The sequence below is a fragment of the Cupressus sempervirens genome, chromosome 7 (assembly GCF_028749045.1).
Source record: "Cupressus sempervirens isolate cs-2001-9-10 chromosome 7, ASM2874904v1, whole genome shotgun sequence".
NCBI lineage: Eukaryota > Viridiplantae > Streptophyta > Pinopsida > Cupressales > Cupressaceae > Cupressus > Cupressus sempervirens.
The window spans coordinates 842,149,530-842,293,708 of NC_143124.1; the positions used below are offsets into that span (position 1 = coordinate 842,149,530).

Here is a 144,179-nt window from a genome sequence, read left to right on the forward strand (position 1 = left end):
ATTTCTAATTTCCTTATTTTTGCATTGAATGAAAAGTGACGCTTTTGAAGAGGTGTTGATACTTACATGTTGTTTGCTGATATCCATTATTCTTTTTAACAGATTTGATATATACTTACCTGTGTCACTCCAATATGCATAGACACCTAGCTCTGAGCATTCCTTCCATTTTTCTTCTACATACGTCACTTATAATTAGTGTTTTAGGGGAAAAAATTATGGTTAGATATCATCTCCATAGTAGGAGATGGTCCTTTTACCATGTTGTCTTTCTTTTCATCTATTCTTTTATGTAGAGGAATGTATACTTTTCGATTTTGAGTTTTAATTGTGGAAACCCTAACTTCCTTTCCTGATAATACTTGTTTTTGGTTTTGACCTAATGGGATGTGATTAGCTTCTGAGATTTTGAGAGGTTTAGGTATCTCATAAATGTTATCTAAATGTTAAGCTTAACTGCAGGTGGAATCAGATCTAAATTCCTAGCCTGTTGTTTTGCACATCTTGTTTTTCCAAAGAAGTGCTTTTGTCTATTTATGTGTTATTTCATGTCCATTTTGTTGTTTGTAGTTTTGTGATATGACTATCTTTTCCTATTCCTGCTAGCCATCATCTTCCTTGGAAGTCGAGCTTGGGTTTCTTTGCGATGTGATGATCTTCCTATCTCTTACTTCATGTAATTTGGCAATGGTGCTAAAGGCATCTTCTTTCTAATTTTTGTTTGATGGTACTGTGAATCTATTGCTAATTGAAATACAGAGGTGCATCTACCATCCTTTTAGGTTGCACATTTCACATTTTATGCTCTTGTCATCATTTTCATCATATATGCTTTATTAATATAAAGAGTAGTGTAATCATTATTTATAAAAAAAATACTTACATTTATATTCAATCCATAAAAGTACAAGACTTTATTAAAAAATAAGTAAAAATGAAGTCTAAAAATATTTGAATAATTATAATCTAAGAAACCTGTTTTATTGATTTTAATAAATTGATTTTATTTATTCTTCAAAATAATTTTATTCAAAACTATCAAGGTTCATCACGTTTTTCTAATCACATGTTCCTAAATTGTACACAGTTATGTGTATAGTAAAAACTAAAATGATAAAACTTATTTTGCAATAAAGTTGATTAGAAAATTAAATAAACCATTTTATTAAAATATCTTCTATAAATGAATTAAGTCTTCAATATTATGTTATATGAATTAATATATAAAAAATAAAATAATAATATTTATCATCTTCTAATTGTAAGTAAAGGTATGGTTTAGGATTGATAAAAGTTAAGTTGTCATTTTAAGAAGCAACATTGATTAGGTTTAGAATTACGATTAATAGTTACTCTCAAAAATCAACTTTAGTTAGGATTATAATTAATGTTAAGGTTAGATTAGGATTAAGAGTACCATTTTAGGATATTCAAATAGATGAGAAGTAAGCTGAAAAAACCATGAAAGACTCAAAATACATCACAATGACAAATTATAAAATAAAAATTCGATGACATGTCCTTATATATATTGTCTAATGTTTTTTGTTTAAATAATATAATTAAGTTGATAGGCTTGTATGTGGGAGCTTTGCTCCCGGATTTTACAATTTTTACCGAAAAATTGTTAGCCCTTCTTGCTGATAATTTTATTCTGGCAATGGAAAATAACAACTTATCATTTTGTTGAGTTACTTTTTTTGTCCATTTTATATTATTTAGATATATTTATTCATAATGAACTTCACCTTTTTCACTTTCTAATTATCATGCATGCTCTATATTTGTAATCTTGTCTCCAATTTCTATTTGGAAGCCAAAGACCTGTAAACATATATCTTTTTCCTACATTTTCAGTTTGATCCCTGGTTTGAGCATAGAATTTTTTTTTTAAAAAGGATTTTTAAGTATGTCATATGCTTACATTGATAGACTCATTTTATTTCCATTAAATTTTTGTATCTCTTCTTTGAATTTGCATAGGCTTCTTATTAACAACGTCATGATTGCTGCCTAGTTTCTTGACAATGTGTAAGTATTTTGGGGGTTCAAGAGTTTTAGTGGTTTGAATAATAAGGTTTGAAAGGGTTTTAAGATTATCTTTTTAAATTTTTGTGCTTAATCTTTATTCCATTATAAACATACGAGTAAAGTATTTTGTTGTGTCTAGTATAAATTACAACAATGCAAAATTGGAGGCATCAAAACAAGGGTGATTAATAAGATTGAAGTGGAGTTTCTCTCCAATGTGAAGAACATAGTGGGACCTGTAATAAAGATGAAAGAAATTACTGAAAGGCGTTACATTTAACATACATAATTTTTTTAGATATGACAATCAAATAATTGGAAGCTAAATACACACACACACACACACACACACACACACACACACGACAAGATCTAGTTTTTATTGCACGAACTAGAAAAAAAGGGGACTATCTCATCAAATTGTACAATCTATCACAAGAGGAGAATAGAGTGGGACCTATCTTGGAGAATCATGAATCAACCATGCTTGACTATTTTCCATGCATCATCATCATATCTTGGTCTTGGTTTTAGCTATTTGGTACAATAAGTATGACAGGATGATATGACAAGATGAATTTTCCTTCTATTTTTCCTCATCCATTTTATTCTTCATGTGAGCAATTAAAAAAGTCATTACAAAGTGTATTTCATTTCCTCTTTTTATCTACAACTCAAGAATTGTGATATTTTTATTTTTATTTTTATTTTTAATTATAATCAAAAGCCTGTGTAATTTAACTGTTAAAGATGATTGATATATTTTTTAATTAAATCATTCCTTATAACTAAACTTCAAGAGTGGTGATATATATAATATGATCTTGAGCATTCTTTAAACTTTTATTCAAGAACATATATTTTTTCATTTTAATTTAAAGAGAGTTAAAGACTTTTTTTCAAAAAATTATTTACAATCTTTTAAACACATTGTATAATTTTTTTAATTTTTTTTAAATAATCCATTTTTTTCATTGTAAGTGTATATAATAAATTATCATTTTAGCAAAATTTAACTTTCACATTGTTTTCATAATTATTATAGTTATGGTTCTCAAATTTAATTGAATTCAAAAGTCAATATGCATCACAATTGATTATGATGAAATATAAGTTAATTTAATAAAAGTAAATTTTCATCCTTCAAAATAAAATATTTTTTTATCAATTTTTGAAAATATATGTATGTTTACAAAATAAAATAATGTTCTTAAGTCTAATTATAAATTTGGAGAATAATTACCGAGCGTAGGAAGAGATGTACTCTATTACGGTTTGTATGGCTTCTGTTTGAGCCGTCGCTGGTTTGCCACATGTCATTCTGCATTTACTGCAAGAATAGTTTCATTTATAATGGCCTTGGCCTTCTCTAGCTCAACAATTGATGTTGGAGCTAGAGTTGTTGTTGTTGGAGAGAATGGCATTGCCGAACAAACGATTGTGCAAGTTCATCTCCAAGGTATTTCATGAGGTAATTCCTCTCTAGATATTGTTTTGAATGTCAAGGAGTTTGATAGTGTATTCACTTGGTTAGAACAAAAAACCCTCATTAGGTATTTATGGGTCACACTCCTGAAAGCATGTTGCAGGAATGGGTTTCCAAGATTTGGACACCTCAAGGTGTTCACCTTGAAGGCATTCAAAGCCTTACCAAAGGCTTTTTCCTTTTTCACTTTGGCAAATTAGGCCAAGCTAAACATGTGTTTGTTTGAGGTCCCTGGACTGTTAGGTCCTCCCTTTTGGTTTTTCAACATTGGTTGTGTGATTTTGTTTATCTCTGATGATAGCAAGTTGAAGGTCCCTATTTGGGTGGAGTTCCCTAGACTGCCTATCCCATGCTAGTCATTTTTGTCAACTATTACGCAAATCATTGGCAAGGTTGTTTGCCTTGAACCAGACAAGTTTTTCAACGCTTGGCCATAACATAGGTTTGTGTTGAGGTCGACCTATCTAGGAACCTCAAAGACTCTATGGATATCCATCTTGGTGGTACCACCTTCACTCAAAAGGTGCTTTACCTAAACCTTCTAAATACCTATTATCGGTGCTAGTCTGTTGAACACAAGATTAGGGATTGTCCTTTGTTGGATTGCAATTGTCCACACATTTTGAAAGCCAATTCAGCTACGGCCGCTAAGAAAGATGAATGGACTATGGTGGTGAAAAAAGGTAAGGGTTCAACTACAGCTAAGGTGAGCTCTTTTCATGTGGATAATGGTAGACCTAGCTCGAGTTTGGTTCAACTAGAGCCTTCTATCCCTTTACTTCCTTTACCTCCTATTTCAAACCTTGGAGTGCAAGGGGTAGTGGGTGTTCATACTCTTGATCCTCGTCCCTTATGGATTCAAGCACTGTAAGTAGCGTTGATGATTGCTCAGCAAACCCTGCATCAATCTCATAACCCAAATGGTCGCGAGAGTATCTTGATAATGGGGAGAAGATTAACAGGGTCATCTCTCTTGATGACTCCTTGTTTAATGCTCCCACAGTTTTGCATAATAGTTTCTCCTCTCTTGGAGATGAGGATGACATACAAGTTGGTTTACCATGAATTGCCTCTCATGGAATGTGTGGGGGTTGACAGACCTCCCTAGAAAATATTATGTTTGTGACACCAAGCATCGGCTTGGTAATCTTGATGTGCTTTGTCTTTAATAAGTTAAAGTTGCTAGATTTCTCCTTACCTCAGCTTATAAGGTTATTTGGTCAGACAGTGTTGTATTTGCTTCTTAGCATGAGGTTGGTCAAGGTGGAGTTGTTATTCTTCTTTCCCCTTGTTTAATTTCTTCTGTTACTTCGCATGAACTTGACCCTCTACACAGGGTGGTTTGGATTTTACCCACTTTTTAGAATCATTCTTTTGGTATTGTTAACATTTATGCCCCTAATGATGTTGTTGAGTGTTCACACCTGTAGTGCTAGTTGGCAGATCATTTGCCACCTACAACCTGGGTTTTTTGTGGGGACTTCAACATGGTTGAGCTGGCCACTAACAAGGAAAGGCTTTTGCCTTTTTGATAGGAAACTGGCAAAAGATAGGCCTAGTTTTACATGCATAACAAGTTAGGTCTTTTTTATCCCAATATTAATCACTACCACCCAGATGGGGTTTGGTATACATGGTCCAATTTTTGAGCTAGGTTCAACAGAGTCTTAAAGAGACTTGACAGGGCTATGATTTATGTGCAGTCCTTTTTTGCATTTTCTCACAAGTATGCCCTACTTGTCACGCCTCTGCTAGTTGTAATGCTTTTAGATCAATCCCCCATTATCTTTTCTATCACTTGGCAAACAACTCAACTTTGTCCTTGTAAAACCCAATTTTATCTCAATACTTCTTTGTTGTCCCATCTACCAACTTTTTCCCACATTCTTCGAGTCTGGAATCTTGAGCTTCAACCCCACACCTAAGTTGGGTGGATCAAATGGTGGAATGATGCCATCCTCTGTACTGTGAGGTTTCTTAGCATTTACAGTAGACAGTTCGTTAAGTACCATAGAAGATCTTATGAAGCCATAACTAAAGATCTGTGTATGGCCTTGGAAGCCCTTGCCATGAATCCATTTGATATGGATCTTCAATTTTGGCTTGCCAATCTTTGGCACTAGAAGCAAGTTGCAGACAGTTATACTGCTCAAGGAGCTCTAAATCAAGCCCATCTCCATTGGTTGGAGGTCAACAATAAGGCTTCTAAAGAATTTTTTAATGTTGTGCGGGCTCATCATTCTTTAGTTGGCATTAAACACATCCAAGAAGACCAACAGGTTCTTAATGACCTTCCAGACATTCTCTAGGCTTTTGTATGCCACTATAAGTAGGTTTTATAGCTCAAGGACCATCCAAGGTGCATCACCAAGCTTTACAATCTTGCCTTTTTGTCACTCCTAATAGGCTTGCTCCTAAGAAATATACCTATTGTGAGAAAAAGTTAATGCTTGTGGACCTAAAGGAAGCTGTTATTTCAATGGCTAATGACAAGGCCCTTTTCTATGATGGTTTTCCTTGTGAGTTTTACAAAATTCTATGGGATGATACTGGCCCTGATTTGCTTTAGGTGTATCACAAAGCTTACAATTCTAATTCCCTAGGTAACATTATAAATAAGGGTAATATTAAGTTCATACCTAAAGTTGGTGATCTTGAGGAAATCTATAATTGGAGGCCCATCACTTTGTCGAATGTCTCCTACAAGATCATTGTGAAAGCCCTCTCTCTTAAAATTTGGAACTTGCTCCCTTAGATTGTTTGCCTTGAACAAACTAGTTTCATTAAATCCTAATATATTTTGGATAACATTATTACTATTTGGGAAGGTATGGAATTGGCCCGACATCCAAGCTGTAGGCTTTATTTCTCAAGATTTATTTTTCCAAAGCTTATGGCCGAATTAAGTGGCCTTTAATCCTGGCCATGCTTCAAGCTCTGGGATTTGGTTCAGTCTTTTTGCAGTCTATGCAGATGCTTTTTGGTGATGCCTCTGTCTCGTCACCATTAATGGGAGGCAATCTAAAGCTTTTGGGCCCTTCAGATCTATTCTTCAAGGTTTCCTTCTTGCACCTTCACTCTATGTGTTAGCGGTTGAGGGTTTTGGATATCTTCTTGTCAATGCCATTTCTTAGGGTCCAATGCATGGCATCTCTCTTCCAGAGTCCTCCCCTCAACTTGTTAACGGCCATTTTGTAGATGATTCCTTCCTTACTTTGGTGGAAGATGAAGACAATATTGCCAATGCTTGGATACTTTTTTTCTTGCCTCTGGGTCTGTCATTCAATGGAATAAAACCCTCTATTACAGACAATCTTTCTTGCCAGGCCCTACATGGTTGCAACGGTACAGGTGGGAATGGGTTCAACATGGAGAAATTTTTAATTTTTTGGGCTTTCCTTTTGCTTTTCAAGCCTCCCCAGTGGAGTTGTGGAATGTTGTTCTTGCACTAATTGAGAAGAAGCTAGAATATTGGATCACAAAGCCACTCTCCCTTGTGGGCAAGTTTCAAATATGTTCTAAAGTGCTTGTTTCTATGCATGTATACTACTCTTTCTGTTGGGCCCCTTCCAAAACATCATACCTCAAGGTCGAGCATCTCCTCTGAGACTTTCTCTAGGCCTCTGATGTTGTGCATCATGACTTTCATAGAGTTGCCTAGGATTATTGTTATTTGCCCAAAGATTCTGGTGGGCTTGGGCTACTTTCCACTTGCAAGTAGGGGATTTCCCTTTGTGCTAAGTGGTTCATTTGGGTCCTCACTAGAGATGAGACCTGGAAAATTTTACTACAATACTACATTTCTTCGAGCTTTCTTGATAATCGGCTTGCTTGGAAGGGGATTGGCTTTCAGACCCTTCTTGTGACTCCTGAACCTATTCAGATTTAGGGCACTTTTTTTGTTTAGAGCATTTGGAAAGCCTGAGAACCTCTCAAACCTTGGCTTTATTGGGTAGCTAGTGGATTCATAGATTGGCCTCTCAATGAACTGACAAAACCTTTGGTGGTCTCCCTTGTTTGTTGCTCAAGGTGTTTCTTTAGCTAAGATACAAGGAGCTAGTGTTTTACACTTGTTTTGAAGGGGTATCAAAACTCCTAAGGACTTATTTTCCTAGGTTAATATGAGCCTTCACTCATGGGAGGACTTGCAGGTGCAATTCAAGCCTATCCATGCAAATTGATAGACATTTGATCTTTTAGTTTCTACGGTGCCTCCCAATTTGTTACACAAGCTTGGTATTTACTCATCTCGCCCATGGTGGAAAGAGTGGAAGTGGTATCCTGCCACTCTTATGACTAGTTGCAAACCAAAGTTGGGGTATCAGTGGCTGGTGCCCTATCTTCCAATGGTTAATACTCTCAATCAACACTGGCATTTACATTCTTCTTATAAGACTTGGAGTAATAGATTTACCATTGTCTAGTATTCCATTATGAAGCTAAAGATTTCTCATTTTTCCTGGTAACTCCTCTTCTAAGGTTTTCCTTTGGGCCCTCAGCTCCAACATCTGGGAGTCCCAGATCCTAGATTCCCTTTTTGTCACCAGCCCAAGAGCTTCCTACACATTTTTTGGTTTTGTAGAAGAGCCCAGAAGTATTGGCTCTAGATTCATGACTTTTTCAAGCCTTTTCATCCAAAGGATTTCACTTGGCATATGGTTGTTCTGGGAGATCCACCTAGGCTTCCTTTTAGATATGCTTAGCTTTGGCATGCTTTTAGAAGCTTTTGTTTACTATTTGGAAGGACTATAATGTTGTTTTATTCTCTCACAACTTTCTTGATATTCATGTTGCTATGTACTCTAATGAACATATCTGTAATAATGTCATGATGCAAATTCAAGTACAAATTGACAAAGTTGCACTAGAGGTGGCTCACCTGCAAGAGTTATTAGCTCATTGGGGAAATGTGCCTTGTGCAGTCGCCCACATACCCCCAGATGCTTTATCTAGTGACTACACTCCTCATGGTCGTCGATGAGGCCAGAGAATATCTACATGGAATTTGCATACTCCTCGATCTCAGCCTCATTGCCGCTCTCCCACTAGTTTTGGCAGTCATCACCGCTTGGCCTCGCCTCCATAGAGGTTGGGATCTAGCTAGTCCCCAATGGCTCCTACTGTTGCTCGTGATGTGGGTTGGTCATTTGGGCTTTCCCTTGGTTGGACTTAGCCATTTCTCTACCCAAACATGAGGATGATAAAGATGTTGATGTTGTTGTTGCTGTTGATGATGGTTGGGTTCCCTCTGAGCCAACCACCAACCCCAAGGACTTATGGGGTTTTGATGATAAAGACCCACCCTCGACTGGCACTACTCTTGCAGCTTGAGGGCTTTCTGCTTATAGCTTATTTATGTTTTTTTTGATGAATAGTTGTTAATCTGACCTTGTGTCATTTGAACTCATGGGGTGATCTTGTATCCCTGGCCCCTTTTTTTGTGAATATGTATTTTTAAAATTGTAATTAATGGAAAAGGTCTATTCATCAAATATATATATATATATATATATATATATATATATATATATATATATATATATATATATATATATATATATATATATATATATTTGCATTATAAACATAATTAGCTCTATATCTCTAATACCAAGAGATCTCATTTTAGAAAAGAATGTGAATTTTATTTAATTACTAAGAATGATCTTACAAATTTTCTTAGAATTTATTGAATATATAAACTAGCAGTAGCATCGTTTATGTATGTGCAACAATTAGTCGAAAGGAGTGCTTATTATAATTGAATGCAAAAAAAGAGGTATTATGCTTAATTTTGAAATTATAATTAGATTATATTTTGAATGTACATAATGTTCAATTACAAGGGTTAGAGCTAGATTTAAGGTTGGGTTTAAGTTTAATTAGAGTAGAGTTAGGTTTATGATTCAAATATAATTTAGGATTATGGCTATGATACACAAATATTTCTTAAAATTAATAATATGGTGTAGGATAAGGGTTAACTTGTTTAGATTTTATATAGTAGTATTAGGGTTCAATTTGTATTTCTGAAAGTTATTAGGGTTATATTTAAGGTTTAATTTATTTAATGATCTATTTATTCATCTTATATGGCATAAATTTTGGAAAATGTTGAAAGTTCAACTATTTTTAATTATGGCATAATAAAGCTTAAAGCTAGGTTAATGGTAAATTTACCAAGATAGATTGTTCATAATGATTAGAGTTGGAATTAGGATTATAGGTATAGTTAAGATTTACATAAAGGATTGGTCTTGGCATGAGTAAATTATTATAATATAGATAAACAGATACTTGTATTATGTATTATACTGGTATCACTATAAATTAAATTAATTTAAATAGGTGAACTATTCTTGTAATTATGAAAATAAAAAAGTAGAAATTAATCTACATATATAACAAACATTTCTAAATTTTGATTTCCTAAATAATTTCAATTTATAAAATTAAAATATAAATTTAAAACTGAAAATTAGATACAAATGAAATCAAGATATATAAATAATTTATTTTTTTTAGTATGGAAAACATATATTTTATTATTGTTCAAATTTTCAAATTATACTTTTTCAAAATGAATTAACATGTAAAACTAAAAAACTAAAATCTTGACTCAAATATATTTTTAAATATTTTTCTAAAAATGTAAGGAATATATTTTATATTTTTGCATGAATATAAGTGCAATCTTTTTCTAGAAAATGTGTATTATGCTGGATTTTGTATTTCAAATTCTATTTTAAAATAGTATGATTTTTTAATTTTAAGATGAAGCAATAAATAGTTTAATCATAATCTAAACTCAAAATTTATATATAAATTGATAATAACAATAATAATTTTATAATGATGTGTCCATTAAATTGTAACAAGCAAAAATTTATAGTTAATATAGTTTAGTTCTTTAAAGTTCTTTATTGACATTCATGTACTATCATTTAGATGGGGAAAATAACTCATAAACCAAATTTTCCCACTAAATCTGCAAAAACAATGTCACAAATCACAAATACCATTTTGGAAAGTTGTTATAGTTATCACCAAATTAGAGACCAAACTCAATATATTAAATTGTAATAAATAGACTTCTTACTCACAATTTTAGAATTTAACACAAGTTTTCCACCAACACAAAGATTAGATTTTTAAGCCGATAGGCTTATTGTGGGAGCTTTGCTCCCAAAAATTGCTCTTTTGTAGAAATGTTGTAAGACCAATTTTTGTTGATTTTTTAGTGATGTAAAAAACAACATTTTTAGAAATTTCTAAAAAAATTTTATTTTTTTTAGAAATATAGTTTCAATTTCTATATTTTTGAACTAATAACTTCTAAATTTTTACTACCTTAATTATCTATGATTTGAGCCTTTATGGGAAATATTGTAACAAAAGTTTTCTTATTTAACACCGCTTACCTTGTGGCTCAATGGAGGTATGTATCATGCTTTCCAATGCTAAATTTCTTTCAAAAATTTTAATTGTGTTTCAATTTAAGATCTTTTGATTTATTTGGACTTACTCTCATTCTATATTTTACTTCTAGTTGATTTTGTGTGGCTTAAATCAATTTGAAATAACTTAGCATGATAAATATTTTAATTGAAACTACAACTACTTGTAAGTTGATACTCAATATATAATTGAGTCACTTGCAATTTCCACTCGACGTACTCAAACTAACTTTTTTGAACCCCCTTGTTTCTTCAATTCCCTTGCCATGCATTTGCTCAAACAGTTTGTAACTAAGTTGTGTCATCTTTGAAATTAGATTCACCATGCTTCCCATTTCCATGTCCAAAGTGATAGCCTATACAGACAACTTGAATCTCTCTCTAATTTAATTTAACTTCAAGCCTATGCATAAGCAACTGAAACATTTACCACGAGGTGGCTTAATATTGTAAATTCAATAGCTACTTCCATAGCAATTAAAAATCCATGTTTATAGTCAAGAAAGATTTGGTTAGGCAAACCAATACCAAGGATCATTTTCAGATTTGGTCAAAACAAATTTTTGCTCCTACGCCAATGGATTTGGTTGATCGAGAAATTCTTAGTCTCAATTTAAACTCGTACACTCTTGACCATTAACCAAGTAACGATAAGTTTAGCTGATAAAAAATAAAGAATAAAAGTAACTACAACATTCCTGTGCTTTACAACCACAAAACTTTAAAGAACCACAAATTTTGCATTTTGAAGCACATGAGAATATGCTTTAAAAAAAAAAAAAAAAACTATTTTATTTCAAATCTCCATACTAAATATCCATTAAAAACCTTCTATATAACATTTTTTTCTTCATTGATAAATCATATATGATTATAAGATTGATTCAGAGATCTTTGTCCTTCCCACTACCAATATTGACTTCTCCATCTTATGAAAACTATGACCCCAAAACTCTAATTGCTAGAAGCCAATTCTATAGTTACAAAACTATAAAAATTGTCTTATACGTTTCTTACATTAGAGATGGATTTTTTTTATAAAATAAGTTTTTATTTTTCTATTTTTTATACTTTTTCCTATTACATCTTGTATCTTACATTGGAGATGAATTTTTTACTAAATAAATTTTTATTTTTCTATTTTTTATACTTTTCTTATTACATCTTGTATAATGAGATTCTAGAACATTTTATTTACAACTTAGTAATTTTATCAAATTAATCAAGATTTTTCATATTTTGATATTCAGATATTTCATTGTGCTTCATTGTGTTCTAATATTTTTAAAGGTGCTCCTGCACATATTTCTATTTGTTTCCTCAACTTCTCTATATTCTATGACATTATAATGGCTTCATATTCATGAACTACAAAAAAAAAATTGAAGATAAGAACATTTAAAGATCAAATATTTAAAATTTCTATGAAATTTGGAATAATTTCCAACTTGGACAAATCTCAGAAATTACAAAGTTGTAAACATTCAAGAAAGCATAGAGATTAATATTTAAAGCACAATTTATTGATTTGATAGAATTTTTGGGAAGGAAAGTTTTGGAACTTTCTAATTATTTATTGGAGCTTTCTAATTATTCATTGTTTTTTCAATATCATAAAAAAAAGTTTTTTGTGCTTCATCGGAAAATTGTAAAAACTAAGCAGTCTTACAACATTTTTGAAAAAAAATAAAAATTGGGGAGCAAAGCTCCAACAATAAATCTATCGACTTAATAACTAGCAGTTGCATGTTTATGTACATGCAATGATTAGCTGATAGGAGTGATTTTTCTAGTTGAAAGCAAGTAGAAAAGGAGGTTTTCTACTACTTTGGAGAGGAAGGTAATCTTAAAATAATGACTGTAGCAATATACATTTGGTATATGATGTCAAATTGACATATTAAGAAAGATTCGAAGTGAACTTGTATGTTGCACTAATTTGAATACTATTGGCATGTTTCAATAGGCCCCCAAAAAAATTCTTCTTCAATATTCTAACCTTAAATTAAACAAATTGATCTATAATATCAGCTGCAAACTTTTAAAAATGATAGATATAAAATATGATTTCTTTTTCTAATGACATCAAATTAAAAGATCTTTTTCATCTTTCATGACCACATTCTTAGGAAGAATTTTTCTAAAATTAAAATCAACTTCAATTTTTCAACCCTCCTTATTTAATTTTTTTTTTTTTTTTAAAATTTGTTAACAACATAAAATGGAAAACTCTCAATTATGGAAGAGTTCAGACATCATCCATTAAAATAAACAAACTATCATGCCAAAAGATGTAAATTTGTGTTATTATATTTAAGACTCCAATTGTTATCTATCACTGAAATTCTACAAATCTAAGAAAAAGACAAAATCAATGATTTATTTAAACACCTTGAAAATTAATAACCTACAATAAAAATGTGGATGCAGCTAGATCATCATTTGTCCAAAGTTACCCAAATCTACAATCAATAAAATCATTCTTCAAAGGTAAAAATTTGAGTAAATTTGTACTCTATAATTTTCTTACTCAAATAGACTACCAGTTTCCTAACTAACCACAATCTACACAATCTACATAAGGTGGTCTAATTTTGAATCACTTCCTTGAGGCTACAATTTTGCCACACTTTTCACTATCAAGCTTGTAGACAATCAATATGAGGTGACAATAATAGAGCAGGTCTGCATGATATAGAACACTACTTTTTGAGGTTTGAAAATTCTCAATTTTCTTAGAGAGATCCATATTATAATTGTGCAAAGTAGACTCAATGAATCATTGAAGACTTCGATCACCAAAAATGTTTTATATATAAGATAAGATAAATTTATTAATGTCCAACAAAAGACCACAACGTAGGTCTATGGGACTGGAAGCTTACAACAAGGAAGAAGCAGACAAACGGAGCACCAAACAGTGTCCAAAAAAGAACAAGCACAACAAAAGAAGAAGAAAGAAGGAAACATCACAGAAAAGATTAGGTATTCGTCTTCATAGGGAAAAAGTCCAACAGTGACTGATCTGTGCGGCTATCAGAAGCCCTATGATGAAGTTGAGTGCCACGAGAGGAGTGTCGCTAGCAAAAAGGTCCCCTGCAAGGTCTCATCGATCTGGAACAGCTCGTGTTAGGGAAATTGTACGGTCGCTTCACACCCCAAGCTGGAGTTAAGGGCGAGAAGAAGGTCATAATAAGTTGTGCCTAGGTCAAACTCCTGGGAAATGAAAGCTGTAAAGTATGGTCACGAAGTTGTAAGGACTCGCGAAGATAGAGTGCAATGCAACGTTGATCAGTGTACCTAAAAAAATCTCAGAGGGATCTGCAATCTCTAAAAAAACAGTAAAATCTCCCTCTAATCTCGTAGTATATGGGGCATGTAAAAAGAAAATGAATCTCAGATTCTGCCTCTGCTAAGGTACAAAGTGTACACACCCGATCCTCTCTAGCAATATGGTGATCGACCTGAATCCAGAGTTTGTGTGAACCCACCCTAAAGGAGCCAAGGGAGATACGCAGGGCGTGAGTCCAGTATTTATGTAAGTACTCAGGGCATACAATAATCCCATCTCGAATAACTAAGAAGTGCTCAGCGTAGAAAGTCATCCTTGGACGTAGTCCCCCTGGAGGATCCACCCAGGTCCATGTGATATACTTCCTGTAAATGTCAAGTCTGACATGCCCGTTCAACTCCTGCCGAGAAGGGAGTAGATGAGTAGGGGCATCCAATGAGAACTAGTAGGGAGGAAGATGATCAATGTTGATCCCCACTAAACTCAGTAGGATAGTAGCCTGAGCATACCAACCGCGGGCTCTAGTGGCAGGATCGACGTTAGCAATAGCAACTAAGGAGCAGTAGGCTAAATAAGGGTATCTGTGTTGGCCTTCCTCCGAGTCAGCAAAGCCACGAAGATGGTGGAGAAACTAGATCAAGTCAAAAATGGCTGCAAGTCTAAATGGGTGAGCACCGAACTCGGCCAAAATAATACTGTGGGGGGTAGAACCATGACATTTGATAATTCGATGAAGGAGCATAATCTGGGTACGCTCGATCATGGCCCAATCTGAGTCTGCAAGAGGACCCCAAACCACCGAACCATAGAGCACTGTGGGTCTTACTAAGGAATCCATGAGGGATAGCTTAGACAATGTATCCTGAAAGTGGTGTCTGAAGCACTGTCTCTCGAGCATGGCAAGGGAACCCAACCCTTTACTGATCCGAGGCTGAATAGCTAATCTCAAGCTTAAACGAGATCCAAAAAACTTAACCCCAAGGTATGTGTAAGATGATGTAATCTCAACTTCTCGACCCTGGAAGTCAAAATGGAGATGTGAAGTCTTCAGACCATTGAAGACCATAACCCGAGTCTTCTCAAGGTTCACAACCAACTGTCTCATATCACAAAAAGATGTAATTCTATCTAAAAGCCTCTGAAGACCCTCTGGAGAGGAAGCAAGAAGAACCACATCATCAGCAAAGAGAAGGATGGAGATCAATACCTGGTGTAGATGACAACCATCACCTGGAAGTGAGGAGTCACTAAGAAAAGCCTCAAGTTCATCAATGTAGATCCCGAACAAGGTGGGTGAGAGAGGGCAGCCCTGCTTCACCCCAATGGTGCTCTAGATAGGATCAGAGAGGCCCTCTGTGGTCCTAAGTCTACCAATCACAGTCTCATATAACCTCATAATAGCCGTCAATAAGATCTCAGAAATACCAATATCTCTCAGTCTCTGAAAAAGGGTTGCTCTGGGGATGGAATCAAAAGCCTTACGAAAATCCACAAAACAATAGTAGATTTTCTTCGGGTGATGTCGAGCCTCCTCGATAATAGCTCATAGTGTAAAGATATGATCTATGGTCTGGTAGTCTGTCCCGAATCCTGCTTGACCCTTAGCCCTGCAATTCCTCCTATCAAGCTCACTAGATAAAATAGTATTCAAAGCTGTAACATAAAGTTTGGCAAATGTATGCCCAATCATGATGGCCCTATAGTTTTCAGGATCAGAGGTCAGCCCAGACTTATGGATCGGGTGAATAATGTGTCTCGACCAAGAGTCTGAAAAACCACAACAAACCACTCTATTAAAGAGCATAGAGAGATAAGGGCCCAAGATCGTGGTACCGAGTTTGAAGAGCTCCACCTGAAAACCCTCCTCATCAGATGCCCTATTGCATCTCATAAGTCCGATGGCCTCATAAATGCTGGAAGTGGAGAATAAGTGACAATGGGGGAGCGGGTTGGGAAGGGGGGCGAGCTGACCCAGGATGTCATACAACATGGAGATATGGGAAGCAAGGAGATGAAGGTCGAGGGTGGACTGGGGTTGGCTACGCCTGGGGAACATGATGCGCCAAAACAACTTGGGATATAAGAATGTTGAAAATTTTTAATAGTCATGACAGTTGGGAAAAAATCAAGAGAAAGGGGACTATAGTTCCTCGAGGTGAAAATAAAATGTAATACACTTTTTGCATCAACAGTTGCATTGTGCAGTGGAATTAATGACATGGTTGAAAAGACAAAAGCTATTGAAAGAATACTTGATAGCTAAATTCAGCCAAAAAAGTTATAAAAAGTATTAATGTAGTCCCCCAACTCAATCTACACATGCAAAGCCCCTTTATTTTGAGTATTAGTTGCAATCAGAGGTAAAAGTGAGAGCTCATTATTTTAAGTACTAATGGAAAGTGGAAATTCTAGGTAAACATAAAAACACTTAAAATTATTTTAAGTACTAATTGGAATCAAATATTTCAAATGAACTCCAAAACCCTTCAAATTTTAGCATTGATTCAAAATCAAAAATGAGATAAGATCCAAAACCCTTGTTCCTTGAGCTCTATAAAATGAAGATGTATTTTAGATATTTTTAGTATAGATGAATGAAATTGTATGAGAGCATGTTCAAAATTTAAAATTGAAAATAAAGATTCATGAGATTATCATTATACACATGTCTATGTACAAGTGTGGATACCACAAATACATGGTCTGAAAGTGTTATCTCTTGAACTCTATCCATTGATAATACAAGCAAGATTCCTCTCACCATATATTTCTCCAGCATAAGGTTCCAAACTCTGCCTTCATGACACTGTTGAAGGAAGCAACAATTATTTGTTTCCCAACACTCGCCTTGAGTCCTCCTTTTCTCACATCTAATGCTCTTTTCTCATGACCATCAAATGGAATAAGTTCTGCCAGAGTCGGTGGAATGGTTTTTGCAAGCAACTTCTTCTGCCAATATAGTATTAACACCCTCTCATTATGCAAATTTTTGGCACCACGAGCTACTATTGCTACTAACTCTAAATTGCAAACAACCAAAACTCATTATAAAGTGGGTTTAGCATTTGACAACTTGAATGATGACGAGAGTCTCTTCTGTCATTGTGATACATTGCAGAAAATAAATGTGGGAGATCAGCGAATGGTAGGGGAAAATTAGAAACTTGTCTAAGAAAGATTAGAAACTTGCTAGCATATGATCGAGAAGAAAATCATAAAAAAAAAGAGTTTTTAAATCATATGGAAAAATCAATCAAAAAATTCGAAAAATGGGAAGGTCTTACAAAATTTCTGTTGAAATAATAATTTTTGGGAGCAGAGCCCACAATAAGCCTATTAGCTTAATAAAAAATAAAATTATTCTTATATTTTATTTAATATATATTATTTCCTTAGGAAATGATTCTATAAACAATTTATTCTATCTAATATTCACTAACAATTAGAAACATTCTAATATTTACAATAGATTACAAATAGATAACCATTAAATGATAATAGACAATAATAAAAACCATCTATATTATCGTAATATGAATAAATACTAAATTCAAATCTCATAAATTTAATTATGAGAAGTGGATTTTGCTAAAAAATTAAAAAATTAAGAAATACAAAATATATCTCAAGCATCACATTGAAAGACTTAAAAACATATATATTAAGAACTATTTTATAAAGAAACTATAAAAAACCATCAAAATCTACTAAATTTTGTGAGATACATAAAATTTAATATAAGAAGGACGCATAGCGTCTAGTTCCTGCTATTGTTTAATATAATTTAAGTTTTTAGTTAAGTTTTTGGTTGGAGCATTATATTATTATTTTTGTTTGATATGCTAATCTTTATTATCTCTTGTAATTTCTAATAAAATTGTCAATAATGTATAAAAATTTAGATTATTTTTAATACAATTATAATGCAAAATTTTATTCACTCTGGATATATAATTTTTTTTCCTACTATATGATAATTTTTGAAGCCAAGTGAGATTCATATTATCTTAAATTTATTCATACAAAATATTTATGGAAATGAACTGGTTATTGTTTTATTATTATTTATTCGTACAAGTATGCTACATGCAATTAAAGGAAGAAAATATCAAGGAAAGAAAGGGGAAACCCAATTTTTGAATCTAACTATTGTTAGCATGACATCTAAAATATGCATTAAAGGGAGATAATTTCAAGGAAAAGAAGCTGGTAACCCTTCTTTGAAATAATACTTGGCCTAAAGTTGATAGCTCTGACATGCAACATTTGGAGTGGCCAATCATGAAGGGATGTAAAGCCCAAACAAAAGACCAAATGCCTAGCTTTCAATTCCATAAATTACTTCTTGGTTCTTGCTAAAAAGAGGTGTCTAAATTAAATAGCACATAAAAATGGTACATAGACCTCTCTTTCCATAAAATCTCCAACTTGATTTGCTGAAATACAAGGTTTAAGCCATCTCCCAAAATCGATCATCAATTATATGTAGTTTAAATCCATGAATCTCACTAACAATAAAATCAATTATAATTTCTAGCTGGCCATTTACACAAAGACACACTGCTTAATCTTGGTGTGCGCAAGTGAATCTTTGCAATGACTAGCCATTAGTGCCATTACAAGTTTCTCCTAAAAGTGAGAAGCTAAATAGATATATAAGAAGTAGAGTGTATCACAGCCCATTGTGTTGTTTTATAAATATTTTTTAATATAAGAGTGATGTAAATACTACTGCTCAGTTTTATCCAAAAAGAATTTAACAAATTCAATACACCTGGTTGTTTCTTCGAATGTACAATTCACCATAGCTTTGTATAGACCTATATAAATTATGTTTAGTGATAAAAATAATATATCATTAAATTTTACAAAAGTTATCAGTAACTTGGGGATCATAGTGAGAAGGCTAGGTATTTCAGAATATTTAATATGCATAGGCACTTGAAAATTACCTCATAATTGAACTAAAGCAAGGAAGCAAACATAATCACATTATTAAGAAGCCAAACGCCTCAGCAGAAAGATTAGGCCAAGAAAGCAAGGACATATCCAAAAAGGAGAGCTACTATAGAGGGAATCACTACCATTGAAGTAGAGGCTGCAACCAGAGATGGACTAGGAGCTGCCGCCGCCTCCTCCGTAGCATTCACTGTGCATGCCATCACTATTATTGCCGAAACTACAATGCAACAGATCTTCTTTGCTCCTATCATTCCAAGATGAGGGGATTTGAAATGCAAAAACCCTAACAAAAGAGAGAAAATTCCAAAGGAAATGAATCAAAGCATGCATAGCTTTAAAGCTTGTGCAGAACTAGGGTTTTCAAGAGTATCTAAATCTGAGCGCTAAACCTGCACCAAAACAAATTCAAACACACATTTTCATCTGAAGCTTTAAAGACTCTACTAGAACTCCAAATTGAGGAACGATAAAACTTAGCTCAAAATCAAACCTCCCCCCGCACTGAGAAAGCTCATTTGTATTCTGCAAGAAAAGATTGTTTGCCCCTAAAAATAAATGAAAAATACATTCCATAACGCTAGATTTTTCTACATTGGTTAGATTTTTCTAGAAGAAGCTCTGATTTTTCCACAAATTTACATTGTGAAAAAGCCTAAAATTGAGGGGAGAAATATTTTAATTTAATTTCTAGATAAGATATGCCAAGAGATATTCTTACATATTGTCAAACAAATTTATTGAGTTGTCTTATCATATTTAATATGGTAGCTATAAAGTTTGGGGGAAAAAATTAAATAGAAAACTAAAAGCCAATCCATGACTGTAGCAAGACCACAACCAATAAGATTGGAAAAAATTATTTTTTCTTGTAATTAGTAAAATATCAAATATATGAGAACTATATAAAATTGAAAGTTTCTGAGAAGTAAAAGATTCTGATTGGAGAAAGTAATTGAGAAATATCATTTCACTGAATGCTATAGTATCCTGCCTACGGCAAGAACTAATAATACCTATTATTCTAACTAACCAAACAATGTTGACGTTATACAACTAGCATAGCAGTCTTGAAATGTATTGCTATTAGTCTATTAATTTGACCAATCATAATAAAGAATTAAATTTTATGTCCAAAAATACTATAATCCATGTTTATATTATATTATATTATACAAAATTATACAAATGTAATTTTTCTCTTTTTCATTGGTTTAAAGTTTTAGAGTCATTCTAAATGGAGACCAAATTTATTTTTTCAAAATTTAATTTTTATATTAATTTAATAGTATTTAATATCTCTAATTATATTAATATGGTTAATGTTTTTATTTTAATATTTTTATTAGTACTTGCCAATAGGCTAAGTACTATTGTGACATTTTTTGAATTGCTCAGATTAACAAGTGATTAAATAAGTTTTCATATACCAGATAGACTTTGCTATGTTCCATTTTTCTAAATAAATATTATGTTTTCGTAAATTTACATGACACATTTTTAACTTTAGAATTTTTCTAAACTAATTTTCTAGTTTTTGATTGGTTAAATGAATTGGAGTCTTATATGCCAATTCAATTTTATTTTCTTATCGATGTTATTTTCTTAATTGATTTTATATGTCAGTGTAAAAGATTTAAGTGTGTTTATTTGATTGTGCAAACATTATTATAAAATATCATATGATAAATAGTAATATAATATGATATAAATGAAAATAATATATATAATTAAATAATATATTAATAAAATAAAATTAAGATTAAAACATAATTAAAATATAATTAGCAATTAGCAATTAAAATACTTATAATTTAACCAAACAGATATTTTTATTGCCACAACTATATTAAAATAGGTAAATTATATAGCTTTTAAAAAAAAATTTATTATTTGTAAACGACTGAAGCCTTGTATTATATTAGATGAATAAATAAGAAATTACAGAGTACTTCGTTCAAACGAGCACTGGTAGGAAAGAACAAAGAAAGAAAACCTCCAGTCTTGCCTGAGACCAAAGTCGTGTGTGTGTGTGTGTGTGTGTGTGTGTGTGTGTGTGTGTGTGTGTGTGTGTGTGTGTGTGTGTGTGTGTGTGTGTGTGTGTGAGAGAGAGAGAGAGAGAGAGAGAGAGAGAGAGAGATTTAAAAGGGGCATACCCTAGTATATATGAAGCTCTCTTGTTCAATTTAATACACAATTAGAAGAAATAATTTATTACAAAGAGACTTCCTATGAAAAGGGAACAAAATGCAAAAGAAAGGCAATGTTCTGAAAATTATGCAACAAGGATCTAACCATGAAGTAGTGATCTACCAACCATCTGCATGACAAAAACAACTATCTTCCAATAGGGAATTAGCAACCAAAAACAAAGTGATGAGAAAAAAGGGGAGAGGGGTTAAAAGTCTAATCAACATATTGAGATGCTCTTCATAAAAGAGCTATTAAGAAGTGATTCCATTTCATTCCTAGTCTAATTTTACCACACCTCAAAACTCCATATTCAAAGTTTAATCAAATTATTATTATCGATTAGAATACATAAATTCAACCTATCTAATGTTAGGCATTTATCTGAAGTATACTAAACATGTAAACACTAAGATTCCTATACTATACTGATGAAATTTATTAGAAAAGTTTTATATTATGCTTTAAATATATCCTTATCTTAAATCTCATCCTGCAACCTTTTTAGTTAACAATTTATACTAAGAGTGGATTAGATATTTGGGGTCCCTACCTAGTTCGACTATAAAAAAATATTCATGATTATATTAACTAAATTCAAATATTTAAGATATTCATTGATCCATCTGATTATTATCATATGATTATGAATTTGAGAGGAGAAGTCCTCAACAACCAAATGAACCATTTGACAACTTAAAGTCATTCATATTGCTTAAGGTTATAAATATACAATAACAAGGGAAAAATAGACAACTTGCTCTGCTTAATGCAAAATGAAGTGCAAGCTAAAACCAGTAAGTTGAAGGAAAATGAGAAGAACACTAATCTCTAGGCTACAATCAAAATCAGGCATACCAACCCAAATGTTTTTAAAATTCCTCACAAATATAGAGCGTCTAAAAAATTTAACTAAGCCTCCTTCATTAATTATTGTTGGGCAAATAAAAGCAAATAAAATATTGCTTATCAATAGTAGCTAAAAACCAACAACATTTGTTCATTAATAAGTATTATCTGCTATAACAAAGAACTGGCTTAGTACCAAAAGGCCAGAGAGAAGAAACCAAAAAGGAATAAAAGAGGCTTTCATCCAAGTTGGGGTCAGGCAACAGCTAAATTAATCATAAAATTCATATAAGGTTCCTGCTTTACATTTAAGGAACCTAACTACACCAGAAGCTACATCCAAGTATGGAAACAACAAAAGGGCCACTCCTAGGGCTAGAGCTCATATTATGCAGTAATGCTTATAACATTAAACACTAGTACAAAACCAACAATATATGATTAAATAAACTACTAAAAACTGTAGATATATGACCAATTTTGATCACGTGACCATTGGTAGTTTATTTCTAGTAATTAATATAACAACCAAATTTATGACTCAACTATTTTAATCATTAATTTGGTCTTTGATTTGATCATTGATTTGGTTGTTGATTGTTATTAAATAATAGTTTATTTGGTAGTTTATTTGGTAATTTATTTGGTAGTTTATTTGACAGTTGATTGTTATTAAATAGTAGTTGATTTGGTAGTATATTTGGTATTTGATTTGGTGGTATATGTGGTAATTGATTTGGTAGTATATTTGGTAATTGATTTGGTACTATATTTGGTAATTGATTTGGTAGTTGATTTTGTAGTTGATCTGATACTTTATATTGTAGTTTATTTGGTAGTTTATTTAATGATTAATTTAATCATATTAGGGCACGATGGAATTGAATCACCATCCTCCTACTTATAAAGTCGGTGCTCTGCCATTGAGCTAGTACCCTTTAAAATATAAAAGAAAAAAAAATTCAAATAAACAAGAGCAACAATTCAATTAATAAAAAAATGCCTATAAAAAAACAAATTAAAATATCATAATTCTACCTAAACACTAGTGGAGAAATCAATCAAAATAGTTACAATTCAAATTATGCAAGATTCATGCCCATTTAAAAAATTAAAAGTTAAACATTAACAATTCTCTCTCCCACCATTATTTTGTAGTGGATATCTATTGGCATTTCTTTAGATAAATTTATTTAAGATATCTATACTAGTTTAAACATCAATCATTTAAGTGTCGCCCTATCAAACCCACATTCATTCATTCAATCATGGGTAGGGTGAAATATATAATAAAAGAGAGAGAATAATCCAAGCAATCAATTTCTTGGAAACAGAGTCACCTGATAAATATATTTAATAACAAGTATTTTTAGGAATATTCTTGTTTGGACTGTATATTTTAGAGATATATATTTCAATTCGAGATTTTTTGTATGTAGACATTCCAACAGACCTATATGCATCTATATATCAATGATCTAACATGCATTTTATAATTATCTAACTTAACAATAATAGGCATATTTGTATAAGGACTTAGTATAAAAACTATGTATAAGATGTAATGTATATTTCAGTTTTATTGTTGTTGTAATCAACAACACATGAAGTAATCATAGTTGGAAGAATGGTGATGAGGCTACCTTCTTAGCACACCACCTCATGGCTGTGACTGGGAGCCCCCATCGGACCAAAAGGGGGATAAAGAGGATCGTCTTTGTGCTTAGGAAGTATAGGCTTTCAGGGCACCCTGCCATGAAAGCTTCTTGCAACCTTTACCATGGTTAACTGGGTATTCAATCATTAGACCATTAGAATTAGCAAGATGAAAAAGAACTGCAATACGACCCCACACTAGGTAAGCCACCTCATATGTATGGCATGGACCACATAAGGCCAAGGGGGATTATAAATTCACTCTCGAGCCTAGGGTAGGAGGTATCTAGGGCACCTCATCAAGTCACCCTACCTTATCACTTATACCATTGGGTCACCCTCAAGTTAACTCCAACAATCAATCGAATTGATTTATATCACTGATATATAATATTTCTAATTTTAGGATATCTAACTAAGATAATATTTCATAGTTACTAAAAAACTTAGTTGATAGCCTTATGTACTGTGATTTCCTGGAAAATATGAGACTAATTAGGGAAGGGACATTATACGTTGCTTCCTCTAGCAACGCTTACCAGAACATATATAGTCTATATATCAAACCCTTTCTATCCATTCTTTGTTCATTCCTACCTCAAATGCTTCTATCCATACCAACATTTCTAGGGATAAGTTAAGGCATTCCCTCTAGTGAGGCACATGATCATGTCTTTAAAGGATTCCATTCTTCTTCTAACTGGATTGATCTCACTTTATTTTGGGTTTCTGTCATGCTATCTGTAGCATATACTCCTACTCACAAATCCTACAACTATGCAGTTTAGTTCTTGCAAATAAGCAAGATTTATGGTTCACTTTAGCCATCACCATTCTCATAATACTGCCATGGCTAACCCCAAGGAAAGTTCCAGTGCAAGTCATACCAGATTTAGCAAATTCTAGTTGAATTGTAAAGCTTTTCTGGTTAATGATTTTTCCCACTACAAACCAAAAGATGAACCCAAAATAGACCTAGACCTGCATCCATGCTCCCAATGCTGGACCTAGTAACATGGTATAAATATATAGAACTGCAGATGCAAGTATACTAGAGTCTCCTGGTGACTACAATCTTAAAATTTAGTACAAGGATAAGGTTTATGGTGTTTCAAACAGCTTGGTCTATTTCACTTATAGGATAAAGAATTTTGATGCATAAAACAATAGTTTTCTCCTTTGCTTTGTTTTGCTTTGATGATTGGAAAATTTCTTAGAGTTAAATAAAGAATTAAGAAAAACTTGAAACATTTTGTTTGGTAGAAGGAGAAAATAGTAACACTAATTATTGAGCAAAAGTAGAGTGAGATGACTCAAAACATAAGAAGTGATTAAACAATACATCAAAAATGCATGTAAAATAAAATAGAGATCATTAATAATAGCGTAATAAGAGAATAAATTTTTTGCCTGGGTTAATTTATAAGAAAAAGCTTTGAAACAACAAGGACCTAAATTATATAATACACAACACTCAAAACACGAAAAAACACTGTAAAAAATGATTGTAAATATAAAATACAGATCATTAATACTAGTAATTTAAATGAATATAAGGACTGTCATATTTTCCCATAGTTCTTTGACCATTAGAAGATTAGAAAGTTTGAAACAACAAAGACCTAAAATATTTAATAACTCACTTGCAAGAATTATATAACAATTATTATTTCCTTTTGGTAGGCTTCAAATAAAAACTAACCATTGTGAAGGAATTTGATAACTCAGACATATCATTAGCTTCGGATAGAGCCTCAGACTGTTCATTCTGCCACATTTAGAATAATTGTTGGATTTAAGAAAAAGATTGGAAGAGGATTTTGCGAAAACATGATTCAATATTTTGATTTGTATCTATAATAAAAAAATATTTTCAATTGCCTTCCCAATAATAGTTATAAAAAAAATCCAAATATTTAACAGTGGGTAGCAAACAATTACAGTGTTTATAATTCAGACCAAACCAAAATTTGGTATTCATAGCTATTAATAATCAACAAGATACTTCAAGTATTACCTCATCCCTGTAATAAACTGAGGACAACCCATCATCATCAAGTCCGCCCAATTGACCAGAATCATCTTCTTCCAAACCTCCCAGTTCAACCTCCTAAGTAACCTCCTTCCCAAAAAAAGGCATATTGTGATGCATCAAATCTTGCAATTGCCGTGTGTCCATAATAAATATAACTTAGATAATATCCAAAAGAACTCATAAATTACAACTCAAATTGAAATCATGTTATAGTATGCAAAATTATATGACTTTGCAGACAAAAAAAATCTACAGTACCCCTTTTTAGACTCATATAACTCATTTCAATTTACCATCATAGTAATGACATGGAAACATGTTATTTAGTTGTCCCAGATACAAAAAAAAATCACAAAATATATATTTTGGAAGAATTAAGTGTTACAATTAAAAATTCCCAGGCATAAACCTTGTTTCCTTTCAACAGTGCCCAATCCTTCATGGACCTATTGCTACAGTCTAACAACTGCATCCCTGTCATAGATAGAGGTACTACTATATTATTTTTCTCACGCAACATAACATCAAATGCCTCTTATAATATATAAGAAGTCATAAGATGCAACATGCTAGACCTTACTTTCTAGAATTTGGCAGTGCAATAGCCTAAAATACCATATAAAAATTCATGATCTGGGTTTTTTGCAAAATAGGTCGTATTAAGTTCCATCATAGACAAAATCTATACAAATGCACTTTTAATGGAAATCCATTCTAATTGAACATTATGGTTGAGATTATATATTTAATGATTTCATTTGCACCATAACTGATCAAAGTTACAAGAAAAGGTATGAGCAGGAAATAGTATGACTCAATAGCTAAATAAGCACTAAAATAGCCAATAGGACATATCCAAAGGTGTCTTTGATGAAGTAGCCATATATTGTGACAATGAGGTTGCATGAAGAAGAGCATATAAGGAGCATCATAAATAGAGATGGAGCATTATAGTCACATTCCAAGGCAGAGCCCATGGTTAACAGAAGAATTTCAATGAAGATATAATTAATATTTTCAAACATTAAAACAAATGACTAGTTAAAAAAAAGGATTAATGGATTTTTCACAATTTACTTACAAAGCAAGAAAATTCAAAGAGTACAATATGCTTTTCAACAACTGCATCAATTAATAGAGAATATATAGGTACTTTACTGAATGATTCAATAGTCAGGCATAAACAAAATTGTTTCATATTCATAAAGATTCAAGAGGATAAAGACTAATAATTCCATAGTATTAGTCACACAATGAAGTAGTTTCATATGTAGTATGAAAAGATTAAAATGTCAAATCTATTTGGTTAGCATTAGAGGAGGCATAGCTATAAAGTTTTGCTATTAATAAAAATAATCTCAGAATTTTAACAAATGAATGACCTACTCAACATTACTTATAGTAGGATACATGATAGAAGCCTGACCTACACTCTGTTTACTGCTGGGAGTCCCCAATACACTATCTTCTTGTTGATGTTGTGTTGTCTAGTTTTAAACCTCAACATAACTCTGTGTCCACTAAGGAAAGTTGTTCAAGCTTTCTGTACATACACATAAAAAAATTACTAAAGTTTATCAATGGAAAAGTCATAATCTTGGTATACAAAATAGATGAAAATTTTCAATTTACTTCTGAAAAATAACCTCTGATAATTTTTAGACAAAGCATATTTAATTATCAAAATGAAAGGGAGTTAACAATAAATACAAACTATTGAGATAAAAAATTGGTCTCAAAATTATGTATAACATAAAATTCAACTAACCTAGTTCTATTAGAAGCAACAGGGAGTTCTAAATGAAACCAAATAGAGATAACTAATATAATATGCTATCAATTAACAAACCATTGTTTATGACACCCAACAACACTCTAGACAATCTAATTCCCAAGTGGAGTAGAGCATGATCTTGATCTATTAACAAATAATTAAGAAGATAAGGGATGGGCTAAAACCCAAGTCCATTAAACTCCATGCTGTTGCAATTAGCTACTAGCAAATGCAGGTATGTATTTGTGACATGACAATTGTAGGCACCAATTCTCTCATAAATGATATGTCACACAAATGGGGCAGAACATACCAAGATTAATAACCAATCCAAGTGAGTCTTGTAGCATATCAACTATAAATTCCATGTATAAACTAAAATTGTAAGAGTTTCTAATGGTGGAAACTAAGAATTGCCATAATATTTCCTTAATAGCAATAAATCCACATGTCACCTATTTCAACATGTGTAGAGAAAAGTTTTAGAAGCTGGTGATGTCACCCATCTTAACATGAAGTAGAATGATTTTGAATTTGGTGCATTCAATGTTACTAATATCAATTGCCAATTGGAGCTTATGTGGGTGAACCACACAATCAAATAGTTTGTAACAATTTTCTTATTAAAATGGCATCATCCTATAACAAGGTCACTATCTCACATGCATGTATAGAACATGCACATGAAAAATAGATTTTCAAACCAAACACACAGTTAATGCATAGAAGGTTTCTTCCAAATATGTTAGTTCTATTCATAAAGGTTAGGGAAAAAATTTCATGAGAGTCAACCAACACGTGACACTTTCTTTTCTTCACATCCTAGCTGGCAGCCACGTCACTCTAGTGCTACATTGCAATACTTCTTGTACTTAGGTGTTTTCTTGTCAATGGTAAAATCTCTATCATGGGCACTTGGTGGTGGGGAGAAAATATATTTAGGATGTTATTGTAGTGAAGAAGAGGCTATTCATCACAGGAAGAAAAGAGAGAATTCAATCTATAACTAGTAAGCAACATATGGTCTTCTTGATTTTGGATGAAATCCCAAAAGAGATGACACTACCTTAGTTTTCAATAGTAACAGGAGCAAGTATCTAGTTTGAACTATGTTTCATATATATAAATTTATCACAAATAGCCACAAATAAATTTATCAATATATTTTGTACATTTGTTGCATAGCCCCTTGTTTGTGGTTGTAATAATTTAATAGATAGTTTTCAAATGATAAGTTCAATGACGTAGATTTAAATAAATATTCAAACAATAGGAGTTACTAACCAAACAAAGCTTGCTAATACCCGACAATTATTTTTAGTTATCTTCTCAGGGTCTAATACAACATAGATCAGACTAAAGGTCACTCTTGAGCACTATTTAGCAGTTGGTCTCAACACCCAAAGTCTCTTTTTAAACTTCCAAACATTGTTAATAGCTTATTATGTGGAAAATCAACATCAAATGTGATTGAAACTTGTTGAATGTATGCTACAACAATCAAATAATGGTTTGAATCCCTAACAACAAGAATAGAAAATAGAGTCCCCTAAGAAGTACATGAATAAATAAACAACCATTATCATTCGATCATCAACTATTCTCCACTATCCAAGCACTATCACTTGACATTGAATAGTGGTAAATCCATGTTTTTTATTCAATATTGACTCACTAATTTGAAAATATTTTAGTTGGCATTATCTATATCTTCACATCATTCTAGCTACAAAAACTATATTTTAAATGTTGTGCAAGTAAATAGAACCATATTAAAAATATTCACTTATCTAATAGTTGTGCACAAAAAAAACTATTAAAGTACCTACACTTCAAAGATTTTAGATCTCCTTGATGAGTTGTAGCCACTATCAGAATCCACTGTCACCAAAAGACTTAAGCACTAACATGCCTAGTCCTTCTCCTTCCAAAGAATTGTTCTAGCACCTACCTATAAGAGTTTAACATCCAGATAAAATGAATGTCAATTTCATATAGATTTTAGCCAGGACAATTGGAACTGTAATGTTTAACAAAAAATCTCTGTCCTTCATGCTTTGATAGATTTCTATACTCTCTTCTTTAATTTTAGCATCCTAACATAGGTTGTTGAATTTATCTTTTAACTTTCCAATTGCATTTTCTTGTAAGATTGTAAGGCATGTTTAATTAATCAATTTTACACATATCCTTCAACCATTGCAATCCATGACATGACATTTCTTAAAGGCCTTCTATGAAATAGTTCATGTGCGTTGTTAGTGCTTCCACATTTGACATACATTCCTATCAAAGCATTTATCTGATTAAAAAACCCCTTCCTCTATCCTTTCTTGTATAGATATAAAGTTGTAGGAAAGGGTTATTGAGCCTAATTTTACACCTTCCAATTGTATTTTCCTGAACATTTCTAAAGTATTTTCAAAAAATATATTTTCTTTCATATCCTACAACTATTGCAATCTATGTGATCACTTTTTCTCGAGGCATTTTATCAAACACTACATGTACCTTGTACATTAATCAACATTTTGTATACATGTCTACAAGATTGTTTCCAACTGTAATATCTGACCAAACTATCCATTCCATTATGTTATTAGCAATATATGTACCCTATTTAAAATCTCCAATGTTGGCACAAGTAAGGAGGATACCGAAAAAGGTTTTGGAGCTTAGTTTTATTTTTGGTGATTGCCTAGTCAAAAGCTCTAAAGCTTTATGAACAAATCTAAATAATGCAATCATTTCATTCCATGAGACAACTCTTTGAGGCATTCTGTCAAACAGTTCACATACCTTATCTTCGCATTCACATTCAACATACATATCTACCAAGGCAGTCACGGTTGTAGCATCCAATAAAAAATCCCCTTTCCTTATGCTTTGATGGATGTCCATACCCTGTTCCAAAGATCTGAGTTCCATAATTATTGTAGTCCACGAGTGACATCTCTTTGAGTCATTATTTTCAAAGAATTGTTACTTTGAAAGGATTTATAAAATGATTCCTAGTCGCTGAGGTTGCAGGTGCTGCAATAACTTTTTAGATTTGATCAAAGTGTAAATACTAGCTTTAGGGAGTCACTTGATTCCACTACGGTATTACTTCAATCACATTTTTTTCCAACTTCATTTGACAACTCAAGACATTCATCGACACCCAAGTAATAATCTAATTGGTTCTAAACAAAATTCATTTCATTTTTTTTTTGAAAATATCTAATATGTTTGATACTGTCAAAAGTACGAAGTTGTAGGAGACTTTCCAATAGCATTTTTGGTAAAATCCAAGTGATCAAATAGGGATCTATTACTCTATTGGATCGGTGATAGATTTTAACATTTTGTTGTAAACCCAATTGGTTATTTTCGATTACGTAATGTTGAGTTCTGATCTAGCTAGCTCTATTTGCTCTGTGTTCTATTTCAACCTGGACAATGGCATCGACCAATTATAATGGGGTCCACTCGGCACTATTATTCCCTCCCCACAACCAACTACTTCCAAACAATCCAACCACTTTTACATACACAAGGTCTATTTCATGGATTTCATTCCCAAAATTGCATAGGATTGACATCAACCTTCCAAGCACAAATTGCACCAAAAATTGGAAATCATTAAAAGTCGGCATCGATAAATTTAAAATTGCTCTTTAGATTGGATGAATCTAGTAGTCGAGTTTCGCATGATAAATTAGCTAGGGTTCGCTTTTAAAAAAATGGACAATAGTATTTTTTTTATTTAAATGTTGTACATTCTAATTGTGATTGAATCCTTCTATCAAAGAGAAAGACATAATGTTTTTATTTCTATTTAAAATAGTGTATGATAGTTTTGCAAATAAATATACAAATGTGAATGTAATTTTAATTTTTTATAGGTTTATAGAGTAGTGAGTAGATTTTTATAATAGATGAGAATATAATGTCATTTTTTTAAATCTATTGTGTTATATTTCTATAGATTTTTTTTATTAATAGTGAATAGATTTCTTCAATCTATTACAAGCATTTGATTGTTGCTTCTAGATATGATTGTGAGTATTTTTTCACGAGTATTAAAAGAATCAAATGTTTTTAGAAATATTTTTTCATTGAAATATATATGTGTGAATGAAAATTATATATATATATATATATTAGGCAAGAGCCTACAACACAATGGTAACTTTTAAAATGCCTCATAGGAGATTTATGGAAAGGGGAAGTTGATTATTTTACTAATGTACTTAATTGAGGGAGATGGATTTTTTTCTTTTGCAAGAGTTGGGCAGACTCATCAATCATTTTTTTAGACATTTTGTCATTAGTTGGTGTCTTTTTGAGTTCATTATTGAGTGCAATGGGTAATTTTTGTGCACCTAGCAGCCTAGGTGGCCAAATGGCTTACCCAAGTAGGGTTCCCATGAGGGGGCTTAAGCTTTATGAATTATGATCAATTTTAAAAGAAAAAAGAATGTATTGTTAACAATCATTTATAAACTATAACATTCATTAGAATGAATAATATAATAAAATATCAATAAATCATTCATTTAGTTATTTATTTGGGTGACTAATAATTAGTGACCAATTTTTTAGTCATTTATTTACTCATTTATCTTTGTCTAACCTTGTGATTTTACCTGATGGTGAAATATGTCATTTATTTAGTCACTTTTACTTATAAATTACAAAAGACTACTAAAATTTCATCACTTCTAGTCATGTGACTAAATATTTTAGTCCCGTAGTCATTTATTTGCCAAAATTCTACTAGTGAAACCTGAGCCTAGAAAAGATTGACATATACAGAGCAAGCCAAAAAACCTAAACCATCAGAAAGCATATTTATTGCCAAGCCTCCTCCTCCTTCCAATAGACCATCACGATGTCTTTGGCTCTATCCACATCATCTGCTCTTGAACCCAGTGGGAACACATATGTTGTGAGCTCTTTGCTAGCCTTAATGAAATTGGGCAGTGTGAATTCCAATCTACACAGATCCTCAAAGTTGATGTCTGGCTCGACGTAGGCTTCAAACGATTGTAAAAATTTAGTCAACCAATCCTTGTTAGGATCTTCATGGATTCCTCTCCATCTCAGCAAGAAATTGATATGAGCGTCCATTTTTTGCCATGCATTGAATAATTTTATATTATCTCTTATAAACATTGATGGCCTCCTAGCAACATTGACAAGTAGAAGCTCCTCTGGTTCATATGTTATATAAACCTCATGGAGCGGTATTCGTAGCTTCTCATCCATGCTCAAAACTACATTTTCTAGACCCACTAGCCAGGTGAGATCAACGATGTTATAGCATAACCTAACCATTTGCCCTTTCTCAACATTAGCCCTAGCCAAGCATCCTGTAAATGATCCTATGACTAAGCTATTAGTTCACCGAGTATAATTGTAATTAATACTTTCTCCCCAATAGCCTAGGCGATAACAAACCTAGTAATATCATCTACTGAATTTAGAATCCTATTCCACCTCTCCTATTTTACAGACCCTCTAAACGCCATAGTCCTCACTTCCAAAGTTTAAAAGAGGGAAATTGAAGACTCCATACTAAAAAAGTACCTAAAAGTATTCCAAAGGTATAAGATCTGTAAAAAGTTTTTGGAAGTCGAGACGGATGGCAGTGCTCTGGATACAAGTAGTGATTAATGCCAAGCTCACATTCTTAAAGAAATTAATTAAAATACACAATATGGTGAGACCTAATCTCTAATGATCATTTTCCTTGATGCCTCATGGTTATTAAAATAGCCTCTCCTTATAGAAGTAATTCTAATAATTACTTCTTTTAATGATGCGAGTGTGATTCTCTAATCTGCCTAAAGTCTAAGCCTAGCTTTTCTAAAATTGCTAAAAGTATTTAGTTTTTTTATTCTAAGCTATTATGTGTATAAAATCTTCTCCCTCCACTCCTTGATTAGCTAAATTATCAGCTTTTATATTACCTTCACAATAAATATGTTGAATTCTAATCTCCTTGAATTGATCTATTAGACTAAGGATACTTTCAAGTTCCACATTTAACATCCAGTTTGGTGTTTGTCTTTTGACCGCATTCAAAATAATTTGCGAATCTCCTTAATGATTAATTTTTCAATTTTCATTTTTATACTTAATCTTAAACCTTCTTTTAATGCCTCTAGTTTTTCTATATTATTAGTTACAGTGCCAAATGGTTTAGCTCTTTTTAATAGTCATTCTACATTATCTAATTTCACTATACATCCCAATCCTGCTTTCCCTAGATTCCCTCTAGATGCTCCATCAAAGTTTAATTTCTTCCACCCTATCGGGGGTGCTACCCATTTGCACTCTTTTCTGGTAATAATATCCTTTTTTTGAATAAACTCGAGGGGGGGTGTGTTATTAGATGATGTCAGTTTTTCCTCATAATCACATTCCATTCTAAGAATGTCCCTTCGATTTTAAATGTATTCCTAAGATGAAAATTCATAATTTCCATGATGGTTATCTCAATTTTATTGAGAAAGGATGTCTTGCTAAATTCTACATCTTGAAATATTTGTTTGTTTCCTTCCTTCTAAATTTCCCACATAATGATTGCCGGTGAGATATTCTAGAATTTATTATAAATGCTAGCCTTATTCTTAATAGGTCATCCCTTGAGAAGGCCCTAAAGATCCTAAAGGAGGGGAGATGTCCAATTGAACTTGTTATTAATCCAATACCAAAAATCTTGTGCAAAAGGGCACTTAAATAAAATATGCTCCATAATTTTTGAATTATTCATGCATAGGCTACATCTAGACAGACCTTCAAATCCCATTTTAGTGGATTTGTCAGTTGTTAGGATCCTATTTTGGATTTTTGCCCAGAGGAAGATGAAGGCAAGTCATATCCCAAGTATTTTTCCACCTTTGTGAATTAATTATAAGGTTGTGTCCGAGCTTAACTTTGTATAGTTCATCTTTAGATGCTCCCCATATGAGTTTATCTTCTTGATTATTATGGTTAACTGATCTTTCCTCGAGGATGTTTTCAAGGACAGTTTTATCAATAATTGATATACTTACATTATACAATGATTTCCATACCCATGTCTCTATCCCATCAATCCTTACCAATTTTTTCGCATCTAAAACCTTGGGACCCCATAAATTGATTAAATTGTTAATGTTGTTTCTAGGTATTCCTAAATTGATGATTGGAGGCTGACCATCCCATAAATCTTCGTAGAAAATTGCCTCATCTCCTCTACCTAAATCCCAAGTAAGATATTTATTGACCAAAGGCCTGCATTTCATCATAAAATTTCAGTTTTCTAAACCTTATGGTGGATTTCTGATTCTAAAAAGAGAGGAAGGGTCTAGTGGGTTTAAATATTTGTTATATAGAATTTTTGCCCATTTATTGTCTTTTTCCTTATACATATGCCATACTAATTTTGCTCCTAATGCCTCATTTTGCCAGTTGAGTTTTTTATGCCCAAAGCACCTTGATTCTTTGGTCGACATATCTTATCCCATTTTATCAGTGCTTGTTTCTTTTTTCCTTCTGTTCCACTCCAAGAAAAAATTATAATTTTCACTTCCATCTTTTTATTAACAGAACTAGGTAATGGAAGGCAAGAAAGGGGACAAGTAGGGATAGTTGTAAGAATGGATTTAATTTTAGTTTCTCTCCCAACTTTAGTCAATAATTTTCCTTTCCAAGTCTTTGTTTGCTTCTCAATTTTTTCTAGGATGTTGTCCCATCCTTTTTTGTTCCTAACTCCTTTTCCTAGATATATCCCTAAATACTTACATGGAAAGTTACTTTTTTTATATCCCATTTGATTGCAAATATATTCTTTCATTTCACTTAAAGTGTTTAAAAAGAAAATTTCTGATTTATCTGCATTCACCTTCTGTCCTGATGTTGTTGTATAATCCAATACAATTTGTTTAAAATATTTGGTTTCTTCCTTAGTACTGATTCTTGGAAGAATGGTATCATCAGTAAACTATTTATGGGTAGTATTTGATACTCTTTTTTGCTATAGTTATGCCTTTAATCAAGCCTTCTCCTTGTGCTTTTTGGATTGTTCTATAAAATGCTTCTATCATTATTATGAATAGAAAAGGTGATAAGGGGTCTCCTTTTTGGATACCCCTTGAAATCTTGAAGAATCCTTTAGGGGTGTCATTTATTAACAAAGAATTCTTTGAAGTAGATACGCAATTAAAGATTACATTTATCCACTTTCTAGAAAATCCAAACATTTCTAGGCATTTGCATAGAAACCTCCAATCTACTATGTCATATGCTTTTTGTATATCTGACTTCATAAACATACAGGCTTCTTTATTTTTAACTACTGAATGTATAGTTTCCTATATGATGGATATTCCATCCAAGATTGATTTGCCTCGTATAGACCCAATTTTTTCTTCTAAGATAATCCTCAGAAGCAAGGTTTTAATCCTATTTGCTATTGCTTTTGAATAAATTTTATATATTGTGTTGCATAATGCTATGGGATGAAAGTCTAAAGGTAATATAGCCACAATTTTTTTGGGTATTAAGGAAAAGAAAGTATGATTAATTTATGTCAACATAGGTCCCCCATTCCTAGCTACCTCAATTACCTTTTATAATTCTTCTCCTAATATTTTCTAGCATTTTTGAAAGAAAAATGCTTGGAAGCCATTAGGCCCTAAAGATTTATCTGGACTCATATTGAAGAGGGTTGTTTTGATTTCTTCTTTAGTGAAAGGTTTGTTGAGGTTCATATTATCATTATTAATAATTACTTTTGGTATTTTTTTAACATTTTTTCTTGCTTAGTTAAGCTGGATGAATCATAATTGTTTGATAGATTCTCATAATAGTTTGCCAATTATAATCATAATTAACACTTTCTCCCCAATAGCCTAGGTGATAACAAACCTAGTAATATCATCTACCAAATTTAGAATCCTGTTCCATCTCTCCTATTTTATAGACACTCTAAACGCCATAGTCTTCACTTCCAGAGTGTGAAAGAGGGCAGTTGAAGATCCCATACTAACAGAGTACCTACAAGTAGTCCAAAGGTATAAGATCCATAAAAAGTTTTTGGAAGTCGAGACGAATGGCAGTGTTTGGGGTACAAGCAAAGATTAATGCCAAGCTCACATTCTTAAAGAAATTAATTAAAAGACACAATATGGTCAGACCTAATCTCTAATGATTGTTTTCCTTGATGCCTCATGGTTATTAGAAGAGCTTCTCCTTATAGAAGTAATTATAATAATTACTTCTTTTAATGAAGCGAGTGTGATTCTCTAATCTGCCTAAAATCTAAGCCTAGCTTTTCTAAAATTGGTAAAAGTATTTAGTTTTTAAAAAAAATCTAAGCTGTTATATGTATAAAATCTTCTCCCTCCACTCCTCATTTAGCTCAATTATCAGCTTCTATATTACCTTCACAATAAATATGTTGAATCCTAATATCCTCAAATTAATCTATTAGACTAAGGATACTTTCAAGTTTCACATTTAACATTCAGTTTGGTGTTTGCCTTTTGACTGCATTCAAAATAATTTGCGAATCTCCTTAATGATTAATTTTGTAATCTTCATTTTTATACTTAATCTTAAACCTTCTTTTAATGTCTCTAGTTTTGCTATATTATTAGTTACAATGCCAAATGGTTTAGATCTTTTTAATAGCCATTTTTTGTTATCTAATTTCACTATACATCCAATCTCGCTTTCCCTAGATTCCCTCTAGATGCTCCATCAAAGTTTAATTTCTTCCACCCTATTGGTGGTGCTACCAATTTGGACTCTTTTCTGGTAATAATATCCTTTTTTGGATAAACTGGGGGGAGGTGGGTTATTAGGTGATGTCAAATTTTCCTCGTAATCACATCCCATTCTAAGAATGTCCCTTCGATTTTAAATGTATTCCTAAGATGAAAATTCATAACTTCCATGATGACTACCTCAATTTTATTGAGAGATGATGTCTTGCTAAATTCTACATTTTAAAATATTCATTGGTTTCTTTCCTTCTAAATTTGCCACATAATGTTTGCAGGTGAGATATTCTAGAATTTATCATAGATGATGGCCTTATTCTTAATAGGCGGTCCCTTGAGAAGGCTCTAAAGATCCTAAAGAAGGGGAGATGTCCTATTCAGCTTGCTTTTAATCAATACCAACAATCTTGTGCAAAAGGGCACTTAAATAAAATATGCTTCATAGTTTCTGAATTATTCATGCACATGCTTCATCTAGACGGACCTTCAAATCCCATTTTAGTGAATTTGTCAGTTGTTAGGACCCTATTTTGGATTGCTACCTAGGGGAAGATGGTAGACAAGCCATATCCCAACATAAATCTAGGGGGATATCAATATTTTTCCACCTTTTTGAATTAGTGATAAGGTTGTATCCTAGCTTAACTTTGTATAATCCATCTTTAGATGCTCTCCATACGAGTTTATCTTCTTGATTATTATGGTTCACTGATCTTTCCTTGAGGATGTTTTCAAGGATAGTTTTATCAATAATTGATATACTTACATTATACAATGATTTCCATGCCCATGTCTCTATCCCATCAATCCTTACCAATTTTTTGGCGTCTAAAACCTTAATGTTGTTTCTAGATATTCCTAAATTGATGATTGGAGGCTGATCATCCCATGAATCTTCATAGAAAAGTGTCTCATCTCCTCTACCTAAATCCCAAGTAAGATATTTACTGACCAAAGGCCTACATTTCATCATAAAATTCTAATTCTCTGAACCTTCTGGTGGATTTTTTATTCTAAAAAGAGAGGAAGGGTCTAGTGGGTTTAAATATTCTTTACATATTTTTTTTGCCCATTTCTTGTCTTTTTTCCTTATAGATACTCCATACTAATTTTGCTCCTAATGCCTCATTTTGCTAGCTGAGTTTTTTTTATGCCCAAACCACCTTGATTCTTTGGTCGACATATCTTATCCCATTTTATTAGTGCTTGTTTCTTTTTTCCTTCTGTTCCACTCCAGAATTTTTTTATAAGTTTCACTTTCATATTTTTATTAACAAAAGCAGGTAATGGAAGGCAAGAAAAGGGATAAGCAGAAATAACTGTAAGAATGGATTTGATTTTAGTTGCTCTCCCAACTTTAGTCAATAATTTTCCTTTTCAAGTCTCTGTTTGTTTCTCAATTCTTTATAGGATGTCGTCCCATCCTTTTTTGTTCCTAACTCCTTTTCCTAGATATATCCCTAAATACTTACATGGAAAGTTACCTTTTTTATATCCCATTTGATTACAAATATATTCTTTCATTTCACTTGAAGTGTTTAACAAGAAAATTTCTGATTTATCTGCATTCACCTTCTGTCCTGATGTTGTTGTATAATCTAATACAATTTGTTTAAAATATTTGGTTTCTTCCTTAGTACTGATTCCTAGAAGATGGTATCATGAGTAAACTGCTGATGGGTAGTATTTGGTACTTTTTTTGTTATAGTTATGCCTTTAATTAAACCTTCTCCTTGTGCTTTTTGGATTGCTCTATCAAATGCTTCTACCATTATTATGAATAGAAAAAGTGATAAGGGGTCTCCTTGTTGAATACCCCTTGAAACCTTGAAGAATCCTTCAAGCGTACCATTTATTAACAAATTTTTTTTTGGAGTAGATATACAATTAAAGATTGCATTTATCCACTTTCTAGAAAATCCAAACGTTTCTAGGCATTTGCATAGAAACCTCCAATCTACTACGTCATAAGCTTTTTGTATATCTAACTTCATAAACATACAAGCTTCTTTATTTATAACTACTGAATGTCTACTTTCCTATATGATGGATATTCCATCCAGGATTGATCTACCTCGTATAGACCTAGTTTATTCTTCTAAGATAATCCTCGGAAGTAGGGTTTTAATCCTACTTGCTATTGCTTTTGAATAAATTTTATATATTGTGTTGCATAATGCTATGGGACGAAAGTCCGAAGGTAATGTAGCCGCAGATTTTTTGGGTATTAAGGCAAAGAGAGTATGATTAATTTATGTCAAAATAGATCCCCCATTCCTAGTTGCCTCAATTGCCTTCCATAATTCTTGTCCTAATATTTTCTAGCATTTTTGAAACAAAAATGCTTGGAAGCCATCAAGCCCTGAAGATTTATCTGGACTCAGATTGAAAAGGGTTGTTTTGATTTCTTCTTTAGTGAAAGGTTTGTTGAGGTTCATATTATCGTTATTAAAAATTACTTTTGGTATTTTTAAAACATTTTTTCTTGCTTAGTTAAGTTGGATGAATCATAATTGTTTAATAGATTCTCATAATAGTTCGCCAAGTATATCATAACTAACACTTTCTCCCCAATTGCCCAGGCGATAACAAACCTAGTAATATCATCTACCAGATTTAGAATCCTATTCCACCTCTCCTATTTTACAGACCCTCTAAATGCCATAGTCCTCACTTCTAGAGTGTGAAAGAGGGTAATTGAAGACTCCATACTAATAGAGTACCTACAAGTATTCCAAAGGTATAAGGTCCATAAAAATGTTTGGAAGTCGAGACGGATGGCAATGCTCGAGGTACAAGTAGTGATTAATGCCAAGTTCATGTTCTTAAAGAAATTAATTAAAATACACAATATGGTCAGATCTAATCTCTAATGATTTTTTTTCCTTGATACCTCATGGTTATTAAAATAGCTTCTCCTTATAGAAGTAATTCTAATAATTACTTCTTTTAATGGTGTGCGTGTGATTCTCTAATCTGCCTAAAGTCTAAGCCTAGCTTTTCTAAAATTGCTAAAAGTATTTAGTTTTTTTATTCTAAGATGTTATCTGTATAAAATCTTCTCCTCCACTCCTTGATTAGATAAATTATTAGCTTTTATATCACCTTCACGATAAATATGATGAATTCTAATATCCTCAAATTGATTTATTAGAATAAGAATACTTTCAAGTTTCGCATTTAACATCCAGTTTGGTGTCTATCTTTTGATTGCATTCAAAATAATTTGTGAATCTCCTTAATGATTAATTTTATCTTCATTTTTATACTTAATCCTAAACCTTTTTTTAATGCCTCTAGTTCTACTATATTATTAGTTACAGTGTAAAATGGTTTAGCTCTTTTTAATAACCATTCTTCGATATCTAATTTCACTATACATCCCAATCCCACTTTCCCTAGATTCCCTCTAGATGCTCCATCAAAGTTTAATTTCTTCCACGCTATTGGGGGTGGTACCCATTTGCACTCTTTTCTGGTAATAATATCCTTTCCCAAATAAACTTTGGTGGGGCGGGGGGGGGGGGTTATTAGATGATGGCAGTTTTTCCTCATAATCACATCCCATTCTAAGAATGTCCCTTCAATTTTAAATGTATTCCTAAGATGAAAATTCATAACTTCCATGATGGCTACCTCAATTTTATTGAGAAATGATGTCTTGCTAAATTCTACATTTTGAAATATTCATATGTTTCTTTCCTAAATTTCCCACATAATGATTGCCGATGAGATATTCTATAATTTATCATAAATGTTAGCCTTATTCTCAATAGGCCATCCATTGAGAAGGCCCTGAAGATCTTGAAGGGGGGAGATGTCCAATTTAGCTTATTCTTAGTCCAATACCAACAATCTTGTGCAAAAGGGCACTTAAATAAAATATGCTCCATAGTTTCTGAATTATTCATGCATAGGCTGCATCTGGATGGACCTTCAAATCCCATTTTAGTGAATTTGTCAGTTGTTAGGATCCTATTTTGGATTGCTACCCAGAGGAAGATGGTAGACAAACCATATCCCAACATAAATCCAGGGGGATATCAATATTTTTCCACCTTTGTGAATTAGTGATAAGGTTGTATTCTAGCTTAACTTTGTATAGTCCATCTTTAGATGCTCCCCATATGAGTTTATCTTCTTGATTGTTATGGTTCACTAATCTTTCCTTGAGGATGTTTTCAAGGATAGTTTTATCAATAATCAATATATTTACATTATCCAATGATTTTCATGCCCGTGTCTCTATCCCATCAATCCTTACCAATTTTTTGGCATTCAAAACCTTGGGACCCCATAGATTGATTAAATCGTTAATGTTGTTTCAAGATATTCCTAAATTGATGATTTGAGGTTGACCATCCCATGAATCTTCCCAAAAAAGTGCCTCATCTCCTCTACCTAAATCCCAAGTAAGATATTTACTGACCAAAGGCCTACATTTCATCATAAAATTTTAGTTTTCTAAACCTTATGGTGGATTTTTTATTCTAAAAAGAGAGGAATGGTCTAGTGGGTTTAAATATTTGTTATGTAGAATTTTTGTCCATTTCTTGTCTTTTTCCTTATACATAGATATTTTGTTCCTAATGCCTCATTTTGCCAACTGAGTTTTTTTATGCCCAAACCACCTTGATTCTTTAATCGACATATCTTATCCCATTTTATTAGTGCTTGTTTCTTTTTTTCTTTTGTTTCACTACAATTTCTTTTATAAGTTTCACTTCCATCTTTTTACTAATAGAAGTAGGTAATGGAAGGCAAGAAAAGGGATAAGTGGGGATAACTGTAAAAATGGATTTGATTTTAATTGTTATCCCAACTTTAGTCAATAATTTTTCTTTCCAAGTCTCTGTTTGTTTCTCAATTCTTTCTAGGATGTTGTCCCATCCTTTTTGGTTCCTAACTCCTTTTCCTAGACATATCCCTAGATACTTACATGGAAAGTTACTTTTTTAATATCCCATTTGATTGCAAATATATTCTTTCATTTCACTTGAAGTGTTTAAAAAGAAAATTTATGATTTATTTGTATTCACCTTCTATCTTGATGTTGTTGTATAATCCAATACAATATGTTTAAAAGATTTGGTTTCTTCCTTAGTACTGATTCTTGGAAGAATGGTATCATTAGTAAACTACTGATGGGTAGCATTTGGTACATTTTTTATGTTATAGTTACACCTTTAATTAAGCCTCCTCCTTGTGCTTTTTGGATTGCTCTATCAAATGCTTGTACCATTATTATGAATAGAAAAGGTGATAAGGGGTCTCCTTGTCGGATACCCCTTGAAATCTTGAAAAATCCTTCAGGGATACCATTTATTAACAAAGAAATTTTTGGAGTAGATATGCAATTAAAGATTACATTTATCCACTTTCTAGTAAATCCAAACGTTTCTAGGCATTTGCATAGAGCTCCAATCTACTACGTCAAAAGCTTTTTGTATATCTAACTTCATAAGCATACATGTTTCTTTATTTTTAACTACTAAATGTATAGTTTTCTGTATGATGGATATTCCATCCATGATTGATCTGCCTCGTATTGACCCTATTTGTTCTTCTGAGATAATCCTCGGAAGCATGGTTTTAATCCTATTTGCTTTGCTGTGTTGCATAATGCTATGGGAAGAGAGTCCAAAGGTAATATAGCTGCAGATTTTTTGGGTATCAAGGCAAAGAAAGTATGATTAATTTCTATCAAAATAGATCCCCAATTCCTAGCTTCTCCTAATATTTTCCAACATTTTTGAAAGAAAAATGCTTGGAAGCCATCAGGCCCCAAAGATTTATCTGGACTCAAATTGAAGAGGGTTGTTTTGATTTCTTCTTTAGTGAAAGGTTTGTTGAGGTTCATATTATTGTTATTAATAATTACTTTTCGTATTTTTTTAAAACATTTTTTCTTTCTTAGTTAAGTTGGATGAATCACAGTTGTTTAATAGATTCTCATAATATGTGATAAAGGTTTGAGCTATATCCGTTGGGTTATCAATAATACTACCATTATTATCTTTGATTTGAGTAATAGTTTTGAGAGCTTTGTTATGTATGGTACTATTATTAAAGAATTTTGTGTTTCTATCTCCTCTTGCAAGCCGTTTTTCCCTAGATTTTTGTCTCCAGAAGACCTCTTCTTTTGCTAAAATATCCTCTTGTTTAGCTAGTAGTTAATTTCTTTATTGAATTTCTCATTATCCATACCACTTTTTGATAATTTCATTATTTAGTTTTTTGAGTTCTTCTTCATTATTTAGTTTTTCTTTGAATATATTATAGAAATGTGTTTTGCTCCATTTCATTTTTTTCTTTAAGCATTTCAAGTTTTGATACAAAACAATACATCTTTGATCCTATAAACTTATCTTCATCCCAACATTGTTTAACATTTTTCGTGAATGTTTGATCTAAGAACCACACTTTTCACATTTGAAGGGATTTGTATTAGGTTTTTTTGGTTCGGTTAATTCAATTTTAACCAGGTAATGATCTAATCCTACTACTAGCTATATGGAAGCAATGATAGATAAATCCAATCTGCTAATTCTCCTTTGAAAAAGAATCTGTCCAATTTTTCTGCAATATAATTAAAGTCTTTTCTTCTGTTATTCCATATGAATATTTCATTGCTGGTAAGTATTTCTAACAACTTACTAACTCTAACTCATTCTCTAAATTATATTGTAGCTCTTGAAATAGTTTGGGATCCTCCATATTTCTCTTCGAGGTCCAAAATGGCATTGAAGTCACCTCCTATGACCATGTTTGTCTTAGGATATAACTTCGTGAATATTGTTATTTCATCCCAAACTTTCTACTTTTCTACTGTCTATATTGGTCCATAAACATTAATAAGAATGATCTAGAGATTATGCTTATTGCTGGATACCTCACTCCCATCCAATTATTATTTGATGCTATAATTTTGATATCTACTACTCTTATATTCCAAATGATTCCCATACCTCCTGATGCTCCATCTAATTTCTTCATTTCTATTTTCCATCTACCTAGTCTTTTCCCTAATTTCTCCCCTTCTTCTTTATTTAACTTAGTTTCTTGTATTGGTATAATGTCTGACTAAAATAGGATTAGGTTACGTCTTAATATTCTTTTTTGCTAGGAGTATTTAGGCCCCTGGCATTCTATGCGGTGATCCTCATCGTGCTTCAGGAAGGTTGTTCCCCTTCCTTGATTTAAGAACCTCAAATATCTTTTTTTGCTCCTTAGCTTGGCCTTCTACTTCTCTTAGCTCCTTTAATGTTTTTCTTCCTCCTTTTGTTTTAGATTTGCCACATTTTGGGGTTCTAAATCCTTCCTGATTGATTGAAATACCCATATTATCTATGTTTATTTCATCATTGTTTTCTTTTATGATTTCTTCCTTATTTGCTTTCTTGCCTACTAAATCTTTTATAATCTACTCTATTACTTCATTTTCTTCTTCATCTGCATCTAGATCATTTTCTATGTTTTCCTATCTTGCGTCTTTGGAGTTTCATTTAATGTACCAAATTCTTTCCAATTCTGCAACTCACCAATTTGCTCTATCTCTGTGTTGTCATCTACCTTAATGCTCTTTTCTTGGTCCTCTAGGAAAGCTTCTACTTCTACAGGTACCAAATATTTCTCTATTTTATTTGCATCCTCTGTAGTTTGTATCCCAAAGATATCCTTTTCATCTTTTAGAGTCTACCAAAGTTTGCAGCTTTTCTTCTTTGCTTTCTTCCTAATTGTTATGTTACTCCATTGTTTTGAATCTGCTGCTATAATTATATTTTCTCCTTCCCGATCTTTTGCCTTTTCTATAGGTTTAGTAGTTTCCTCTTCTATGTTCTCCATTACCAAGTTTACTTGTTTGTTTATACCTTCATTATTTTCCATACTCTTTCCTTCCCATAATTTTTTATTGTTATTTTCTTTTACTCTTTCTAGATATGATCTATTTTCCAATTTGCTGTCCATATTGATCCCAATCTCTGTTTTTGTATTTCTACTCTCCTCCTCTTTTCCTTGTTCTTTTTGTTGTTCTCTTAATTCATGTTCTTGATGATATTATTCCCCTAACATGGTCTGATCTTTGATATATGTCTGTAGGAGCATGATTTCATGAGTCATTTTATACCACTCTTGTGAAATGTCCCCTTTCTAATTTTATTTGATATTTAAAGCCTCTAATCAGATTTTTAAAATCAAACAACCAATATTTCAAAGATCCACCAATTTCTCAATAAAAACCCCAATCGGGTATGCCCGAAATAGTGCCAAAAATTTTACAACTTCACATGTTATTAATAAATTTGAAAGTAGACATTTTTACAAAAATTTCACCAGCATAACGACCTTAAAAATGAAATTTCTAGATTTGTATAGCATTTACACAACAACTCCCAAATGGAGGACAAAAACCATGCTCATCGGGCACCCGAAATTAACACAAAATAGCCCAAAAACACCACAAAAATACTAATAATCTATCACAGAAGTATAATCATGACCAAATACATATATTCAGATCTATTTTAACATCTAAATGTCTAAAATACAGCAGCAACACAAACTGATATGAAATACTCAACCGGAAACACCAAACTCTTACAAAAACACACCTGAAAACCCACAAATTTGCACTATTCAGCACAAGGGAAAACTTTGCATGAGCTTGCACATGGAATGGATTTAAAATCCCATCCTTAGCCTTCTTGAAAACCTACAAACTCTCGTCCTTGGGTCTCCTTCTCCACAGGTTTGGCAGCCTCTGAAGAACAACAAAGCAATGAGCAAAAATCAAGTTCCGGAATGAGCCCAAAATGCCTCCAAATCCCTTAAAAGAGGGCATAACCCTAACTCATGTCCAAGAGGGGTTAATAAAACATAAATTTTAATAATAATTTTAATTTATTAGTCCATTGGTTTCCAAAGATTAGCCCCTTTTGCCGAAACTTCACCTTTTTGAGCCTGCCTGCCTTAGCAAAGATTATTATTTCTAATTATTTGAAAAGGGGACATGACAAGTCCTCACCTCCCAAATATTGCTTATCCTCAAGCAATGAAGGTTGGAATGCTCAAGAATATGTGCTCCTTCCAAAGCTGTATCCTCTAGTGGCAATCTTTTCCATTTGACCAAATGCTCTATGATGCTCCTATTTCTCAATCTTTTCTCTCTTGCATCCAAAATCTCTTCTGGTATCAAAAATAATTTCCCTTCATCATCAAGATGTGGTAACTCTATAGATACTATGGTTTACTGTCCTAGAACCTTCTTCAGGCAAGATACATGGAAAACATTATGTATTTTGTTGTTTGGTGGGAGCTCCAATTCATAAGCTACCTCTCCTACCTTCTTGATGATCTTATAAGGCCCATAGAACCTTGGCTTGAGTTTCTCTGCCCCACTCCTCTTCAAGGTGCTTTGCTTATATGGCTGCAACCTGACAAATACCAAATCTCCCACCTCAAAAGATCTTTCAGTCCTTTTCCTATCAACATACAACTTCTGTTGGTTCTGTGCATGTTGTAGATTATCCTTGAGGGACCTTATTATGTCTTGGCTTTGCTTGACAAAATCACTTGCTGTAGGTACTCTACTATCTGAAAGTACTAGATCAACAAAGGAAAGGGCATCATAACCATAAAGAGCATGAAAAAGAGGCATACCAATAGACATGTGATGAGATGTATTGTAACAATACTCCCCTAGGTGCAACCATTTCACCCAAGCATGTTGTTGATTTGAAACATAGTTCCTTAAATATCCCTCTATCCATTTGTTAACTATCTCTGTTTGTCCATCTATTTGAGGGCAATAGCTAGTACTGGGAGTGAGTTTAGTTCCTGCCAAATGAAAGAGCTCCTTCCAAAAAGAGCTGAGGAATCTACTGTCCTGGTCACTGACAATGTTTCTAGGCAAGCCATGTAATCTAAAAATTTCCTTGAAGAACAATTCGGCCACTTGTGATGCCTTGAAATCAGATGTGATAGGAAAGAAATGTGCATACTTAGTTAGTCTATCTACCACCACATATATGAAATCCTTACCTTGAACCTTGGGCAACTCAGTGATGAAGTCCATGGAAATACTTTCCCATTTTTATTCAGGAATAAGAAGTGGCTGCAACAGCCCTGCAGGAAAATTTTGCTCACTCTTGCTTTGTTGGCATACCATACATTCCTTAATGTGTTTAAGGACATCCTCCTTCATACCCTTCCATGAAAACCACTCTCAAATTTGCCTATATGTCTTGAAGTATCCTTGATGACCAGCCAAATGTGTGTCATGAAAGGCCCTCAATATCCTCTCCTTAGTTTTTGATCCTGGCACTAAGAAGATCCTATTCTTGTAATAAATCAATTCATCAACAACCTTGTACCTGTTATCATCCACTAACTTATCCAAAATCTTGGTGGCAAAGGAATCTTTAGCATACTCTAAAATTACGGAGACTTTCCAATTAACAAAGATAGATGTTAAGGAACACAAAGTGGGCTTTCTTGAGAGAGCATCAACAACCACATTATTCTTTCCTTTCATGTATTCAATATCAAAATCATAAGCTTGCAATTTTCTTACCCGTTTTTGTTGACAATCATTCAAATCCCTTTGGTTCAAGAAGAACCTAAGGCTATTATTGTTTGTCTTTACAATGAATCTCCCACATACCAAATATTGTCTAAACTTATGAAGTGCATGCATGATTGCCAACATTTCCTTATCATAGATGGAGTAACCTTTCTCTGATTGATTTAGTTTTCTACTCTCAAATGCTATTGGATCTCCCCTTTGAGTTAGGACAGCTCCTATACTTTCTTCAGAAGCATCACATTCAACAACAAAAGGTAAAGAGAAATCTGGAATTGCAAGCACAGGGCATGAACTCATTACCTCCTTAAGCTTATCAAATGTTTTTTGTGCCTCTTCTATCCAAACAAAAGCTCCTTTCTTTGTCAAAACAATCAAGGGGGGCAACAAGCTGAGAAAATCCCTTGGCAAATCTCCTATAGTAGCTACACAACTCGAAGAAACCTCTCAAATGTATAAGATTAGTGGGTGGAGGCCAATCCAAAATTGCCTGGATTTTTTGTTGATCAACCTGTACTCCTTTAGAACTTATAATATGTCCCAAATATAGGATCTCTATCAAACCAAACTCACATTTAGATAGCTTAGCATAGAAGGAATGCTGCTCCAAGATTCCCAAAACAGTGTCTATGTGCTTTAAATGCTCTTCCCATGTTTTACTATAAATCAAGATATCATCAAAAAATACCAAAACAAATTTTTGAAGATGCTGGCTGAATACCTTATTCATACAAGATTGGAATGTTGCAGGTGCATTAGTGAGGCCAAATGGCATAACAAGAAATTGAAAGTGCCCATAGTGACATCTGAAAGCAGTCTTTTCCACATCTTCACTCCTCATTCGGATTTGATGGTACCTTGATCTTAAGTCAATTTTTGAGAAGTATACAACACCATGTAACTCATCAATGAGTTCATCTATGTGTGGTATGAGATACCTATTTTTTATGGTCTTCTTGTTTAGAGCCCTGTACTCTATACACATTCTCATTGTACCATCCTTTTTCTTGACAAGTACCACAGATGATGCAAATGGACTAGAGCTAGGCCTTATGAATCCCATGTCCAGGAGTTCCTTAATAGTTTTTTCAATTTCTTCCTTATAACCTCTTGGATGGCGGTATGGGGTTGTTATAACTAGTTTGGCACCCTGTTCTAACTCTATAACATGTTCAAAACCTCTATCTGGTGGTAATCCTGGAGGCAAGTCATTGAAAACTATTCTATGCTTATCAAGAATATTTTGAATTTCAAAATGGAAATTGCCTTGATTCTTTGGAGAGCTTGTTGGATGGATTATGACTTCTGCTGCCCATGCTACTTGTCCTCTTCGAAAAGTCCTCTCCATCCTCTTTCCAAAGACCACCTTAGGTGCTCCATTCGATAAGCCTCTCAATAAGACTTCTTTCCCATTGGAATGTAATTTAAACTCCATAGTTTGATGGTTCATGTAATAGCCTCCAATAGAGTGCAACCATTGAACACCCAATTCAAGATCTGTCTCCCCAATGCCAACTACATAGAAGTCATCACATAACTCATAATCTCCTAAGGTCATCTTGAGTTGTTTCACCACCCGTGTGCAAGGTATAGTGAATCCATCAGCTATAGTAACATTGAATCCCTCAAAATCTTCTGCTTTAAGCCCTCTTTTCATGACAAATCCCTCATCAATAAAATTGTGAGTTGCCCCACTATCAAGAAGAACTGTCAACCCCTGCCCTGCTAGCACCCCTCGAATTTGAAAGGGATGGTATCTTGGGACTCCTGATAATGCTGCTAAAGTGCCATACTTGTTGATTTCTTTTTCTTTCTCTTCTTCTTCCTCCTCCTTAGTGTCATGAAATTCCTCATGCTCATCTGAATCAGATTCTAAAGTAACTTCAATATAGTGCACTTGACCTTTTCCCAAACATCTGTGTCCTGGAACCCATGGTTCTCTACAAGTGAAACAAAGCTTTTTCCTTCGTAATTCACTCCTAGTCTCTTCATCTACCTTCTTTTTTGCCACATTTATCACATCTTTTGGTGGTAGCATTGGAAAAGTCTTTTTCTGAAAATTCCCCTTATGTTGCCAAAGATTTGGGGGTTTTTGATTAGTGACTGGTTTCATAGGCATGCAAGTTTCAAGTTACAAGCTTTTTTGATAGCTTCTTGTAAGGTTGAGGGTGAGAAAGCCTTAACCAAACCCTTAACAAAATCTTCCAAACCATCAAGAAAAAGATAAACAATCCTCTTTTCACTCATATCAGGTACCATAACAACCACTTTTTGAAACTCTTCTATATACTCATTAACTGATTTGGTTTGCTTCAACTTTGACAATTCTTTAAAATACTCTTCATCATCTTTGAGTTCAAATCTATCTATCACTCTTTGACTGAAATCATCAAATGTAGTTACTTGATCATGACCTTGAGTAGTCATTCTATGATACCACCAATCATAGGCTACATCTTCCAAGTGTAGACTTGCAAATTGAACAACATCACTCTCCTTCATGGGGTTAAGTGTGAAGAAGGTCTATAATTTTTGTAGCCATGCTCTAGCTGAAATTTTATTTGTTCCATCAAAAGTAGGTGCTGTAAACTTGCTTATTTTATTTTTGAGCTCTCTTCCACTTATGTCATGCTCCCTCCTGTACTATTTCTTGGGCATCAAAGTGTTCATCATATCCACATATTCTCTAAAAGGAACCGAACTGCGAAAGTCATCATCTAAACCACTGTAAGTAGCTCTTAATGCAATCAAGTTACCTTTAACCTCTTCCACGGGATTAAGGGCTGGATTTGGTATTGGTGGCTCATCTGCAGGCAGGAAAATAATTTTTGTTGATTTAGAGGGTGTGGGTTTCAGATTTCTTGGCTCCTTTGAAATGCTCCCTTTCTCATTAATAGATGCAACTCCTTGCAGTTTTTTTGTCGATATTCACAAAGCCTCTCTAGTTTCTGCCAAACTATCCACTGTTTGCTTCTGAGTATTTTGGATGTCTTGGAAGAATTTCTTTGCCATCTAATATGGGTCAGCCATACTTTTTCCTTCCTTGGATTTTGTACTTTTACTTTTAATTGAAGGTTTGATCAATTTTTTTATATTCTTTTCTCGCTGCAAATATCTCTTTTCTCTTTCACTTAGTTGCATGCAAACTTCTACAAACCCTCTGGCTGGCAAGATCATAGCTCTGATACCACTGAAATGTCCCCTTTCTGATTTTATTTGATATTTAAAGCCTCTATTCAGATTTTTAAAATCAAACAACCAATATTTCAAAGATCCACCAATTTTTCAATAAAAACCCAAATCAGGTATGCCCGAAATAGTGCCAAAAACTTCACAGCTTCACATATTATTAATAAATCTGAAAGTAGACATTTTTACAGAAATTTCACCAGCATAATAGCCTAAAAAATGACATTTCCAGATCTGTATAGCATTTACACAACAGCTCCCAAATGGAGGACAAAAACCATGCTCATTGGGCACCCAAAATTAACACAAAATAGCTCGAAAACACCACAAAAACACTAATAATCTACCAAAGAAGTATAATCATGACCAAATACATATATTCAGCTCTATTTTAACATCTAAATGTCTAAAATACAACAACAACCCAAACTGATATGAAATACTCAACCGGAAACACCAAACTCTTACAAAAACACACCCGAAAACCCACAAATTTGCACTGTTCAGCACAAGGGAAAACTCTGCATGAGCTTGCACATGGAATGGATTTAAACTCTCATCCTTAGCCTTCCTGGAAACTTGCAAACTCCCGTCCTTAGGTCTCCTTCTCCACAGCTTTGGTAGCCTCTGAAGAACAACAAAGCAATGAGCAAAAATCAAGTTCTAGAATGAGCCCAAAATGCCTCCAAATCCCTTAAAAGAGGGCATAACCCTAACTAATGTCCAAGAGGGGTTAATAAAACATATTTTAATAATAATTTTCATTTATTAGTCCATTGGTTTCAAAGATTAGTCCCTTTTGCCGAGACTTCACCTTTTTGAGCCTGCCTGCCTTAGCAAAGATTATTATTTCTAATTATTTGAAAAGGGGACATGACATCTTGAATGCTGCTTTCTATTGCTTTCAAAATGTCATTCTCCTTTTGACATATTTTGCATTCTTTTAGAGATGCTACTATTGTCATTTCCTTATACATATCTTTATTTCTCTTTTCAAATACTTCTAAGCATCCCTGATGCCTTTGATCTACACTCTTCCTTTCTGGTGATATTCTTATTTTTTTGTGTACTCTGCTCTATGCTATTTCTTTCTGTTGATTCTTCTCCCTTCTTGTTTTAAACCTTATTGAATTCCTTTGTCTTTTGTTCCTTCTTCTCCTTTATGTTGATGCTACTAAAGGATTCCTCTATGTTTGAGATATTATGATCTATCTTTAGATTTGGTCTAATAATGCTTTAATTTCCCTTCATATTTAGTAAATTCAAGCTCATAAATGGATCTATTTGTCATTTTTTTTTCTTCAATATCTTTTGATCTGATTCTACATCTATTAAGAATTTAACATTATTGGTTTTGTCATAGTCTAAGTCGATACCTATAAGTTTACCAAGTGATTTTCCTATTCTGATTAAAGTGTATAGATGTTTAATTTCTACTGCTAGATTTCTACATTCAAACCAAAAAGATATTAAATGTACTTTTTCCCCATTCCAATTAGGTACCCAAGCATGAAATTTGACTACATGTCCTTTATAATAGCAATTTGATATTGAAACTATTTTATTCCTAAATTCTCTTTTTCCATAGTGTAGATAAATTGATGACTTTGAGGAAATGATAATACTTACCAACTGTTTGTAGATCTTCTCTAATTTCTTTGTAAAATTTGATAGGTGCTTACTTGGTCCACTCTAGCAAACATATACTCTGAGCTCTAAGCATTCCTTTCACTTTTTTTCTGTGCACCTATCACCGATGATTAATATATCAGAGAAATCATTCCAATTGGATTTCCTTATCTTAGCTAACGGTAAAATTCTATCGATGCCCTTCTTTTCAGAAGTTTCTTTATGATTAGGAAATTTTGTATGTACTTTATTTTTTTGGATTGTCTGAATTTCTTTTCTCTCTTTTATGTGGTGGTATGTACACTTTCTGATTTTGCTCAAAAACCCTAACTTCTTTTCTTGAAGTTGTTTGCTGTAGCTTCTGCCCTAACAGAATGTGGTTAACTCCAAATATTTTACTAGGTTTAGATATTGCATGATTACAGTCTTTGTTGATTTTTGTTGTGATTGGTAATGACTCTGCATGTCACGCCTCTTCCTTAGCAAATCTGGTGTTTTCAAAGAGTTGTTTCTACTTACTTTTATTTTCTTCCATCATTATTATCTTCTTTTGGATTTTTTGTGACAAATTTCTTCTCCGATTTCTATTTGATATGACAATTTGCCAACTATTTTCATCTCCACATAGATTTTTATTTAATGTTGTGAGCTTCTTATTTCTAGCTTCATGTTGTTTAACCAAGGCGTTGAAGGTATCTGCCTTTGGATTTTCTTTTGCTAATGCTTTGAATCTGTTGTTGATCGGAATACAGGGGATTGCCTGTCTTCCTTTCAACCTATCATTTGGACAATTTGATGGGATCTGGGTGGAAGCATTAACCCCATTAGGGCATAACTTATTCACCGAGGTTTTTTGATTAAAGGTTTGTTTAGAATTCTTATGGTTTTCAAGTTTGAGGAATACTGCTTTATTCGCAGTTTTTACTACTTCTATATTTTTCGCCATTGCAGAGCCTCCTTTTTTAATAACTTATTTATTAATTAAATTATATTAAAATTACATAATTTATTCATTTAACAAATTTGTTAATTATAAAGTTATTATTATTATTATTATTTATATTTTATTTCTAAACTATTAAATAACTATAAGACAAGTACTTAGCCATTCTATGACACTTATTACATTAGCAAAATGATATCATACATTGTTTTATTTATTTATTTTTTAAAATAATTTAATTCTTAAAAAATATTAAATATAATTTTATCGTTTATTGTCACAACGACAAAAGCGTGACTTAAAATATTATCGGCTAATATTGCAACAGCTAGTTTTATAAGATTCCCAAAGATTCGAACATTGCAAAACTGAACGGGAGCTATATATAATCTTTGCACGAACACACACGTTACAAATCTCAACCGGCTCAGCTAGAAACTTCCACTCGTTTCACATCCACCCCAGAATCATTAAAACCCTTCTTCCGAAAAAAACCTCTTTCCTGCTCTCTGAACCCACGGTTGTTGTACGCTGATTGGAAAAACGAAATAAAAATGTCACACTTTGGCAGATTTGGACCTCCAGACATCAGAGACACCTACTCGCTGCTCGTTCTGAACATTACCTTCCGTAAGTTTATATTCTTCGCATCAATTTCTTTTCCAGAGCCGGGGATTCTAAATTCATGTTTGCCCTCGTGGTTTTCATTGATTTCTGAGGTGTAAATTAAAATTAATTGTTTTTTATAGTCTAATTTGTTTTTGATTCATTAGGAGGGTTTACCATCAGGTTTACACTTATACTTTTTTAAAGATGGTCCGAGTAAGCTCGATATTAAAGATTATTGTAAAGGTTCCGTGTTTGAAACCGAGGTTAGGGTTGTACACTTCAAGCCATGTTTACTCTATAATTGAGATTAAATATTCGTATTGGAGGGGCCAGAGTTATACACTTAAAGAAAATTTGAAATAAGATAAATAAAATGCAGCTACCGTGTGGAATGCTTACACGAGACTGCTTCATACAGTATCTCCTATGATCCCCAAAGGTTTCGTTTGCCTTTTATACGATTTACAATCAAACGGTCAAGAGAAATTGCCGTAAACACAGAACTGACCACGTGCACTTGCAGAACTACAGATAAACTAAAAGTTGTCTGGATACTCAAAGAATCAGTTGATATTAGATGAAATACTGGTGCAGGCATTTTGTTTCATGTGTAGTCTTTATCACTTATTAATTTCTATTATCGTTTGTGTTTTTATCTCTTCGCATCTTTTTATTTTTCGCTCTTTCTTGTCATCTGGCTTGGTGCTAGCAAGTGCCATTGTTTTCTTGTATTAGCCTTTAGGTATTTAGGGTTTGTATTTTTAAATCTGTCACAATTAGCTTCATTATTTTTAACCATTCTGAAGGCAGTTTATGCACTGTTTTTTTGGTTATAATTTGGTAAATATTTCTTGTGGGAATAGTTTTCAGCTCAGATATCCTGACCAAGGGGTATTTCATCTCTCAAGGTCAACTGAGTTGCGCTTAGCTTTTCACCTTATTATCTTTTGAGCTGTGCATAGTAAGTGGCGTATTGTAGTTTTATTTAATTTTAATAATTGTGCAATCTATGTTTTAATTTCACCTGTTTCCTTTCTCTCATGGTTTTTATTAGCCCCCAGCTAATTAGTCGATAGGCTATTCTTAGGTTGAATTTCTGCTGTAAAAACATCAAGCCTCACTCAGAAAAATAAACCTGGTGGGAGAGTTAACGAGTCAAAAAAAGTTGGTGGGACAAATATACCAATGGTGCTGATGATTCCGGTGCCACAATGTGAGGCCTCGCCCCGACCCATCATAGCTTAGTTGATACTTTATTATTTTGATACTCATGACTCGATATGTCGGGACATTATTTGATGCACTGAACACTATTATGCTATTTTATGATGAGTGATGCTTTACTTTCAGATATTTGATTTAGTCATTTAATGCTTTATGAACATGTATTATGATGGAGTAAATGAATGTAAAACTAACACTTTGATTATGCAAATTTAATGGTCAAAATATGAGTAGAATGAGATAAACAATTGATTATTAAAAAAAAAAAATGAATGTTTTAAATTTACATGACTTTCTTGATACGTAATTTACATATATGCATGTGATTTCTTGAACTATTGACGTGTGCAATGAGTGTGCAGGATAGATAGCCAGGAAATCTAATGGGAGGACGAAACTGTACCCTTTGCCAATTTGTGCTATTTTGTATTGTCTTTCTTTGAAGGTTGTTATATAGTCTTAAAATTCTCTTAGCGTTTGTTTGGGTTTTATTAAGTCTTTAAGGCCTAAAAAATTAAATTCAAGTATCCTAGGGGTAAGAGTATGGGTTGGGAGTACTTTCCACCCCCTCAGTCTCTTAGGTTGACTTTTAGGGTCAATCAAAAACCCTACTTTTGGTTGATTGCGAAAATTGATTTGTCTTCTTCATGAGTTGGTGACTCAAAACTCCACCTTGGGGTTGCCTAAAGTCTAGTTGAGTTAGGGTCATATTTAGAGACATTTTGGAGAAGTTTTGGGATTGTTACCCAATCTCTAGTTTTAGAGAGAAGTGGAAGATTGAAGGAAAGGGAGGATAAGCTCTTCTCAACTGGTCATTTTACCATAACTTTTGTGAAGGTAGGGTTCTTCACTCTTTTGATCTTGTTTCTTCTTATTGTTCATACTTGATTCATGCATAAGGCATTGTGATGATCTTTGTATTGCTTGTATGTGTGTGTTGAGGGTGTTTTGGGATGGATCTTAACTTGTTCTTGGATGTCATTTTTATGCTTTGTTTTGAAATTCTAAAAGGATTTCATGGGGATTATTTTGGCATTACTCACCCTTGGATAGGGGAGAAGTGGCCAAGTATGGGGGAAGGGCCTTAGGTGGACCTCAATAGTTTAGAGTCTCCTCTCATGGTGAGAAGAGGGAAAGAGGGTAGGGTGCATGGCTCCCTACTTGTCATCCCATACCTTGTATGAAAATTTGAATTCTTGAAGAAGGAAAGGAATGAATACCCTTGTTATATTGGTCAACATTGTAGAAGAACGAAAGTTCTTGAATTTTAGCCTCGAAAGGGTTATGTTATGGTATGGTGATTGACATCTCTTATTGAGAAAATCCCCCTCCCCCTATTTTGGTTCAATGTTGAACCTATTGTGCAAAACCGAGTTGGGAATGCATGCTTGAATTGTTCATCATATATGTTGTTTTACCTCCAGATCAGTTCTTGTCTTTCCCATGGTTCCCTTGATGCATCGAAGACATTGGAAAAGATTTCTTGTGAAAGCCCTAGGAGAGAATTCAATTGAATTGTAACATTTTGTAAAGATGTATTTTAAATTATGATGTATTTGGCAAAGACGTCAAGTTTTCTTATTGGTTCTTTCCCGATGGAGCCTTGAACCAGGTTAATTAATAGAGAGAAAGGATTGAGAAAACCTCCGTGCATTGTATCATGTGTTATTTCAATTCATGTATAAGTGTGTGGAAGAATAGTTTAAATGTTGATGTTTTCGAACTATGCAATTCTCAAGTTTTTATTGTGTTAAGAAAGAAAAGAGAATTTTGTTATGTTGAAATTTCAATACAATTTCATATATATTAGGAGATACAATAAATCTCTCATTGTTGATAAAATAAATTGTTCAATCATCTTGTTAATCTATGCAAATGGTAAATCCAAAATTGAAAAATAAATATATACACATCTTGTTATAAAATCAATTTGCAAGACAAAAGTTGACACTTACAAAAAAAAAAAAAAAGCTTGACAAAAAAAAGAATACTCCCAGGAGCATTTTGCTCTCTGGAAATTGTATGGGGAGACAATTTTAATTCCCCTTGCAACAGAGAATATGCCTTGAAAGATTCTCTAAAAAAAAGAAAAAAAGGGGAGAAATTGCATTAATATTATATTCTTGTATACATATAAATAAATGAACTAACAAGAAAATAGAATAATGCTTATACTAAATATCCATTTAAACATGTATCTCCACCAAGAAAACTTTATGCATTAAAAGCTTGCCCCCTTTTTGCCCAGTAAACTGAAAACATTTCGCACCACTCCATGTCAGTGAGTCTGGGTTGTCACATGGATTTAGTTCTAAAGTGGACAAGTCAAAATTTAAGATTGACAATAGAAAATCCGAAACATATATTGAAGCCTACCTGGGATAACGTGCCTTCAATGACTTGTCAGTTGGGAGGAGGAAATTGGATCTAAATTAAGACAAGTTTTAGTTTTTAAGGCAAACTTCATTAACTTTTACCCCCCCCCCCCCCAACTCCATGTCGAATTTTCCTTGAATTTGGTGTTGTACGTGGATCTTGGGAAGGTGGAGTAGAGATCTTGTTTAAACTGACAAACCCTGTACCATGGCAGGCTTGGGCAGCGCTTTATGAAATTGGAACTGCGCACCCCATTTTGGTGTACCTTGGGCAGGGCGTGGTTAATGAGAGCATTAACCATCCCCACCATTTACCCTTTGAGCGCTTAGCTTAGCATTGATGATGTCTGCCTTGGAGATCTCTGCATCAACTTGCTTTCTCTTCCAGCACATAGTCTTCATGTATGGCGCTTTCCCATGCGCGTGCCCCACTTGGCATGGTCGATTCAGCCTTCATTGCAGCAGGTGGCAAGTTGAAGTGGATATTTTTAAACAATGTTTGTTTGTTTAAAAAGCCTCCAACCTTTTTTGCTTATCCTTACCTTGTCATCACCCAGTTTGGGGGCTCATGTATGCACGTAGGAGAGGGGAATTGTACCTGCAGACGGCAGGTTTGGTCAGCGCTTTGGTGGGTTGGGTAGAGCGCCTCATCCTTTCAAAGTGCTTGGGAAGCGCTATGGTATGGGTTAGATCATAGGTTAGGATTGTGTTTTGTTAAAAGATTTAAAATGAGTTTGTTTTAATTTAGGTTAGGATTAAATTAAGTTTAGTTTAGTTTTAAATTAATTTAGTTGTTTGTTTTCTTAAAAACACACACACAAAAAAAAAAAGAGAGTTTAAATTTAACGATTATTGTTATTAGTTGTTTCATTTTAGTTTTAATGTTTTAGTTAATATTTATTTTCAAGTTAGTTGTTTTATTATTTAGTTAAGTTTTGCTTTAGTTAATATTTATTTTAAGATTAAGGTTGCATTAATTTAGTTTTAAATTAAGGATTGTTTAAATATTAAGTTAGTTTGAGATAAATTAAGATGTTATGAAAATAAAGGTTATTATTGTTATAGATTAATTTGTTTTTTTTTTGGTAGCGAATATATGTTGAATTAATAGGCAATATAGTTGTTTTGTTTTATGGATCATCGAATTTAGTTTAATTAATTTCGTGTTATAATTAGGAATATTTCTTAATCCCATTATATTATAGATTTATATAATATTGAAATGTTAATTAAAGTTATCAGAGTAATGTATTACTGAAACAAATGTAAATATCGATTTTATAATGAGAGATTTAACTTTATCAATGTATTTCTTCTCACGATTATAAACTTAAGATGAACGTAGTAGATATATTCTTGTGAACCAACTCTTGTACCCTAGTGAAGCTAGTAAGTTTAATTATTATCCTTTAAAAAAAATTGTGTGTTTTTGCCCTCGTATTTTTGGCATGACACACAACCTAATGCGATTCATTTGCCAATTGTTATGTGACTTTTTCTCGAAGAGAATATGAAGTTACGAAATAATCTTCTAATATCAAAAGGAGAGGCAAAAATAAATGCTATTATAATCTTCTGATTTTAAAAATAGTAATAATGAATATTTACCAAAAACTGTCATAAAAGAGAAGATTGATTACATAATTAAAGGGTAATTAAAGGTTATCTTTCCAAAAGGATATGATTGTTTGGAAGCCAACCGCCCCCCCACCCACCCACACACACATATAAAAGTCATTTGTGAAGGAGGAGGAAAATTACAGATGAAAGGACAAGAAAAGTGAAAAATGAAATAAGAAGGAAATAATTTATATAGAAGGTACACGGAGTGCATAGTGAGGCTCTTGGTTGGCCTTTTGAGCATTGGAGAAGGGGCACACAGTGTGTGCCCAACTCAAGGTACAATGTACACCTGGGAGTGTCCTGGCCAGGGCTTTGTTATGTTCATGCTGTGATGCATGTGTTTCATATCGTGAAGGTACATGTAGGTTTCTGAGTTAGACCCGTGTACTCCTGTGAATATTTTTTACCCAAGAAAATGTCAAGACCTGTAACTAATCCTCTACCTGCAAATCTTCTTCAATGAACAAAATCTTCTTCAAGATTTGCAGATAGGTATAAATCCATTTCATATGCTAACACATGTCTCATAATTCTTGTATTATACTGTTTCATGTCATGGTTACTTCGGTGATCTATGTTATAATTTAAATTAATCAGAACTTATAATTATCTAACATTAATATTTGATCTATTATTTCTGCTGCAATTACTTATTAGAACCATAGAGGATAGTGTCATTACAATTGGTATCAGAGCCACTTTCCTTTAGCCTGTGCTAAATATTCTATGAAAACATACCAAAGAGTGGATAAGAGCAAGACAATAGAATAAAAAGATATAGCTAGAACCATTCTTATTCAAGAAGCCAACAAATATAGAGCCATGGACCTAGAAGAAAGGCCATGATAAATCGTATTTTAATCAAAGTTTCAAAGTTTCTCTTGAAATTGTTTGCTAATTTAATTAAAGTAAAGATATCTTTGAATCAAACAAAGAGATTGGTGTATTTGATGAAGGATACATTTTCAATATTAACATATTCAATTATTATGAGCTTTTACGTTGTGATGTAGATATAGCTAAAGCTATTGAGGACAACATTAAATTATAGGGGGAGAATTGTTATGGTACTTTTTCTCCAAGAGAATATAAAGTTACGAAATAATCTTCTAGTAGCAAAAGGAGAGATAAAAATAAATGATATATTAATCCTTTGATTTAAAAACTAATAATAATTAATACTTACCAAAAACTCTCATTAAAGAGGAGTGATTACATTATTAGAGGGTAATTAAAGGTTATCTTTCCAAAAGGTTATGATGGTCTGGAAGCTAACCATTAAAATGTATATATATATATATATATATATATATATATATATATATATATAAATATGTCATTTGTGAAGTAGGAGGAAAATTATGGATGAAAGGACAGGAAAAGAGAAGAATGTAATAAGAAGGAAATAATTTATATAGCAGGTACACAGAGCGCATAGTGAGTGTCTTGGTTGGGCTTTGAGCATTGGAGAAGGGGCACACAATGTGTGTCCAACTCAGGGTATAACATACACCTGGGAGTGTCCTGGCCAAGGTTGTGTAATGTTCATGCTGTGATGCATGTGTTTCATACCATGAAGGTATGTGGGGTTCTGAGTAAGAACCATGTCCTCCTGTGAATGCTTCTTACCCAAGAAAACACCAGGACCTGTAACTAATCCTCTACCTGCAAATCTTCTTCTATGAAAAATATCTTCTTCAGGATTCACAGATAAGTATAAATCCATTTCCTATGCTAACCCTGTCTCATAATTGTTGTATTATATCATTTCATGTCATGGTTACTTTGGTTATCTATGTTTTAATTTAAATTATTCACAACTTATAACGATCTAACATTAATATTTGATCTATTATTTCTGCTACAATTACTTATTTGAACAGAGAGGAAAGTGTCATTACACCAATGTCCATAAATCTGATCTGCACCTACGAGTCTATGCAATGTCGATTTTTGATAGATAGATGGAGACTAAATAATACTGCTGCTTTTGACTTTTGGTTACAACCATTGAATACCATCCTGTAGTCATCTCAATCTCATACAAAATTTGCCGAAGCCTGCATATCTTCATTTATTACAGACCTATGCTCTCGAGAACACCCTTGCTAGCTCGTAGGCGATTGCATTTACTACACAAACAACTTTTCATAACAAGCTTAGTTACATGTTAAGTGCAAAAGTTTGGTTGATGCCCTTGAAAGTGTTTGACTGCATGAATTAATGAAACGTCTCATGGCATACAATTTTTACAGTGTATAGAAGGCATGTGCATCCTCAAGATATTGCACTTTTTTACTATATGCAACAAACAAGTCTTGAACTTGTTTAGTTCACACTTGCCAGCATACTCTCAGCCTGTGCCAAACTAAGAGCTTTGGGATATGGTATGGACAGCCATTGCCCATAAAGAATAAAGGATTTTAATCAAATGCTGTAGTTGCAACTGCCCTGGTAGACGTGTATGCAAAATGTTGAATTTTAGACAAGTCATGGGATTTGTTTGATATAATACCTCCAAGAAATGTGTTCACTTGGAACATAAACAATGTGGGGAATGCACGAAATGGATTTGTCGTTGTAGAAAAAGACATTACAAATTTTGAAGCGAAAGTAATAGTCAAGGTAGACTCCTTAATGTTGCTAGTGTTCTCCTTGTTTGTGCTAAAATGGGGCTTCAAACCAAGGCATGGACATCCATCATGTATAGAGGTAAGGGGTTTTTGGTCAGATGTTATAGTTGCAACTACCCTAGTAGAGATGTATTCAAAATATGGCATCATAGAAAAGGCACGTGAATTGTTTGATAAAATGCCCAAAATAATTGTGGCATTGTGGACTGCAGTCATTGCTCGATATACACAAAAATGGATGATTTGATTTAAAAGGTGTTAAAATCATTCAAGCAAATGCAATTGGCATGAGTAAAGCCAGTCTCCACAAACATTGCCAACATAGTCCTCACCTTTGCAAAAATAGGAGCTTTAAAATAGATTATGCATCAGTGTAAAACCCTAGCGCACCCGGTGCGGGTGCGTCACGCACCCGAGTACCCCCGCAGGTAGTTTTTCCGCCGCTGCACCCCCGCCGCACCGATCAAGCACCTGGGGGGGACGCGGTGCTTGGGTGCTTCCAGGGTGCTTGGGTGCTTCCTGGGAGCTCGCAGGTTGCTTCCTGGATGCCTCTCAAGTGCTCGCAGGGTGCTTCCTGGGTGCTCATGGGGTGCTTCTTGGGTGCTTCCCGGGTGCTTGCGGGGTGCTTCCTGGGTACTCACTTTGATATGGCTATGATACATTATTATTATTTCATTGTTTCATGCTATTTGGCTCATTGTCATCATGAGCATCTTTATGATATATGATATTCATAGAATCATATTTGAAGAATGAATTTTGAATCTTGCAACTTGAACTAAGTTAATTTGTTAAATGGTCATTAGTAATAGTTATGAGGTTTCAAGTTTCAAGTTTGAACTTATGGTTTGTGAATCACATTTCAATTTTCTCTATTCATTGTATTCAACTATATTTGGTATGTTAATGTTATATAATATATTGAAGTATCATTTCATAATTAGCATTTTCACTCATATATATTATATATATACTATGCAACCCCCTCCCTCCACTCTCCCTCCTCCCCTATCCTCCCACCCCCCCTCCGCTCCCCCACCGCCGCACCCCCGCCATCCCCCCGCCGTCCCCAAATTGAAGCTATTTTTTGCCCGCACCCAAAACTCGTCTCGACGTCCCCCTGCAGTTCCGCACCCCCGCGCCGGGGTAACATTGTTATGCATATATCAAAGCTGTGTTGGTGTTTCAAAAAAAAAACTGTAGGTTCCAACAACCAACACCAGTACGCAAAGAAAAGATAAATGCCTAAGGATTAGCTAGTTCCTATATTCAGCAGAAATTATCTCAGATTTGGACCAACTTCAACAAAGCACACATGGGCTTTCTACTCTTTCAGCTTTGCAAGGCCAAGGCAGGTGCACCTAGGGATTTATTGGCTTCTTCTTCAGTATTTACTCACTAATATTCTTTTTCTTAGATTTATCCCTTATAGCAGAAAAAATGGTCAAAAAACTTCTTGAAATGTAATCAAGTTGTTGATTTACAGCAGCTTACTATAAAATCACAGACAGTTGTCACAATAAGGGAAAGACCAGCAATTTAGTTCCCTATTATGGAAATAGAAAATTGATTTTGATTTAAATTTGTATTGTGCAACCACATGACCATATCAATTTGCTTCTGAACTAATGATCAATGCTTTATCCATTGTTATACAGAGTCAAACCAATAATACTAGACCTATTTAATTTTGCATTAAAACTTGTCAGCTATTAAACATGAATTTCATTCTTATAATATCCCTCCCATACACCTAGACACCCTATCCATTCATGGAAGCATTTACTTAATTCCTTGAATTAAAGGCAATCAATGAAAAGATATACAACTCATCCAAGTTGCATTAAATTGAAAGAACTTTGCTCATTTCAATCTCAAAATAACATATATATGAAAATGAAGACAAAACTTAGAGACACAGATATGTAGAACCCTCCTTTTGTATTAATTTTTTTTGAAAGTAATACAATACTGATATGGAACTCAAAATATAACTCAAGATATGACAAAACCTGTCATTCAATATACACTGTATTCTTAGAATTGCAAAATTGAATGCAACATACAATTGACACAAAACATGGACCAACTGCAATTAGCATAACACTAAAATTCTACATGACTCAGACCCTCACTCCTTTTATAAGAAGGATTACAACAAGCTTAAGAGGGGAGGATACTTGTCAAAAATTGATTTGAAATCAAAATACAAAGATATTTTTATATATCACTTTACAATACGTTCTTTGTATTAGTTCAAAATTTGGGAAACAATTACAAAATGGTAGGTGGCACATTCTTCAGGTGTCTTCAACTTGAATCTGTTTATACTCTAACTACTTGTCACTTTCCTTGTCTTTTCTCTCTATTTTGTCTCTTCTGCCTTTCACTGTAGCTCTTTAACTGGTCCCTGCTGCTAGAGCCTTGATCTCTCCAACCGCTTCCCACACATGTATCTCCCTTTTGGTGTGCCATTCAGTGCCTTTGACTTCATCTAAGTCTTTTGTTGCCTTATTCCACCTGGCATTTGTTATGGCCCTTGATTCTGATGCAAACTTGTTTAAATCTATTTCAACTTTAAATAATGAATCAATCAAGTTATTAAAGGGGATATCACTTTCATCTTCAAAAACTAATGTTGTTCTTGCTCGAGTTAGCATTGAATTAAAAAAATCTGACCATTCTTGCCAGTCTTTCAGCTTATTGTTAGCATCCAAAATTGGTGGGATGGAAGGCTTAATCCCTCATGACAAGATTTTTATCTTACCTTGTATCATTTGCAATTTACCAGTGAAGAAGCCTATCAACTCTTTTACTATCTCTAGGCCTTCCTTCATTGTGATGATCTCGTTTGGTAGATCTGGCTTCTTTGCCATTAACATGATTAATCTTTCCAAAAAGTGTATATATGCCCCCCATTATTTGAAGATGGGTGATAGCCATGCAAGCACTTCATTGCAAACATACTCAACATCTTGTAAAGATATAAAAAGGGCATGAGCTCATCGAGAAATTTTCTTTCGGGTTTCCACTCTATTGCCTATCATGCCTTTCAGGACAGTTGTCCTAACCTCACTACCTTGCTGTGGAGATTGAGCATCAATGCTCATCCTTCTTGGCTCTACTTCCTCTTGCTCCAACTTTGCAGTCTAAGTAGACATTTCTATTGTGACCCTTGCTGGTTGTTCCTAGCTGCCCTATGCCTTGTTTTGCTTTGCATTAACTAGTTGCTCCCCCAAGGATGCAACTTCAGGCTCTAGCCCTTGAGCTTTGGCCTCTAGCTCTTCTATCCTTTGCTTGTAGACATGACTCTTTCTGAGCTCTTCTTCATAGAGCTTCCTAATGTCAATGCAATCATGGAATGTACTAGCCAGTTTTGTCTCTATCTCCTCCACTTTAGCCACATTCATGAATGAGAAGTGTTTCATAGCCTTGGAGATTTCTGCACCTGATGTGCTCTGTAGAGTCCTCACTATCATGTTAGCTTGATCAGTATTTTGGACATCCATTAGCTTTGGCTTGTTAGTTTCAGGAGCCATGCTCCACACTGCTAGGGATTTGGAGTCAATGTTGAAACCTGATCCCCTCTGCAGGCCACCAGCTCCAAATGCATCATAAGAAATGACATTTTCTTGTCTTCTTATCTGGTCAAGCATGAAAGCTTGTTCCAGATCCCATCCAGGCACTAGAAGCATACTACTTTTTTGCACTAAGTCTCTAGCCTCTGCAGGAGTCATTACTTCGCTTTTTGGGTCATAGGCATGAAGTTTATCAACCAATTCTTTGATCTTTTCTTTAGATTCTCCCGGTTTTAACTTTAGGACAAGTTCACTATGGATTACCTTATATAGGAAACTCTTGAATTCAACAAACTTGATGAACTCATCATCTTCTATGAACTATTGAGCTTGAATGATCCTGTCATCCAACCTTGCTGTTGGCAGCTCTAGAGCAGTTAGAGAATTCTATGTTGCATTTATCCTGTCCTGTAAATAACTTTGCCTTAGTTCGACAAAGTATTGATTTATTCCAGGCATGAGTTGAAGTGTCCTTTGTTTTACCTTTTCAGGTATATGGACCACTTTCTGCCTTTTGTTACCCTTGGTAACCCATGATGCTTCAACAAGCTCTTCCTCTTCAATCTCCAAGCTTACATCGGGATTTGAGCTATCAGGGTTTACCCTTTCCTCCTCTCCAATTGTTCCTGTAGGCATCTGTGCCATTATCTCTGTGTAGTCCTCTATCATCTTCCTTATCCTGTGTGGATAAGGGACGTCCAAATAAAAACCCTTGAAGTTTGGATCTGCTCTTTTCATCTCATTCTCTACCCTCAAAATATCATCAAATTTGGCTAGTTTGTCTGCAGGTTCTCCTAGGTCCTCTTGGGGTGATTCCCTTGTACTTGGGCAACACATAACCCCTGATTTCTTTTAGTGTGTTCCTCATGTAGTCCTTTGGGTCATACAATCTGCAGGGAGTAGTTGACAAATTATAATGGCGGAGGAAAGAATGAATTTGGTCTAGGTATTCTTTTCCAATTGAAAAGTCTCCTATTTTGAAGCATCTACACAAAAATGTGCCCTTATACACTTTAGGCCCTAGGTATTCCCTATTTACCATAAACAATTGCCACATGAATTCAATGATGGCCAATCTAGGGGGTATATATTTTGGTAGAATATGGGGTAGCTGGGGGCAACCATAAACTCTCATAATAGAAAAGGTTGGAAACAAGAAAATATCTCCCCAATTATGGTCTAATCTTTTATTCTCAGGGAGGAAGGCTGGTCTTAATGAACTTTTCAAAATCTCAGGATCTAGCATTTTCATGATCCCATAACTAAAATTATTGCATAATGAAATACAATCAGAGTAGTGATGAACTCTATCCCATACCCAAGTCCATAGCTGAACTGGTAGCTCTCCATTGGCATCAGATGTTTGATTAATAAAATTTGGGCTAATATACCCCACATTCTTGAAATTCCCTATCTCTCCTCTTTGTGCCAGCCCAATGTTTTCTTTCATCTTCTCCAAGGTATAATCTACATAATCATATTCTCCACCATGATATGCATCTTGTACATCTGTGGCCAGAATGTATTCTACCCCATATACCACATCAAACCCATCTTTGCCTACCACCTTGTGCACACCATATATAGTCTTCACGAAGAAATTCTTAAATTTGTCCACATGCATCATCTTATCTACTTTCTTTGGATAATCCCCAACCTTCTTGAGGTCCATTGGGATGTGTTGCATCATGGTTTTCCCAGTATAGGCCTTGGTATTCCTTTCAAACTAACCTTGAAGTTCAACTAGGTCTAATGGTTTGCTCATTACACCATCTAACCCAAAAGCTTCAATCAAAGAAGCATGGTCCAATGTGCATAGAATGGTCCCATTATGTCTGTGGAATGATTTAGCGGCTGGATTTTAGGATTTAATCAAGGCCTTTACCAGATCAACGTCTACAAATACTTTTGGAAAGATGAGCTTTGCTAGATTCTTCTTCCATGGATTACATATAGGAATCTTATCCAATCTATTGTGATAGAAATATATGAACAATTCATACCCGTTGACACCAGCACAAATAACATCTCTGCAAAAAGCATATGGGTCTCTAAAGTCATGGTCATTTGCAGAGCGTTTGAGGAGTCTAGGAACAACTTTATACATTTATCTACAAATTTATTTGGTTTCCTTTGCTTGGTTTTTCCTCCCTTGGAATTAGAAGTCTTTGTAATCTCCATGTCTGTAGCTTGGATTTCTTCCACCTCTTTATTCGACATCTTAACTGAGAATTAGGAATTTGAAAGCTCTACAACTAGTGTTGAAAACTATAAATCCTTTGCATTGAAAACTCTGCAATTGCTGGAAATCTTCTCTTTCTGCAAATGGTAATCTATTACTCGCCTAGAGAATGTCTTTATGTTATGCGTACCTCATCAACCATTTCTATGCATTGAATTCTTGCATGCACGAGGCTTAACTCAGTTTTTTTTTGTCACCTCAGTGGAGTGTCAACATAACTATCCAACTTTGCATTCTCTGTACTTTCCTCAAATTTCATTGGTTGAGAACTTCCTATCATTTTCCATCTCAAAAAAGTGAAAGGCGCTTTTTCATGTCAAACTCAGGGTCTACAATCTTACGATTCACTTTGAAATTGAAATCCTTCATATTCTTGTAAGCAAGAAATTTGGCATTTACGATCTTACGATTTACCATGTTTCGTATCGTATCTTCGAAGAGGCCTTTTAAGTTTCTCACGATCTTAGAAGCCACAGCTTATCGTAAGATCGAAATATTGAATGCGATGTCTTCTTTAGAGTTGCAAACTTACGCTAAGCATTTTATAAACCCTTTCGTAGTATCACTTCAGTACACAAACTTCTAGAATCTTATGATCACAGCTTTACGTGGCATTGGACTTTGCCTTTTCTCACTTTATGATCTCTCGATCACAGTGAACTAAGCTTCTTCGTAACTTCAGATTTTTTCTCTTAACTGTTGCCTTTACCTCTTGATAATACACTGACTGTGACCTTTCTTCATCGTAGCTTCGAAGATTTTAACATTCACTTTGCCTTAACCCTTATGACCATACGCTTGGCATTGCTTCGTAGCTTCGAGAGCCTTCATGTTTTGCTCTTGCGATCTTTCGATCCTTTATTCTTTGTATCTTCAGAAAACTTTACTATCATATGTTAAATTTCTTTACGCTTGTGTGCTTGGCCCCACTTCGTAAGATTATAACCCTTTACAACCTTAGCACTTTTTTTCTTACGATCTCACAATTTCCTTTATTTTGTATGGTTGAAGGTTCTCTTATAAGCCTTTATGCTTATACGCTCTTCAGTTCATCGTAAGATCGTGCCACTTGTTATTCGCCACAAAACACTTACGATGATATGCTGCTAGGATAAGTGTAAGATCAAAACCTTCATAACATACTTCCACGATGCTACGATTATATTGGACATCGTAATATCGGGAGACCCAACATTTACCTTTACGATCATGAGAAAACCTTTGTTTCTTAACGTTGAAAGAATGAAATCTTAGACTTACGACTCGACATTGAAGACCCCAATCGTAAGATCATAACAAAAGATGGTAAAAATGAAAATCACATGCGATCTCCTACTTGAACATAAAACTTAGGGTAAGGGTCGAAATCTGATCGCGGATTAAGGGCAGTTTCTCAATGATAGGGTAAAAGACATGATGCTTGGGACATTACAATATCCTATGCTAGGGCAAAAATTAAACTGGGCTAGGTCAAAACCTACTATAGGTTAGGGTTTCTAATGGAAATTGATAACCATTTAATAACAAACCCTAATTGCACAAAACTCTCAAGACATTTGCACAATAAATTTTCAAAAATTTGACACAATGAAAATAAGGGCTATCAAGCTGTTAGCATTTTGGGACATGAAAAACAAGTAGCTTCTTTTTGACACCTGAATTTTTTTCTTTCCCTTGATGGCTCTTAGCTCTCTTTCTTGTCAAACTGTCTTTCTCCATTGTATGGAGGAAGCACTTCATGTTTGTAATATTTCAATACATTTTCATTCACAGGCTACCTAGTGCTGGCAAATCACCTTTATGTACAAACCACCAAATAATTTGAATTCTTAACCTATTTGAACTGTAACATCTTTTATCCAACCACTATTACATTTGCAATCTAGCTCTGATAGCATGTTGGTTTTCTGGGATCCCTACAAATGTACTAAGCATTGCAATGTATGTGGTATGTGAATTTCAAATGCATCGATCTCTTTGAATTTGTATGAGGAATAAACTGAGCAAAGACATGTCCCTTCATGGGACATGCCTATTCATTAATATAATTAATATAATGGCAAACTTAATTTTAGTTGTGTGTGTGGGTGTATATATACATATATATATGAATCATTGTAATTATATTAATTTCTCTTTGATCACATAGGTTTATCCTACTAAAGCTACCAAAACATCGACAACTATAAGGATTTAACTGTGTAGTTTTTGTGTCAAACTCATTGACGCATGTTTCATTAGTAGTGATTCACACGAATCCATCTCTCATGAGAATTAATGGAACACTTAGCACTAATTGGATCTAGGTGATGCTCACAGAGGTGAAGTACTAGGACTTCTTGGGAGGTCACCCATCCTAGTACTACTCTGTCCTGTGTACGCTTAACTACGAAGTTTCCTCCATGGTTAAACCCACTTTGCTTGCAACCTTCACCAAGTGTTGTACCTTATGAACCATTCATTGAAAAGCCCCTTAAACTCATCAATTGATAAGTAGGAGATATTTTCCACAGCAAGTCAAATTGTGATATTGCTATAAAGAGTTAACTATGAAGTTTTTGAGTCAAACTCATTGACCCATGTTTCATGAGTAGTGATTCACACGAATCCATCTCTCATGAGAATAAATGGAACACTTAGCACTCTTTGGATCTAGGTGATGCTCATAGAGGTGAAGCAACGGGACTTCCTGGGAGGTCACCCATCCCAGTACTACTCCAGCTTGCGCTTGCTTAACTACGAAGTTTCCTTTTTGGTTGAACCAACGAATATTTCTATTTTGCTTCTCTTTTAATCCGAATGGAGGGGCATTTCAAGGGTTTTTTTCTTTCTTGCCTTATTTCTCTTCCCCTTCACAACTTGCCAACTATCCTCTAGCTTTAACCTCCTTTTGCCACATCATTGGATCCTCAAGAGAGGACTTGACCTCCCAACTAAGCTACATGAACACCAATTTGATCCTTTCCTGTGCCACAATGGTTGCAACTAGCATCTCAATATCTTTTTCAACGTGACTGTTCCACCCAATGCCACGTAAGGTGAAAAGAATCTCTACCCCCTTGTTTGGACTCTATAAGCAAATCTGGTTGACATCTTTCTAATACTGTTTTATGTCTTTGCATTATCCCATCCAAGGCATTTCTGACTTAAAGAGACTGGCTCTATTGTCCCTCAACAACTCCCTTTCCCTTGACAAGTCTTGATGCTTCAAGATCTTCTTTTTCCACCGAATATAGAGTATTTTCCTCTTTTCACCAAGTTGCTTGGCTATAAGTTTTCCTTTTCCTTTTGGAACAATTTGTAGCTACATGTCCCATCTGAAAATACCACCTGCATCTAAAAGGGATTTGCTTGTAATCTATGGTCTCATTTGGTTGTAGGAATTTCCGAATGCGACATTCAACTATACTGGAATAAGCTCACTTTTGGAATTCGCAAATTCTTAAAATAATCTCTAGAATACCATTTGGACTTGTTTGGTTGACTTGGAAGAGGAGTCGAAAGACGCATATTATGTATTTGGTTGCAAGAATTGAAATTGGAATTGGAATAAGTTTTTAAAGTTTTTTAAAATAATTTTTTTTTTGAAGTTTGGTAATATTTTAAATAGAAAATATTTTTTATTTATAAAAATCGTATTATTTTGTTAATTTTTTAAAAGCCAAACTATTTTTAGTGTCCTATTATTTTAAAAAAATTGACTTTATTAGTGAAAGTTATACCACACAACCTTCGAAATTCAAAGGACATATTATATATTAAATTATAATTTTAAATCTAAATTAAATCAAAATATTTTAAAATCATATTCAATATTGTTTATAGATACTTAAATTCTAAGTGAGATTTTAAAAATATTTATGTTTATTATTTAAAAAATCAAAAGTTAATATTTTAAATAAAAAATATTTAATAGCAATTTCTGAAATTTTGATTATATTTTAATTATTTTAATTATAGATAATATTGCAATTTTACGTTAAATATAAGTATGAATTTGAATAAAAGATTAAAACTAAAATCATTTTATTATTAAATATATTAAAGAAAATAAAAAATACAAATATGTCAAGTTCATTAGTATGATATTTAAATGATCTTTCAACATTGTTTTACTTAAAAGACTTAAACACAAGGTTTATTTGTAAACATAATTTTATGTCAGTTTATAAAAGATATCAAATTTTGACATTTTATAAAAATTACATACTGAACTTTAAATAATGTTGACCTGATTTATATCTTATAGGTACCAATCAAACTGTATTCAACGATCTCAATTAAATATTAAAAATATATAAATTCTTGAATAATTAGTACATATAATTTAATTTATAAGTACCATGTTCTTTCTGAAATGGTAGGATAGAGGGTTCTATGGGAAATCATCCTAAATTACACCTCCCAATATCAGTTTTAGAATTTCAATGTAACTCTCAATATTTGTAAAAAATAAATAAAGATTTTTAAAATAAGCATTCAAACGTATGTATATAGAGAATTTTAAATAATTATGACCCAATTCTTGTCCAGTTATGTGCAAACAAAGAATCAAATCCTTATACAATTTCTAGCTATGTACTTTTTCGCATATGGTCCCAACAACTAAGTGCAATTATAACGCAAAGAAGACATTGTAAAAAGAAAATTTCAGCCTTCTGAGCCATACAACACTTGCACTATATTCCTTCATCACTCACTATGCTTGTTGATTGTGCATCATTGGCTTAACTAAAGTATCCACACCCATCATGTCCCTATAATATTGAATCTTCATTAGTTCTTAGTATATTAATTAATCATTCTTTACACTAATCGGAAAGAAAATTAATTGGATTAACCCTTTAACTATTCGGGTAACACCAAAATTTTTGCCCAGGATTAGTTTTTGTGTTCTAGGTGTTCAACAAAGATGGGCCAGCATCACATTGACATGTTGGCACATTCATTAAAGCCATCAACAATGCAACATAAAAAGTACATTTGTTATATGAAAATACACAAGCATCAAACATATTTGAATCAAAATCAGACGGTTTCCAAAAAGCTATGAAAATTACAGTGTGACCTTTTCTTAAACAAGCATGCTAAGGGGGAGGACAAGGAAGATTTAAGTGTATTTAGTATAAGAGGTTTCGAAAAGCGCAGAAACTTCAATTGCAAACACCAGAGTCTGTATCCAAACTAGGCAGGCATATAACACAAGGAGATTACTTGGCCTAGGCAGGCAAATAAGTTATTGTGACCCAAAATAGGTCAGCTGAAATACATAACCCATACACCAAAATTAGATTGCAGTATCCACAATTGAAGATACCCCCATACACCAAAATTAGATTGTAGTATCTGCAATTGAAGGAAGATACTTCGTCAACTCAAATATCTTTACATACCCCATACACCAAAATTAGATTGCAGTATCCGCAATTGAAGGAAGATACTTCGTCAATTCAAATATCTTTACCACTGTCAAAACTATTGACTGGTGGCTTCAATCAAAGGTTGCATATGTGCTTCAGGTCAGACGTTCGCTGCAACCTAACCTAGCACCCCTTTGGCGCAGACTTGAACCTAAGACTGCTAGGGACCAAAATCCAAGTTACAGGCAAACTCCACTATTTGTGCGGGCTAACAATAGTCTATGTTAGTTTCTGAAACAGTAAATGCCTTATATATCTGTTTGTAATAGTCAAAATGCCCAAGCAACTAACTGATCTAAGACAACCTGAACTCAAGTGCAAGAATAATTTTTTATTTCGAAGGTGGTAGTTCCGGTATTTTAACACTGCTGCACACATCCTCCCACAAAATTTCGTATGGCCAATGATTTCAAATATGTTGCTCTGTCTGACATTTCATCAAGTGTAGGGCAATGAAAGGCCATCATATCATAGATTCATATCAAATCATAACTCACCCATTCCATGTCTACACCAGTATTTATGTAAAATTCAAACATGGAAGAAACCAAATCTTTACAACGAAAATATTTTAACAACAAAAATGGAAGAAACCCTAAATAAAAAATCATTCGCAGGGCAAATAATGATTTATGGTTCTCAAATAAAATTTTGCAAGTTACTTCTCTTACTAGGAAAATATCAGGTTTCATGTTGCAGATCCCTCATGAATACAACAATGGCGAAGGATAAGGCAACGACAAACCTTGATAGCAGATAAACTGACGATTAAACCTGGAAGAGCTGCTTTAAAATCTCTTTGGAGATCTGGCTTGCCTTTGATTTGATTATCAGTTTTTCTCCCCATATTACATATGCATAAAGCCAAAAAAGATAAAAGCAAACTTTCTGCTGGCTGTGAAGAATGACTCTGCAAACAATGACTGTGAAGAACAACTGGTTGCGCTTTACCAAAACCCTTTCTCGTGCAAGAACAAACATTGTTTTCTTCCCTCCAATAATTTGGCTAGTGCGTCCGGGCCAGAGCTGATGAGATATCAAATTTTGTTTAAAAAAACTGGAATAGGAATAGGTTATTCCTGTTCCACCTTTAAAGTGGAAGTCTGCCATGCCCATTTTGGGCTAAAATTAGATTTAATAAATTCTAGTCCTATTTTTTCATGTTTACAATTAAACACTGAATTTCCAAATTCTAGCAGTCAGATTTTCCTATTCGCATCCAATTCCTGCTACCAAACTACAGGTTACAGCTAAACGCCATTTGTAGATTTTAATCATAATTCCACCATAGAACCCTCTAGGTTTTAGTCTAGAGAACCCTCATTGACCCGTCAAAGTTACCCAGAGTATCCCTAGCAACCTCAAAACAAGATTCAAACTAGTATTGTTGCAGTAGCTTAGATGGTGTTACCCAGAGTGGTATCTTGTTAAATGTAATGTCCCTTGCTAGGATTAGGCTGTTATAACCAGAATTAACCATTATTTCATGTACTCATGCTATTTAACAAATCTACAATAATTCAAATATATATATATATATATATATATATCTATAATTCCTTAAAGTAGGAAAAGAAAACATACTAAATAGTTTCATTAATTATCGTTCTTTACATCCCATGCTATTCCTGTTGCTACTTCAGTCTGAGAAGGAAGCAATCATGGATGTGGTCAAGGTGCTTAGAGACCAAATGCAATGAGTTCGCTCATTGTTAACAGATCCAAGCCCTTGCTCTATGTTAGGATCATGTCCTCAATGTTGTAAGGAACATTGATCCCTAACCTATCTAGGGAAATACTTCATTGATTCGATTTAGACTGCCCCTCCTTGGTATCGGTTCAGACTTTTCCTTCCCAGTCCACTGAGTACTAAAAGGTTGAGCGTCTATATATAGATAGATAGATAGATAGATAGATAGACACGTGCGCGCACACTCTCTCTCTAGGTATTCTTGATATTCATTATACTAGTAATTTTTACCAGTGAGTGACAGCATGCTGTACATACCAGTTACAGTGGTGTGTATTGGCTGGGTTTCAGACAGTCTGGATCGAATTTTGCTCAAGAGTCGGTGTGTGTGTATATATATATGTATATATAGACATGTGCACACACTCTCTCTCTCAAGGTATTCTTGATAATCATTAGACTTGTAATTTTTACCAGTGAGTGACAGCATGCTGTACATACCAGTTACAGTGGTGTGTATTGGCTGGGTTTCAGACAGTCTGGATCAAATTTTGCTCAAGAGTCGAATTACACCGATATCCTTTCTCGAGGAGTATCAGTAGTAAATAGTTCTTATTCTGAATGGTGTTTTTTTCTTTCTTCTGATGCTATGCATTTCCGAGTGTGTTTGGATGGCCCCTTGTATAGCTCAAAGATGGAAAGGGGTGCACCCCTTCATATTTGATGAGACAAATAATAATTACATCAGTTCACTGCTAATCGCTATAGTTAATAATGATCATTTGTTTGTTATCAGAGTCGTATCTCCTGTGATTAAGATTATTAAACATTAGTATCTTCCTTGCCATATCGTCACTTACAGTAGTTATTAATCAGCCAGTTCACCATCGACTGGCGACTTATTATTTAATTAACCTTACACTTGGTGACTTTAGTGCTGGGTGTATTGTCGCTGCTTTGTACTTCCCTGTAGATTATTCTGTTCCAAATTGTTGACCTACAGAAGAATGCTATTCATATTGCTGCTGTCTTACGATTAGTTTGTACAAAGAAGTCAACTGCCATAGTAATAGAAATCAAGCTATCCGACCAGTATATAATGTACGGTATGAAGAATTAATATTAATAAATGATTACTGATAATTATCTATTATTATTAAAACTTAGATACTAAGTATATCTTTGGGACAATTTATATAAAGGATTAATCATTTTATATTTATTTGTGAATACTAAAATACTATTTCAGAGTGGGTATATTACATCAAAAGATTTGTTGGCATGGTTGAAAGCTGAGTACCAAGGTTTCAGCAACAGCATTTATTTGTCCTGCCAGTTCCAGTGGGACTCACACAAGACTTTCTTTCTGTCTCGTTCATTGTTGAAACAACTTTAAAAAGTCCTAGGGCCCGATAGAACATCCACTCCAAGGTTGGGCTCCAAAACTTGAATATTTATTTGTGCAGTTGACCAAGGTTTGGCCGAAAGCCCTTAAATCTCCCAATCAAGTGCATCTCAGAAAAATGCTTTTCATTTTATGTCACCTCTCTTCCAATGGCATCGTTCAATCAAATTATGGGCCTACGTTCTCATGGCTCACTGCATTTTTTACCCATTTCATCTCTGTTACCAACCCTCTATCCAGCCTCTTGATGCTGCCTTGACCAAAGCTTACCACCTTTGCATGTAAACCTTGCTCGTCACCAAAGGGGGTGAGTTCCTTGTTGAACCCAGCGCCGCCAAGTCCACCCCTGCCATCGAAAGAAACTCCAGAACACCCAAAACTGTGTGGGGTATGTTGCATGTGTGCAAGCTCCCCCCGTGACAAACAACAGAGGTTTTAGGTGTAAATGAATGCAGTGATACCATGTTTCTTTGAAGCTCCAAAAGTAGGGAGCTGGCTGGTAAGGTTGTGCTGATAACAGTAGAAATCATCCGAGAGATCCCACATATATTTCTTCCTGTCTTCGTCATCCTTCGACTCAACTCTCTCCCTCCTTGTTTGGTGTCGGTTTCCTTGCAGAGCCCGGCGGGCTCCATTAAAGAGCATCATAGGAGATCTTGCACCCTTGCACAAAACCCCTAGAATGAAGTGGCAGCATCATGACCCCATTAATTTTCTATTCTTTGTAGAATATTCTTTCTATTGTTAATTAGTTAAGAATTCTTGGTCTCATTGAATTGCAATAGATTTCCATGCTTCCTTATCAATAGTCATTTCTACTTAGCATTGTGGGGGAGATAATGGAAAGTTGGGTCCAATTGTTGTACAAACAACCCAATCTGCATCCAAGTCTAGTGGACTTGCCATTTCTACAATGAAATGACACAAGATGCTCACCTGTACTCATAATTCAAAATTTTGATTCAACACAATGATGTATTGAACCACAAAGCCAATATCTTCGCAAGGCTTTGCATTGTGTACTTCTCAATTTTTTGTCAAGTAGCAGCAAGATTACCTGTTTTATTTTGTTGTTTTCAGAAGAAGTAAATATAAGTCCTTGTCAAGTAGCAGCAATATTGATTCTAATGGCTTCATTTTTTGCCTGCCATGTTGTGATTCCCTCAAAAATTTCTTCCCATGGCAGCTCTCAACATGTTATTGTTCAATTTCTGTGTAATAATAGGGTTTTTTCACATCTTCTTTTACATTTATACTTTTCTTCCTTTGATTTTAACAGAGGGCTGCTACTTTATATGGGCATGGCAGCAGTCTCCATATGAATTACCAAAAGTACTATTTCATTGACCAAACAAAATAAATTTTTAAAATAAACGAGAGGTCCAAATAGAATAAAATGCTAGACATCCTTTTGTTGCTAGGATGTTGTGGGCATTTTAACAAGCTGTGCAAAATTAATGTAGATCAGGTGACAAAAATAAGGAGGGAGGTGCTCCTGAAAGGAGGATAAAAACTGCATATGCGTAAGCACCTTTTGAAATAGTTCAAATGCTACTTTAATTTTGGAGGGATAATATAATGTGGATTTCTTGTGATTTGGGAAATCTATAATTTTTCAAAAGCAAGATTTAGTTAACTGCTAGAGATATACAAAATCACCAATAACTGATTGCATAATATTGCCCTGTAAGATTGATATTTACATAATCATTACTTAATTAATGATAAAAGGTAATTAACAGTTAGTTCACCTAATGCTTATTCTCATAATATATACCTCATGCTAGCATTTGAAAATCATTTGAATTTTTACAGGAACTAGTGCAGATGACCTATATCCACTCTTTGATCGATATGGGAAGGTGGTTGATATTTTTATTCCAAGAGATAAAAGGTCTGTTATGTCAAAATTAGAAATTTGTTCTATTAAATTCTTTCATATTTTAAAGCTTAACTGAGTAGTGGTGTTGATGGGGTCAAATTTCTTTAGGACCGGAGAATCTCGAGGGTTTGCATTTGTACGCTACAAATATGCAGATGAGGCTCAAAAAGCTATTGACAGGCTAGACGGTAAGGAACATTGGCTTCATTTGTTCTTCAAATTTTTATTCTATGTGCACATTTTATTATTATTTGTTGCCAATGATAAAGGGGACAAATTGTGAGATTTGTTTTGAGTCGCATGTTGGATACATCTGTATAGAATGTTGAATAGCTTAGTATTTGGTAATCCAAAAAGTGTGGAAAATCCTTCATAGATGTATGTTTGGAAGCTCACAGTAAAGGTTTTATCATTATATAAATTTTGAGAATCATTTGTTGTGTTAGATTACATTAGTATTAGTTTATGGAAATGTGCAGAAAATTGTTTATTTATTAGGATGCACAAGTATTGATTTTTTCGTTTAAATATGTATCATTATTTGTTCTTTATTTTTATGTTAATATTTTAAGTAGCGGAAGTGAGTTTGGAATCATATAAGTGTTGGAGAATTTGTACCTTGTATTATTTACTCATTATTTATTCCGTTCAGTTGCTAACAAATATCGGCAAAATCTCTCTTTCAAATATAGGCTTATTCATTAAAGGGCATTGGTTTTAGCCTTCATGAAGTTTCAAAATTTCAAGGCACTCACAGACTGGATGCATATATATCTATTGAAAGATGTGCAGAGGGTGAGAATTATAGTGGTTATGTGGGAATATTTTGTTGGAAGTGGAGTTAGGGAGTTCAAATGTGGAGACTATTTTGGGGAGGTTCTGAATTAGGAGAAGATAGAAAATTAAAAAATTGAATAAACTAAGTTTTCTCAGTTTGCAAATGTCCATGGTAGGTCAATCGCACTGGAGAGTATAAGTAAGATATAACAGAGAATAAGCTTGTTGAAGTTGAAAAGCATTGTAGATTTGAACATGACTATATGTAAAGCAACACTCAAAACTCAAAAATACAAGCAGGCCCCAATAAGCAGCAGGTGACATTTGCCTGAGGGTACATCCCGACCTGAAGGAGTTGTGATCATCCTGACAGTGAAATATTTATCTTGTTAGCATCTATGTTCCACAAAGTTTCTAGAACGGGGATGTTTTAGGGGATGGGGACGTGTTTCTAGTATGGGTACGTTTCAAAGCCAAAGTTTAGGGGGTGGGACCTCAGGGGACAGCGATTAAAAACACGGGATTTTTTTATATATATAGAGACGTAATCCAAATATGCATATCATAGCATTGATAAACCGTTCACCATAGACATTTTAGAAGATCAATACATGGAATATTATCAAATGGCAAATGCTAAGTACTTCCATTATAACAATATCACATACATATATAGTAAAAATCAATGCCTAAAGGCTCCAGGTATCATGCATGAAATCAGAATGAAATAAAGAGAATTCCAACTAAAATAGTTAGTAAATACTAAATGCAATCTTTTTTCACTGCTGCTGCTGCTCTATGTTTATTTTCTTCCTCTTAGCAAGGTGGTCAAATCTAAAAAATGAATTGAAGAGTTAGAGTTTTAGTGTTTTAATGGATCAGAGATGGTTTGCATATTTTTATTATGTCTTTAAGACGATTGGGGGTTTGCGTGGACAACAAAAATTTTAAAAAAATGATTTTGGGGGTATTTGGCTTTACCAGATTGGCTGGAAAAAAGGTGACAGCCAGCAATTTCAGGGATGGATAGAGGTTGGCAAAATTGTGCCTAGTACTGCTGGCGGTCTTCAAGTTTCCTACCAAAAAAATTGTCCGTTTCGGGCACATTTCCAAATTTGCCAAAAGGGGACGACTCTGGGGACGACAAAAATCTGTCCCCACATCCCCATTTCATCCCCAAGACGAATACGACCCCAAAACCATTGGGGATGTGTCTTTGCGGAACACTGGTCTGCATGGTTGCTCATTTAATAAAGGGATTTTGCTTTAATCAATGAAATCAAAATCTTATTTTCACAGCAATTTTGTTGAATAGAATTTTGATGATTAAGTAGCCTCACAAACAAGAACCTTCAACCTTTTGTGATTCCATGACATGATATGGACAAAAGCTAAGTCACCAATTCAGTTTTCAGTTTGAAACAAGTACGGGGTTTGGATACATGGGTACAACAATTTTTTTCCCCTGGTTTTGGGTTTCAGGTTCCTTTGTACACACACATTGGTATATTATAAATTTATCTATACATGTTCAAATATCATAGATATAAAAATGATAAGAAGTTAGATGCATGATATTCATAAATTCATGATTGCCAATACAATTATAAATAAAATACTTAATATTTCATATTCATAATATGCAAAAGATGACTGTGTTCAAGTCTCAAATGTCATCATACAATGAAAATTTGAATTACAAGCCATAATTTATATTCAATGCCATATTCATCTTCATCATGATTAGAGGCAACAAGGCCAACATTTGGTTCAACTCCATTTGAACCATAGTTATAGGACTTTGGAAGTCCTGAGCCGAGTCAGGTTTGTAGAGTTTTCTGGGCTTTGCCAACTGACTTGGCCGAATCTTGGAGAGTCCTTTAGGACTTGCAGAGTCCAAGGATTGTTGACTTGGCGAGTCCTGTCAACAGGATTCTGCTGCAGCCAGCCAATACTAAAATCTAAAAAGTAACATTTTACTAATTGCTTTTTTTTTTTGATATATGCCTTCTCTAGGACCTAAAAAGATCATTCCATAATTTGAGAACACTTCGAAGAGAGAAAAAAGACTTCGGAAGAAGAATTTTGGGGTTTTAGAAAATAGAGTGATGAATGGATTGGCTTTCTTATATTGATTGCTGATTGCTTGTGCTAGTTTCTAGCTTGTATTCCCACATTGAGAAGAGATAAAAGAAGCATTTGGAAGAGACCTCTGCAAGTTTGAGTTGCATTTCTAATTTTTGGAGCAATTTGATGATCTTGTGTTTTGTGACGAGAACTTGGAATGGGTTGATCAGGTGGATTGAGAGGCAGAGGCAGTACGCGATGGCATAGGAAGAGGCTAGAGAGTGAGGAGGCCTAGTGGAGGACCTGAATTTGAGAGTGAGGGATTTGAGGATGATGAGAATTTCGAGGATGGGGATGAGGAGGATGCCATTGAGGTTGAGCCTCAAACATAGGGACAAAAGATGGCTGTAGTATCTTCCATGACCTATCTTAGGTGTACATGTAGGAAGATGTAGAGCCTTAGTCTTCTAGGCTTAAGCTTTTATTTTGATATGTGCTTTGAACCTTTTGATTACGTGGACTTCATATTATATGAATATTGTAGACTTTTGACAGTGAGATTTTATATTTCAGATTTCTCATGTGTTATGTAATAACTAGTTTAACAGTTTACTTATTTCCTTCATAAATTTGCATTTGTACTCGTGATTAATTTAAACTTGTGTGTGTTCAAAGTAGCTTCTATTTCTCAATTATTGTCTTTGATGATAATTCACTGAGTGATGCATGAATTTTTTTAAAAATCTTTAAAAATCTTTGAATTTCTTGGAGTTTTCAAATTTGCTAAGTTCTTTCCGAGTCCGAAGCGAGTCTGAGTCTTGTGACTATGATTTGAACCACAATCCATTGGATTGTCGCACTTGCCAGCTGCCTTGGGTTCATCTATAGAGACTTGGGGAAGTTGTGCAACTCTGGATCTAAATCAGCATAGTTAGGGACTAGATTGCAATTCCTTGTCGCATCCTCATTGTATTTCGAGTGCTTATGTGACAGTAGGTGAATGTTGGAGTGTATTGAAACCAAACGGTTTGCGTTTTTTGCTCCCAAACAATTGTGCTTGAGTGGATGGAGTATGTACTCTAATTTTTTACCTTTTTGAGTTTGCAGACAACATTTAATATTTAAATATAAAATATAAGTTATAAAATAAAGACATATTAATATAATACTATCGGTTAATTAAAAAATGATAAAAAAAAGATACACCTTGAGAGAAACTTAAATTGCAGGAGGTTGCAAGAAAATGGAGCTGTGATGCACATACTACTACTCATCAACATTCATCCTATATTGAATACGAAGAATGACAATGTCATGATATTTGGAAGGTGCAAATTGACCAAACTTGGTGAAGACAATAATTCAACTTTCATCACTATTATATATTTCTGATTGCAACCTTGTATCCCACAACTGCCTCGACATTTCTGTATGGTGCCAACCTCCTTGTTAGTGAAAGCATCTCTTGGCAATAAAACCTTGGTGGCAAAGCATATGCTAATAGATGTAAGGGGGTATCATCTTGTTCCAACAGTAAACAAAAATATATTCCCCAGCTTTGAAAATGCATCTGTATGTCTGTTGGTTTCTGTTATTGTTGTTATGTACTCCACCATGGTGCCCATGTCCTCATAAATGATCACCCCTTAGCACACCTAATTTATCTCATAATGTACTTTCAAAACATATTTAGTACAATCCCACAGCTCAATGCCATCATATATTTCACCCATACATGGGTGATCAATATTAGCACACCTAGTTTTTCTCATCACATATTTGGTGAAATTCAAAACATATTTAGCACGATCCTAACACTTATCATCAAGGATTGATGCGTTTATTTTTTGTGGTGTTTTTGTGTTTGACTACCTCCACACACTCCATAAGGTGTTGATGACCATAGCACTCAAGGCCTCTTGCCCCTTCACAAGTCATCTTAAGACTTAAGACTATTGTGTGTGATGCAAATTGTGTTTCGACAACCTAGCACAACTAAAAAAGAATACATCTCATATATCAACTATACATTTTTAAAACTTCAAAAAAAACCCAAGATTAAATTTGTTAAGGGAAAGGATCACTGCAAATGTAATTACACTTCCCATTCATTCTGTGTGTTTTAAGTGGAGATTTGGATGTGTAAAAATATGAGTAGAGGAGACATGTCTTTATGATAATTGTGAGTTGATAACCAATTAGACAATATTAAGAATTCTAAATATGTGTGTGTGTGTGTACACACACACACACACAAGTTTGTCTAATTAATGATTAACCAATAACCATGAAATGATTATTTTTAGATCAATTCAATCTGACTGAAGCTACAACATTAACACTCCCTCTTAGCTAGGGATGATTGTTATAGAACACATTATGCTCTCAAGCATATAGAGAGATATCACCTCAATATGATATTCTTGGAAAGACATATTTAAGGATATCATCTTATACCCATCAAATTAGATGTTATCTTTCTATATCATCCGAAGTATGATTCAACAAGCAATATCTATTAGATGATATTCATCATACTGATATTGTCTTGGTATGTGCACTGGCATCAAGTCCATGATGCCTACCAAGAAAATATGTCATATCGTAGAAGGATATGTGTGATCCAATCTCTGGCACTCTCTTGGACAACTGAATGTATCTATCAGATAACAGTGATGATCTCAAGGACAACTTAATGTAGTCCATCATAACAAGTATCATGATCTCCAGCACATTCTGGGACATCAACTTAATGTAGTCCATCATGATACGTTCGTTATCATGATCTCCAAAACATTCCATAACAACAACTTAATGAAGTCCATGATAACATGCATAGTTACATCGCCTTGGGGGACGGGGGAATGGGGGGACAAGTTTCCAGGATGAGGGAACAGAGGGACTTTAATTTGGGGATGGCGGGGGGACGGCAGGGAGTGGTGTTGGGGGACGAGAGGGGTTGTATATACTATACGTATGATTATTAAAATGCTAGTTATGGAAAGATGCATTGCAATATAAGATATAAAGATGTAAAAGAGTAAATGCTTGAACATTGCATTGAATCAAAACATTGAACATTGAACATTAATAGTAGAATCAGCAAATAGTGAACATCGGGATGTCCCCCCATTCTTGATGGAGGTGGCAGAATTTGGTGGCACCATTGGGGACAGGGGAATGGAGTCCCGAAGTTCCCGGTGTGTCCTCATCTTGGGAACGTGGGGCAAAAGTTGGGGGGACGTGTGCCCGTGTTACTATGACAGGTCAAGCCATTGTTAAGATTGTCACCTTACAATAGCGACCTAACAACAAACATCAATGAAAGATCATCACCTCTTATAACGTATTCCAATAGAATCATGTAGTAGCTCACATGATATCCACCATAAACCATGTTAGAGGATGGATCCACTATGGTTGATCCTAGAGGGTGGAACAAGGGCTTTCTCCTCAAAGTTCTTTCTCACAGAGAAGAATGTATTACAAGGAATTTCACCTCGAACTTCCCCCCTCTCAATATGTAGACTTTTTCAAGTCCAAGGTTGCTTCTAATGGAAATGTTAGACTCCCTCTAAAACTAATATAAACCTTCAGACCTCCTTTTACAAGTTTGTCTCCGATGATGTGACAAACTCCCTTTGAATCTGATATGATCCTTCTAATCTCATGGCAGTGAGTCCTGTCATGCTTTTCTAGTTCAACAAGTATCTTGATAACATAAGGCCTTCCAGTCTACATACATGATCACTGGAGAATTAATCTCGACATGGTCTACTCCATCTGAATCAATACGATCAAGATCATCAAAGGTTTGATTGAAGCATATCTTCTATTTTTTCCATCTCTTTGTTCAAGGTTGTCTCTAATGAACTGTCATGCTTCCTCTTGATATAAAAGGTTTCATCAAGAACCTCACTTTATCTAGATGATCATCAACTGACTAATGAATTTGTCATCAAATTGAGTCCTGCACAATATTTGGTTGCATGCCTAATGTACCATTCTTCTTTTCCCGCAAGAACAACCCCGAAGAGAAAGGAAAAGATCAAGGCAAATAAGAGAGAAACTTCAGTGAGTAGATAAATGTAATACTTTAAGGATAATAAATAATTTTAGTACATCAACATCCTTGATACGAGTTGCTCTAATGAAGGTCCGTATGAATCAAATCAGAAAATGCCTCCATATAAGCATTTGTTAGACAATGGTAATGAAACATTGGTTGTTACCGTCACAATGTAAAATTCGCACTCCCATATCATTATGGCAAACTTCTTTTTGTTTAATAGATCTTAGAACCTTAGTCTATTTGCACTTATGGGAGGATGCACTAGCAATGATAAGGCTGAGCTTTCAGTTCTGGTCAACAAACACATCACTATCATAATCAGAGTCATTTCCAACTATTTCATCATTATACCATGTTAATTTTATGTGTGCTCGGTGACTCCATTATTGCCCTCTCAACCATAAAAAGTTTCTCTCTCCTGAGCAGATTTTCTGTATAATTATCTCAGATTAAGACAAATCCATATCCCACTGTGTATGCACCATGCACTCAGACCAAGGCACCCTCTCATCTCATAATTTTAAACTCCGAAAATCCTGACAGCAACATCAATCCGAATATCCATGACTGAAGTTAAAGATTTATGCTTGGGCTAAGAACCAATCTGCAAAGAAACTTGTATATAGCTAAACTCTTATTCAATCCGACAAAGCATAGTTGCTAGAAATACAATGTTATTTGCTGACTATTAACTTCAATATCTGATTTAGATGTAGTATTTAACTATCAAAATTTATCCCAGAATTTACTTAGTTCGAGTGTCATCTTCTACGACTCATTTGCTAAGATTCCATTTGCTCCAGAAGAGCAGATCCAATATTGAATAATAAATAAGGACAAATGGTAGAGCTGTAATCTTTTTTCTTAACCGTTGCTTAAGGTTCTTTGATGGTGGCAAGAAAATAACTCTCCATATTTGTTTCAGAATTTGACATATGAGTATCCTATTTTGAGTATAGAATAGGTTTACAATTCACAATCGTCACTTTCACATCAACAATCATGCTAAGCACCCAAAACTTGTCTTCTAGTGTTATTCAGTTCAGTGGAACAATACATACAATTATTGTATATACACTTTCGATGATAACTAGACTAATTTCCAATCACAGGTTCTACAATGTCATTATGATTTTCCAGTTTTCTTTTGTTCTATCAAATAGATGTAAACGTATGGTACCGAAGGGAAAGACATAAATAGGTAGTGAAGAAAACATAAGCAGTTGGCAGGAAGAGTATGAGATTGGAAGAAAATCACAAAAATGGTGTGTTTCATGGACTTTTGTGTGGGTTTGAGGTTGCTAATTTGGTCTTGGTGGTAGGGGCGTTGCCCCTCAACCCCGTTGGGGGTGTTGCCCCTTAGACCCCCAATCAGTTTAGTTATTAGTCTTGGGAAGTGTGATCAGTTGATGAGACCGGGAGTTGTTGCAGGCATGGATTGTTTGTATGCCAGAGGTGGAGAGAGCACTGGAGCAAGCCTTTCAAGAGGGGTGCTACGTTTTGAGGCACTCGAAGTAGGTGTTGGACGTGAGGCTGTTTTGGTGGATGCATAGAGAGCTTGGGAGGAGTTGACCATCCAGTTGGAGGCAGTAGAGTGACATTTGACTTAGCGTACCCAGGAGTGGGAAGCAGAGAACACGGCACAGTTGGCTATTAAGGTCAGATCGGCTAAGGAGACATTATTGTGTTAGCAAATGCTATAGATGCAACGTGTTTTTTGAGACCGATTTGGTGCAGGCACGAGAGGAATGTGAATGTGATGTGACAAAAGCAAATTTATCTTGTTATAGTTAGTCAGTTAATGTATTCCGTTTTGTTAATTTGTCTTGGATATTTTGTAATTGTCATTTGGAGACGACTTTACTTTTTGGTGGGATGATGTTGTCGGTAAATTCTATATTGTAGTCGACGGGTAGAATTTTATCCGAAAGGGCGCGTGACGGTTGAGTCACCCCTTCGGAAAAGTATATGTACATCGTCCAAAAGGGATTTTGGATTAGAATTGTAATCATCATAAGTATACTGTAAGCATTGGAGTGCATATTGCGTATATGAATAAAGTATCCGTTCTGTGTTATATCTTACTATACTACATGTGATAAGTATCCTTTTGCCTTATACAATAAACATTCCTATGCGAACATCGTGATTAGGGTGGGATCCAATGCTCTGTACTTAGTGCTTATCTGTTCCTGTATCTTTTCATGTACGCCCTTTTAATAGTGTGTGCACTATATGCATAATCTTTCTATAGCCTTGTCTTCACACTTCATTTGTATATGTAACGATTGTTTCTTTTGTATTTTGTGAATGCCACATAATGTCTTGGTGAATGGTTTATTATACCATGATTTTTTCGTTAAATTGATGTTCTGTTTTATCACTCTATGTTCTATTTGCTGCACCATATTGCCCTTCCCTTTGTTCATGTGAATATGCAAGTAACTATTCCTTTGTTCCAACATTTATGTCATCACATTTCTTTGATGCTTCGAAGGTGGAATGGCTTCATATGGTAACTGTCACCACTCCTGTTCATTGCTTGTGTTGCCGTGTGGAAGTTGTGTACCTGTTGGCATTGTTTTTGACAAGGGTATCTTCAATCTTCATCGGAATTTGTTTTATCAGCAAGAGGTCCATTGAAGATTTTGACGACAATTATTGAGCATTTGTAGTGACGTCTAGTTGGGATGTTATCAATATGTGGTGTTTCATTGAATAAAAAATAAAATAAAATTGATATCTCTTTAGGTATGTGTATTTGTGTCATTAGGTTTGGAAGTTATTATTGTGATTGCTTCAATGATCTCTGTTAGTTAATATAATTTGTAGTTATACGTTCAATTGTTGTCATTGAGCGGTGTTGCCTCATTGTCACAGATTTGACATATATTTACTGAACCCGATCAACATCAATGAGCACCCATATTTTGATAAGTCCCAAATTGAGCATGTATTGGAAATATTCAATCCTAGGTCAACCCCACATGAATGTTGACTCATAAATAATATTTTTATTCTCTCTAATCAAACCTTGATTAGACTTTGCGTTATATGTATTACTTGGTGTCCTCTTATTATATAAAGTGTGATCCTTTTCTTATACTCTTCATTTGATTTACATCTGCAGTTTGGCTCTGATAACATGTTAAGTAACATGGATCGTTTCTGCAAATGTAATAATATGGCCATTGTAATTGATATTTTCCAAATGCAGATTTGGATCTTATATGAATATGAGGAGACATGTCTCTTGAAGAGACATATGTCTCCAAGGTTTAATCATCATTTAATTGATACATATATTTCATAATAATTATTAGTATAATATATATGTATATACATACATATATATATATATATATATATATATATATATATATATATATTAATATTAATATATGTATATATGTATTATATATAATATATACTATAATATATATAATAATATATATTATTACTACATGAATATGCATATATGGAATATGATGATTTACCAATAACAACAATGTATCTTAGATCGAATTTATTCGACTGAAGCTACAACTTTAACATGGGAATGGGGGTGATTGTGAAGTCCGTGGTTATGCCTCTTCGCTTGGCATCTGTATTAACTCACTCTCTGTCTTGGAAGTACATGTATCTCCCATATGTGGCAGTGGCAATGACTCATTTGAATCCTCATTGGCCTTGTCTTCAATGTCATCCATTGTGAAATGAAAATCCGTTGCAGCCCCCTCCTCCATGGCTTGCCTCTCCAAATCAACGATCTCATCTGTTGAAAATAATGGATGTGGCTCCTATGCTGTCTACTTAGAATAAGGATCTATGTCATTCAAATCAAGTGCACTAGTTACTGAACACTGTGCCCTTTTTATGCACAACTTACGATTATATTGCACATTAACAAGGTCATTTAGCCGTGTTTGAGTCAATTTGTTTCTTTTCTTTGTGTGAATAGACTCAAATAAACTCCAATTGCGCTCACAATGGGATGCGCCACAAGGCTGACACAAACATTTTTCAAAGGCAATATTGTGTCGATAATACTTAGCAATGTCAAGAACACCATTGCAAACCTTGTGATAGCAGTTCTCACCAAATCTTTGTCTTTAATGATCCTTCTCATCAAACATAGAACCCATGGGTGATTATAGATGAACTTTGTTATTCAGCTTGCATCTTCCACAACTGGACTCGGCCAATCAAGTTTTCCTATCTCCTCCAAAAGAAGGTCAAGGACATGTGCTGCACAAGGTGACCAAAAAAGCGTGAGGTGTCTCTCTTGGAGGATTCTACCTAACATATTAGTAAAAAATCAATCATTAGTTGCAAACTTTTCATATTTACATCAAAGCTAAATTGAATGATACCATAGAATTAAGATTCATGATTCATATTGAACATTAAAAATTTAAATTACCTGCTACGACATGCTGTTGCATTCTCTGTGATGATTTGCATCACATTCTCTATTCCCACCTCCATGACAACATTCTCTAAACAACATTAAAGCCAATGTGTGTGCATTTATCACTTTATTGGAGGCATCAATAGATTTTCAAAACACCACATCATCTTTGCAAACAACCAAGAAATTCATAATGGTTCTACTTTTTCCATCTATCCACCCATCAGATAAAATGGTGCAGCCATATTTCTTCCACTCTTTCTTTTGCTCTTCTACCCATGCCCGCCCTATCAACTGCATCGTTAAGCAACCTACAAAATTAAAGTGAAATCAAGTGTTAGTAATAAATAGGAAATAACAATTAAATTTTAAAATATAAAAATGAACTTAAGTGGATTTCAATTATTTATAGTTATTTATAGTTACTAACCTTCCACTCAAATTCTTGCGAGAAGGGGCCTTGTATCCTTTGCTCGAAATTGTTAATGCGGTCACCAAATTCAGCCAATAGGGACTATCAGCCACATACATTGAGAGATTGTTGAAAAATCAAAAATCAACACATGCAATATCAGTTTACAAATGCACCTCCTTCCATCCAATGGCCTCTAATGATGGTTGTGCTCCAGCTGTGTTCTTGAGCACAAAATAGCTCCCTATCCTTGATGCTGATGGTGGTGGTGAAGAACTAGGTGCTGTAGAGGAGGGAGTGGAAGCGGCAAAAGAGGCACTTTGTTTGCGGATCCGCGGGCCATGAATAGATCCCACTTTGTTCTCGAGTGTGGCTTCCTCTTCTTTAACATCAATAGCAGCTCCTTGAGTTTCAGCTATAACTTTCCTCATAGCTAATTTCCCCCTCTTCCTATTCAATTTTTTCTCTTCAACAATTGCAAGTAGGGTATTAATGAATTTTTTACTTATTCAACTACCTTGTGACAAGGAGTTGAATCATGTTTCTTTATGCTTGCAAGGTGGTATTTGGAGCGGTTTATGCCTTCAAAAATGATTTTTTCACATGAAATGCATATAACTTTCTCACCATCATTTGGAGCCTTGTAGGCATACCACCACACCTTATATCTTGCATTTCTAGGCTGAGTGCCTATATATCTAGATGGGTATAGTGTTCATGGCCACTCTTCCTCTAAACTTGCCATGCCTTAATTCTCAACTGCTGCCTTATACAAAAATTCAAAACACAAATTAAAATTTATAATAAAATAATTAAACAAAGTTAGAACTTAAAAATAGAAACTAGGTAAATTCGATTATTTTTAGATATCATTCAAAATTAAAAATTAACTACACAAACTGTTAGGGTTTGTTTTAAAAAAAAAAAAACATATTCTTCAAAAAAATAGCAATAGATTAAAAAAGAATTGTAAAACATAGAGTATAAATGATTTCAAATGATTCAAACGTAGAATTGAAATGATTTCGAATGATTTGAATTCATTTAACAAAAAAGCAATAGAAGTATAAACATAATCTTAGACATGGGAATTTTTTTTTGTTTCTATAACTAGTTGAAATCCACTCAAATCCACCTTTAATAGCTTGCAATCACCTAAGAGTGCCTTGGAACCCTTTTTCTCTCCAGTCCTGAAGCCTCCAAATGCCGAAACATAAACTGGTGAATAAAAAATGAACTTCTTTTTGCCTATATCGCTGGTCTGTTCATGCGGCCGAGTGTGCGTAAAAATTCAGTGTTAATGAAAAACTTAGCGATTAATCTGCCAGTAAATGCCAAAAACTCTGCGATTTTTTTCAGGTGAGTCACAATTTTTTCTAGCAAAAACAACCATAAAAAACTATGCGAGTACTTGAAAATTGTTGATTAATCGTTGATTATGCCAACTATGCTCTCAATGTCGTTCTATTGAAGCATTCCCCCTTGCAATAAAGTGGTTTACACCTTTTCATTTCTGGGGTTAGTGTAATGAGGTGTATTGGAAAGGGTATTCAGCATCTCCTGTCAATAAGGTGATCTAACAATGTTGAAAGGAAGCCCATTGGCATTAATGCAATGAGAAACACTTTGATCAACCTCTTTGATTTTATTTTTGCAGGCCCTATCCAATAGGCCTCTTTTTCTTGCGTGAACAATTTTTTGTTCAAAAGGTGGTGGCATTGGCATGAAAGAATGTGGACAAGCCGATAGTCCCAAGTGACTAGGAGGCCTCCTTGAGCTTGTGTTGGCAAGAGGATGGCTAGTCTTTGCTTTGTTGCTTCTCATGTCAGTTTCCTCTTGTTCTTTAATATAATAAATGATTAGACCCTTTGGCAGACCTTTCTTATCTGGCCCTCAACAAGCATTTATTCCTTTTCTAGGGATGTCAGAGAAGTGAGCTTCCACTTGAAAGTATGAGATCAAATAATCTATTGCAATGGTTACACTGCCAATGATTACCCCTCAAACCCCCCACACGAAAAAATGAAAAAATTGTTTAAGTTGAATCAATATTAAAAGGTTTCTTCCAGACAACTGAACTAGAACTTCTAGGTATTGCGTTTGAATCATGAACCTATGTTTGAAAAGAAAAGACATTATTGGAACAACTTAAAAAATTCTGTATTATAATCCCTTAATATGCATACAAAGTATTCAAAACTACTTAAAAAAATAAAACAATGAAGATTCACTCACCTTTGAATGCAAAATTTGCCTCAAAATTCCCGAGTATTTCATTTGTGTGTCACTCCTTTGTAGTGTACCTTCAAAGAAAAATGTAGTGACTGTAAAACCAAGCTAACACTGAAAATAAATGATATGAGAAAAAATGAGCAATGAAGACCTTTGAGTGCTAAATTTGCCTCCTCAAAATCCCAAGTCTTTCATGTGTGTGTCACCTTCAAAGAAAAATGCAGCGACTGTAAAACCAAGCTAACATTGTGAAAATAAATGAAGGATGAATGTAATGAGAAAAAACTGAGCAATGAAGAGGTTTAAAGGTCGAAATTAGTGTTACTGTTGGTAGCAATTTTTTTACGGTTGAAAGACATTTTTTATGGCATGTGGGGCTCCTTTGTTTGGCATGCACAACTCTCGGTTTCCTTGGGTGTGGCTGCCAAACCCACTGGCAATCTGGGTACCTAGGCCGGACTTGGGGGCAAAGTGGTCCTACTTTGGGACCCGAACTGAACCTGGCCACGAACTTGGCCCTTTTTCACAAGAATCTGGTAAGACAGGTTAAAAGAGTTGTTTTCTTGAAGGATGTGAAACAGTGCAAAAGCTAGCTGTTTCACAATTAGATGATACAAGTTTTGTTGTGGAGGTATTTGGGATTGCTTTGACAATACATTCATGTTATGGAAAACTTGCTTTTGTTGTTAAAGTGTGAAGTGCAGATTCTTCACCTGTAGCCTTAGAGTTCTCAAGTGATCTGCTGAGGGTCAATTTCCTTATGTGCTAGCTGAGGTTATGTCAAGAGTGTTGGGTATATTGTGGTGTGTTGCTGGATTCTCAAATTTGTAGATCTAGTTGATTAAGCATTGGAGGGCTCTTTTGCTTAGGAAACTTACCATCTCTATTCGATTGCCTATCTTCACAGTAGTTTTGAGGCTGCTGATTTGGTTTAGATTTTTGCAGCTGATGTGAGCTTTTCAATATTTTTTGAGGGCTGAATGCTGAATGCATAGGTTTCAAGTGGAGTTGTACGCAATTAATTATAAATAGCTATCATAAATAAATTTAATATTCATGTACTATATGTGGTCATGTCAAACCTGTCCATGCATAAGGTGGGGTAGATACACGAGACGTTGACAATCGGCTACTACAAGGACTCCTGAATCCTCAGAGCATTCTCATATGCTGAATTGGTACAACTAAATTGATTGATTCTAATGTTGTCCACCATGTATCAACCTGCAGATCTCTGATACTATTTTCTTTCTACTTCAGTTGCCTCCTTTGTGTTAGATATAATTCTGATTGTTATTTGTTTGTTTTCTTGTTTTTTTTCACTTCCAGCCTAGTACTTTTTTGCCCTAGTTCTTTACTATTAATACTTTTTTTAATAAGACTTAGCTGATCTGCCATTGACTCTTTGATGTAAATAAAGGGTGATCTTACTAGCATATAAAATAGCTGCATCTTTCATCTCAAGATTACAAATACAAACATGCTCTTACTTTTTGCCTTGTATATGATTTGTAAAGGATACCTTAGATCATATGGGAAATCAAGACAATCTTTTACATGGTGGATTAACTTCTAACATTTCTTTTGGATAAAATCCTAGAAACCAATTTCAAATGAATAGTCATTTTCATCTACTGAGATATATTAAGAAATTAAATGTTATTACATGAAGTCACCTGCTTTTGTGTCTCGTTGACTCTTTGATGTAAATAAAGGGTGATCCTACTAGCATATAAAATAGCTGCATCTTTCATCTCAAGATTACAAATACAAACATGCTCTTACTTTTTGCCTTGTATATGATTTGTAAAGAATACCTTAAATCATATGGGGAAAGCAAGACAACCTTTTACATGGTGGATTAACTTCTAACATTTCTTTTGGATAAAGTTTTAGAAACCAATTTCAAATGAATAGTCATTTTCATCTACTGAGACATATTAAGAAATTAAATGTTATTACATGAAGTCACCTGCTTTTGTGTCTCGTTGGCCATGTATTGTGAACTGATAATTTGCAACAATATTTTGTTCATGTGGCATTCCTATGGTTTAGTTTTATTGATTGCTTCGTTGTTTGTATTTTACTTTTTTATTGCTGATTTTAGTGGCGCAACTATAGCTTGAGGCCTTTTTATTGTCAAAGACGTATGATCTCCACTGTTCATAGTTATGTGATTTGAGCTTCTGGTTAACCTAAGTAGCCGTTCCTGATTCTGGGTTGGATTTGAATTTGGGGACTCGACAAATCCTTTTTGGGCTGGACCCTGATTCCATGGATATAAACATTTTCAAAATATTTATCTTAATGTATATATGTATGTATATTCATAGATTCCATACGTGTAATATGTTAATGCTCATTCATCATTAGCTCAAACTTCAAATTTCAAACAAATAATGATAATAATTGGTCTTTAGGCAACTTCTATTGGTCTAATTAGGGTTTGGATGGCTCATTTTACAGTTGACTTTGACTGTGATTTTAAAAATTATAAAAAATGTTAAAGTGGGCCCCTTTTTCTTTGCCCACAGCTCAGGATTCCTGCAGATCCTTCTTGGATCCAGGCAGGATTCCAGAATGGAATCCGGATTCTCTGCTGATCACTGATCCACACAGAATCCGGATTCTATGCTGGGAACTGAGAGGGATCCAAGAGGGATCTGGATCTGGATCTGGATTGCTTTGGAATCAGGATCCGGAGCTTTCCAGAGGGATCCAGTATCTTAGGTTTTAACTGTGTTCCTTTTTATATCAATGTTTTGAATCATGCTCAATGATTGAACACCAGGATGAGAGCTAGAGAAGATAATCATATTACGGCTGACAGTGTTGTTACAGCCAAACACAATGTGTTATTGGTGAAGTGTGGTCAATAAATGAAATGCAAACTTTTTTAGTAATCCATGTATACACTTTTTATGTGCAGGCAGGAATGTGGATGGAAGAAATATCATGGTACAGTTCGCAAAATATGGACCTAATGCAGAAAAAATGTAAGTTTGGTTTAATAATTTCTTATTGCCTTTTGATTTGGTCTAGATCAACTTTTCAAAATTATATTTTTCCAGAATGCAAATTGTTTTTGTTGGACTAACCGCCAACGTTCCCCTTCGAGATTTGTGACATGGCTTAACCGCCTCCAGTGTTCTATAAGTCTAGTGGTTGTATCAAGCATTGGCAGGTCGATCTTTTGGTGCAACGACAATGCTAGCTTGTAACAAGTGGTATTAGAGTTTGGTCACATGTTCAAATCTCCTCGGGTAACACCGAGAGGGGAATTGTTGGACTAACTGCCAATGTTCCCCTTCGGGATTCGTGACATGGCTTAACCACCTCCTGTGTTCTATAGGTCTAGTGGTTGTGTCGAGCATTGATAGGTCGATCTTGTGGTGCATTGGCAACGCTAGCTCGTAACAGTTTTGGCTTATGGCATGGATATATATTCTTAAATTATGTGAGCATTTTTTTGAAACATGTTTTATAAACAGGCAAATTGATTCTGCTATGACGATAAAGATTCTTTAGTCATGGAATTCAAGTTTTTGCTGCTTGACTTGACTAAATGTTTTAAATTGGGTGGAGTTACTTTCTGTTTGTAGTTTGATTTACTGTAGTTCAATATAACTGGGTTATACTTTTTTTCAAACAAATTGCAGTCAGCGGGGAAGAATTACTGTGGAGAATTCAAGGAGGACCAGATCTAGGAGTTTCAGCCCACCATTGTCTAGGTCAGAAGTGCTTGGTCTCATTTGCAATCAATTGACGCTTGACATATTTTATGTTTTGAGAGGCTTGTCTGTTAATTTTGCTAATTTACTGTGCAGGTATTAGCCAATCTTTCTTAATAATATCATTGATTGTCTATTTCATGTACTAATTTCTTGCAGGCGGAGGTATGATGATGATTACCAAGACAAGTATTACAGGAGGTCTGATGATTATTATCGAGACAGGGATTACAGAAGTGATCATTACAGAGATAGAGATTATAGAAGACCGAGATCAAGGAGTCGTGATAGATATGAGGGTGACAGATACTATGAAAAGTCCAAGAGTTACCATCGTTACAGCTCCAGTCGCAGCCGAAGCAGAAGCCGTAGTAGGAGCAGAATGAATGACAAAGAGAAGCGAAGATCAAGAAGTCGGTCTTTAGAAAGGTATCCACCCTAACAGTATAGCTTTTGTGTTTATAAGTCAAAATACATAGAGGTTGGGGTTGTTTTGTTTAGTGATACTGCAGAAAATGTTATTGAATGTTGAAACTACAGTAAATATGTGTTTATTTATGTTTGTGGATATTCTTCTTGTTGCAGCCCACTCCCAGCCAGAAGTGCCTCTCCTCTTCCTCGGAATGCTTCTCAAAGCCCACCAGCCAGGTCACCTGGTACTGCAAGTAGGTCTCCAGAAGTGCAAAGCCGATCTGCAGATTCTTGTAGTCGATCACCAGAAGCTCCAAGTCTGCATGAAAATTGTCATGATCATTCACCACGTTCACCTCGCCGAGATGCAGATTCTCGCAGTCGATCTCAAGACACATTTTAGTCACTCACCTCAGAATGGCTCTTATTTTGATTCATGTATCCATAATCATATTGTTGGGCTTCCCTCTTGTGCAGGAATATTAAATGAAGCATGCAATATCTTAGTCTTGCACTGGTGGAGTGATACTGCTGTTAGTTTAAATCAAGGTTTCATGTGCTGGTGCTTCTTGAAAGCGTCACTCAACTGGTTAGATACACTATACATATTTTAATATGCTTTATGGCTGATCTTAATTACCTAGATCCAATTATTGTTAGTATGATAGGGTTAGGATGCTCACAGATATTGTCAGTACCTTTGAATTAGTGCAACCTACTGATCAGGGTAATGCATCTTTGAGAAATATATTTTATTTTTTCAAAATATTAATGAATTAAGAAGTGGTGGGATTTTAAACTTAAAATTCATTTTAAAAAGTAATAAGAGACCTGTCTTATGATGTTTACCATGTCATAATTATGACTTATTCTTTATTATTCCATGCACTGTGATTGCATGTGAGGTCGGGAAACTGCCTGTAGCTGTGTTCCCTGTGATGGTGCTCTGATCCATGTATACCCGACTATGATGATGGTGTTGTAGCTGATCCTTGTATACCTGAGCGTTGGTGATGCTGTTGTAGGTTGCTCAAATTTTTTCCTGTTCACTTTGATCCTGTTTTTAAAATCATGTGGTGCAGTTTTACGGAGGCTAAGGTTCTTGAGAAATGGGGTCACCGTGATGGTGGGATGTGTAGCTTTTGCAGTGTGAGATGGCAGTAACTCTTAGTTTTAGTGTTGCATTTCTGTTGCTTTACTTGCTGGAAAACATTGTCGAGCATGTGGGGACAAAGGTAAGTGTTCTAGAAAGATTATTATTTAATAAAAAATAAAAACATTTATTATTGTTTTAGTCTATTATGCAACTCTACTATTGCTCGTTTCATTTTGTTTGCATGATGAATACTTTGAACATTGTGGAGGCTCTTTCAGAAAGATTTGGTTTTCAGTCTCTCTTTAATAGGAAAGAGGCCCCTGTGCTGAAGAATTTTCTAGTCTAGATTAGGTCTCTTATCTTTTAAGTCATTATGATAGATTGTTGATGGTGCAATTTATCTTCTCCTTTTGGTGGTGCAATTTATCATCTCCTTTTGGATGAATGTTGGACTGATGTTTAGCAACCCTTGATTGTTTATTTGTCGAGGGCTACTTATTGCTATTTCATTTCTTATACATCTTTTTTGGCATTTATGATTATTAAAATGCTTCGATGTACAATGAGGAAATGCGGTATTTGACTGTTATCATATGCTATCTTCCGATCTCAATTTCCACCCCTTTTTCAAATATTGTTATATTTCCTAAACCAATTGTCTAACTGCATATTCTCTGTTCTTTTCTCAGATATTGTTTTATTTTTTAAACCAAATGTCTAACTGGATATTTTCATTTAGTGTCAAAATATATTTTATTGATGAAATGTACACGAAACTAAGTCTATGTTCAAGTATATCCAGGTATCTTTTCAGAACATAATTATTTGGTGTTTGAATTGATTTTGATTAGGAGTGCACCTTTTTTTTATTGATTGGCTCTACAAACAACTTTGGTGCATTGGAGAGAGAAGAAAATGTTGGGAAACACATTTTTTCGTGGATACACATACATTTATGATTAATGCTAAGTCTAAATATGGTAGCTTACAGTTATACCAAGTTGATTCTGTTTGGTAGGGTGTATTGGATGGTGTCCTGTACACATGAACGATGACTTAAGCACATACATAAATGTATATGGGCATTTTGTAGTTTGCGGTACTTAGGTCTCTTGGGATTAATTGATTGCATGTATTGATCAGAATTAATTGTGCACTGGTGAATAAATTCTCTTGGGCTTAAGTTATTGCATATGTTTCAATCAAAATCAATTATGTACCAGCAAATAGTTTAATTTGGAGATTGACAATGTTTTAAATAAGTATATACTTAATAGATCAGAACATTTTTTTTAATAGCACTGCAGTAACTATATTGTGAGAAAATTTACAAGGTGAATTGACTGATTATTTGCAAAAGCAATTCATGGAGATTATAAATATACTATTTAGAACATGTATATATATAAATACTGCATATTTATTATACAATTTTTTATGTTTGGTAGTGTATTAAAATATATAAATTTGGACTTTGCTTGTGCTGCTGATTGGAGTCAGGCCTCTGCTGCTCTTCCATTTCTTGCTTCGGCTGCAACCCTGGATGCTGTGCTATATATTTTGTTTCCATTCTGCAGCAAGTTCCTGCTGACATTGCACAGCCTCTTCAACACTCTAGCCACTGTACTGACGGCTGCTCCAGTGGCGTTCCCTTCATTGGGGAACTTAAGGATATCACTGTTTGGATAGGTGAGGTAGGAAGAATTGTTCTTCAAACACTCGCTCTTCTCTTGAAGTGTGAGTTTGGCCTTTCCTTTGAAGGGCTTCTAGCTTTTTTGCTTTGTGTTTTGTTCTAGTCAGCACCTGTTGTGCAGTCTGTGCTGTTGATAACCTGTTTTTCCTTTTTCTTGCAAGGGTCGGTCCCCTTGATAGGCTGCGTTTTAATATTCAAGAACAAATTACATTATGAGGAGCTAGTCCAAATTGTTTCACTCAAGATCACCTAACACAAAAGTAGTAGTAGTTTCGTTTATACAACTAAATGCCATGTTATAACAAAATATGATATTTAGTCAGCTAGTTGCAAGCACTTAAGATGTTATTTTTCTATTGAGTTTTATCACTTTCATATGCCACGAGAGGGTAGAAAAAGAGGTAAGATGTTATTTGTATTGAGTTTTATCACATTCTTATGCCACAAGAGGGTAGAAAATGAAATTAGGATCTATCTCAGTAGGGTTGCAACCATCAGATTTGGATCTATCTCAGTAGGTTGAAACTGGCTTGCTACTTTTTGCTTTTACATTTTTTCATTACGACCAGGTGTGGTAAATTTATTTTCTTCCATTTACTAATTTGAGGAGTTCCTCTGTGTTAAGATTGCTTTTGCTAGGGGGTAAGATGGAGCTGATTTAATCTCTTTTCTGTATGCCATTGTGATGCCGTCTTTCAACAATACCATGAATTGGCCCTTTAGATATCTCCGTTCTTTCCGAGACTTGAAACATGACAGCAAGGAAAATGAATATAGAAGCTAATAAAGTGCCTCTTTTTGCTGTTGGGGGCACATGATAATCTAATGCCATTGAAAAACTAAAAGCACAAAAATAAGTTATGAAATTAATAAGTTATTGGAGGGAGACCATGCCCGTGCAACATTACAAGCTTTCTTAAAATAAACAACCAACAAAAATAGGCTTTTTTAATTCTGCAATGTGTTGACAAATGTGAAAACGTTAATGGGACTACTGTGGTCAGTCCAATTAAATACATGTCTCCAGTCCATTAAGTATCATAGAATAAGTTTTCCTACGCAGTAGGCGTATCATACATGTACGACATTGTTACAAGAGAGACTGCTGTTAGACATAAGGTCTTAAATAGTATAGGCATCCTCAGAGAGCACCATGGTAAAATCCTTTTTTTAGTCTCAAGATCTTTGAATACTAGGCATCCTTAGAGAGCACTATGATAAAACCCCTTTTTGTCATGTTCACTTATGCCATGCTCAAGTCCTTTGCACAAAACCATGGGATCCTAGGAAGATTATTTGACATCCAGTTGCACAAACATGCTATTTCTCTCTATTCGTTTGAAGCATACAAGGAAAAACCCTCAAGGTCTTAGAACCAACACTTGAGATAATCCAGACTACCTCGGTACATGGAGGAGAAAACTCCCATTGGATAATATTATTGCTCTATTTAGGGTGAACAAGGAGCACTATTCCATCTTTCCCCCTGTCATGATCTAATATAAACATCTAAGCATTCTAGTCGATTTGAAGACATTCTCTGCATAGTAATTAACAACATTAACCTCCTGCAAGCGTGTAACTTTAAGGTATGTTTTACCTGTGAATTATAGCTCTCATCACCTCCTACATTTTGTAGGAATCTTATCAAAGTGTTTTGGTATTTTGTAAGGTTGTTCTTAGTTACTTTCTCCTCAAAACTAGAGTCAAAGGTCTTGGGCCAAGCATTCTATTTTCTCTTTTTAAAATCCTCTTCCATAGGGTTCAATTTCTCTAGAGGAATATAAGTGCTAATATTTGACCTTGAAATTTTTCCAAAGGAATTTAAGTGTTAATATTTGACCTTGAATTTAAATGATTAAAACATGATATTGCCAATCATTTTCCAAAGGCTTCATCCCTCACTTCGAGAGTAGAGCTATTGACTTGTGCTTCATCTCTCCTTGGACATGGGATCAGAAGGATTGTATAATATTATTTACTGTGTCGTGAAGACTTCCCAGTGCTAGTTCGTGAGCATCTTTGAGGCTTACGGTATGATTTTTTTTTTTCGGCTTCTCAAGGTGGTGTCTATTTAGTTGGGCTTGGGAACATATAAGTTTAAGGCTTTGATTACCTCAATCTTCCCTTCAAATAATGGATCTTCTAAGTTGACGGGTGGCTCCATCACAATATGGTCAATAATAAATTTTAGTTGTTTGGGGTCCAACATTTTCCCCTTGTTAGCTGCCTTGATGTGGCTAGAACTATCCTCCACACTCCAGGGGTTGTTATTTAATAAGATTTCACTTGAGAGTTGAAAAACCTTATAGGGTCGCTTTTGATTTTCAGGATGTTTTCTCTAAGATGCCTATTTCTTTTGCACAAAACTCATGAATTTGATGATGTACTTCTGGCGCACAATTGGCAATTTCGTTTTCAAGTTAGACAGGTCTTATGTTAGGATTTTAGATTCAGATTCAATATGCATGTATATATATGTATATGTATATGTACGTATATATATATATATATATATATATATATATATATATATATATATATATATATATATATATATATATATATATATATATTGAAAACATTTACATTTTTTCAAAAATGCTATTTATATATTGAAAACATTTACATTTTTCCAGAAATACCTTAAAAGGCTGGATTTTCCTTTAAATTCCAAAAAGCATTGTAGCCTCCTATACTCCTTACCCCTGATACTACACATTAGACAAGACCAAAAACAATAGCCTTACTACAGAAAAAGTGCACACATTAGACAAGCATCCCAGACGCAGACTTTACTCGTTAAGCCACCATTTCTTCAACATGTTTTTGGTTTCATTCATCAATACCCTGCCAATTGTGAACACCTTGCTCTTCTTTCTCCCTAGTATTGGTCACGACACCTCTTGGGGCAAACTCCCTTGCTTCTTGCTCCCAAATTTTGCTTGCTGTATGCTTCACGTTTCGCCTCCTTTCCTCTGCCAATCGTTGTTGATTTGCCTTCGACTTGTCTATAAACAACAATTCCATCCATGCTGTCCTAGCTTCACCCACCCTCTGCACAATGGGGTTGAGGTATCGAGAACAACAAAAGGCTATAAATCATCCATCACTCCCTCAATGCACCACCAACACTCTTCTGCTGTACAAAAACCCGCATACATCTCTGCCATATCCAACCATTGTATCATCACAAGTTTCCATTCAGGTTCAACACAATTCCATTAACCTCATCACCACAAGTTTCCATTCAGGTTCAACACATCTCTGCCAAATCTCTCATGAACAGAAGTCTCCATTGATAAATTACTTGTTTACACAAAATGCGAAGAAAACTCCTCAATCGTAAACACCTGGGCCAGCTTTTGCATCTTAATTTCGTGTCTAAAACCAGGTGTCTATTTCTTATTAGGGGACGACAAATAGAAAGTCATCTCCATAGCTAAACTTTGCATCTGTAGCTTCAATTACCGATTATGATGTGTTGTGTTGGGCAAGGCAAATTTAAAGTCTACTACATCTAGAAAGTCTCGTGGGCACAACATTCCAAGCATTGAATGCCTCAATCCTTCATCTCCCTATTGTTCCTTGTTGGCCAAGCTTCTCACTTGCCCCTTGTTAATGTTGTAGCTTGAGTTGGATTGAATTGATGCAGAGACTATTTTAAAAAAAAATGTTTATTCGTCAACCATGAATTAGACAAACTCTCATATATATATATATATATATATATTCATATTGTTTAATTAATGATTGATTAATTTATTACCATAGAGACGTCTATTCATGAGAGATGTCTCTTCTATGGATATTTATTTAACTTTCAATTCTGCATTTGGAACACAAAAATCAACAATAGTACTTAGTACATTTTCAGAGATCCTTTCACTTAACATGGTACCAAAGCAAGTTGCAAATGTTAACTATAGAATCAACATGTGCACTAGGATCAGAAATTGGGATTTCAACAATTACATAACATCTTGTATCAAACCCAAAAATAATGAAGCTAGTAGATATACTCCAAGAAGATCCTCTTCCTCAAGGAGTTGTGCAATTGAGTCCGACAAAAGAAGAGACAAGGAAAAATGAAGATTAAACAGTAAGAACAACCAGAACATCTGCCAACACTATCATTCAAACTCTTAGTGGATATGGAGAGGTTAATCATCACCGAGGCGGAAAGAGTTAGGAAGTAGTGATACATCTAATGTTAACAAGTATTAAGAACCTCTACGCTCCAGATATTAGACCTAATAGCGTATGGTAATCAAAGGCGCGAATCATTGCATCTCACGTTTTGCACCAGTACACTGTCATGGTTTTATCCTCCACGTAAGGGAACACATGATTATAATAACGAGAATTGAAAATGAGTAATTGTAAAAAATGACGTTTGGTTAAGCGGAAAGACATGTGACAACCAGTCTTAGCTATTGTGATGAAACATTTTTAGTCTCCTCTTCAGCTTCAACATCGTCTTCAGGGCTTTCTGCATCTACCGAAGGTGCTATCAAACAACTGACATTTTGAACTGCTGTTTTAGAGGGTTAGCATTAATATTAACGAATATCATTGAGATCGTAGGAACATGGAAGATAGATAGTATTGGATACTAGAATTTTATGGAGGGAATACAAGATGGAGGAGTGACTAAGTATACTAGGTGATCATATATAATAGAGCCAAGCGCAATATCATGAAATAATATTATAACAAATGTTCTATTTCCACTTGAATGATCTTTAGAAAGGAGATGTCCCCATTCTCAAATGTTTATGGACCCTCATGTGCAGATAAGTATTCTTGTCTTTTACATTTATCTACTTATCGCTCTCTCTCTCTCTCTCTCTCTCTCTCTCTCTCTCTCGCAGTTCTCTACATACTATTCGAATTATTTGCCTTGATATTTTTCCTTATGTCCGAGGATGTTTTTGCAAAATTACAAGGTTGGTACCTTACACATGCTACCAAATATTGTGCAGACTCAATCTTATGAAAGTGAGGTTCTTGAAACAAATACTCTTGATGATTGAGATTATGAGTATTCTTCTACATTAAGAGGGAGTATGACACTTCTTCAAAGGCAACACATGTGCTTAGAAGATTGATACTTAGGAGTCTAGAAATACATGTGTGTGATTGCATGATTTTGATGGGCCTACTCTTGTGTACATCATGAGGAAGTAATGACTTATCATCAGAAAATTGGAAGATTGATATTAGATTCAGAGGGAGTTTGACAATCATTCTTGGATGAAGAGAGCCTCTAAGGGAGTAACTATAGGACCTGACTTACTAGGATCATTGTTCAGTTTTGAGGTGCAATCCCTTGTGAATGATATCTTCTCTGTGAGGGAGAAGTTCTAAGTTGTAATGCATTCTTCTCTATGAGAGAGAAGTTGAGGTGAAATCCCTTGTTCCACCCTCTGACGTAGTTCATGGTGGTTGCTATTTTGAATATGTGGATTATGTCATGAAAGGTGATGACCTTATATATATATAGTCTAATTAATGATTGAGTAATTTATTACCATAGAGACACGTCCTGTCTCTTCTATAGATATCTATATAATCTTCAATTTTACATTTGGAACACACAGAAATAAACAACATTGCTTAGTAAATTCGTAGAGATCCTTTCACTTAACACCACTCATTGCTATTTCTCCATTCAATTTCTCTCTGTTGTACCATCATTACTAAATCAGCCCAAAAAAAAAAAGTGGGTTACAGAGTTGGATTATTAAAATCTTCCACCAACTTTGATTTTCTATTCAAATTGACTTCCACATTGGCAATCTTGTCAGCAAATGTGTTCCCTTTGCATAGTGTATTAGAAACATTATAGACTTCAAATGACTCCAACAATATTATAACGCATCTAATGTGTTTGTCTAAAAAAGATGTCTCCATTTTACCTTTCACAATCCCATTAATTACATTTTCTAAATCCATATGAAGGTGAATTTTCTTGCACACACTTTTCTTCAGGTTACCTTTAGACACATCATTAAATTACGCTTTGACCCAACCTTCTCCAATCTTTCCTAGATTTTTATACTTTCTTTATGCCTTAAGGAAGGATCAACTTTTGAGAGGCCCTTGAATGGGTCTGAACTAAATCAAGGGCTAATTAAATTGAACATGAGAATCATTCCTTGTGAAAGGAGTTTTTGAAACATTTACCTGTGCAATTGCATTGCTCACCAATTTTGAAATTGCTCTTTTTTAGTCTTTGCAAGAACTGATCCCAACCTTGTTCCTTTTCTTGATTTTTTTTTTTTGATTTCTCTCATTTGAAATCTCCCTTGCCATTGTTAAGGACACCATCACCCAAATTGTTGCAAATGCTGAAGAACCTCTAATATCTATCCAAGATTCTAGCCATTCTTGAAACCTACATGGAAGTGGACCTACCCACCCTAATTTTCTTAGCACGACACCCAACATTGTCTTGAGAATTTACAATTGAGTAGAAAATGATCTACTTTCTCCAATGATCTCCGGATGGGCCATTACATCAAAAACTCTCCATACTTGCTCTTTAGATCCTTGTTTATTTTGAAGTCAAACACATCCATACCTTATTCAATAAAATTGTTATTCAGCACCAAAAGTTGGCCCTCAATAATCTCTTTCTCCATAAAAATATTCTTAAAATGATTCATATTCCAAATCTATAAGAGCTTCTTAATATGTTGCAACTTCTTGAAGAACTTGAAACTCTTTTTTTCTTCCACTGAGGGGCCGAGATCCACCAATCCATAACCATCTCATAGAAACCTTCCTCCCTTAACCATATTTGTTCAAACTTAAACTAATTTATGCTTGGCGTGCCATCTTTAACTATCTTAGCTACTATAGGGTAGTGATTTGAAGCTGAAAGAGGAAGAATTTCTGCCTCGAACATAGCTTGCAGTCACGCCCAATCTCTCCCCTACAAAAAAATGATGCAATCTCTCTACTATTCTTGAGAATCCTGCTTTGCGATTTGTCCAAGTATACTTGCCATTCTTTGGTCTGATCTCCCAAAGCCCATTATCTACCATAAAATGTTCAAAGTCCCTTTGCACTCTACCCATTCTACCTACACCTCCTCTCTTATCTACAATCTCTAGTATTGCATTGAAATCACTAGCCAAAATCACACTTTCTTACTGAATGTTTGCGATTACACATCAAAGCTTGCTCCATAAATCCCTCTTATCCTCAATTCTCATTGGACCATATAATTAATTAGAAAGAAACTCACATTCTAAACAAAAAGATGAGATTTGATCATTATCCAATTCATCCCTTGATCAACTAATTCCGGCTTGATATTTCTTGGATTTTATAGAAAGCCAGACCCCCCGAAGCCCCCATAGAATCAATAAAACATCTAGAGCACCCGAGCCTAACCCCTAGAATTATTCTAGCTACCTCTTTACTCTTTTTTTTTTCCTGTAAGCACATTATATCTGACTTTGTCTGATCAAAACATCATTTGATCAAACATCTTTTGTCAGGGGCATTGTAACCCCTAGCATTCCATGTTTGGAGACTCATTTCTCCTTGGGAGGGAAAATTCCCACCCCAAATCTCAAATTTCACTATCCTTTCATGTTGCTTGCTTCTTCCAACAATTTTTGTATGGATTTTCCCTCTTTTTTACTTGCCTCCATTGGTTCTTTTTGAGCTACCAAAAAACTCCTTTTGGAGCGACCTAGGAGATAAAACAATTTCTTCATGAATAGACTCCTCTGTCAATCCATTTGCTCCATCATAGTCAGATGCCAATATGTTATCCTTATAACACATTTCCTATACTACGTCTACCCTAGGTAGTGAAATCTAAATATCATTGAATATAACTTCTCCTACCTTATTTTCTTCTAGACTCACAACCCAAGTCTCTTCAATATTGCTTACTGACAACTACCCCACCAAATTTGTTGACTTGACCGCTTGATCTCTTATCCATATTTTCCTCCACCTAACAATATTATGACCCACTTGTCTTCTCTACATCCCATTCCTAACCATGAATCTTCATGTTCTATGTTGGTACAACCTCTGTAGTCTCCAAGTTTGTAACACATACCACAATGGGTTCAACATCCTTTTTGAATCCCTCTGAAGAGATCTTCTCATTTGTGTGCACCTCCGACTCTTGAGGATTCTTGATAGTAGCCAGGTTGTTAGCTTCCACAATATTTTTCTTGTTTAATAAAATTGTTACTCCTTTCTCATTACCCTCTTGACCCTTTATCTTAGCGTAATATTTTTGACCTGTAGCCACTCCTAAATAGTCCAAGACTTCCTCAACCAATCTCACCCTTCTATCCTTGGATTCTTTGTCATGAAAAGCTCTAGTAAGGAGAGTTTCCCTTAAAAAATATTCTCTTTCTTTTCCCTTATCCTACGCATTGCACACTTCCTTTACATGATTCCATCTATTGCATTTCTCACATTTTTCCATTATTTCTTCAACCTTAATCCCCCACCACTAGAAAACCTTAGAGGTTTAGATTTCAATAGCATATGGTAGCGACAGATGAGGCTTCCACACAATACAATGTTGACCCCACATGCATCTTTTGCATGAAGAATGAAGAAATATTATGTGTTGTCATTGATGGCCAAAAGTATTTGATTGGAAAAATGTGTGACAACTGGTCAGAAAAAGAAGGAGGAGAAGGAAACCTATAGTTATCGGTCATGTGACACACTGGTATACACTCTAGCACACCCATGTTGGCATAGGAAGTCAGATATGGAGAACAACTAATCCAAGTCATCAATGCGATAAGTCATAATCAATGTGATAGAAGGTGAGAGAAAAAATAGCAAATAGGCAAGGACAAGAGGCCGTCATTGGTTTAAAAAAAGACTGATAAGCCTACAAGTCTAGACCCTAGGAGGAGGGTTCATAGGTCTTCTGTGAATGAAGCAAGCATGAAACACAAAATTTGAATTCAAGAATGAGTGGGACAATTTGGTCATGGGACATGATTCCATCTATTGCATTTCTCACATTTTTCCATTATTTCTTCAACCTTAATCCCCCACCACTAGAAAACCTTAGAGGTTTAGATTTCAATAGCATATGGTAGCGACAGATGAGGCTTCCACACAATACAATGTTGACCCCACATGCATCTTTTGCATGAAGAATGAAGAAATATTATGTGTTGTCATTGATGGCCAAAAGTATCTGATTGGAAAAATGTGTGACAACTGGTCAGAAAAAGAAGAAGGAGAAGGAAACCTATAGTTATCGGTCATGTGACACACTAGTATACACTCTAGCACACCCATGTTGGCATAGGAAGTCAGATATGGAGAACAACTAATCCAAGTCATCAATGCGATAAGTCATAATCAATGTGATAGAAGGTGAGAGAAAAAATAGCAAATAGGCAAGGACAAGAGGCCGTCATTGGTTTAAAAAAAGACTGATAAGCCTACAAGTCTAGACCCTAGGAGGAGGGTTCATAGGTCTTCTGTGAATGAAGCAAGCATGAAACACAAAATTTGAATTCAAGAATGAGTGGGACAATTTGTTCATGGGACCACTTTAAAACTTAACCCATAAAATATTCACCACAAATCCATCTCATAATTTAGCATATAAACTGGAATAGGTAGCTACATATTTTCAGCCATAGCATGAAAAAAATAACACGACACAATAAATTTGGTTACCCATAAACCCTCCAATGAGAAGGTAAAACTGGGTGGGGATGACACCCACAAATCTTCACTACTACATCTGTAATGTGTAGGCAATTATGGTTACAATGAGTTTGACCATAAACTATGATCTACCCTATTAAAGGCTTACAAAGACTATTAGGTCTCACCTTGTTAGAGGAGTTAAACTTACAATAAAGCCAATACTCAATTAAGAGATTTACACAAGCTTGTTAAGAATACTCTGTTAGGAGATTTTCTATATATCACCTGTTAGAATGATTTAGCACCATGATCCTTCTGTTAGCAGACTGTTGCTAGATGTCAAATCTTCTCTTTGTTGATAAATCCTCGATCCTTCTGATCAGATATGTCTCCTTTGTCCTCTCTGTTCTTTTCTCTATTCTCTTTAACAAATTTTGCAATTCAGAACACTGTCATAACCTCCATAGCCACCATGAATGCTCTCTCTACATTTAACATTTGTTTCCTTTCACTATCACAAACTCTTTACAGTTTTTCTTGTTAAATAAACATAGGTGGAATGGGTTAGGTAGGAATCAATGACCATGGTTGATCCATATTACCACTCAATTCATCCCTTGATTTGATTGGTTGTATGTATTGCATAGGAATTCATGATATATCTCTATACTTATCTCTTAGAATCGTAAAATATGATAATGTCAACCCAAAAATAGTTTACATAGAAGTTTGTGTTATTACAAACAACTATGTCAAAAAATATTCACTCGGTATCCAAAGACTTTGATGCTCGACATACATTGTGCTCATTATCTTATAACTTAGATTCTAAATAATCGACAATCTCTATTTACTCGACACCTGAATCACTCTAAATGTATAGACTTCTTGACGCATGAGTGATTCTTTTACATATACTAGTGCTCAACACTAACTAGGTATATTGCTTGACATGTATTGTCTGGTAACTTACACATGACATGCTTTGATCACTCGGTTTGCTTTGACCACTTGGATTGCATTATAATATTGATAGAGAATGACTAAGTGTTTTGTCACTACTTTGTCAAAACAATATGAGATTAACAATCTCCCCCTTTGAAATGAGTGGTAAAAACACTTTTCCACGGCATATGCATTCTTATTTATGCATAATCCAAACAATATATACTACATTACTCGGCTCATATTTAAAATTTTAAAACTTTAAAATTCTGCAAACTGGATGACTAATTTGTCATACCTTGGTACTCCACTACTCCCCATGAGTAAATACCCGACTTTTGTTTCTGAATCTGCTCTCATACTCTTGCTAAGTAGATAAAATTCTATATTCCCCCTTTTTTGACACTTATGTCATTTGGGTTGTACACTTAGAGTCTGTTTATCCAAAAATGGCTTATGTAATTCCATGAGTATCATTACTGCTGCATCCCAGTTGTTGCAAGCTACCTCTAGTGATTGATACTAAATATCTAGCTGGGTAGCAAGATCAACTAAGTCATCATGAGTTGAAAGATGTGAATCTTTCTTCATCAATGTCTCTGCATAGGCTAGTTCCTTATACAACACCTCTATTTGTGAAGTCAACATGGAGTGGATACTAATCAAGGTAGACCAAATATTAGCATCTTGTGCTTACAGCTCAACAAGCCTACCTTGAGTGGTTAGTAGCCTCTGGAAATGCTCGACTTTGACGAGGAGATAAATTTAAAGTGTTACCTATGTTCTGTAGATCTCCTCGTAGTTGGTCAAAATCCCTCCTTGTCTCGTGTGAAATTATCCACATTGCATAATTTGGTGTATAGAGAGAAGATAATGTCTAACACTATCATAACATTTTCCATTTTGGTTGCTAAGTCAACCTGTCTAAGTGCAATAGCACTTGATATCTTTTCCAGTATCTTTGTATGGAATAAAATTTCGGACCATTCAAGTAATTTGACATTGGAGTCTAGGTCTTCATCTTTGATCTTGTCCAAAATGGTGTCAAGTTTCTCTATGATAGGCTTGTTATCATTTGGTTCTGAGGGGCTGAAAGCATCCATGAATAGTTGTGATCAACATGAGGGATAGATTATTAGAGAGGTTATCTAGCTAAGAGAAATATTAGTTAAGAGAAGATCACAATGAAAGAGGGAGATAATGGAAGCTGGCAGAGATACTTAAGTAAGAGGGAGAGATTACCTAGAGGGAGTTAACAAAATTTACTAGAGGTGTTTCTAGAGATATGAATATGAATGAAACTAAGAATGAAGGTTTGATACATTGAGAGTGTTTCTCAAGTTAGTACAAGTTTTGGATTGTATAGTAACTATAAGTATTCTAGAAGTTTCTATAGGTGTTTCCATCAATTCCAAAGAGGGAGATTGTTGGAAACTACAATTGGAACAATTGTTATGTTGTCATTGATGTCAAACCTATTGGTGATATAGTTTTCTACCTGATCTAAGTGACATATCTATTTCATTGATGAAGAGGATTTGAGAAGTTTTTCATAACAAAAGCATCTAGAGGATAGTTTGAGTTATGAAGAAGAAATTACAAATGGACATTTGATTAGTTGGACTTTGACAAGATAAATTGATTATTTAAATCATGCTACAAGTGGAGAAGATAGTAATACTAAAGCTCTAAAGATGTGATCAAAGACAGAACAACTGCATAGGTTTGACTGAGCAACAGAGCAGAAGACTAAATAATTTTGAAGTACATGCCAAGTGATGCTAGAGTCAATTGAGCCACGGTAAGTGCTAAGAAAAATTTGTGTTGATCGAGTATCGGTATCGACTGAGTGAGTGTATGTAGTGAGCGAGAAATTTAATAGCGATTGAGTAACCCAGTGATGACTGAGTGTCAGAACACAGTGTTGGTTGAGGAACAACATTTTAACTATTTATGAGAAATTGTAATTTCCAACTGACTAAGTTGATTTCTTGGGATACAAAAAGCGTGTTGAAGATAAGGATTTATGAGTTAGATAATTTAATATTAGAAGAGGATAAGGTAAATGACCCAAGGGATAGTTTCTACAAATGGACATATAAACAGAATGGTGTTGATCAAATACATTATATTTGATGGATCTAATCCTAAATCCTAAGATCTACGGTGGTGTTTAAGAGATAAAAGATCAAAATTGCCTATTTAAGGAGGTACAATGCCTAACCTATAGAGTGTCTATGTGTGCACATGTGTGAAAGAGTTCTAGAGAGTTGGAGTAGTCACTGATGTTAATGACTAACAAATCTAAGAAGAATGCTGAGAAGAGTTAAGAAGGAGAGTGATTGATTGAAGGGTTTCTAAGAGAATCAGAGACAAAATGGCAATAGAGGCCAGACAATGAACCAATACATGATGAACAAAGATCTGTACATGCAAAGTGAGTTGTACTTAATAGATCAAAACCCTAATGTTGCTTTGTAACCATTGTAAGCAATATTTGAAATCATTTAATCAAGGTTGACCTAACAGTCATAGTGACCTAACATTTATATGTAAATTCTTTTATAGGGTGACATTCTAATGGAATGTTCTACAATCCTCTAACAAGGCCACTCCTAACAAGATGAATAAATCCTTTAACAAGGTCACATTTAACAGTGTGTTTTGTAACCTTCAATAGGGTTAGCTCCTAATAGAGCTCACTTCAAATGAGTGAAAATTAGTAACATGTTGTTGGTGGTTTTTTCCAAATTGGGTTTCCAGATTAAATCCTAGTGTCAAACTTGTGTGGAAGTTATTATGGTGTTTTACTGATTGATATTTACATTCTCCAAGTTTTTTATTTTAGAATAATGGACATCTAGCTAATGTTACTGAAAGTTTACGAATCCAAGTTGTGGAATGATAAGATCTAAAGTTGTTTAATTGTTTGTTTGTCCAATTGGTACATCTGGACCTTAGAAAATTGATTCACCCCAACTCTTAGTTATTCTAAATATTCTAACATTTTATTTTCTTCAATTTCAAGTAGCGCAACTTTTAGAGACCATAAAATCATTGTCAGTTGACCAAATAGGCTATTATGGCTCTATTTAGGAAATGACATGAACTACTCTACAGAGCCAACTTTAAAAAGCTCTAGTCAATTGAAGTTTTTGAAGCCTTTAAATCCTTCAAAGAGTAAAAGCACAAACTTATGTCACATTTAATAAAGAAAAAAGATCTCAAAACTTAAACTATTCAACTTTAATGACATAAGAGGCATTTGTGTTTAGAATTTGAAGATGATGTAAAGTAATAAAATGTGTAAAATTGGATAAGTTTATGTGTATAAATATTGTTTTTAAAATTGAGAAAGATTTTTTTCATTTTTTTTAAAATGTCCATTTTAAACAATTGCTAAAAATATAGAGTTTTGGCCTCACCAAACAAATAAATGCAAATGATTATATTTTGCTTTGATTTTGTAAAATGTTATAGCTGACATCTATATCTAGTGGAAAAATAATAATTTGATTTTCAATATTTAAAAAAAAAAGTGTTCAAAGTCAAACTTATTCAAAATTGATAATTCCCTACATATTTTTGTAAACAAGTTACATATTCTTGAAGAAGATTCTCTCCTCTAGAGGTACACATAAAGTTTTGAGTTTTTTTAAAACATGATTTACTATTTTTTTTCCCTATTTTGAAGTGGTCGAGCTTTAGCCAAAGCCAAAGCGAGAAAGTGACATACAACCACGTGGGAATTGTGGGACTAGACTAAGTTGTGGGCCGCAAAAAGAATGAGTTAGCGTAGTTGTCCAAAAGACATATTTTGGTTGGTCGAGGTCATTAACTGTAATAAAGGATTTTTATTTTTTGAAGCCGTCACATCTAGTTTGATCAATGGCTATCACATCTTCACAAAATAGAAGTGATTGAATTTTAACGAAAGCAATGTTCTGACACAATGACACATGGAGATGGTAGGGCCAAACCATGTTATGAGTTGAAAAAGGATACTGTCATTATGAGGTTCCAAGTGGTGTGCTCTAATTTTCTATGAGCACAGGGTATGGAGAAAGGTATTGTTTTTCTTTAGTAGTCAGATCATCAGATGATCAATGGGCATCACATTCTCACACTTTTTAATTGCTCAATAATTACCCAAAGTGAGAATGTGAGCATTCTACACGTATCTATGTGGGCCACACTTTGCATACAACCGTGAGCAGATTTCTTGATTGTTCATTAAATATATATTTATGATTGTCGCTTTCTTGTAAAATTAAGGTGCATGATGTTTAACTAAAGTGAGAAAGTGACAAAGTGACATGTGTCTTAGTGGACCCAAATTCTAAAGGAAATGCAATGATAGCCAAGATTTTCTTTGATTGTTGATTAAATAAAGATCAACGATTGTCACTTTCTCACTTCTTGAAGGTACTCAAACTTTATCTAAAGTGAGAAAGTGACATGATGACATCTGTCCAACTTACCAAAAAGGTAACACAAATACCAAAGTTTAAAATGGGACCATCTAATCCAGATCAATGACTAAATTTCAAAATTTTGGTGCATCATAGAATTTGATTGTTAGAACATTAATGCTGATCAATTCGAGTTTGTGTGAAGATAATTTGCATAAAACTTACAATTTAGTTCATTATCAAGCACCAAGTGAAAGAGAATTCACGTGTAGAAAAACCTGAGCTCACATTGTGATTTACTTTGAATAGAGAATTGTTGCTGACATATTATTCAGCTAGAATTTGTGGGTAAGTACTTGAAACCATTGATCATTTGGAAATTGTAGTCTAAATTGTATTAGATAGATAAGATACCTCGATGAAGGGATTTCTCGGGGAAAGTAGATTACCAACACAGGAATGTACATGATGATTTTATGGAACCATTGCCTCTTTCTATTGATGAAGTAACTAAGGGAAAATAATTAGTCCCTAAAAATTCTAGATTACTAGTTAGTGAGGGTTTTTATGATAAAAAAAACTAGTTAAGAGATGCTAAGACATCTACTTGGCATTTGGATTTGTTCAAAAAATGGTAATTTGAAAGGAAACATGAAACTCATTTAAGCAATGTCTGGCAGTTTGACATTGGAAAACTGATTATTCTTGGCATCTTCTTTGACAGTGATCTATTGACAATGATAACCAAAAGATATGGTCCAGTGCTGAGGTTGCTAAAGAATCATGTTGGAGATAACCTCTTTAGGGTAACACCTGAGGTGATTAGGGAGGTTTTTAGAATAAACCCTAATCATGTGCTACATGAAAAAATTGATGTAGATGACCTAGAGATGAGGTATGATGCTTAGAGGGTATATTTGTAGAGAGGGCCATTGTAAGAGTATCTTGTGAAAATAGGGCATTTGCCATTGGTAACAATAAACACCCCAGAATTGTTATTGAAGAATTATTTTAACCTAAGGGAACATGCACTATATTTTTCTCTCTACAAAATTTTTGGGATGGATGAGTAGGATTCATATCCAAGGATCCATAGTCTTCATCATTGCTTAGATCTTGTAGTATGGTATGAGATCCATTTTTGATTTTGCTTCATATTTAGCAAAGGAAATCCACAATGGATTGATTGGTATAAGCAAAGAAAAAGTTGAGAAGCCCTTATGTTGGTACTATATGCTGATATACATGTGTTTGTACAAAGGGGTTTCTATTTTCTCCAAGGAGATAAAGTTGGAATTGGAGAAGGATGGGGAGAAGCTACTTGTCCAGCTATCGAGTGCTAATATGACTTGGGAGGTCAATGATGCTAGTTTTGTAAGGTTTGATAGATATTTTGCCTCTAAGTTAAGAATTCTATTAATTGGAAACAATCCTAGAATACCTCAACTCTTGTTAGAATTGATCAGGCCCAAGGATCATGCCAAGGGACTAAAATTAGCCCACAACTTGGGAGACATCATCCCATATTCTATGTCCACTATTTTTAGAATATATGATTTCCAAGGGAAACACCATGTCCTACCTTAGCAAGTGCCATTGAAGATTGGAATTGGAGAGTTCTTATGGTAGATATGGGGATTAGAAGAAAAGAGCTAGCTGGCAAATCAAGAGATACAATTTTCCCCAACTTCACCGTAATCCATAATTTTGTAATTACTAAGGGGGGATGGAAGCATTTGGGTAAATTTTTGGAAAGATATCAAATGGCGCAATCCCACCCACATTTTATTGATCTTGAGGAATTTTATGATATGTTCAAGGATAGGACTAAGGCTAAATCTTATGAATATTTTGTCTATTTTCCTAAATATATAATTAGGAACAAATTTTCATTGCAAGAGTAAGAAATTAGGAAAGAGAAATGGAAAGTTTATAATAGAGTTCTTGAATTTGTTAATGCTCTAGATAAAAAATATGATCCTTGGCTGATACAAATTATTGGGGAGATAAGATAAATAAACTAATGGACAATTTTTCTAGGTTCATGCAAACCCTAAACAAAAATAATGCAATTTTGATTCAAGCCCATCCAGGATAGGCTATTGAAATAGAGAAAGAGATTGGCAAGCAGAGCCATCATAAGCCCTAGTCAATATACATTAAAAAGAAAGCCCGGTATGTTGTGGCAAGAAATGTAAATGTACAATCTATGCCTGTCTATAAGAGACAACTCTCAAAGAGTCCTCCTACAACAACTGTTGCTAAAGGTAGAAATTAGAAAAAAGGATCTTCTTCAAGAGCTGAGGAGTACTCCCCCTCACACCCCCATTCACATAGATGAAGATGACTCCTTGAGGGAGCACTTGAAATAGATAGGAGGTCAAGGGGATATTGTGATAACTACAACGTAAGTAAAAGAAAGAGCACTTACAAAGCCTTCCATGCCATTATTAGCCCTCACTATAGAGGATTTCAGAAGGAAAGAAATTGATCCTATTGTGGAGCAAGAAACTAGGAAGCTTTTGGAGAATGAAGATTTTGTCAAGTCTAGGGCTTTCATCCAAATTTTGTGGAGAAATAATATAGAAAATTTTGAAGCTAAATGCAAACAAATAAAGGAAGAGAAACCTACTAGACAAGACTCTGAGATTGAAGAGGAGGTTAAGGCTAACCTCGTGGAGGAATTCAGTCAAATAACCCCTGTAGGGGGAAGAAAATTGTTGAAAGACTTGGGAATCCTAATACTGCGTAAATGGGACATTTCTAATTCAATGATCTTTGATGCAATGAGAAAATAAAGAGACTAAGTTTAGGACTGAGGATGGAGTGGTGCAAGCCCATAAAGGGGCTAAATATGGTGATGACCATAAAGATTTAGTCATGTGGTCCATCCAAAAGAGAGAAAAGGCCAAAATTTAGGAGGTCTTAGACTTTGAGCATACAATTCGTCTCACGGTATATAGAGTAGAAGAGGTAGATAATGAAAAGGTTGCTTTGATGAATAAAGAGGTAGCTGATTTTGGGGTTGTTGCTAAGGATAAGAAAAAGTTCTTAGAATTAAATGAAAAGTTTGAAAAGGTATTGGAGGCATACGATGAAAGGGGAAAAATAATTTCCTAGTTGGAGAATAAAGCTGCCATTATGGAGAAGTAATTTGGAAAGAGAAAAGTAGGCAGGCAGTCTAGACAACTCAAAATTGTAGCTGGTCCTCCCACCTGTGCCATCATTTAATACTATGCCCAATGTAGAGATCCCAAGCATGCCTCAACAACTAGAGTTATACACAGGTGATGAGCTAAATGAGGATAACGCTAAGATATGGTCATTACATGTTCAACTAAGTATCCAACATGAGGACATAGTTAGGGATATAGTTTTGTTCTTAGTAGATAGATTAGGTTGGCCTCTATTCTACTTAGAATTGTCAAGATTGGTGGAGATAGAGAATGAAATGAATAATAGTGAAGCCATCTTGAGGCCAATTTACAACAAGTGGAATAGCAAAGATGATGCTTTCACATCCCTGTGTTGCTCTAATATTGACCACTTTGATGATCAAATAGAAAAGACTTTTGATCAGGCCAATGATTTATTAAATTTTGATTACAAGAGGGATTTTTTGTGAAGGAGAATGAATATCTGCTTCTCAATATATCTTAGCAAAATTTTTGATCTCTTTCCCCATGCATTCAAAGGCATAGGTAAAATAAAGGATAAAGAAGAATAGGCCAATGGATTGTAGGAATTAATGAGCATAAGGCTAAATAAAGTAGTAAATAATGAGAATTATATTTGTTTTGCAAGGACCACTAAGGAAATTGTGCAAGTACAAATATTTTTTAATTCTTTCAAGCAAGATTTTGATGAAGTAAAGGAATTGGGAAAGGTTGTTTTGAGAATGGAGAAAGAAATATTGAATTATAATTGGCCAGATGACACACATTTCAACAGGTGGATGGCAAACTACTCTCCAAAAATGCAACTATTACAAATGTTATATGAGGAAACAACTATGGAAATGACAACTATTGTAGAATAAATACGCTTTTTTGATAAAGAAGTTCAAGAATATGATAAAGAGACAAATCAACTAACTACAATAATGGATGTAGCCACCTAAATTGATGATCTGGCAGATAACCAATTAGTCACCATAAATATCCAGATATCAGAGCCTGACACGACACATGAAGGCCAAGTGTTTCCACAACTTTAAGAGCAACAACATACAGAGCAAGATCAATCATCAAGCGTAGTGGATGTACAAGATGTTGGAATGTTCAAATGAGAAGAGTACTTCTGAGAGAGGGGGGGGTGGTGAATCAGAAGTACCTAGTTTTTATCATTTTAAACCCTCATTAACACATAACTTAAAGTAAAGTATATGCATGTAAACATATAAGAAAACATGAAATGAAAGCATGCATCAACACATGACACAAGAGATTTGGTAACCTAGAAACCCTCTAGGAATAAGAAGGTAAAACTAGGGTGGGGATGACACCCACAAAAATTATCATAGTAATATGTTCAGCCACTTCTAATGGTCTGCCCTGTTAAAGGCCTGCCCTATTAAAGGCTTTACACTGTGTCAATAGTGACCTGGTTACAGGATTTACAAACACTTTACAAGAAGTGTCACCCTGTTAAAGGATTTACAATAGGTTGTTAAACCCACCTAATTCAATAGGATTTTCATCACCTTCTCTAAAGGTTTTCCCACCTAGCTGTTAAGCTAACCTATCAACATAGGATTTTCATGATCTAATAAAATGGTAAGAAAGTACTAGAACATTTGACCTGATAGAGTGCAATCTTCAATTATTGGGTTTAGGTACTAGATCTGCTCTCTCTGATCTTGATCCTTTGAGATTTGATATCTGCTTGTGTCCTTTGTCCCTTTATCTGTTCTGATCAACTGGATAAGAAATTGCTGCTCAATTCCTCTAAGTCTTTCTCTCCTCACATTGAATTTTGCTATAATCTCCCCATACACTGCTCTCTATCACACTTGCAATGGAGTTTTCAACCTCCTTTTAAAGATTGAGAAGACTTAAGGTTAGGTATGGATCTACGATCCATATTGAATCTCAAATTTTCGCTCAAATCATTGGATTTCACTTATTGGTTGCATGTTGTCTCCAATTTTCTAATTGGCTACATGTTGATATCATACGTAAATACAAAGGATTGATATTATCTTCTTATCCCTTTGTGAGTCATGCAAAAATGGTTTTACATCTTAGTTTGTGAAGGCACAAACTATCATGCTAACTCTGTGTTACTCGACACATATTATATTACTGGTGCTCGACACATGAATGTTCTTGTATTGCTCGACACATGTTACATTTTTGGATTTCTCGGCACCTAAATATTCTTGAATCACTCGACACATACTATGCTTTGTATTGCTCAGCATGAACTATGACTCGGCACCTGTATACTACTCGACATCTATTACTTGCTCGACACTTGTTAAGATTCTAACTCAACAACTACTATAACTCACTTAGCATACATAGTGTACTCGGTATATATGGTGGAATTGGTTAAGTGTGTTGACACTCGAATGTCAAGACCATTCTAAGACCAACACAAGAAATTGCTACAAAAAAATTGGCCCCACCACAAAGCAATCAATGAAGAATCCATTTTGTTACTAAAGCAAAAGATCATCAATTTTGTCTTCTCTCATGTAGTTTTTTGATTATGACAGTTTTTATTTTTGTAAATATTTTTTTTTAAGGACATCTGTCCTTTTCCCTCTATGCCCAAAGCTTGTTGCAAATTACACTATGTAAGCGAGTTCCCAAGGCTAGAGGAGGGTCTGAGTTTTATTTTATTTTTTGCATGAATCTATGTAAAAGTTGGAGTTGGTACATGCATACTGATAATCAATTCCATAATTGAATGTAAAAAGTACAGTTGTTGGTCTATTGTGTTATCTTTCTGATAGAGATGAATGTTGAGTTGTATATAGTTTAAAGAAATGAATACAAACATTGAGAGTTGATTTCATTCCAAATCTTGTCTCTTTCCTTGTTTCTATTTTGTTCTTTGAGATTTGATAGCAAATTTTATTAGATTTTAGTTGTAATTCACCTTGAATTATATCTCAATTTTCTTTTGCTAATAATCTAATCGATTATGTAAATGCTTAATGAAACTTGAAAGAACACTATGGTTCTTAGTAAAGATATGAAATATGAGGTTTGGAAATGAATATAGATAAATCTTTGCACAAAGTGTTGAGATAGGATCTATAAGTAGGTGTGATCTCTGTTAGTGACAACCCAATTGATAAGGCATATATAATCATATTTTTTGTCAATGATTCTAGCATATTCCAAAAAAACATATGGGAATCTTATGCTTTGTATACCTTACCTTTCATGGTCCGATGCTAAATCAATGCCACATTCTACCTTGTTGTCAAATTTCTTATCTGTGACTTGCTTATTTGCAAATAGATACAAAATTCTCAAGTTCTTATTGTTTTTTAAGTTTGATAAGTCAAGAAATGTAAATGATAATATATGCCTATAACTACTTGCAAAATAAGTATAACCTTCTCTAATAGTTGAACAACCTCTGTGTAGGTAATACGTTCAAATGGAGTTAAAACTAATTTGTGAAGATAATCTATGATAGTCTAGTCAATTCTTTTGATTTATGAATTTCATATCATCAAAGAAATTATAAAGAAACTACTGATAAAGGAATTTCACATAATCTTTGGCATAGTTCATGTCATCTTGCAAATGAGATTACACACAGTTCTATAGTCAAACCAACCATACAATATTTGCAACATTTAATCAATCTTCATCATCCCAATATCATTTAAGATCTGCACTAGTTATTTAAATCAAATTAAAAGATCTCAATTTGTTCATAGTATTTTTTCTTAGGGCATCAATTATGAGAATCCAGTTCACTGTAAATCACTTTAGATAAAATATGAAAATGAGTAGAATAAACCATTGACTTGCTCCCCCAGCCATGCATCTATAAATAAAATTAATGAAAAAGAATACTACTGACATAGATATACTAAATACATATATTTATAAATTCTGAACACATATAAGCTTGGAGTTATCTTATTTACTTCAGAGCTTTTATTTATTTTACTTCAAAATTATTTTATTTACTCCATGGAAACATAAATTGATTTACTCCGTGGACACATAAATTGAAAGACTTATTTCATTTTTAATACGACATCAACATTGCCAATAGTGGCATGTTGTGATGGTTAAGTTGTTGAGTTGTTATCCTTGCCATCAAGGTACAAATCTAATGGGGATGAGGTACCTCATTTGTGGCCTCACTGGTTCATAGCTCCAGGTCAAAGCATTTACCCCTCTTTAAAAAAAAAAAATACGACATCAACATTAAATGCAACATTAAAGGGCAATGAAGTTGCAAAATTCCGATATGGTGTAGGGAAGATTAATCCCCTCAAGGCCATCAATCCAAGGCTTGTGTATGAAATTGATGCAAATCCTTATATCAACATGTTATGTAGTCAAGGGTACAATGAAACATCTCTATGTTTTTTGATAGGAGAATTTACCAGTTGCTCTTCAAATTTATTTGAAAATGGAGTACGACAACTTAACTATCCTTCCATGATGATTATAAGAAATGCAACTGAGCCCATATTTGCTCAATTTCCAAGAACAGTTAAAAATATAGGACCTGCAAACTCTACTTACCAAGCCAATATAGAGGCACCCATTGGAATGAATGTGATAGTAGAACTAGATACACTCACTTTTACATCCTCCAACCAAGAGAATCATAAAATGTGAAAACTGAAAGTGAAAGTGTACAAAATGATAACTTTCCACTGTCTTTGATTGGTATTAGCTCTCTTCATAACTGTTTATTTTCTCTTTACACTACTCCCCACATAATCTGGTCACTCTTGACTCTCATAGAGAAACATATCACTGCAAGGGATTTATTGCAAGTTAAACTAAAGAAAATGACTTAAGAAAAAACATTATAAATAGGAATAGTACTAAATAGCATATAACACATCTGTGTAAAGCCTTTTCTACACAAAAAATCTACTATTAGCAATGTCCCCAGGACTATCAGGAATTAAATATAACATTATCATATAATAAATGGAAATTTTAAATCTCCATGTAAGTTTAGAATCAATGAAGGCCCTTGCAACATAATGGGTTTATGGATTCCCTTGATCTATTAGAAGCCAAGTACAAGATTGTTTTCTATTAATGGGATCTTTAACCTTGAGAGCTCTGCTGAGTTGGATATTAAGTGATGAGAGGATAGAGTCAAAAATCACTAGCTTGTAGTAATAAAAAAATACTTTAAATGATCACAAAAAAGAAGCAAAATTAAAAGGCCATTGCAAATTTCTTTGGAAAAAAATACACTATGAAAGTACAATTTTTTCTATTCTAATCAAACTCTTTCATATTTATTTGTTCCATATCGTTACTACTTTATTGTTCTACTCAAACTATTTTATATTGGTTCCATACTATTATCAATTTAAATGTATGCCACAGTTTCTTTAGAAAACTCTATAAAGATAATCACTAGTGATGTAATAAGTACACAATCATACAACTAAAAATATTGAACTCTACACACCTTTTGCAAAGAACAAAAATATTTAGCAGGAATATTATTGTTTAGATTAATGGATTGCATCGTGTTTTCCTTCTCTTGGTGAAAAAAATATTATGAAATACATAACACAGGAGAAAATCCAAAGTCAAAAATGAGAGAGAAAAAGAAAAATCAAAAGAAATAAATGAAAATGATCAATTACCTAAATAGTGATGAAATCAATGGATATATGAACAGAGAGCATAAATTTATTTTACTTACCCAAAATAATTTGGTTGGATTTCAGCCTGCTCATGTCACTATTATATTACTAGCAGTATGTAAAATATTATAAGCAAAGGTATTGACTATAAACATTTAACACTTTTTTCTAGAAGTCAGTAGTCATTAGTGTATAATGCTTAAATCAACTGAGTATTAGATATAGTAGAAACATCATGAATTGTAAGAAAATTTTTTGCTGGCAATCTTAGAAAGTTTTAGTTGTTTATAAGGGTATAAAAAAGTATTAAATCCTAAGAACACACAGAATTGGTGTAGGAGCACCAAGGTCACAAGTAGGAGTTATGAAGAGCACTAGGACCACTGATGGATTCATAGGTGGAATTGAACAAAAACGGCCTTCTAAGATCATTAAAACTTGTAATGAGAATTTTCATGGTCATTAATACTACTTTGATCATAAATTGATCTTATTTTAATCACAATCCTAAACGTAAGCCTAATGGCAATGCTAAGGTACCTAGGGGTCACTAGGAAGGGATTATGGTTTGCTCCTAGGTTAGGGGATTGGGAAATGACCAATAATATTTTGAAATGATGCAATAATGCTACTAAAGCTTCTAAACGATGTTAAAAGCACTAAGAGTGCAATAACTTGTAAAATGGCTATTTACCCATATGAGCCTAAAAAGACTTAATTAGGGGTTAGAAGTAAGGGTTTATGAGTTAGTTTGGTTTTAAAAGTTGTCCTTAAAACTTTTAGAAGTTTTTTTAGATGGCTTGGAATGGTGTGTTGTTGAGTTGATGACTTTTGTTGTCATGTTGGAAACAAATTACTTGTTTTAGTTGGTAACAACCAATTTAGATTGGTATAGAGACAGTTAGGAAGTAGTTAGTCAGTTTTTAGAAGAGCTAGAGTCTATTTCATAGAAATCCACATGAGTGGACAAGGGAGATCAATATTGATATGTAATGGCATGAATTTGAAATAGTTTTGAACAATAAAAGTTTAATTCTTTGCAAATTTGGAAGCCACTGCTTGTGGGTAGTCTAGACAATAACAAATAGTTTGAGTGCGATCTTTGATTTGGGTGGATGTAGAAATGTTTATTAGTTTAAGATTGTACTTGTTCATGTTTCTATTATTTTTTTAAATTGTTGACAACATAGAAATTTAAACTAGTGTAGAACTAGTGACTGGTTTAGGCTTTTAGAGTCTTGTGTGCTAGATTAGGTAACAAAACTCTCCATTATTGGAAAATGCATGGACTATTTGAGGTGAGGGAAAGGGAAAAAAATTCTTGAGTTACAATTAGAAAGGTCAAGAAGGAAAAGAAAAAACAATCTATCAAAATTTCCTTTCATTGCTAAAGACAACAATGATGGTGACTCTAGTTGCATACAATCATGAGCTGTGCCACTATTTGCAGAGCTGAATCATATTACTATAGAACTAAGGAGTTTTGGTGTTTTGTCTATTAAGGAAGGTAGAGCCATCTTAAGAATAATTCCTCAAATAAATGAGTTGAATCTTCAATAATTTTAATTGTAAAAAAACCAAACTCAACCCACAAAATTCTAGTTGTTTGCCGACCTAAAAGCACATTTTATAGAACTCTTATCACTATTACTAAGATGATAGAGTTTCATAAAATACTGGATGAGATCAAGTATGCAACAGCTATAATTATAACTGCTCTATGAGAACCACAAATAGTAACCGTGAGTACATAAAAGACTAATATAGGAGGTCATATCTTGCATGATAGCGTTGATACTTTTCTTGAATCCCTTAGACTACAATAAGGAAGACGAAGCTATAAGGACAAGGAAGATAATATATATTTAACAAATATATATTTAATAAACATTATGTCTATGAGAACTACAAATATAATTAGCAACGCAAAATCTTGGAATAATATTTCTTGTGCTACACCACTATTGTCCATCCATGTGATGAATAGATCCAATACTATTTCTGCAACACCTTCCTAGTGAATGTGTACTTCAAATGGATACTATTAATTCATATATTTAGTATTTAGAAATATATATGAAAACTTATTATATGCTCACTAGTAATTAAAGATCGACATCTTTTGAACTCTTAGAAGAATTTGTAGGTCCATAGCCTTAAACCCCTAGCTACTACTCCTAAAATAAATGGAAAATCTCAAATGTGATTTAAAGAGTGATTAAATCAGTGTAAAAGAGAGAATGTAAAATGCAATATTGATATTCATAAATTTGTATTGTATTGTATTCATAAATTTGTATTGATATTCAATAAATGATTTTGCAACTTACGTTGATTTATTGTATTCGTATATGCCTAGAGCCAAGTATACCTATAAGTGAAAATGGTGAGCATTAAAGAAAGTTGGTATACATATGAATTAAAGTATAGAAATGTAGTTGATAAAAAATTACAAAAAAGTCCCTGATCAAGGTTGATTGTTGTTGCAATTCTTGATAGGGGAGAAGTAACATGATCTAGATAAGAAACATGACTAAACATTGCAACTTTCTTTACAAGGCTTGCAAGATTGATTTTTTTGAATCCAAAAAATCATATCATGGCTCCTTGCATTATTCAGACACAAAATTTAGCTAGTTATATGAAATTCTTTTCTGTATATGTATATGTATAGATTGAATTGAAGGTGAGTTCAGAGGGTGCTAATTGCAAGGAGATTTGATGGTAGGTACAATGGTCATCATGGAAGAAAATATAGATACAAGGTGCATTCAAAGGTCATCCATATTTAGGATAAAATGCAAATGTAGGGGTAAGGTATGCAAGGTTGTTATTTCTAGTGGTTCCATTACTAATCTTGTTTTAGATGAAATGCTTAGCAAGTTGAATATAGAAAAGATAAAATATTGTACACCTTATAGAGTATATGGAATGAATAATTATTAGTGGACCTTCCACTTCTATGTTTCAACACAAATGTATAGCTTTGCATGAACTCTACCCATTTCAAATGTCTTTGATTCAATTTACCTTGGCTATTTAGGTACTACAATGCCTAATGATCAGTATACAAGAAAAATTATTTTGGAAATAAATAATGCCTCCATTTCTTTAAGGCTTGAACTCCTAATCATAAAAATAATACTTATTCTTTGCATCATTTAGTTTTTCACTAAAATAGGCAACATGCTTACCTTCTTGGCTCAATACAGCCCCAACAACACTGCCACTATCATCAATCCACCTATAAAACTTTATTAAAATTAGGAAGTGCCAATATAGGTTACTCTGTCACCTTCTTCTTCAATAATTCAAACTCCTTGCAGCTCCTGTAGTCCACTTGAACTCTCTTCTATCCCCCCTCATTGTTTCAGTTAGGGGTGCACATATGCTGCTAAAATTTCTAATGAGCCTCTCGTAAAAACTAGCCAGACCATGGAATGGCCTCAGCTCAATAGCAAACCTTGGAGTAGGCCATTCCAGGATGGCCTTTACCTTCTTTAGATCCATTTGAGACCCTCAGTTGATACAAAAAACCCCAAATAGACTAAATCCTTTTTGACAAAGCTACACTTCTTCAAATTAATCAACAATTTCTCTTCCCTCAACCTTTCAAGGACACTATGAATGTGCAATTAATGTTCATCCAAAGACTTGCTGAAAATTAAAATATCATCCAGATAGACCATAACAAATTTTCCCAAGAATTTCTTTAGTACCTCATTCATAAGCTGCATGAAGGTGCTTGGCGCATTGGTCAGTCCAAAGGGCATGACTAACCACTCATATAGACCCTCCTTGGTCTTGAATGCAATTTTCCACTCATCTCCCTCTCCTATCCATATCTGGTGATAGCCACTCTTGAGATCTATCTTTGTGAAGTATTGAGCTCCACTCAAACAGTCCATAAGATCATCCATTCTTGGCAAAGGGAACCGATACTTGATGGTTATTCTATTTATAGCCCGAGAGTCTATACACATTCTCCACTTTCCATCCTTCTTTAGTGCTAGCATTGTAAGTACTACACATGGACTTAGGCTCTCCCGAATCAAACCTTTTCTCAACAACTCTTAAACTTTTTTATTTAGCTCCTTAGTTTTAGTAGGAGTCATCCTATGAGCAACCTTGTTAGGCAAACTAGCTCCAGGGATTAAATCTATTTGATGACCAATTTTCCTTATTGGTGGCAACCCTTTTGGAACATTATCATAGATGACATATCATACTCACTTAATAGGCTTGAAACTTCAAGTGGAATTTCACTACTTCATTCCTTATCTTTTTTAGGAATCAAAGCATAACACATATGTTGATGTTTCATGCCATCCAAAATTTTTCTTCCATCAACAAGACATACCCTAGCACTACTGCATACCTTTTCACCTTCCTTTATCAAGGGCTTCAGTTTGTGGTGAACTCCATCCTTTGTCAGAGAGTATGTATTTACATGACCATCATGTACAACATGCCTATCAAACTACCATGACCTTTCCAACAATAAATGGTAGACATCCATTGGAATGATGTCACAAAGAACCTCATCATGGCAACTCTCAATCTTTAACTTCACTAGACATTGTTAACTAACCAGAACCTTATGATCATTCTTCACCCAAGAAATTTGATAGGGTTAGGAGTGTTTCTCCCTCTTGAGCTTTAGCTTTAAAGCCATTTCTTCTAACACCAAGTTGTTAGTGCTTCCACCATCAATAATCACATCACAACATTTACCCTCGCACTTGCACATAGTATGAAACAAACTCCTCCTTTGTCTTTAGCTTTGAAGCCATTTACCCTTGCACTTGCACCTATATGTCCTTCCTTGGTGTTGAGGGCATTCAAAGGCATGATGAAATTCTTCATTGTAATGAAAATAGGTACCATAGAAGCCTCCTCTTTTGGAACCTTGTCCATGTACTCTACCTCTTCCTCTCTAATGTCTAGAGTTTTGATCACAGGAGAAGTTGAAACCCTTGTTCCTCTAGTTTTGGCTAGTACCCACATCATCATTTTCCCTCTGGTTCTCATTTTAGCCTCCAAATGACCTACCATCACCCCTTCCACCTTGATTGTGCCATCTTTGCCTTCCATCAAACATTTTTTTTAGCTTCTCCTCAAGTCGCAGGGCAAACTGGTATGCCTCTTCAATGCTAGTCATTCTAACTAGACTTAACTCCTCCTAAATACTAGGTCTTAACCCACTAAGGTAATGGGAAACCTTCTCCTTGTTTTCTTCTACATGCCCTACCCTGATAAGAACTTGGTAAAATTCCTCTCTCTATATTCCTGGACAAGTTTTACTGCTTGCTTTAACCCTTACATTTTCTTGAACAAATCAAGCTCGTAATCAACAAGAATGAACTACTTCTTTAGTTTGTCCACCATGGGATCCCATCTTGTGATTTTCTCCTTTCCTCTTTTATTTCTTTCCAGTTGAACCTCTTGCTACTAGATTTTGGCATGGCCTTTCATTTTTTCCTTTGTAAACTTAACCCTATTTGGGTCCCTGATATCCTCATACTCAAAATATTCCTCTAGTTCATTGATCCAGTCGATTAACTCATCTGAGTTTAGACTTCCCGAAAACATACCCACATCTATTTTAGGTCTTTTTCCAAGCTTAGAAATGGCCCTAAAAAGCCTCTCCTTTTCCTAGTTTAGGACTTCTCCATCTCCTTCCCCTTCTGGCCCAATATTTCCTTCTTCTTCATTTTCTTTGTCACTTTCATTGCCTGCGGCAATATTTATCCCTCTACAGATATCCTCCTACAATACTTGGACTTGTCTTTGGAGGGCTCTAACCTTAGGAATTATAATTATGACCCTTCCACCATGCTCCCTTCATGGAGGAATCTTCTTGTCTCAAACCCACAACCACACAGTCCTGGTGCAAATTGCATTACAGTCGACACTTTGTCTACACACTCAGGAAAACCTACCCTAATACCACTCGATGAAGACACAAACTAGAACCAGAATGAATGCAACAGGGAAATATTAGTATTGGTAAAATATGCTACTACATTTAGTACATGTAAACAGACCCAAATACATCCCCTGTGGGCTTACAATGGTCAGATTCTGGAGAAAAATCCTCCTCACAGTACCTTCTCTCAAACTCCACCAAGAACTGCCTTTACAATGCCAAAAATGTTCTTAAATAAACCCCAATTAGGTTTAGGGTTAGGAATAGATTCTAGAATATTCCATTTGGAATCCACTACCAAAACAGAAGGTTCTAGAAATCACGTTAGAAGCTGGTGTAAAATTAGAAGAATCTAGAAATGATAGTCCAACTTTTGAGAGGCATAACTTTTGATCCGAGATTTTGATTAACGAGCTGTTTACATTTTTGGAAAGCTCTCAAAGTTCTCTATAGCCCTATGGACAGACTTCATGTTCCCCATTTTTTGGGTCCATATGATGTTGTTTAATGCCTCAAATCTGACTCACAAGCACTCTTAGGAGGTCTCCAGGCAACTTAAAACTGCAATAACGTTCAAACTGTAAAGCCTTTTGACTTGATTATTTTTTTGGAGTGTTTTAAATTACAAATATAATCATCCCTCCAACTTACACCCTCTAACTCATCATAATTATGGCTCAATTACAAAATAACCCATTTTTTACATTGACACGTATCCCAAGGTGCACAAAACTCTAACCCAAAAAACCAATAATGGAACTATGAGAATTTGAATCTTTATTTGACCCAAATGGGTATCCAGAAATGAAAACACTTTAAACAAAAACTAACACTAAGCATATTTTTTGGGTGATATAGGATTGCCCTTACACCACTGGATGCTCCTACATCAATTCAATTCAAGGAATCAGTCCTACTCAGAGATCAAGTGGAGTTCTTTGAATTTGTAAGTCACTCTCACAAGCATGCTCATGAGTTTAATAATACTTTCCTTTTTTCCCATCTCTCCAAGCATCAATATCCTCCTAGGCCACCTAGTGCACCTAGTGCCTCCACCATACCAAAACTCCAATCGGGCTTCACACCTTGATCCTAACACCTTAGAGCATCTCAGCATGGTACATTTTCTATGTTACAACTTACCATTCACTCCTATCCACTCATCTTCAACCCTTTCTCTTCTTTAGTCTTTCTAAGCCCGCCTAGTAGCCCTTCCAACACTGAAATTAGCAATTCTCTCACAAAAACACCCAAAACCTATCAAGGTTTTTACACTTTCAAATACCCCTTTTAGAGTTACTAAGTTGATATCATTCTTAGACTTTCATGACCTAACTAGTGAACACTTTCTTCATCCCCTAACCCTTCAACTAAGCCTAATTAGCCCTTGCCCAAAGAAGCAACTCTATCATCCACTAATCTCTAAGACTCCACAACCCAAAATAGTCTTGACAAAGGATTAGAATATAGGTTAAAAATGATTATGAGAAAAGAAGGCATCAAAAAATATGATTAGGGGAAAAGAAGACATTAAATTTTTTACAATTTTGTAAACTGTCATAGTTGTTGCTATAGAAAGATTTATCCATTCAAATATAAAATGACAAAGTTACTTTGAAATTATACAATGTTTCCAGTAAAGTACCTAAAGAAATAGGACATGGTCAACATATGAAATGCATGAAAGTGACAAAGGAAAATAATATATAATAGAACAGTTTAAGGTACTTTTACTTACCTTATTAAAATGACAATTAATACAAAAATTGCAACTATGAGTCCAACCTTGCCAATAAATGTGGCAACACCATTCAGGTGAACCTATTATAACAAAAATCATTTTTGTGTGTTCAAAATTTGAGCGTAAATTAACAACGAGTAGATATAATGGATAATTTGATAAGTCAAGAAGGGTCTAGGAAAAAATATGTAGTGGAGTTTCTTCCCCATTATCCTCTAATATACTCACCATTAAAACACCCCACTCAGTATTTAATCCTACTCCAGTAACCTATGATATACCAGTAAAATATGTCAATTGATTAAACACAATCATAAAGCATAACACTATTTCTTTAAGATAAATACTTACCAGTATTGTTCCATGGTCATCTGCCATCTTACATCTAAACATCAAAAATGGATTTTTTTGATCTTTGTGAACCTACAACCAAAATAGGGAGTTAAGTTGATGATAATATTCCAGTAATTGGCATAAAAAACTTATAAGATATCTATCACCTCAAAAAAATGCCATTGATGCAACATAAGAGAGATTTTCATAAAAATTTGCTTTCCCTAGTCATGTTGGATTCATGAATTGACAAGGAATGCCCTTCAATTAGAATGCCATCTACAGGGATCTAGAAAGAAATGATAAATGTCTAAAAAATCAATAATTCATTTATGAAATAGACTAACAAAAGAAAGTATAGGATAATAATGTTAGGTAGTTTACGTATATACACGATCACCAATATTTAAAGGTAGAACATCACCAACAAGAAGATCAAAAATGGAAACTTTAAATCTTCTCCCCCCTTGGATAACCTGAACATGTAATGCAAAATATTGTCAAATCAAAGCAACTAATAGTAGAAGAAAAATAGAGAAAAAAAAACTTGTCTATTGGTGAAATACAAGATTGAGGAAAATAACAACAAGATATATACCTTCAGTTGAATGTTCCTTTTTTCTTCATTTAGATTTTGGAATTGTAGAGATTGTCAGTTGTCAATAATTACTACAAACAAAAAAGACAAGACACATAATAGTTTGTAAAATACAACACAATGCTCAAAAAGAGAAATTCTCATGTGAATACTAGTTCTTGAAAATGATTTACCCCATAACATAGAGTAATTGGAGATAATTTTAGAAAAGAAAAATTTGTTAAAGAAAAAATATGGCTTTAGGTAACAAAAATTTGTCTGCACCCTATATAGAATTCAAGACCTCAATTTTAACTTCTAAATCAATTCACAAGATCTTGACTTTCTGAGAAAGATTTTCTACATAATAAAAGTAGCAAGAACACATATGATCAGAGAGCATTCAAAATATTTCTGGCAAAATAAAGAGCTATAATATGGAGAATGAAATCTTACTTGTGACAAAAATTATAAGAATAACAACAAAAGCTATACTTCCACCATCATACCACCCTTGATGCGCTACATATTGAAAAGTGAAAATTTGTTGCTAACTTCAATGTTTTGAATTTTTAGGGATATTTAGCCATATTATTAGGAGAAATGCAAAAGGTGAGAAAGATTCTATGGCTTACTTTAGTTTTTATTTGAAACTGAAGAGACAAAGCCACATAGATCATTAAGATTATTAATTTCGTATCTTGACAAGCTTCCCTAGAAAAACCTAAACACCAGAGAAATTAGTCTATCAATAACCATAATGGAAATAACAATTCACAATAAGAGTTAATGATATTAAGAGCAAAGGAAAATAACATATCAATAACCATAATGTCAATTATGTAAAAAATAATTCACAATAATAATAAATGTTATTTAGAGCAAAGGAAAACAAATATTACAGAGAAATTGTGTGCAACCTTTCAGGGATATGTATTCTCCCCATACACATTTCTATGACATAGCAACACTTTAGGGTTTTCTTTAATGCCCTTCTCAACATCAATGTTTAAGAGCTTTTCTACCTCCTTTACCTGTTACTAGTTATGTCTGTTACAATCATAGCTACCCTAACAAAAATTTCTTTGAAAAACGTAAACAATTTTTTTTCCATGGGTAGATCATTTTACTTTCTTACCTCTCCTATCTCATGCAGACCTTCAATGTCTTTATCTCTAACTAACTGCGCAAGATTTTCTACACTGATTCCAAATCCTTTTGGAGGCTTATTTGACAAATGAAATATCTCACATGCTTCAATGTTGTATTATATTTTTCAATATTGTCAAAACACAAAATAGAAAAAATGTAAGAAAAGATTAAAACACACAAAGATTTTCAGATCATGCAAGTAACAATGAAATTGTGTTCCCTCATTCAGAAAATTAAGATGATCATAAGAGTTTCACAAAGTTAAAATAAAACAAGGTAAGTTAGTAAATCAATGACTATTGGAAAATGAAATAAATAGAAAGTCTAAATCTAGAAACATTTTCTTTCCAATATATGTATTCATCCTTCAAATTAAGTGGTAGAACTATATATCAAGGGCAAAGTTGCATGACTTGTACAGAAAAAATAACATTGATTATGTTAAAAATCCACTCAATAGACATCAAAAGAACATAAAAACATTTAGTAGCATTAAGAATACATGCATCATTACAATTTAATGAGAACTCATCAATATTAAGGAATTTTCCAATCAAATTCATATTATTATGTTTCGTATATGTCTAAGAAACACATTAGTACAACTTGGACTCAAGAAGACTCACCAAATATAAATAAAATCAAACAATCAAATAGAGTAAAATTGATATTGATTGCTCATCAAAATTTAACTTAGTTGTTAAATAGTACTATATTTGTACTTTTTAATATGGATCTTGTATTTGCACTAACTATAAATAAAATGAAACCCTAATCAAAACAATCAAATAAGTAAAATCCATACTGATCTACTCATCGGTATTGGCATTTGATTACTGCCAGCAACCACATCTTGCATGTAAAATAGTTATTTTAGTGTCAGACCTAGATCCAACTATAAGACCTAAAATGAGGCAAGTGGTAAAGCTATTGAATGAAATTGATTAATTAATTCAAAGGTATGTTAGTTTGAGCTTCACTTGGTTTTGAGAATACTTTTCTCTACTTAACAAGGGCAACCATTTGAAGGTGGAAGCTCATTTGGCTTCACCCCCCGTCCACCTAACATCAATCTAAATTCCCCATTATCATCTTATTACATACTTCATTCATTCATTCATCCATTTATGAACTATAACATTCAATCAATACAATCACATAACATTCATTAATATGATATAAAATTCATTAATACACAATATTAAGTAAAACTTCATGAACTCATAACAATATTCATTAACATGACATAAAAATCAATATTAATATGCAAAATTAATAGATAATTACTTAAAACAAAATTTTTTCATTATCCAACGAAGTTTATCAAACAAGTTATCAAGGAGCATTTAAAAAAAATCATTTCTTCTTTTTGTTTTTCTTAGCTTTCTTAAGGTAAAGGCTAATAGGAGCATCAATATTTTCCTCATTATCCTCCTCTCGTGGCACATGTAATGTCAAATTATGATGCCTCCTCTTATTTTGAGGAGTAGGAGGCTGCTGCACTGAAGGGGGCTCTATTGCAATAAAAAGTAAATGGGTTGATTGACGTACTCTTTTTTTTAAAAACTATTACAAGTATTTGATTAACTAGTAGAACTATCACAAATATTTAATTAACCAGTATAACATAATAATATGACATTTGTTTCTATATAATTTGTATAATTTCAATAATTAAGGTTTACCTTCACTGAAGGTGTGTGAGCTAGTACATCCCCGCTTGTGCGTTGTGGTGTATTCATGCCACCTTGTGAAAAAGATTAAAAATTTTTAGCAATCAACAACAAAATGAAAGTAGTAGACTTACCAAAAAAATATATTAATAAATAGTAGATTGTATATTGGAGCCAATTTTAATTGGAGGCAATTGGTTTAAATGTTATACTTACCAGTCCCACGATAGGAAATTTTTTTGTATCTTCAAAATTCAAATTTTAATCTATTAGAAGCTCTTCCCTTACACTTATTGATTTTATCACACATATAAAAACATGATTTCCCTTGCATGCCTCAAATATACAATTTGACCACTTATTAGTTGACACATGGTGAGAACTATTTATGAATCCTGCAATATTCCTTGTTGCTTTTGGCCTTCCATCAATATACATAGTGAGCCTTTTAATTTGATTATTTTCTTTGCATTGTATATAATTTGGTGACAATGCATACATACACACACATTTTTTATATTGCACAATCCACATCCAATTGTTGTAATCGTAACAAGGTCCTATATATTCCATTAATTTAACAACTTTATTGTAATTGACCTTTATGCCATCCATGGAAAATAGGCCCAAACTATGTAATAAAGATGGAGCTATACGATATATCATTTTGTTAACAAAAAAATAGTGTTAATTGGAGGTAGTTTCTTGGGTACCCATTCTTTTTGAAGATGTGTGTACCTTAAGGGAACCTTCCTATTGCTTTTTCTCTCATTATCATAAGAACATAACCCCCCCTCAGCAAGAAAAAATTGCATTTTTTTTATTGAATTTTCTTCTAATATTTTGACCTCTATTTGATCTTCCTATTTTAGACCTACTAAATGTCTCACTTTTGTCTTCTATTCCCACAGTTTCCTCACTTGAGGAATAGAGATAAGATAAATACCTATTTGGTGATACCTACAATCCATAAAATGGGAGACATACTAGGGCTAAAGTTGATGTTGATGGTAAAGAGAAGATATGCAAATAAAAAATTGTATCTATAGGGTCTATTGACTTATACCTATCGATCCATGTGACTATGCAAGATCCTTGTCAAAGGCGTTGAATATCCTGCATATGTAAATCATTTATCTTAAGTTAGCCAAAAATTTGGTCTAATTAATGTGTATATCTACAAAAATATTGGACATATTGTACTTAAAGTTGATATTTTCATATATGATTTTGAAAGAAAAATTTGGTCACCTTGCTCAAGTTCACCCATATTATAATCAATGAAAAGTTGTTTGCTTACAATGCTCTATATACTATAGATTATGTAGAAGACAAAAATTACATGATGCATTCATTGAAATCATTGTATATTTTTTAATTCCTTACCTCTACTTTATGTGTAGTAGCTATACAATATTATTGTATTTACTCCATGATAGTATAGTTCAACAGATTATAACTTAATTATAAAAACATACAAGTCGAACAAATTTCTATAAATAAATCATGACGCCATCATACTTGACATTGATCATACATCGACACACATTTCATTGATCATCATCTTCATCCATGTCATCATCATCATCACCATCATTGTACTTGTCACTTTGATCATCGTCATCACCACCACCATCTTCATCATCATCATCATCATCTTCATCACCATTATCATGACCATAATTGCCTTGATAATCACCATCTGCATCAGCATGATCATGATCATCATCACCATCATCGTTAGCATCACCAAAATCTTCTTCTTCTTCTTTTTCTTCACCATCATTGTGTAACAATTGTTTGTGATAATCATTTGCTTCATCTTCTGATTTTTAGTATCTCCTTCTTCCATCACATTATACTTTATTGACCTTTCTCTTAGATCACGTCTAACAAAAAAATGACCAACTTGGTTTATGTAAAACTCCAAAATAAAACACTTGCTCACATTGGCTTGGAAGAACATAGGTTTTATCTCCAACTAGCTCAGATGACCTTGTATTAATCATTGTAAATCCATTATCATGTTTAATAACAATCCTACCAAGATTATTTTGATTCAACCATAGCCTGTACCATTTGATGAAAAATGCAACTAATTTGAATGAATTAATGTCACACTCAAGTATATCATCTAAAATGTCATAGTATCAATTTTTAGATTGTTGAGGATGTATGTCATTTCTAGACTGTACTTATCCTAGAATCACAAGTTTTGTTCATTTTGTCTACCTTTTTATATGAAATCTACAGCTATGGTAGTACACAGTTTTGTGGTGTTTAATCTATAATTATTCAAGCATGTAAATATTATTTCATTGATTTATGAGTTGATATTAAACTTATGGGTCATGATTAGTAATCTTCTTCGTACCTTTCTATCTCTTAAGTCATATGTTAGATAAGTACCATTGGCATAACATTGAGATCTCCATTACAATGAGATTCTTTAACTAATGATGCAACACCATCCCATGTTAATGAGCGACCATTTTCTTGAGACTACTGAATCTATACTATCATCCAATCAAGATTGTTTGCAATATACAAATTTAGTGCATCCCACTCATGAATAACTATAAAGAAAACAACTAGAATAGTTAGAAACAACTTATATTTATGATGGATAAGAATTAATTAACTGCAATAACATCTTATAATTACCTCTCACTTTCCTCAATTTACCTTTCCCCATCAAGTATTCCCCTTCGAATATGTTAATGAAGTTAGGATCTCAAATACGATCTACATAAATCTTTGATGCAAACTTGAGAAGATATTCACTAATGTTCAACATGGTCTGGTATACCATATATCCCTCTACCATAGAACCCTTAGGATGTGCTCTTTGTCGAACTAAGCCTTTCATAAATTTCAAGTGCCTCTCAACCATCCACATTGACCTAGTTTGTATAGATCCACACAAGTCAATCTCCTCAACTTGATGTATGAGGAAGTGTTCTTGAGCATTAATTTTTTTGAAGGTAGACACTTTTGCATTTCACACAGAAGCTATAGAATTCTTTTCTTCCAATATTTTATATCTTTTTTGTCAATTTTTTTAATGATAAACACCTAAAAGAGATTCAATACACAAGAACATATAAATGAGATTTCAAATAAAAATATACAATATATTAAATAAAAAGTAAACCAAGTTATAAATATAATATATATACAATAAATCTAAGAAATAACACTTCTAACTTCATGTATTTTTCAAGGTCATGTATACCTTGTTTAGTACTATTGTCAAACTAGTGTGACAGGGATAGAGGTAAGATGTATTGCAATCATTAAAAAATGATCTTTTTCAATATATTATGAAATAGTTAAATAGGTATTACATACAATTTTACAAATATATTGTAAATAGAGAACATGACTTACCTTGACGATGGTATACCAATCATGTATTTTCAACCCTATCCCAAAATCACATTTCTTTGATACAAGACTACTTATATTTGCAAAGAATCCTATGGAATTTTTTTTAATGACTTCTTTTAATACATCACTTTGTTGCTCTATAAATAATTAAGGAAAGACACTCATATTTATTCGATCTCCATTGCTATTTGATTCAATAAAATCTTTCAATGCATGATTAGATTCATGAATGTTATTAAAAATTTTAACAATTTTTTCTCTATCATGCCTTCCATCCAATATTTTCCATAGTTGTAATCTATCACACCTTCCATCCAGTATTTTTCATAGTTTTAATCTATCACACCTTCCATCTAGTATTTTTCATAGTGTCTCTATTACATTCTTTTCAATAGACATAGCATCAAACAAATGCATTACTGAGAGATCCTTGTAGTACAGTGACCTACTAAATTGAGTACGATAACATTTTATTCCTTTAGGAAGTTGGTCATTGATGCCTTGACCTTCATGAGCATCAATTAAATAATTAATAAATAAAAGATAATATCAAAATATAAATTTCAAATTTTGGACCACAAACTGCACATTACCTTGACAATTTAGTCAATCATATTCTAACTTCCATAGATGAGGTGTCATTCTTCATGGTTTTGATGTTGACTCTTCTTTCCCATTAAAAAGATGTTTTTCAATAATTTGATACTTATGATTATTGTAGGGAAAGTGCCTAAACTCATCAAACACCTACTTTTCTAAACTTCTTGAATGACAAGATTTCATCTTCGGACCACAAACTGAACATGCAAATTTTTCCTTTTTCTAAAGACAATTGGATCATGTACAATTATAATGTATAACTTAATAATACAAAAATAATGTGTAAGCACTATAATAGATCAAAAACATGTGACCTTAATAATATAATATACTGCAAAAATGAGATAGCCCAAGGGCATAATGTATTGTCCATACAAGCATTGCATGGAATTGAAATTGTCTTTGTTCTATTAGTCTAGAGATGTCATACATAGCGACCCCATTCCATAACTTCAACAACTCATTATTAAGGGGATCAATATACATGTTTATATCTTTAACTTGGTACTTATCTAGTAATTGAATGAATAAAAATATGACATAATTATTATGACCATTTTCATGCACTGTTTATAAAGTAATTTAAATAAATATTAAATGAAAAAAAATCTGGTACAATCATTGACAACATTACGTGCTTCCTCTTTATGAACATCCAATAAGGAATGTTATTATTAATAGCAAAAACAAGCCACACTAAGTAAACAAATCTCATATCTCTAAATGGATTGACGCCATTCTTCTTTAAAGTGTGGCCACATTTTTCTCTCTTTAAATGCAAAACCATCCACAAGCATTCACATAATGTCACTTTGACTTCTATTATGTGCATAGTAATCCGTAAATTGTGCCAAGCTAGTGCACTTGAATAATCATTCAAAATGTGGAATAATGAGAATGTACTGAAGAACCTTGTGAGGCACCTATTTTTGTTATTTGATCTGACCTATATATACTAATATAACAATCAGGGCATTCTATTGCAAATTCATATTTTTTATGATATAGAATGTGATTATTGGGACATACATGTATTTTTTGATACTTCATTCTAATTTGATTCATAATGGTAGATAATTCTCGGTATTAACAAGGTGAAATGTTTGATGGTGTAACAAAAACTCACCTATCGACCTACAATAAAAAATAAAAATTGTTAATATTGAAGATGACAAAATGACATACCTTAGCATACATGACATTGCTACATTGGATAAACCATTCATATGTTGGACTACAAACACCACTGAGAGGGGGGGTAAATCAGTGGTTTAAAATACTTTTCAAAACTTAAAATAATTACAAGTTATAAAAATTTAACACATGAGCAAGATAGTTAATGAATAACAAAGTGACATAATATTTTAATGTGGAAACACCTTAGGGTTAAAAGAACACTTTGAATCTAAAACTTTTTTGGCCTCTTGGGCAAATCTTTTAGAGTTACAACTCTAGGAAGCACCAACACCCTGTTTTAGAAACACCAGTTTCAAGGAATATCAATCCCTTACACCTGAAGCACCAACTTCCAAAATGAACAAATGAGATATTAAATTAGAGGATCATCTCTATTAAAACACAAATTATTAATCACTAGTTTCAACTTCTTGTTGAAAATATAATGCAAGATATACTTCTATTTTCCTCAAAATATCCAATATCCAAATATATTTTATTTTTCTATTAAAAGATATGATTAAATACTGACATGAATGAATGAAGAAGAAATATATAACCTTTCGTCTACCTTCAATAAAATTCTATAATAAAAATCAAATAAAAAATATGAAAATAGAAACATAAAGAATTACCCTTTTCTTTGCTGTTAAAAATCTGCGTGCAAACTGTTCGGTCTACAAGGAATTTCACAAAAATCCTCCAAATTCTATCAAAACCACCTATTGGATGTTTTAGAGGAACACATCATCTACTTATAAATCAAGAAAGTCAAAATGTTGGAGATAGGTACATACCCAAACTTTCATTAGACCAAAACCGCTCAAAACTCCTAAAGCTGTCATAACAATTTGGTAATTGGTTATGATAAATAGACTTTTTCTCTATCTATACATGTGCTATGCAAAAACTAACAAAGGCCCATTTTAGCTAACTCAAAGACCTTTCCAAAAAGGTATGATAGTTGAGATTTATCTGATAAAAAACCTTTTCAACTTTCTCATAGACCAAAACTATTTTTTAAAACTATTTTCTAAACCATTGTGAACATTAAGTGTTAATTGTATAAAACTTAAGTGTTTTTCTTGAATATGTTTTGAACAATATTAAAGGGCATCAAATAAGATAATTACACGATGTTGAGCATATCATATGCTCATTATAATTTCATTATTGACATTAATGACAACAATCAAAGACCAAATATCAAAGGTTCAACATACTCCCCCTTTGGCATTGATGTCAATACCAACTTCTACTTGTATATCCATGTGTACCTGTATATCTTATATTTGTACATGTATACCTGTCTATCCATCATGTAGACATCTTCATCTTCATTTTTTCTCCCCCTTTGACATCAATGACAAAGGAGATATACCAAGGTTTCAGTGTAACAAAAAGATAAACAAAATATGCTCCCCTGAAACCTATCATTCATTTATGAAGTTGTCGTTGCACCAAAAGATTGACCTATTAATGCTCAATACAACCACTAGACTTATAGAACACATGAGGCAGTTAAGCCATGTCACAAATTTTGAAGGGGAAGTCTAGCCATTAGTCCAACAATTCCCCCCTTAACGTTACTCGAGGAGATTCAAACTTGTGACCAACCTCTGATACCACTTGTTGGAATACAAACACCACTGAGAGGAGGGGTGTATCAATGGTTTAAAATACTTTTCAAAACTTGAAACAATTATAAGTTATAAAAATTTAATACATGAGCAAGATAGTTAATGAATAATAAAGTGACACAATATTTTAATGTGAAAAACCCTTAGGGTAAAAAAATCACTTTGAATTTGAAACTTTATTGGCCTCTCGGGAAAATCTTTTAAAGCTACAAATTTGGGAAGCACTAACACCCTGTTTTAGAAACACCAATTTCAAAAAACACCAATCCCTTACACTTGAAGCACCAACTTCATGAATATAAGAAGCACCAACTTTCAAAATGAAGAAATGAGATATAAAATTAGAGGATCATCTCTGTTACAACACAAATCATGAATCACTAGTTTCAACTTCTTGTTGAAAACATAATGCAGGATGTACTTCTATTTTTCTCAAAACATCCTATATATGTAATGCCCATGCATAGTTTTCTTTTATGTTCTGATTGCCAAATTCTTTTAGGCCAATTTTATGTAATGATTAGTTTTAAAGATACTAGATTTATAGTTTTATGATATTATTGCATGACTTGGATTAGCAATATGTTTGTGATGATTACTTGGTTGACTATATTTCACGTGTTGTATAATGATTGTGGTTACTAGTGCATTAATGATACTTTAATGATTCATAGTTAATAAATGAGATTTCTTTCATAGTGATGTGAGATGATGTTGTTAATGACGACTATTTCATATTCATAAAGATGCATTGTTATACCTAAGCATTTGATGTTTGACTTGTGATTATTATGATACTTACCCCATACTTGCATGTGTATGGTGCACATGTTTATTTTATCTTTCTGTCTGATGTGTTTGATGTGGTTAAGAAAGTGAGTTGTAGTCACCTACTAGTCAAAATCTACACCATGTATCACTCCCTACCATTGCTTGTTTAGTGTATATATATTTATGTACATATACATGCTCATCTTTTATGTAGAATTTAGGTACTAAGCATTGGCTTCCCTGAATTGTCAGGATGAGTGTGCCTTATCAGAATAACTCAATGGTAAGAATATGGAGATAATGTTCAGGTCCAATCCCAACCATAGCTTAATTACTTGTCCTGAGAAGGAGTACATGTATAAATGACTTTTCACCATTTTTTATACCCGTGAGTTTATCTTTGCATGTGTTGTTTGATTTTGAGCTTTAGTTTATTTTGGTAATGTTGCTTTTATGTGGATTTTGCTATGTGATTTATTTGGTAAATGATTTAATTATAATATTTTGGTTAATCATATAATATTGAGAATTATTAAATATTATATGATTAAAAAAATATTAAAGCACGAGAATATATTATTAATTAAAAAATTAATTAAATATGTGCTTAAATTTAAAAGTCTTGATTTAGAAGTCTAAATTTAGAAAATTGGTTAAAAAGAAATTAGAATATGATGATATTTAATTAGTTATAAATTAATTAAATATGTACTTTTTCTTAAAAGATTTAATTAAAAAGTCTAATTTAAGAAGTTGGACAAAAATAAAAATAAAGATAAAAATATTAAATATTAAATATTATGTTATTATAAGTATTTATTTAATAATAATAATTAAATTAGAGTTGCATTTAAATAATGAGCTTTGATTATTATTATTAATTTAAATAATAAACTATGCTTTAATTAGTGTTTGCATTAATTAATAAACTGGAGCAAAAGAAAATATAAAAGAATATTTTAATTAAAATAGTTCTTTAAGTGTGAAAGGATTAAATAATAAAAATTTATTTTAAGAAGAGACCTTTGCATGTTCAAAAACCAAAAATCCTAGGTAGAGTTAAATTCTTTATTAAGAGATTCAAGCTCATTTGTACACACAGATTTTGGGGAGCAAAATTTAGAATTGGATCAAAATAATTGTTGAAAGTTTTAGAGGGTCAAGATTTGTATGCATTCACAGATTCTCTCAGATTTTAGCTGTGGTTTTGAGGTAGGGTTTGAAAACCCATTGTAGAATTTTATTGAAAGATTTGTCTACTTCATGTCTACCTGGGTGTTTGCATATTGCTTATTAATTTACTATATGGATTGTTGAATAATAAATTATGTTTTAGATTTTGAAAAGAAAAACTTATTAATCAAGAGAACTTGACTTAGAAAAATTATAGAAAAAACGTAGAAAATTATTATTGTAAGAATTTGCCTTAGGGAAAAATTTACCAGGAAGTAAGAACTCAAACACAAGCACAACTGTAGACCTAGAAGAGAGAGTATGATCATAATGATGATATATTCATTCAATATGCATTAAGAGTACACTAGGAGTGCCTATATATAAAGGCCTTTGGGATACATCTAGAATGCCTCAAAATCGGCTACATGATAAGTCATACAACTAGGCACATGCCCACCAGATATGAGTTATCCTCCATTAAGCACGAAAGTAAGTGCAATGATGAGAGAATAAGCCTACAAGGGCGTACAAAGCAAATAAGTGTTGTAGACACCATGTGCTAAAATAAAGTTGCGTACTTCTATGTTGTCAACATGACAAATCAAAAAGGTACACAAACTCGTAAGTGTCTTACAAAATAAAATAATAAAATAATGCATTAACCTAAGTAAACTTAAGTGTAAATAGTAAATACGTATTTACACCAACACCCCCCCTTAAGTGCAACTTATGGGAATGTTTTAAAGCTTACAAAAACTAGGATGAAGTGC

At 33.8% G+C, this 144,179-nt stretch overlaps 1 protein-coding gene and 1 long non-coding RNA gene across 2 annotated transcripts; both read left to right on the forward strand.

Annotated features, from left to right (window-relative positions):
* Positions 1 to 54,201: 54,201 nt before the first annotated feature.
* On the forward strand, positions 54,202 to 97,918 carry LOC149550029 (uncharacterized). The gene is made up of 7 exons (XM_089793198.1): positions 54,202 to 54,460; positions 78,445 to 78,523; positions 78,620 to 78,699; positions 95,412 to 95,478; positions 96,142 to 96,213; positions 96,373 to 96,642; positions 96,799 to 97,918. The coding sequence occupies exons 1-7, from the start codon at positions 54,385 to 54,387 to the stop codon at positions 97,025 to 97,027; spliced, it is 873 nt and encodes a 290-aa protein (XP_089649324.1). The 5' UTR covers positions 54,202 to 54,384; the 3' UTR covers positions 97,028 to 97,918.
* Positions 97,723 to 99,636, forward strand: LOC149550030 (uncharacterized). The gene is made up of 2 exons (XR_016354163.1): positions 97,723 to 97,859; positions 99,221 to 99,636. It is a non-coding gene; the product is annotated as an uncharacterized LOC149550030 (long non-coding RNA).
* The last annotated feature ends 44,543 nt before the right edge of the window (positions 99,637 to 144,179 follow it).

Bases quoted from the DNA above. Each gene is read 5' to 3' on its own strand.
- LOC149550029 (XM_089793198.1), top strand. From the start codon at position 54,385: ATGTCACACTTTGGCAGATTTGGACCTCCAGACATCAGAGACACCTAC. The intron at 54,461-78,444 runs GTAAGTTTATAT...GAATTTTTACAG, and splicing joins CGTTCTGAACATTACCTTCC to GAACTAGTGCAGATGACCTA. The intron at 96,214-96,372 runs GTCAGAAGTGCT...AATTTCTTGCAG, and splicing joins TTCAGCCCACCATTGTCTAG to GCGGAGGTATGATGATGATT.